We start from the raw sequence: 131,992 nt of genomic DNA on the forward strand, positions 1-131,992 counted from the left end.
AGTGTTCACAAAACACATGCTCCGTAGTTTCATACAAGACTTTGCGTGGGAAGGGCCACATCACATGCCTGTGCGACATTTGTTACCTGTCACTGTTATCTCGTACAAAACTATTTCTATTTATTTATCATTCTTAATGTTACATTTTATCTTAATTATATTATCATCCATTCAATTTCCATTTCTATCAAATTATTCGTTTTATCTTATGTTTTGCCTCATCACATGTTCATACAAATATTTGTATAAACTTATTATAAAAGTAGTTTCTCTTTCAGTCGAATCTCAAGAGATGGTTGAAATGTTTCTCATACTAATTTTGTTTACGGTTAGAAGTAAAAACAAATAAAAAAAATTATCATTAACACAATGACCAAATTCAAAAATACTAATTAGTTTTTGTATGCTAAAATTGTTCTTTTTTCGATGAAGTTTGATGTACATGAAAGCATTGTAACCTTAAACATTTTAATAATAGTGGTACTTCAAGGTTTATTATTATTTAAGCATATCAAAAGAACTATATAAAATTAAAGTGAAGAAAAAAAAGGTGGAAACAACGATAAAATTAAACAAACTTAAATATTATTATTTTTTAAAAAAATTAAAAACAAATTGTGATACCAAAGAGTTACATATAAGAGATAGATGATCTCGTATTCAAAATATTAACACAATGAATTTGTAAATCACATTTTTTTTATAAATTATTTATTTTTCTCGTTATTTAATGTCAAATTCAAACTCATACTTAAAAGTAGTAAAAAATAAAAAACTTTCTTAAAAATTATAAGCATGAACTCTTGAAAGCATCTTTGGTAATGTCACGTATACACCAATCATAAAAATTTTATGTCCTTCAAAGATGTATTATCAAACCTAAGTGCATTACTCTTATATTAAGTGCATTCCTTATATATCTTTCAAAAACATACTAGTTATCAATATGTTGTAACAAGACTGAAAGAGTATATATTAACATTAACAACAATCAAATACTAAAATGTTACCAAATTAGTTAAATGATACTCGATAAGTGAAAGTAAACTTTAATTTATTTACTTAAAATATGTCCTTTATATATTAAAATGTTAAAAATTTAATTATATTTAAGATTTGTGAATATTATGATTAGAAATAAAAGAGAATTAAAGTTTTTTTCTTAGCCACGAAATGTGAATCCGTTTTTAGGATGTAATAAAAAACTTCCTTTCATTAATATTTGTAGAAGTTTTTTATTTATAATATGAACTAATTAATATAATCTGTGATGACCAAATTAACTAGTTGTACAAGATCCATAACCTCCAAAAGTATATCTTTTTATGAAGATAACTTGGGACGAGTATGATTTATTAATGGGTCTAATGTAATAATATTAACAAAAATGGTTATTTATAATTAAAAATATCCTTAAACTAGTTATAATGAGTTTATCTTAAATTTTATAATACGATGAGTTGACTTGTATAAAAGTTGTGTTTAATATGAAGAGATGTGTGAGGTGATTGTATGTTGCATCTTCAACTTCATCATTGTTCGAATTGGTTTCCTTCTTAGATAACAAATACTTTGTCTGCCGCGCCGTTGTCTCTTCCACATCATCAAATCACATATGCACAAACACAACCATTCGCCAACCACCATCGCATTATTCATTCTTACACCTACTTATATTTGCATCTCATAACTCTATGCTCTTTCTAATTCTTACCTTTTCAATAAAAAAATATTTTATATCTTTTTCTTTTTCAGTGATATTTATCTTCTGTTCATTTAGGTGTAGATTATTTGTTCTAAGGTGAGGTTTGATACAACAGTGCTCCGATAACTGATGGAACAGAAAAACAAAATATTTATTTATATAGATGTTGTTAGGATAGATTTTAACTATGACTCTAATATCATATTAAAAAGTGGTTTTAAGTCTAATTCAACCTCATAAAATTGTCTAGTAAGATAAAATTTATATCCAGCTATATATTATAATTTGGTTTTATCTTTATAAAACTTCAACCTCTCAGTAACGTTGATTTATATATTAACATGATAGAATATGTGTAAATATATATATATATATATATATATATATATATATATATATATATATATATATATATATAGGTGGAAAAGAACTTTTATTACAATAGAATAATATTATCGTAGAAAAACTTGTTGAAATATTATTAAAGTTATTACAATATCTGCACCATTGTAAAACAAAAATAAATTGACTCAAACAATACGATGTGAGTGATTTTTTTTATATATATACAAAAAGTATCCAGATAAAAAGAAGCTAATGGACAAATATTTAACCAACTAGCACTAGTACAAAATGTGTTTTTAAACTCGCACATTAGACCTCTGTTTACACCAAACCGCTGTCTATTCAGACGCGGTGACAACTTCGTAATTAAAGAGACCTTATAGGCCTCGGTTTAAAGAAAACCGGTGCAGAACAGCTCTACCACTTCGGTTTCAAAGGCAACCGGTGCCTAAACATGGTCAGAAAAAATAATACTGCTTCGGTTGCACGCAGAACCGAAGCATAAAGATCTGCAACACGTCAAATCAATATCCATAGGCATCGGTTAAATTAAAGAACCGAGGCCGTATAGGCCCAGATCCTCTGCGCTATTACCAAGTGGGCCTAGACCTAATTAAGGGTAAAGCTTCTTTCCCTTAACGCGCACCGCACGCAGATCCTTTTCTTTCCCTCGCACCGCACGCAGATCCCTTTCTTTCCCTTGCACCAGATCCCTCAGATCCTCCTCTTTCTCTTCAACGCGCCCCAGCAGCCACGCTTCTTCCCTTCCTCTTCTTCCCTTGAACGCGGACGAGCAGAGTGTTGTGATGGAGGTGAGTGGCCAGCGAAGACGTGGAGAGACGCGGCGAGGCGCGGCGAGGCGAGGTGAGGCGCGGCGAGGCGCGACGATGCAAGGCGCGGCGAGGCGAGGCGAGGTGAGGCGCGGCAAGGTGAGGCGCGGCGATGCGAGGCACGGCGAGGCACGGCGAGGAAGGCGGTGGCGCGTTGCGAGGAAGGCGGCAGCAGAGTGAATCGATTTGGCATTTTAGGGTTTCTGAAATTTCATTTTCAGATTTGGGATTTTGTTCTTGTTTTTACAATTTAGGGTTTCAGTTATTCATCTAATTTTGGGGTTCCAGTTGTGTTATCTGTGAGTTTGTGAAACAGCGTGTGGTTATCTCCTCTGATTATTCATTTTGTTATCTGAGTTCTTGTTCATTTTTAACGTGTTCGAAATTGAAATCTGAAATCTGAAATCTGAAATTGAAACTTGTTCATTTTTAACGCTTTTCAGTTCGAAATTGAAATCTGAAATCTGAAATTGAAACAGGCGTGAGGTTTGAAATTAAAATTTGAAATTGAAATCTGAAATTGAAATAAAATATCCTACTACCTCGGTTTAGGTTCCAACCGAGGCCGTAGAGACAAACAAAATGACACGGTTTAAAACCGAGGCAAAAAGGCTATCACTTTTTGCCTCGTCTGAATATGCCTCGGTTTTTGAACCGAAGCCTATGAATGAAATTATCCTCTTCCTGCACTAGTGTAGGTATATTATTATTCATACCTAAAATTTCCAGGAGCCTGATTTCTCATACACCTCCTTTTATTTCGCTTCTCTTAAAAAAATATAGGGTTAAATATGTTTTTAGTCCCTAAACTATTGGCCGTTTCTGGTTTTCGTCCCTCTTTCAAAATAAGGTACAATTTGGTCCTCATTCTTTTCGAAACGTTCGTTTTAGTCCTCGAAAACTAAACACTGTTTAAAAATTTGGTCCTCATTTAGCAACAAATGAGGACTAAAACCAAAATTCCGAGGACTAAAACGAACGTTTCGAAAAGAATGAGGACCAAATTGTACCTTACTTTGAAAGAGGGACGAAAACCAAAAACGACCAATAGTTTAGGGACTAAAAACATATTTAACCCAAAAATATATCTTAACTTTGGCTCAACGTTTATTTATTTCTGGTTTTATCTGTTTTATTTAACTTTTTTATGATATATTTAAATTTCAATTATAAATAATGAATTATAAATTTTACTTTCATTTGAATAATAAAATCATATTATACATATTAATATACATTTACATATACTTTTATAACAAAATAAAACAATCTTAATATATTTTAAATGAATAATTAAAATTTTAAATAAATCATTATTATTAATAACGATTGTTTTTTCTAAAATTCATAAAATTACTAACCATAAAAATATTTATTAATTATTTAATCAATATTAATATATTTGGTTTAAAAATTTAAACGAAATTTATCATATAAATATTCTACAAATATTTAAAAATTATAATTCATTATATAATAATTTAAATCAAAATTTTAAATTTCATATTTTAAAATAAACCTTTAATATATTATATTTTTTATTAATTTCATTTTAACAATTTAAAATAGTTATTATTATAATTGCTCACAATTATATTTTATATAGCCTTTTAAGAATACTGTCATTCAAATTAAAAATTAGTATATTTAATCGTAACGAATTAATTCTTATAAAAGAATAAAAGTTATAAACTTTATACATGATTTTATAATTACATTAAATATACTAATTATTAATAAAATTTTATGAAATAAAATAAGATAAAAAATATTTCTGAAATTATTTTTTGATTTACATGTGAAGTAGAAAAAGAAGAGAAAAGGGCTGGGGGTCCCTCTTTGATGGCCTCTTCTTATCGACACCTTGTAGTGAAATAATATGAAGGCGAAGGAGATGATGCTTTTCTATCAGAATCAATGGTCACACACTGTACCCTCACCCGTTGTACCTTCTACGTTATACACGTGATCGATTTCTCTAACAAAATTCTAATTTCCCTTTCAGAGAACAACAAAGAAACAACGTATTTTAATCTCTCATACTTCATTATACATATATATCGCTGTTAACTTTCTTTAAATTTTCATCCAACATATTTTCATCGATCTTTTATCACTGTTACTTACAGCACTCAGATCCAAAATCAATGTTCCTGCTCTTCACGGACAAAGCAAATTGCACTTTTTAATTCCATATTTCTGTTTTCAAAAAAAAAAAAAATAAATAATATATATATTATATAATTTTGCTAACTTACGTGACTTCTTAAAATATACTTAATTTTAGTTAAAAAACCTTATACATTTTTATTTTAAGTTTTAAAATTAAAAATATTTAAATAATTTCTAATTTTTCTTTTCCTATTCATAAAAAAATATATACTTAAACACAAAGATATTTTAATGATTTTTATTTTTAATTTAAAATAAAAAATAAAAAAAATCTGAAATTATTCAAATTAATTTTAAAATTTAAAACTATATTATGTGAGAATTATTTTGTTAATTAAAATTTGATACATTTTAAAATATTATTTTAACAGGTTACATAAATTAACAAATTATATATATATACATATATATGTTCGGTTTTTTTTCCATACCTAAACCAAAAAGTTGAAGAAAAATTTAAATTTATCACTCTTTTTATTTAAATATTTTATATGAGAAATGGAAGATGATATTTGTTCTATAACATTTGAAGCCATATATCTCTATGGTTTTACTTTTTTCAAACTGAGATAAAAAAGTTTTAAAATTGTCACAAAAAATAATAGAATTGAAACCATAAGAGATATTATTGTTTCGACTTTATGAATAACTAAAGCCAAATGTCTCTTTATAGAAAATTTAAACGTAATTTTTACAAACTCGTGATTGTTCTTTGTCTCTGCAACACTAATTTTATTTACTTCCTTTAGTATGTTCATATTGTTTACAACTCTGGTCTCTTTTCTTTTTCCTTTTTCGTTCGATTCCCCCATTTTTCATTTTTCGTTCACCACTGTCTGCAATCCTTTTTATTTTGTATTTCCTCATCATTGTTGGTTGTTATTGTCACCACTGTCTGCATCCCTTTTTATTCTGTATTTCGCCACCACTATTCGTTGTTACTGTAACCATTGTCTGTAGTTCCATTACAACTTTTCTTGTCATTGTTGTTACCACCACCCATCACTTTTCTCCCTCCCTTTTCTTTCCATTGCAAAAGTGAAAAATCCATATGATACTTTTTTTTTTCTTATTTTTTGGTATCTAATAATGTAATGCTTTTGTATTTTTTTTTCATGTTTTTAGTTTCTCACTTCATTATATCTATACATTTGGAAGCCGGTTATAACTAGTTATGTCATAAAAGTTTAAATTTTTGTTTATATATGTTTTTAATTTTTGTATATCTGTATTAAAATATTTTTTTTATATTTAATGTATTTTTTACATATTTGATATATGCTGTATTATTTTTTTTAATAATTTATAATTATATGTTTTTATATTTTTTTTATGATTTAAACCATCGGATCAGATGATCCTCATATTTGTATGAGAATCTCAAGTGGGTCCTAATATTTGCAACCTCAATTGAGTCATAATATTTGTAAAATTGGAGCTAATTTTGTTTTGTCCGTTAAGTTCTCACATACGGCGTCAAACTGTGATGACGTGTTTATGCTTATGTGGATTGTTTAATTAGGTGAAATTTTTATTTAAATTAAAAAAATTATGATGTGGCAAATTAGGGTTTTTATTCTGCATAAGGGAGGAAAAGGTTGTGCCGTCACACGTAGTAGAGACGCGAAGGAGATTGATTTTAAGGTGGAATCGATCTCGAGATGGCACTGCTTGCATGGATGCTGACGGCGAAACTGAACTCGCGTCAGGGTGGCTATCTGTTCACGGTAGTCTCTTGCGATGATGGTGAAGTGCGAAGGAATGTTGCGATTTGGTTGGTTGTTGGGGGGTTTCTCTGTTTTGATTTTTTGTAGGTCTGTGTGTCAGGTGATGGTGGTGGAAGGGTTCCCCTACTCTACGAGTTCAGGATTCTTGTTATTGCCATGGAGGAGGCTCGTAGACATTTGCGAATCGCAACGACCATTTTTCCCGCGATTTTGATTGGGTTTTCTATGTTTTCAGGTTCTTGGTGAAGAAGATGAATGCTGGACCAAACATTACGGAGTCACTATTAGGGTTTTTCCTGTGTGGTTGCTGCATGTGATTCACACGAAGGAGATTGTAGTGGAAAGGTTCCCCTTCTCTACGATTTTTGAATTTTGGAGAGTGCCATGGAAGAGGCTTGCGATTTGGTTTGGAGAATGCAAAATTCATTTCCACGTAATAAGATCACACAGGTTAGTATCACCACATCAGTAGACTTTGATGTCGTCTGTAACAACTTAACGGATAGGACAAAATTGGCTCAATTTTACAAATATTATGACCCAATTGAGACATTTACAGATATGAAGACCCACTTAAGATTCTCATACAAATATGAGGATGGTCCGAGGTTTAAAACTTTTTTTATTAGAGAATTGTTATTAGTTAATCTTAGTTTCTCATTTTAGATTTAATGTAAAAATTATGTACCCTTTCTAAGTTTTATAAAATATTGAATTGCGAATTATCTGATTTAATAGTTTAAGAAGATTAATTATTTTTTCATGATTTATTAATATATATATATATATATATATATATATATATATATATATATATATATATATATATATATTAAAATTCATTAGAATTTGTGAATCGTATTTTGTCAATTGTGAAATTTATGAAAAAAAGTGAATTACACATACCACTCAACTAAAAAAAAGTGAATTTTTTAAAATGAGACGAGGTGAAACCTTAAATACAAAAACACTCTAAATAATTAGCAGAAAGAATCAATACATAAGAGAGAAGAAGTCATGTATCATGTAAATGTGAAAAATAACTTTAAACGAATATAACTGTATTTCTCTTAACAAATTGTGATATAAAGTCATTTTTAATTACGGATAAATGATTTTTATAAAAATATTAAAATTTAATTACAAATAAAGATTAAAGGAAAATTTTGGAATAAATAAGCCATTGTGAATAAATATAAAAAAAAAGTTTAATTCCAATGAATGGGTTACATATTTAATTAGTTATATTATAGTAGCCCATGAAATGAGAAGTAGTAAGAGAATAAAAAGAGAGGGGAATATATTTAATTAACATGGTAAAAATGAAACCGATTTTACTGTTAAGAAATTTAAGTAATGAAGATTATTTTTTGAAAAGGTGATTTTGAAATTTAAATTTCGAAATATAAAAAGGCAGAGATAGAAAATTGGAAGTAAGAGATGTGTGTGAATGGAATCTGAGTGTAGAGGAGTAGAGGCCCACCTGAAGCGGAAAAGCCCTAAACTGAGTAATTGGCTTATCCATATCTTATAACTTATATCTTTTCACTTTTGTCCACTTCTCCTGTCACTTCCTCCAAACACGCCTTAGCTTAAGACGCAAATTCCAAGTTGATGTATAAAATTTAAAAACTAAAATGGAAGAGAAGTTAAATGAAAAGAGACCCCATCTAGGTAATGGAAAATGACCTTAGAATCAGATACGCCTTATCAATGATATTCATCAAAACCCCCTTTCACAGGTATTATAAAATCTAAACCCCAACCAAATTCAATCAACAACAATAATTAATTTAACTACCACATTATCATACACAAACAACATAACTTTTATTATATGCTAAAATACATAAATTATATTTAAAAGTATAATAAATAAAATATTTCAAACATATAACCTATCTTTTAAATTTATGATAAATAATATAATTAAAATATTATATTTAATAATTTTAAATTTAATATATGTATCCGTGACATATGTCAAATCAAGATTCACATGAAACAAAATTGAACAGGCAAAGAATAAAACCCGTGAAATGCGGGTTTGACATTTTTATTACGGGACACCGTCTAACAAATTTGACAACAAAATAATTTTTAAATAATATTTGACAATAAAATAATTTTCAGATGAATATCAAATTTCTTTTTTTTTACGTCCATTTTGGTACATATTCAATCATAAGATATTATATTTGTTTAGTTAATAAAGATCATATACTTCGTATGACAAGTAATTTTGTTATAATCAAACATTATTGTCACGCCCCATTAATTATTCTGCTTAGTCACCTCTCTGCTTCCATTAATGCACCGTGACACGCACACTCCTTCATTAAAACGCACTTACTCACACTGCATGCAGACTGCCAAGTGTCACTTTGGAACATTCTAAAACGGTAGTGGAATCCAAGTGGCAGCAGACGAATGGACGTTCGCCCTACGTGGGAAGAGAAATTAATTTCTCTGGGAAACTCTTCCCATTCTTCTGCACACTTCATCTTCTTCCCCAAACTCTTGATTTCCAAATTCTCTACCTTTTCTCTAGAGACCTTTCTTCTTCTCTCTTCTGTAACTCACCATTCTGCACTCCGATCACGTTTCAGAGCCGTGAGGACGATCACTGCACCAAGAGCTCCAGATTGAACCGAACAACTTACAGTTCTGGTAAGTTTTATTTGGACGCTCGTTTCTGGAAGTTCCTGCAAACCATATTCCGTTGCATGCAATGGTGTGGACTAAGTCCTTTCATTTTCTTTGGTTAGTTTAGTTGGAAAGCTTAAGTGAAACGTTGAGAGAGTCTCGGTTAGACGAATCAAGATCCACTCATTTTAGGACGTTCACTACAATCCGGGTAAGGGAAGCTTATTAGATTTAATTCATGTGATGTATGTACTGCATGCGCGATATGTGATGCTTGAAAATATGATTTCTGATATTTGACTTTTGAGTATATGAATATGATTATGAGATGATATATGAAAGTGTTGCATGTATGTACTGGGAATTTTATGCTTATGTGTATGAATGTTCTGTAAATTTGTATGCAGTATGATTTTGATATTTGATGTAGGTATATGATTTTGATTCAAAGCTTGAGAAGTATAGAATATACTGTGATATGATTAATTGAATGAATGTAAGTTGTAAGATCCTTGAAAATATTTGTATGTTAAAATGTAAGATCCATGAAAAAAATAAAATAAAATATTTATAATAGTAAATTTTAACATTTTATTAGTAATAATAATTTTAATGGATAGAAAAATGTAAATTTTTGGATATAAAGTTATAGTAATTTTGGAGGGAGAGCTTCAAATTTTTGATAACTTATTTAGGATTTTTTTAGAAATGTGAATAGTGAATAGTGAATAGTAAATAGTAAATAGTGAATAGTGAATAGTGAATAGTTAAAAAAAAATATTAAAATAAATTATGGAAGAGAACACTCCACGTAGAATTAATCATTCAGAGATAAGAATGGTGAATAAAAAATAATTTTTGAATAGTAAAAATGAATAGTAAAAGTGAATAGTAAAAATGAATAGTAAAAATGAATAGTAAAATTTTTGGCTATAAATAGCCAAGGGGGGGAGGCTGAAGATTTACACCAAAATTCTAGAGAAATTGTGAGAGAAGAGAGTTAGAGGAAATTCTAGTTAAAGAGGGGAAATTCTGGAAGTTTCCGGAGAACGGTTTGAGAAGAGGAAACTAAGTCTGGAATAGAGGTAAGGGAAGCTAACTTTGAGTATTTCTTTTTGTATTATCTTGAGTCTTGAATATGCTATATTTTTCTTTTGTCTGATTTTAAATCTTAAATATGGAGTATTTTGTTTCTGTATGATTTTGAATTTTAAATGAGAATATGTTTTTTTTGTGTGTTAATATCCAAGTGTAATAATTGTAAAATGTGATATTGATTATGTTATGTCAATTGTATGTTATTAGTGGTTTATATTTTTATTTTGGAAGGATTAGAAATTGTCTAACCGGCTCTGCCAGATTCAATTTCTTGTTTCCCCAAACATTTTATTGTTTTCCTTATTTATTTTTATTGTATTTTGGAAGGATTAGAAATTGTCTAACCGGCTCTGCCAGATTCAATTTCTTGATTCCCCAAACTTTTTTTTATTTCCTTCCGTATTTATTTTATTACATTTTTGGAAGGATTAGAAGTTGTCTAACCGGCTCTGCCAGATTCAACTTCTTGTTTCCCCAAACTATTTATTTCTTTACTTATTTATTTTATTGCATTTTTGGAAGGATTAGAAGTTGTCTAACCGGCTCTGCCAGATTCAACTTCTTATTTCCCCAGACATGTATTGTTCTTGTTATTTAATTATATTGTATTGATGGATGGATTAGAAGTTGTCTAACCGGCTCTGCCATATTCAACTTCTTGTTTCCCCATGAATTTTTATATTAAGATTATTTTTATGATTGTCAAATATTGTATTCTTCTATGACCATTTATAGTAATGTTTTATTATTGTTAATTGTTTATAATTATCTTGTATGAATTCTATTATGGATGTTTATTGTGATGATTTTATTGAATGAGTTTGTTGGCTGAAATTAATCTTGTTGGAAGGTTTGGAATAAGGGTTCTATAATAGCTTGTATATGGGTATTAAATATATATACAGTGTTTGAGGTTGTTGTGAGAGGAAGTAAAATTAGGCATTTTAAGATTTAGAGCATAAGAAAACAAGGTAGATAAATTAAATAAATAAATTGTTAATTATTGAAGGCCTCCCTTTGTTGGTAGGATAGAGGAACCTTAAAAACCTGAGTTGGCACATCCCTGATCATAGAGCAGCCCTGGCCTGGTCCAGTCAGTTGTGACTAGTCATATGTGCTGGCGTCGAAGGTGAGTTTGATGCGTTCAGACATCTGGGTCCTCTCCGGTGACCAATTGGGGTAAAGAAAAATCTCTACTAGGATGAAAATAAAATAAAACAAGTTGATTGTAGATGCATAATATTATCATGGTAAAAATTTCATATATATTTTATTTATCATTACATTGAGCCCAGACTTTAATATGTAGTTCCTAAGATATGTTGATGTATTTTGGTTGATCCATGATCTTTGTTTGGTGAAAATATGTAGAGTTATACTCGTTATGGGCAAAATGAGTTTATAATATGAAGCATGATATCTGTCAATGTGTTTAATTTATCGATACCAAAACGGGTTATTATGAATTCATGATTAAAGAATGAACATGATTGAGTTAGGTGGATAAGAGGGTATGAATTGTTGGTTTTTATGAAATGTTGGAGTGGATATGAGAAATCATTACTTATGAAATGATGTTTACTACCGGGAGTAGTATGTTCGAGTTATACCATGAGAGTTTGGTATGAGCAAAGTAACACCTGAGATTTATGGAAGCAGGCAGAGAGGGGTCTGACCATAAGGCTTCAGAAAGTAAGACATAGTATGTAAGTGAGGCTTAAGGAAGCAGGCAGAAAGCGGTCTGACCATAAGGCTTCATGAGTAAGCATGGTACACTTGTAAGATTTATGGAAATGAGAAAGATGATTTTGATAATGATGAATTAATGACATCGGAATAATGATATTTTATCAATGCAGAAATACCTGATTTTAATATTTTTGTTACAAGTTTAATGATTTTATGATATGGTTGGCTTACCCTTATTTGTTTGTACTATGATCATATAACTCATGTTATATGTGATTAGATAATGTTGCAGATGCGGTTGAAAAAACTTAGAGATGAGAGAGATGCGGGGAAAAACTTTCAGGGATTTTTGTAAAAAGAATAAATTTGTATTGGGAAGATTATGTTGTGTAAAATTTATAAGTTGAAATTTCAATGGTGAAGACTATATTGTTTAAAGTTTGTAAGTTTGGTATTGTACTTTGGAGTAATTGAAATAAAGTTTGATTGTTTATATGAGATATCAAATTAATTTAGTCTCTACTATCAGTAATACCCTTTAAAATATTCGGGTGTTACATTATGGTATCAGAGCCTAGCCTCTCCCAGTACGGTGTGGTTCGAGGACGAACCAGACGGAAGCTGGTGGGCATGTGACATCCGGGCACTGACGAGGGCGGGGAGTGACGCCGGTGCAAGAGGCATGGTGCAGGGGGCACAGACAAGGAGCGGCTCCTGGCAGCTTCGGGTGGAAGGGGTACATGGACGAATCGGACATACACCGGAATGAGAGGGATCTGGAGACTGTATAGGTATGGGACTATACAGTTGAAGGATAGCTTAAAGGAATTGATTTGGCTACTCATATCACCAAAATGCATTTGCTTTTCGGTAGCCTGACTCATAAGAACTCCATGGTTAAGCGTGCTTAGCTTGGAGTAATTCTGGGATGGGTGACCTTCTGGGAAGTTTTCCCGGAAAGTGTGCGAGTGAGGACAAAGCACACTGGAAAGCCTGGTGGTGATCTGTGGGGGCAGTCGATGGTCCCTGTGAGTTGTCGGGGCGTTACAGATGGTATCAGAGCAATGGTTTTCGAAAGTATTTTAGGAGAATGCGTATATGTTTTGTTTGACTCTGGAGCCACACACTCCTTTATATCTCTAGCATGTTTAGAAAGACTCGGATTACCGATGCTTGATCTAGGGTGTGAATTAGTAGTTTCTACACCAGCATCGGGACCAGTTACGACCAGTTCAGTCTGTGTCGGATGCCCGATCCAAATTGCAGGACGCAAGTTCAAAGTGAACTTGATCTGCTTACCCCTTCAAAATCTAGACATTATTTTAGGAATGGATTGGTTGACTGCCAATCACGTTCTTATTGATTGTGGGAAACAAAAGATAGAGTTTCTAAATTTGAACAATTTAGAACTAAGCTCAACTCGAGTCGCTGCGAAGGATATCAAAGATGGAGCTACCTGCTATGTGGTGTTAGCTCAGGAGAAAAGAGAGAATACTGAAGAACAAATCATCGGAATACCTGTGGTAGAAGAATATGTTGATGTTTTTCCAGAAGAAGTGCCAGGTTTACCACCTAGTCGAGAGATCGATTTCACAATAGATCTAGTGCCCGGAGCTGGCCCGGTTTCTATGGCTCCATACAGAATGGCTCCTGCCGAACTAGCAGAGTTGAAAAAGCAAATCGAAGATCTGTTGGAGAAGAAGTTTATCCGTCCAAGTGTGTCTCCATGGGGAGCTCCTGTATTGCTGGTGAAGAAGAAGGATGGAAGTTCAAGGTTGTGCGTGGATTATCGACAGTTGAACAAGGTTACAATAAAGAACAAATATCCTTTGCCAAGAATCGATGATCTATTAGATCAGTTGAGAGGAGCAGAGGTGTTTTCAAAAATTGATCTCAGATCTGGTTACCATCAGATTCTTGTCAAGACGGAAGATGTACAAAAGACGGCTTTCAGATCTCGCTATGGACACTTTGAGTACGTGGTAATGCCGTTTGGTGTGACGAATGCCCCAGCGATTTTTATGGACTACATGAACAGAATATTTCGGTCATGTTTAGATAAGTTCGTGGTAGTATTTATCGACGATATTCTTATCTATTCAGAGAATAAGGAAAAGCATGCAGAACACTTGAGGGTGGCGTTGGAAATTTTAAGAAAACATCAACTGTATGGGAAACTATCAAAGTGTGAGTTCTGGATAGAGAAAGTACAATTTTTGGGTCATGTGATTTCTGCTCAAGGAATCTCAGTGGATCCAGCAAAAGTGGAAGCTGTGCTAAAGTGGGAGCGGCCGAAAACTGTAACTGAAGTACGAAGTTTTGTAGGATTAGCCGGTTATTACCGACGTTTTGTCGAAGGGTTTTCCAAGATTGTAGGTCCTCTAACTCAGTTAACTCGTAAAGATCAACCATTTCTGTGGACTGACAAGTGCGAAGCCAGTTTTGAAAATATGAAGCAACGACTAACATCAGCACCAGTATTAATCATTCCAGACTCTAGCAAATCTTTTGAGGTGTACTGCGATGCGTCATATCAAGGATTGGGGTGCGTTCTAATGCAAGGAAGGAGACCTGTAGCTTATGCATCTAGGCAGTTAAAAGCGCATGAGAAAAACTACCCAACGCATGACATCGAACTTGCAGCAGTAGTATTTGCATTAAAGACATGGAGACACTACCTCTATGGGGCAAGTTTCCAAGTTTTTAGTGACCATAAGAGTCTAAAGTATTTGTTCGATCAAAAGGAATTGAACATGCGACAAAGAAGATGGATGGAATATATGAAGGACTATGACTTCGAGCTTTTATATCACCCAGGAAAAGCCAATGTGGTGGCAGATGCATTGAGTAGGAGACAAGCTCAGATAACAACGATGATGGTGAAGGAATTAGAACTGTTAGAAAAGTTACGTGATATGAACTTGGGGTTGCAGTTAAACCCAGATCACATATGGTGTAGTCATTTAGTAATCACTAGTGACTTCTTAGAACAAGTGAAGGTTGAGCAGTCGATGGATCAAGAGTTGCAGCAAAAGATCAGGTTGTTGGACACCGATCAAGCTAAGGAGTTCGTTCTAAGTAAAGATGGCATACTTCGATTTAAAAACAGAGTGTGTATCCCTGCAAAGAGTGAATTAAAACATTTAATTTTAGACGAAGGCCATAAAAGTCGTCTTAGCATACATCCAGGTATGACTAAGATGTATAAGGACCTGAAAGAGTCATTTTGGTGGAATGGAATGAAGAGGGATGTGGCCGAGTTTGTAGCAGCCTGCTTGGTGTGTCAAAAAGCAAAAGTGGAGCATCAAAAACCGGGAGGGATGTTACGACAGTTAGACATTCCTCAATGGAAGTGGGACAGTATCTCGATGGACTTTGTAACACATTTACCAAAATCATCAAAAGGTCACGATTCTATCTGGGTTATCGTTGATAGACTAACCAAGAGCGCTCACTTTTTGCCTATTAATCAACGTATGTCACTAGAAAAGCTGACGGAGTTATACATCGGGGAAGTAGTGAGGTTGCATGGCATACCTACAAGCATTGTGTCAGACAGAGATCCAAGGTTTACTTCAAGGTTTTGGCAGACGCTACAGAAGGCTCTGGGAACACAGTTGAAGATGAGTTCGGCTTATCACCCTCAGACTGATGGTCAAACAGAAAGGACTATTCAATCTTTGGAGGATTTGCTGAGAACTTGTGTATTAGATCATCTTGGAAGTTGGAATGAGATACTACCATTAGTAGAATTTACTTACAACAACAGTTATCATTCCAGTATTGGTATGCCACCATATGAAGCTTTATATGGAAGAAGATGTAGAACACCGTTGTGTTGGTTTCAAGATGGGGAAGCACTGACAGTGGGACCCGAGCTATTACAACAAACCACAGAAAAAATAAAATTAGTCCAAGATCGGATGAAAGCAACTCAAAGTAGACAAAAGTCATATGCCGACAAAAGAAGAAGACCGTTAGAATTTGAAGAAGGAGATCATGTATTCTTACGAGTAACGCCAACTACAGGAGTCGGGAGAGCTATCAAGATGAGGAAACTGACACCAAAATTTCTCGGACCGTATCAAATTCTCAAAAAGATTGGGCCAGTGGCTTATGAGATAGCACTACCACCTCGATTGACATATTTGCATAACGTTTTTCATGTATCCCAACTGCGGAAGTATATTCCAGATCCAAAGCATGTGTTAGAAGTTGATGAAATTCAGGTCAAGGAAAATTTAACAATGGAAGTTGGCCCAGTGCGTATACTAGATGTTCAAATGAAAAAGTTAAGAGGGAAGGATATTCGCACGGTAAAGGTACTTTGGAATGAAGACACACAGGAAATGACTTGGGAATTGGAAGAATTTATGATAAAGGAATATCCATATCTCTTTTGTAAGTAATTTTTTTTTTGTTAAATAGTCTTTGTTTAAATAAATAATTTTCGAGGGCGAAAATAATTGTTGTTGGGGAGATTGTAAGATCCTTGAAAATATTTGTATGTTAAAATGTAAGATCCATGAAAAAAAAAAAAATATTTATAATAGTAAATTTTAACATTTTATTAGTAATAATAATTTTAATGGATAGAAAAATGTAAATTTTTGGATATAAAGTTATAGTAATTTTGGAGGGAGAGCTTCAAATTTTTGATAACTTATTTAGGATTTTTTTAGAAATGTGAATAGTGAATAGTGAATAGTAAATAGTAAATAGTGAATAGTGAATAGTGAATAGTTAAAAAAAAATATTAAAATAAATTATGGAAGAGAACACTCCACGTAGAATTAATCATTCAGAGATAAGAATGGTGAATAAAAAATAATTTTTGAATAGTAAAAATGAATAGTAAAAGTGAATAGTAAAAATGAATAGTAAAAATGAATAGTAAAATTTTTGGCTATAAATAGCCAAGGGGGGGAGGCTGAAGATTTACACCAAAATTCTAGAGAAATTGTGAGAGAAGAGAGTTAGAGGAAATTCTAGTTAAAGAGGGGAAATTCTGGAAGTTTCCGGAGAACGGTTTGAGAAGAGGAAACTAAGTCTGGAATAGAGGTAAGGGAAGCTAACTTTGAGTATTTCTTTTTGTATTATCTTGAGTCTTGAATATGCTATATTTTTCTTTTGTCTGATTTTAAATCTTAAATATGGAGTATTTTGTTTCTGTATGATTTTGAATTTTAAATGAGAATATGTTTTTTTGTGTGTTAATATCCAAGTGTGATAATTGTAAAATGTGATATTGATTATGTTATGTCAATTGTATGTTATTAGTGGTTTATTTTTATTTTGGAAGGATTAGAAATTGTCTAACCGGCTCTGCCAGATTCAATTTCTTGTTTCCCCAAACATTTTATTGTTTTCCTTATTTATTTTTATTGTATTTTGGAAGGATTAGAAATTGTCTAACCGGCTCTGCCAGATTCAATTTCTTGATTCCCCAAACTTTTTTTTATTTCCTTCCGTATTTATTTTATTACATTTTTGGAAGGATTAGAAGTTGTCTAACCGGCTCTGCCAGATTCAACTTCTTGTTTCCCCAAACTATTTATTTCTTTACTTATTTATTTTATTGCATTTTTGGAAGGATTAGAAGTTGTCTAACCGGCTCTGCCAGATTCAACTTCTTATTTCCCCAGACATGTATTGTTCTTGTTATTTAATTATATTGTATTGATGGATGGATTAGAAGTTGTCTAACCGGCTCTGCCAGATTCAACTTCTTGTTTCCCCATGAATTTTTATATTAAGATTATTTTTATGATTGTCAAATATTGTATTCTTCTATGACCATTTATAGTAATGTTTTATTATTGTTAATTGTTTATAATTATCTTGTATGAATTCTATTATGGATGTTTATTGTGATGATTTTATTGAATGAGTTTGTTGGCTGAAATTAATCTTGTTGGAAGGTTTGGAATAAGGGTTCTATAATAGCTTGTATATGGGTATTAAATATATATACAGTGTTTGAGGTTGTTGTGAGAGGAAGTAAAATTAGGCATTTTAAGATTTAGAGCATAAGAAAACAAGGTAGATAAATTAAATAAATAAATTGTTAATTATTGAAGGCCTCCCTTTGTTGGTAGGATAGAGGAACCTTAAAAACCTGAGTTGGCACATCCCTGATCATAGAGCAGCCCTGGCCTGGTCCAGTCAGTTGTGACTAGTCATATGTGCTGGCGTCGAAGGTGAGTTTGATGCGTTCAGACATCTGGGTCCTCTCCGGTGACCAATTGGGGTAAAGAAAAATCTCTACTAGGATGAAAATAAAATAAAACAAGTTGATTGTAGATGCATAATATTATCATGGTAAAAATTTCATATATATTTTATTTATCATTACATTGAGCCCAGACTTTAATATGTAGTTCCTAAGATATGTTGATGTATTTTGGTTGATCCATGATCTTTGTTTGGTGAAAATATGTTGAGTTATACTCGTTATGGGCAAAATGAGTTTATAATATGAAGCATGATATCTGTCAATGTGTTTAATTTATCGATACCAAAACGGGTTATTATGAATTCATGATTAAAGAATGAACATGATTGAGTTAGGTGGATAAGAGGGTATGAATTGTTGGTTTTTATGAAATGTTGGAGTGGATATGAGAAATCATTACTTATGAAATGATGTTTACTACCGGGAGTAGTATGTTCGAGTTATACCATGAGAGTTTGGTATGAGCAAAGTAACACCTGAGATTTATGGAAGCAGGCAGAGAGGGGTCTGACCATAAGGCTTCAGAAAGTAAGACATAGTATGTAAGTGAGGCTTAAGGAAGCAGGCAGAGAGCGGTCTGACCATAAGGCTTCATGAGTAAGCATGGTACACTTGTAAGATTTATGGAAATGAGAAAGATGATTTTGATAATGATGAATTAATGACATCGGAATAATGATATTTTATCAATTGCAGAAATACCTGATTTTAATATTTTTGTTACAAGTTTAATGATTTTATGATATGGTTGGCTTACCCTTATTTGTTTGTACTATGATCATATAACTCATGTTATATGTGATTAGATAATGTTGCAGATGCGGTTGAAAAAACTTAGAGATGAGAGAGATGCGGGGAAAAACTTTCAGGGATTTTTGTAAAAAGAATAAATTTGTATTGGGAAGATTATGTTGTGTAAAATTTATAAGTTGAAATTTCAATGGTGAAGACTATATTGTTTAAAGTTTGTAAGTTTGGTATTGTACTTTGGAGTAATTGAAATAAAGTTTGATTGTTTATATGAGATATCAAATTAATTTAGTCTCTACTATCAGTAATACCCTTTAAAATATTCGGGTGTTACATAAGTTATACTGGAAAATGAGTTACTGGAAGAGAAAATTTTAATATGAGAAGTATATGAAAATGAACGTTCGTTATCGATACGGTCATTGACCGTACGGTATTCATAGTAAAATTCTTTGAAGTAGTCGAACCCTTTCATTTGGAAAGGATTTCCTTTTGAGGACGAACACCCTCTTATATAGCTTTACGTTGTGCGTTCGGCCAGACGTAAACATCATGAGTGTTGTGTGAGAATTGAGAAGCCTGATAATATCCCTTTGAACTATTAGTCAAATTATTAAAACAGAGACTTTAAATATCTCATCTTATATAAATCCCAATTTTCTATGATTTTGAATTCAGCTAAGAGCCTCGACCTAAAAACGTACGTCTTAAGTGGCGCTCGGTCTTAGACCGAACGCTCGTTCTAAAAGTGTAAATGATAAGTAGCGCTCGGTCTGATACTGAACGCTCGTCCAAATGTGTATGTGGAAAAAGAATGCTCGGTCATATACCGAACGTTCGGTCCTTCTTTAATTATCAACGAACGGTAATAGCGTTCGTCCTGAATTCTCCTAGCGTTCGTCCTAAAATCTAAATAGCGTTCGTCCAATAATCCTAGTAACGTTCGTCCAAGACTTCAGTGACGTTCGTCCAAAAGTTTCATTTTAGCGCTCGGTCATTGACTGGCGGTTGTCTCTTGAATTAAATCGTGTTCAAATTCTTTATCTAAACAATTTATGATATATCTATCCATTTGATTCGTTCCAGAGTTATTGAATTTAAATTATTCTAAGTAAATTCCAGATCATCCTAGATTCAGTTCATCTAACTGATTCAAGTTCGTGAACAAGCCTTCTTGGTATTGCATTAACGTTCGTCCTCTATTACAAAGAGGGCTGGACGTTCGTTCTTTTATGGAAGTGAAACTAAGAATGAAAGTGTGAATAAGAGGAAAGATTAAGATGTGCGAACACCATGAGAAATGAAATTGTGATTGTGGAATTTGAACGAGCGTTCCAGGGAGGAACGACTCTTGGTTGGAAATTGAGATTTGTAAGTATGAACGTGCTAAGCTTAGATGGTGGTTCATCCTGATATTCCGTGAGTGCTCGTTCTCAAGTAGAGAGGAGTATGTCATGCGTGGGAATGGCAGGAGGTCTAGTCCATAACTGTAACTTGGACAAAAAGACTAACCTCAGGTGGCTACTGATGAGCATTCCAGTTACCCCACCTGGGTGCACAGACGCCTTAGCTACACAGGATTCATACAGTCTGGACGGTCGGTCTAGCATCAGGATTTGGATGGAATTATTGTATGAATTGAATGTATATGTTTGTGAATTTACTTGCTGTATTTGATAAGTATGAAATATATGTTTGACTTGAATTAAATTCAATAAGCTTACCCTTGCATTTCCATTGTGTTGTCTGTCTATGTATATCCGTCTTGTCAAATGCAATGATCATCCGTGTGGATGTGAGCAGAGGGAGATGCTTCTCTGGAGCAAGCGCTTGAAGAAGAAGTTATTGCTGAAGATAACTTAGTAGAAGTTGAAGTGAAGGCCGAACAGTAAAGGCGTTCGGTTATTTTAGTTAGTGTAGTTAGGATAGCGAGCGGCTGTGAGCGAGCGCTCTTTTGTTGGTTGTAAATATTTGGACGTTCGGTCATTTTTGTAAATCGTTCGTCCTCATTCATTTTGTAAACGCTCGTTAATTAATACATGAAAGGCCGTTCGGCAAATTATGAATTTCTGCTCCCTTTTATATTAAAACTGTTTTGCCATATTGATTAATGTGATTATTCTAAGTATATAGTTGATGACTGTATAATTTTGGGATGTTACAGATCATATACTTCGTATGACAAGTAATTTTGTTATAATCAAACATTATTGGCAATAATAATATGTTAAAATAAAAGTAATTAGTTTATTTGGTGATATTATATGTAAATAGGTTGGCTTGGTTACTTGTTTGCCTTTTCTTGTGGATATCAAGATGGGTATTTCCAGGTCCAAAATGATAGTATTTTGATATATGTATTTTACTCTGCTGTTTTAATGTATTTTAATTTGACTTTAATTTGTGTATATTTTTGACGTAAATAACTTTATAAGTCATTAAAAAAATGCGTCAATAAATTTATATTATCAATAAATTAGAAACCATTATATGTTCCTTAGTTTTTTTTTTAAATCAAGAAATTATACAACAATATTTATAATTATCTAACAATGTTGTGAAATCTTTATATTATTGGATAAATGCATTTACTTCTCCTTCTAAGTATTTAATTTTAAAATAGGCACATATTATGTTTATAATATAAAAAATTGAATGATATAATTTTAAAATAAATATTTATAAAAAAATATTTTTCTCTCATCTTCTTTTGAACATTGTTTGTTATGTTTTTTTCTCCTTCCTTTTATTAAAGTTTCTATTTTTTTAGGTATTTTTGTATTTTAGGTTCTGGTTTGTTTTTCTGTTAGGGACATTTATGAATCCGACTCTCTTTTCCTTCCTCGCTAGAACCCTATATATACATAGGGTTCTTCTTTCTTCTCTTGTAACAAGAATATTAAATATATTTATAGAAATGAAAAGTTTGAGTTTGTTTCTTACCTTTCCTGGAGCATCTTTTCCGATCTGCTTCTCTTCCGACTTCCAGTAGCCATGGACGCTCACCGTAAGAGAGCTTCATGCTCTTCTTCTCCAAGCTTCCAGAAGACGTTTCATTCTTTCTCTCTCTTTGCTGACACAGACGGCCTCGAGGCAGTAGTTTTATCAGGAGATACTTTATCTCCTTTAGGCTTTGTGGACTGGGCCTCAACTTTAAGGCTTTTGGGCCTTATTTTAATACCTTCTAACATTTTTCTCACTTGTTGATTCATCTCGACCTTATACTTGTGTCTATTTGTCTCTACTTTTAGCTAGGATCGAATCTTCTCGAACTTGATTATTCGACTTGGGCTAACTTGGTTAAATTTTCAACTCATATCAACTTGCCTAGACTTTGGTTGGGGTACACTTGTTTCAACCTTCAATTGGAGCCTATTCGAACTCAATCTTTGGTTGAAGCCTGTTTGGCTCAACCTTCAGTATTTGGCTCGACCTTCGACTAGGGTCAACTCGACTTGATCTTCAGTCTATCATTTTAGACTAACATGGTCCAACTTTAGCCTGGGCAAACGTGATCTTTCGGTTAATATAACACTCATACTAGGATGTCACTATTCTTTTGACTAATTACTTGATTTACCTATGGTACCATGTTTTAACAAAACCAAAGATTTAAAATATCTTTATTTTTAAAATCCATTAGAGTTTCATTACTTAAAATCCACAACATTACAAATTTTATTACATATCCACAACATTTTTCAATAACACTCATACCTTTGAGTCTCAGCACATCTCGTCATAGTTGTGTATCTTTTTCACCAACATTTGCATTAACATTTGTTCTTGTATGAAATACAATCATCGTAATCAACTACGCACAAACAGAAGTGAGCTAACATAAACATAAAATGTCTCAATCGATAATATGATTCAATAATAACTTAACACATAAATCATTTCATCACATAAAATATATCACCTCATATTCAAAGCTTATTACTAAAAAATTAAAACAACATATAGTTACCTCAGTGATATTATAACTCTCGTACACAACTTACCAACAACCACTCACCACTAGAGTAACCATCCTCACTATTTTTTCATAAGTCTTACTAATAGGGTTCACTTTCCATCAATATTATTTTTGAGATTCATAGATAATGATCAAAAAGTCTATAAAAATATACGTACACGAACATAATAACATAAGGTTTATACAAGTATGTCTATATATTATAACATAATATACCTATATATTATAATTACCAAAGATACTAATACCATATAATATGTGTATTATACGTAGTTATGTAATATGTAATATATCTTGTTATATATAAAACAAACAAGTCGTAATTAGTCCAACCAATAATTTTGACTTTGATATACATAAAATATATATAATAATATTGTTTCGGTTATGGGGTTGAGTCACCAACCTCCTTCACAATTTGCCTTCTTGCCATCCGGTCACGCTCCAAGCTTCGTTGTCTTGCTCTTCCGTTCGAGAGGGAACCTGTCAAAGATCCTCCAATGCCAAAGTCAGTATTCGAACCGTTCGACAATTCAATAGAACAGTAATAAATGTGCAGTAAATGCAACTTATCTACTACTTACCTTTGACCTGTATTTATAGTTTTCAGGTTTAATAGCCAATTTAGTCCTCACTTTGGTTGAAAAATCTCAATTTAGTCCCTCGTTATAAAAGTGTTTTGAATTAGTCCTAACTTTTAAAATAGTAGGTCAGATTGGTCCTTTCTGTTAAATATAAGTTAACAAAATTAATGGATGATGATGTGACACAACTTAAAGCTAACGAGGGACCAATTTAACACATCAGCTTTAAGTTGTATCACATCATCATCCATTAATTTCGTTAACTTATATTTAATGAAAGGGACCAATCTCACCCACTATTTTAAAAGTTAGGACTAATGTAAAACACTTTTATAACGAGGGACTAAATTGAGATTTTTCAACCAAAGTGGGGACTAAATTGGCTATTAAACCTAGTTTTCACCATGGGCTTGGGATTAGTGAAAAGTTAATCACAGCCCAAGTCTAGCCCAATGGCTCTAATCACTATTTACCTTAATCATGGTTTTAATGACCCAGTTCACCTACCAGCCGATCGTGTACAACCGCCCAGTTGAATCGATTCAGCGCTGCTCCCTTTGGGCCGCTTGGTCCGTATGGTACATAGATATTACTCACCCGAGTGAAAGGATGAATGGTCTAATAGAACAGTACGCAGTGAGTGCTTATGCAAGCTGTATAGCAATGATGAGTGAGAGACAAAAAGCGCAGTAAAAAAGATTGAAAAAACACTGGTGGTTAGGCTGACGTCGACACTGCTCTCTGGACCGCCAGGTCGTATGATACACACCTGTGATTAGGTTGATATCGGCGCTGCTTTCTGAACCGCCCGGTCTGTATGGTACAAATATCAAAACCACCATTTCATAAAAGAATTTTCAAACCTATAAACTTTCCAAATTATTATACAATATATATATATATATATATATATATATTATATATATATATATATATATATATATATATATATATATATATATTCAACGCAGTACTATAAATTTTCAAAATAACATTTTGGCTTCTTTAAAGAACAATGCAATTTGTTCAAGAATGTACTGAATGGCTACACCGTTAAAATAAAATTGGTTTTCAAAACTTCTCCGTAACAAAGACTAAGCAATAAGCACAAGCTATACAAAAAATAATGCAAAGATAAGATTAGCTCCCCCTATGAACTACTTCAGTCCACTTAAATAATTTCAATTGAAAAATCTAATTAATTCAATACTTACACTAGTTCGAAGTTAAACCCAAGAACTCCAAGCTATAAACTCATGTTTTAACCATTTGAACTACTTAACAAGTTGATCATTTCACTCCTCGTTAAAATTTTAATTTAATTGTAGGATTTTATTGTTAGAATTGACTCGATTTGATCTTTGACCGAAACTAATTTAACTCAATATTTGATCAATGTTAACTTAATTAAAACTTGTTAGGATCGACTCGGCTCGACTTTTGTCCTTGATCGACTTGATTTTCAGTTTGGATTGACTCAGCTTAATCTTAGGTTTAGTACAACTCAATTCAATCATTGACCTGATTCGATTCCTAAATGATATAAGACTATTAGACTTATTAAAGATTTTCTTACCGAAAAAAAATGTAATTTTTTTAAGTTGAAAATGATAATACTTTAGGCTAGTAATTGGTAGTCGAGTTATTGATAGAAACTGATAAGATATTCACTCATAAAATATTTTCTAACACTCAAGTAAATAAAAGTTTATAAAAAATACTGAGATGTGAGATAGTGATGAGGAAAAGAAATGAATGAATACTCTTTACAAAGTTATCCTATATTTATAGATTTTTAGACATTTGGACATAGGTAAAAAAAAAGGTTTTGTTAAAGTGTAGTAATTAAGAGATATTTAGTAATCCATCCTTTTTACTTTTAAATAAAAAGTGATGCAAAGCGTCTTTATATGGATGTTTAGCAATTAAGAGAAAGAGTTGGTATTTCAATTAAGGTGGGAGAAACTTCCAAATTTAAATAACTTTTACATAACATTTATGCATAATATACTAAAAGCTCAAGTATATAGGTTATTAAATGTGAAATCCTATCTGTTTCCATTTGATTAATCCCAAAGCTTAATACTAAAAGTTTAATAAATTGAATTAACGTATTAAAGAATTTTTAATTGTCAGCATCATTTAATTTTTCAACTTTCAGTTAATTTCGAATTTTCAAGGAGTTGTGTTTTTGCCAAACATAGTCTAAAGAAAAAAAATGTTATTAAAACGTTAAAGAAATATTTGATTGTAACTAATAAATATATTTATTACTTATCATTGACAAATATTTTCAGAAATCCGCCCAAAGCTTTAGAGCGTTAGGCAAGTTTTATTGTTTTTAAAAAAATTTAACAATTTTACGATGACAAAAATTGCAAAAACATGTCCAAATAAAACCACTGAAAAATTACAGTTCACACTAAAAGAAAGTGGATACTTGGTATAATTCAGGATCCTCCTCCTTGAATATTAATAAAAAGAATGGATTCATATATATTTCATAATATAAATAAAAACATTTAGTAAGAATATTCAATGTCATAAGTAATGTTTGATTAGGTTTAGACGCTCTACCAAATATAAAGACAAATAATAATTGAGTAAAAGTTTTTTAATGTCATGATATTTGCAATAAATTGCAATGTTCCCCGTTAGCTTTCAAATTAAGTACACCAGGTCATTAATTTAAGCAACGTGTGGCAAATGGTAATCCCTACTGAAAATCGCAGTGAGTTTGACAGATTCTGAGTGTGGTGTGCTGTGAAATGCAGAAACGAAGGCATGAAAATGAAACTAAATTTGAGTGTTTGCGTTGAAGGTGAGTGATTTTTTGTGTGAAAAGTACAAGAGAGGAGAGACGTGGAAGATGCATTTGTTTTATTTATCGCAGAGTGCATAGGATAAGACCAAGAACAGAGAAAAAAAGAAAAAGAAATATCTACAGAACAAAAACTTGTGGCTGCAATTTGTCTATCAATCCATTATATCTTTTCCCGACACAGTTAATTAATCCTATTCACTTCCTCTTCCTTCCAACGTATCCCTCTCACTCTGTCCATTCTGTCAAACCCTTTCGGCTTTTTCGTACAACTAGCTACTGAAAGCAACAAAATACGAATTTGTTGCAAAATATTCATAATTCCACCATAAACAGATTATCACAGTAAATGCAAGCGCCAAAAGTTTAAAACTCATCAACTCAATAATCACACGTTTCTTTTACCTATTTATGGCTTAAAATCTTCAATTAAACAGGACAGAAAAGCCAGGACAAGAAGGAAAGAAAGAAGGAGAGAGAAGTTTAAGAAAAAAAAAAAAGATAAGATTGGATTAACAAATTCTGTTTGGTTTTCTTCAGCAGCGAGGAGACAGAAAGTAAAGACAAGTTATTAGATGAGATGGTTAAAAGTTGTTGAAGAAAGCAGTTTAAGGGTTTAGATATGAGAGGTGGTGGTGGATGCAGCATAGTTTGGTTCAGAAGAGATCTGAGGGTGGAAGACAACCCTGCACTGGCGGCAGGAGTAAGAGCTGGAGCCGTGGTTGCAGTTTTCATCTGGGCACCCGAAGAAGAAGGCCAATACTACCCCGGCAGAGTCTCCAGGTGGTGGCTCAAACAAAGCTTGGTTCATCTTGATTCTTCTCTCAGGAATCTTGGCACTCGTCTCGTCACTAAGCGATCCACTGATACTGTTTCTTCTCTCCTCGAGGTTGTTAAATCCACTGGAGCCACTCAACTCTTTTTTAATCATTTATATGGTCAGTTTCCTTTTCCCTCTCCCTCTTGGATCATTCTTTTCTGCCCCAGTATTTCATTTTCTGCAACTAGAATGAATGTCCAGATTCTGGGAAGTTTGTTAGTCATTGTGGATTGTAGGAACCTAGATTACATCAATTAGGATAAATTCTTTATCCGATAGCAATGTACGGAACAGGACATCACCGTTTTTTCGAGTGATTTGTTTGCCCCACTTACATGGACGTCTGTGATTAGTCATTCGTACAGATTGCTTCAGTCGGTGTTTGTGAAATGTTTGTGTTTTGATATGTTGCAGATCCCCTGTCGCTTGTAAGGGATCACCGAGCAAAAGAGGTTCTTAATGCTCAGGGAATAACAGTACGTTCCTTCAACGCTGATTTACTGTATGAACCGTGGGATGTGAATGATGTCCATGGTCGACCCTTCACAACTTTTGCGGCTTTTTGGGACAGATGTCTTAGCATGCCTTATGACCCAGACTCACCTCTTCTTCCACCTAAAAGGATAATTCCAGGTCTACTCTGTTCATTCACTTCCTTTTCTATTGCATTTCTTTTTATGTTCAATCGCTGCTCCACGTTCATTACTCAACATTACTGTGCTCTCTTTACTTTTCCCTCTCTAGAGATGACACCATTAATGTAACTTCTTCATGCTTATTCTATATACACAAATTTGGATAATGTGTGTTGACTGAATTCTAGACCACTCCAAGATAGACAAAAAGTTTTTAACTAACCTTTTCAGAGTATTCACTCTAGGATCTTTAGTACTGAGTGCTACTACCAACATCGTTTTCATACTCAAATTAGTAATAATACATTCCAATCTTCTAAAAATTGAGAATACAAATTTTTTAACTTGGGTTTTATCAAGTTCAAAAGAATCAAGAGCACTCATTTCACATTCACATTCTCTTAATTCTAATTTACTTATATATATATATATATATATATATATATATATATATATATATATATATATATATATATATATATATAGTAAACCGTAATAAAAATTTGTAGGTAACAAATAACTATAAAATTATGAGAAGTTAAAAATAAAGCTTATAATTTTAATTGTGCTTCTTATTTATTGTTATTACAATTTTAATTATTTAGTTACCTGAAATAATTTTGTTTATACCCACATGGGATGAGATTTTAGATCCTAGCCCGCTTTAACAAGTTGGTGAACATTATTTCATCCTAGTCCAAGAAAGTTTTTTCGTTAAAGTTTGACATGGATTTTACGGATACCCACTATTTCAACTTTAATTGTTATACCTATCGATTCTAATTTATATAAAAATTTAAATTGATTGAGAAAGACTTTTTCTTTCAACTCACCTTATTTGAATTTTTTGATGTGAAATATTCAACAAATAACAGATTTTGTTATAATAAATTTTAAATGGTTTTAATACTATCTTAAATAGTGAGGCCTATGTCTAAATCTTACAATATCAATTTATAACGTAGGATTTGTATTTATTTATCTTATAATATCAACTTATATAAAATTTGTATTTATTTATTTACTGAAAATTTGTTTTATGTATAATCGAAGTAGTGTTTCCAACACGATGTCCCAACACTTTTGTTTATACATTATTTATTAATGTTTGGTAATTTATAATATACTTTTTGTTATCATCAATAAAATTATTTTATAAAACATTAGAAAAGGGTGTGATATCTAAACCAATGGAGAACCGTGCAAAGACAGCACTAGTTAACTAACCCAAATATTAGATAATCAAAATCAGATATTAAATCCTCTAAGCCCCTGGCTTTGAGTATGTTAAACATTTATCTAATGTTAACTAATGTTATGCTGGTGATGGTATTTATAAGAGTGAAATGGGGGTTGAATTGACAAAAATAAGGTCCAAAGTTTTTTTGAACAATAGTACTTTGATTTCACGTAAGGACGAAGCAGTTTTTTCTCTAAGTTATGCTACTATCTATTATCCACAAAAGTGTCTTACCTGTGATGCTAGGGATAACAATGGAACCCAAGAAGCACAAGTGTTGGTTCTCCTTACCCACCCTTGTAAATAAAAATCTAAATGATGACATTTTTCATACAAGTGTGAGTATTCATGAATATTTACTAAAAGAATAAAAGATATAATCTTTCAGGTGATGTGTCGAGATGCCCCAGTGACACATTGGTGTTTGAAGATGAATCAGAGAAGGCAAGCAATGCACTTCTTGCTAGAGCATGGTCACCGGGGTGGAGCAATGCTAACAAGGCATTGACAGCATTCATAAATGGTCCACTGATAGAGTACTCAATAAATTGCAGAAAGGCTGACAGTGCCACTACCTCACTTCTCTCACCCCATTTGCATTTTGGTGAGCTGAGTGTGAAGAAGGTCTTCCATCTTGCCCGCATCAAACAACTTCTGTGGGCCAACGAAGGAAACAAGGCCAGTGAAGAGAGTGTGAACTTGTTCCTTAAATCTATTGGTCTCAGAGAATATTCGAGGTACATTAGTTTCAACCACCCCTACAGTCATGAAAGGCCTCTTCTAGGCCACCTTAAGTTCTTTCCTTGGGTTGTAAATGAGGGTTATTTTAAGGCATGGAGACAAGGCAGAACTGGGTACCCTTTGGTGGATGCAGGGATGAGGGAGTTGTGGGCCACTGGTTGGCTGCATGATCGGATACGTGTTGTAGTTTCCAGTTTCTTTGTGAAGGTTCTGCAGCTTCCTTGGAGATGGGGAATGAAATATTTCTGGGACACCCTTTTGGATGCAGATCTTGAGAGTGATGCTCTTGGTTGGCAGTACATATCTGGCACACTCCCTGATGGTCGTCAATTTGACCGAATAGATCATCCACAGGTGTTGTGTTAGTTTTCTGTCAAAGCTACATAATTATCTTTCTTCCTTGACCTTTTGGATTTATGATAATTTGTTTGCTTCTGCATCTAACATTGTACCCTCTATTACGTATATGAGTAAACTAGCCAAATACCACCTCTCACTCTCACAATGGACGAATCAATCTCTTTGGTAATATTTGGATAAACAAAAGTAAACGATAACCGAGAGCATAACCTTCTTCAATTACTTAGGAGCATAACCTCCCTCATAGGATGCATAATCGCCTCTCAACCAAACTCAATAATCAAAAGCATATCCTTAACTCTAGACTCTTCCTTTATTTATACTAATTATTTCCTAAATAAAATATTTCTCTAGAATAAAATTTTTCCCTACAATAAAATATGAATATTGTTTTAAATAAAATATTTCCCTAAGATATATCCTTATTTACTATAACTATTTCTAAATATTTCCCGCCGCCTATCCTAACTGTTGTTCCAGTTAGGATAGTCACTCTCCAACCGATCGGGTCCAACTCCCGTTCGGCTTTGCTTGCCCTGCACCCTACCGCTCGGCTCTAGTTCTTCACCGCCTTCCACCGTTCCACCTGACCTTTCCATGCCTTCCACCGTTCGCTTGCTTCCCCTTGCCTTCTATAGTTCGACGCCCCCTGCCTCCTACCGTTCGACTCCAACTCTTCACCACCTTCCACCGTTTGGCTAGACCTCTCCATGCCTTCCACCATTCGGCTACCGTTCGGCCTTTACGGTCAATACCGTTCGGCCTCACTTCCCTCCTACCTTCCTTCTCCTTCTCATATACTTTCCAAACCTTATTATTACCTCCTACCTTATACAGTAACATTACACCCTGCTGCAAAACAACCTTGTCTTCAAGGTTGAAAATGTGAAACTTGATCTCCTGGCTTCTCATCATCATCGTGTTATCATATGAAGGGTACTCACTGGCCGTTGCCCTCCAATTGAGGTCTGGAGGTTTGGGTGGTGGTAAAACCTCCTCCAATGTCTTCCATTCTTCGTCCAACTTTCTGGTCACCACTTTTCCAGAATCATAAGCCCTGAGGAATTGGTCTTTGATTTCTTTTAGTACTTGATGTGGCTCTCTCCCTTCGGCTGGTGTATCAAAAACTGCAAACCCCCCGTTCTTTTCGCTAGCCCACCTTCTTACAGAATCCATTGTTCTCTCCAGGCCATTGATTCTTCCATCTGCCCTTCCTTCCAAAGCCTTCATTCTTCCTTCCAGTACTAGACCGTTCGGTTCCGGCAATTTTCTCACGTTCGGTTGTGGTTGTCCTCTCACGTTCGAATTCGTCAGTCCGCTACCTTTCAGTTACAATAGTCCCTTCCCATTCGGCTCGGTAGGTCCTTTGTCTTTAGGTTCCGCCCGTTCTCTCACGTTTGGATCTAGCAGTCTGCTATCGTTCGGTTCCAGCAGTCCCTTCCCGTTCGGCTCGGTAAGTCCTCTCTCTTTAGGTTCTGCCCATTCTCTCACGTTTGGATCCAGCAGTCTGCTACCGTTCGGTTTTGGCAGTCCTTTCGCGTTCGATTCCGGAAGTCCTTTCCCGTTTGGAGTTTGGACGTATTCTTCCATGGTCCCCGACTGCTTACTGGTCGCGAGTCTTTCAAAGATTGACCCCGTGTTTCTTTCTACGAATTGGATCACCATCGCCTCCTTTAAACCTTCCCAAGAACAATTCTTGGCTTTCCCCTTCCAAAATCTGAACTAGTATCCGGCCTTATCCTCCATACTGATGTAGGCTAGGCGCATCTTCTCTTCCTCCGACACCCCTTGTAGTTCAAAAAATTTATCAGCTCTATTGATCCAATTCAACGGATCAACCTCATCAAAAATGGGTAGCTCAGCCCTTTTCCTCCAATTTGGTTGCTCCTCGTGGTATCCACCATCTCTCTCGCCTTCCCCTTCCTTTCGCCAATCCTCCTTTCTCCCGTTGACAGACCCCTGGCTTCCATTCGAATTTCCATCTAGATGTCGGGCTCGCCCTCCCATCATCCTCAGCAGTTCTTGCAAATCCTTGCGGACTGCCGCCATCTTCGTATCCAATCCCCCCATGGATAGTTCCATGTTCTCTAGCTTTTTCTCCTCTCTTGACTATCTGGCAGATTCCTCCCTCACGCCTTTTCTCCTCTCTGACGATCCGGCAGATTCTCACGCTTTTTCTCCTCTCTGACGATCTGGCAGGTCGGACCAATTGTTACGTACCTGAGTATGTAAACTAGCCAAATACCACATCTCACACTCTCACAACACGTAACAGAACAATAAACGAATGACAATGGACGAATGAATCTCTTTTATTGATGGTAATATTTGGATAAACAAAAGTAAAAACTAATTGGGAGCATAACCTCCTTCAATTACTTGGGAGCATAACCTCCCTCACAGGACGCATAGTCGCCTATCAATCAAGACTCTCCCTTTATTTATACTAATTATTTCCTAAATAAAATATTTCCCTAGAATAAAATATTTCCCTAGAATAAAATCTTTTCCTAGAATAAAATATGAATATTGTTCTAAATAAAATATTTCCCTAAGATATATTCTTATTTACTATAATTATTTCTAAATATTTTCCGCCTATACTAAGTGTTGTCCCAGTTAAGATAGTCACTCTTTAACCGATCGGGTTCAGCTCCCGTTCGGCTTTGCTTCCCCTGCACCCTACCGCTCGGCTCTAGTTCTTCACCGCCTTCCACCGTTCCGCCTGACCTTTCCATGCCTTCCACCGTTCGGCTTGACCTCTCCCCGCCTTCCACCGTTCGACTTGCTTCCCCTTGCCTCCTACCGTTGACGCCCTCTGCCTTCTACTGTTCAGCTCCAGCTCTTCACCACCTTCCACCGTTTGGCTAGACCTCTCCATGCCTTCCACCATTCGGCTACCGTTCGGCCTTTATGGTCAATACCGTTCGGCCTCACTTCCCTCCTACCTTCCTTCTCCTTCTCATATACTTTCCAAACCTTATTATTTCCCCTACCTTATACCGTAACACCCTCTCTCCTTTTACTTCCTCTCAACTTCTCCCTATTGAAATATTCATCCACTCTTTTTTCTTATGAACCTGTTCTGTTATATGACACATCATAAGTTCACAACTCTTACAAAAAACATGGTGCTTAAATTGTTGTGTTCCTTTGCTCCAACAAGTATAGAATCAATAGGATTGAGTTTGTGGTCGTTATTGTTAACATTGGTTTTTAGTTATGTCCTGTTGTCAGCAATTGATCGCTGAAAATTGATAAATATATGCATTCATTTTAGTCATTGGATTTTGTAGTTTGAGGGCTATAAATTCGACCCAAATGGAGAATATGTGCGACGCTGGCTTCCAGAACTTGCAAGGTTACCTACTGAGTGGATTCATCATCCTTGGAATGCACCAGAATCAGTGCTCCAAGCTGCTGGAATTGAGCTAGGAACCAACTACCCTCTTCCAATTGTGGGAATAGATGCAGCAAAAACTAGATTACAAGAGGCACTATCAGAAATGTGGCAACAAGAGGCTGCTTCAAGAGCTGCAATGGAAAACGGAACTGAGGAAGGACTTGGAGACTCCTCTGAATATATTCCTGCTGCATTTCCTCAAGACACGCAAATGGAGGAAACTCATGAACCTGTTAGGAACAATCCCTTTCCTGTTGGTCGGCGTTACCTGGATCAGATGGTTCCAAGCATCACTTCCACCCTTCTGAGAATAGAAGAGGAAGAAACTACTTCTGATCTTCGAAACTCAGCAGAAGAGAACAGCAGAGCTGAAGTGCCAATAAATGTAGATGCACAACAGAATGCAGGAGTTACATTGAACGAACGGATCTTGCAGACTGCTCACAGGAATACACAAGTACAAAACAATACTACAATGGAGCTGAGAAACGTAGCTGAAGATTCTAGCATAGAATCTTCAAGTGGTACCAGGAGAGAACGGGATGGAGGTGTAGTTCCAGTATGGTCTCCCCCAGCTTCCAGTTACTCAGAACAATTTGTGGGAGATGAAAATGGTATTACAAGTGGTTCCTCGTACTTGCAAAGGCATCCTCGGTCTCACCAATTACTGAATTGTAGACAGCTACCTCAGACTGGGTAAGATTTCAAAAGACCAATGAAAGCATTGAACACTTCATGTTCAATATTTTCAGTTTAATGATTATGATCCCTTTTGATTCTTTTGTTGGCTCCTTGTTATCTTATCACAGTTAAATTTTGATGACAGGTAATTCATATCTAAAGCGACTAGCCTAGAAGAAGAAAAATACACTATAACCATTATGTTGAGATAAAGTGGGATGTTGAAGCCGCATAAACATGAAAGTGTTAATTTCCTACCCCTTTTACCAGCGGCTGACCTCCAATGTGTACGAGATTTCAATTCATACAGCAGTTCATCTGCGGTTTCTTTTGCTTTCTTGTACAATATTTGCAACTTGCTGTGTGGTATAGTTTGTGTGGTGAGGGAGAAAAGAGCCACCATAGGATCTTTGGTCTAATAATAAACTCAGATTTGTGCTTTCACTTGAGGCAGATATATTAATTATGATCCGAGTTTTAGTTACATCTTCTGTGTCCTACATCTAATATATCCACTAAAAAGTGAACCTCATCTTGTTGATCACATTTCTGGATCTTCTTCGGCATATTAATCTACAGTGCTAACACCTTTTTTTTTGTTTTTGTAATTCATGTAATCATGGACGTAATAATCTTTTTAGGGGTCACAAAGGTAAATCATTGTGCAGTCTCCAGCTTTATCTATTTAAGTACCTAAGAGTATGCAAATTTGGTTCTTCTGAATTGCATACAAAGTGTAATTGTAATGATTAATTAACAAAAGTCAACAACTGAGATCACTACAAAGTTATGCACGCTCTTGCAACTTCGGAGCAATGTGATTTGCTGAGGAAAGTTATCTGTACTCTTAGTTGCACCTTGACATAAGCTTCGCTATTTCCATTTGCTGTGTGGCAAGTTGTCTGATGATAATCATCACGATATGACCGTGGAGGCACTATATTTAACCAGCAATAATGACTTTAAACAGAACAAAAATGCTCATTACAGCTAAAGTCAGGAGAACTTTGCTTTATATTTTTTTTCAATTGGTGAAGATACCCTTATACTTCCCTCCTCACACAAAAAAAAAGTATAAGGGAAAATCTCTACTCTAGATTGCTTTTTAAAGTACAACTTATAGCATATGGAACCTTTACTTTTTGTTTTAATTTTAGAATTTATTGTTTTTTTTACATTTTTTAATATATTTTTTTCTTTTGCGGTTTTATTTTACACTTAACCGCAATACCCAACAAAAATAAATTCCTGCCCGACATGTTACACTTCTCTCTTTCTTTCTTAATTAGCTATTTTCATTTTTAGAAGATTAATAACAGTAGTCAAAAGGGATAATATTACAATTTAAAATCTTGATTATAAGATCAAAATATTAACCATATGTTAAAAATTATTATAAATTTAATTATGTAAAAATAATCATTTATCTTATATAATAAATAAACTAATTTGATTAAATTATTGCTAACATAATTTAATTGAGTGAAGATATTTTATGTTTTTATTAGACTAAATAAAATTGAAAAAGAAAAGGGGCATGTTTGTTGTATGGTAGATGTCATTTTAATCAAGTAACGAATTGACCGATAATCTCTTGATCACTTTTTAGATTGATTACTCTCATGTGGATCACCTCTTAGAAAAATCACTCTTAGAAAAATCACTCTTAGAAAAATCACTCTTAGAAAAATCACACTTAGGACTTATTGTAGAGTAAAGGTAAGATTAATACTTAGTCAATGATAACTACAAATCAACTAACTAATACTGATTATGGTGTGATTAAACTGTAATTAAGTCAGTAAAGAGGTAAAAGTCTATAAAGAAAGGTATAGTTATTCATACATACATGACTGCATTTAATACTCTTTTGAAGAGTTATTTACTGACTTTAACATTGATGCAAATATCATCCTAATAATAATTTTAGAGTCAAAAGATTTTTAAAATCGAACGAACAAGAAATAAAAACAGTAAAGTACAAAGAATTCAGAGTTCTCGATCGACACTGCATAAACATTTTCCATTCACTTTTTCCCAATTGAACATCAACCTATCATTTTAATTTCTTTTATACGCTTAAGAAGAAGATATTTTTCTTTTCCTTGTTTTTAACCGCTTTCGAACAATTTGAGCGTACAATCGCATTTTTTCTAAGAAATTTTGATTTCAATCTTATTGGATTCCATATTATTTAAAACACATGATGGATGGAAACCTAATGGTATATTTTTTATTTACAATTTTATAAGAAGTGAGATAAGATACGGAGAGTTTTCTATTGTAACCTAACCTTGGTGCATGATAGCTCTGTCTAAAAACAAGTTAGATTCCATTCGGCAAGGCCTTCCAAGCAACTAAAAAAGCCAAACCAACAAAGTCATCAACTTAATAATTGAAACGTGTTGACATTTTCTCTTGTAATAAACTTTTTAAATTAGTTTTCAGGAACTTATGAACCCTGAAAGGACGTGTCAAAATTATAAATTTCAAATGTTAAAAATTGTAAGTATAAGTTTATATATTAGATAACAATGAAAAATACAGGGTTTTATACGAAAGAAAATTCATAAATTTATCGTATTAAAATTTTGGGTTAAAAATCTATCAATTTATTATATAAATTAGGTTTGTGTCTGATTATGTTATATATCTCAACTCAACGAAAACACTGGAAAAAGCTATCACCGTATTATTAAAATATGTATAATTACTCTCTAAACTGTACTCTAAACATAATTACAACGTGACATCTCGTTCTATTTAATGTTCTTATAGAAGCAGAAAAAGTGCTCAACTCCACCAGTTTAGTATGATTTTTGGTGCCTTAGGAGAATGAGAATCATGGGACAATGAAGCTAGGGCATAAAGCCTATATATCACTACTCATGAATGATGAATTTGTCATTGGATTGGCCTTTTTGGGAATGTGCTTTGTCTCTTTTAAGAATCGTGGAGGGAATTATTTCCTCTTCTGTATGTTTTTTTTTCTAGTTAATTCCCTACTATGAAAGCATTGGATTCTACTTTAGATGTTGGGTAGTGTCTATAACATTGGAAGTCAACCTCAATCCCTTAAAGCCTAGAGGCCATAGATGAAGTCCCTGGCCTAGTCTCATCTTAATGCACGTTAGAAGAAGAAAAAGAAGCTGCGGATTTATGCAGTTTCAAAATTAACTCAAGTTGAAATCTGAAAGCCAAGTTCATATATATTAAAGTACACATGCATGTGTTCAGGTGCTTCACAACTAGCTGTTTTGAATATGGTAGAGAAGATTCGTATACAAAGATGCTTTGATGCAAACTTCAGCACTAACTGGTAGAGCTCATTAATTAATTCATTGAAAGGCAATTTATAGTGAATATGGGAGCTTGGTTGTGGCATTAAACTACCAATTTGACCATGTGGAGGAATCATATATATCATTCAAAGTTAGCAAATGAAACGCTAATTATTTGAATAAAAGTGCGGCTTTGAAGTTTGAATGTGAAAGAGAAAAACTTCCCCATAAAATTAAAGCAAACTTGGGGCCTGCAATGCAAAAATGGTGGTATGTGAAATGAGAGAAAGAGAGAATGAACAATGGTGGAAAAGAATAAAAAAGACGGCGTGGTTTGACCTGTTCCAATGCTTTTGAAAGGTAAAAAGGTAGGAGTCATCTTTTGAATAAGATTATATTTGGTTTTTGTCTATTTGTCATACATATAGTTTTAGTTGATGTGGTCCTATGAAAATAAAATGCACCACTTAGCAGCCTTATACACTTCCATGGCTATACTTTTTCAATTACATATATAATATATGGCTGGATAAAAGTGAACTCATATGGTATATCTCAATACTTATCAAAGATATAAGATGGTCAAATGTAAATAAATTTTTTACCCTGAAATCATATTTTAATATGAGACATAGATAAGACTGTTATGGTATAATTAAATACCGAAGGCATTTTGTATATTAATAACATACAGACCTTAACCAATACTTAATTTAAAATAACATTCCATCATTTAATTCTTATAATAAGTGGCAACTTAAATACAATAATATATATATATATATATATATATATATATTATATATATATATATATATATATATATATATATATATATCCCAAACATAAAGATATAATAAATTTGAGAAGACATGAGACAATTGACTAGAAATGAAATACAACATAAAAACAATAAAATTAATGTAAGGCTTAAATATTTTGAATCTTATTTTTGTTCATTTTGTTTGATGTGAGATTTATTTTTTTAGTGTTTAATATAGTCCTAATTTTCGTAATTTATGTTTAATTTAGTTCTTTTTAACAACGTTGTCTAAATCGTTAACGACATATTGTACATGTAGACATTGTTTGGATGAGTTGTTGGATTGTTGTTTACGTGGTTGTCCTGCACAGTTGTTTATGTAGTCATACGACCTTGCTTCATTCCTCCACCACCATGAATGTATCATATTCCACCACCATCATGAATGCAACATTAGATAGGAGGAATCACGAACCACCTTGCACCTTCAATGCGAAATGTGAATTCATCTTCTCGAAACATTAATCACAAACCACACCTAGCATGAATCCAAAATCACTCCAAAAATTAGAGTTTCTATGATCGTGGTGTTATGGTTTGTGCTTGTGATTTTGAAGTCTTTGTTTCGATTTGAGTGACGAAATTTAGTACTTTCATTGTGCGATATTACCATTAAGGTTTATTGGTTCGTTCCTCGTTCTCGCGGTGGATGATCGTTGTTCGCTGTGGACTTGCAGGTTTGGGGCCTCATAATTGATTTGTGGTGTGCATTGTGCGTTGGATTTGCCTTTCAATTTTGATGCTCGGGCTCAAAAAGTGGTGGCATGGTTGTTGATGTGAAGGGAATGCTACAGCGCGAATCTGCATCTTTTGTTAATGGCTGTCATGGTTCGTGGTGGCTCGCAATTTGGGATTTTCGTGGAGGAATGGTAGTTTGATGGATTCTGCCGGTACGATGTTGTAAAGAAATATGGTGGCTAAAAGCTTGAAGAAGATGGAGATCTGTGGTGCTTGTCGTCGTAATGACTGATGGCGTGGAGGAGATCATGATGGTTGCCTATGGTTTCTAGGTGTGTTGGAAAGAAAATGAGATGACATGGAAGCCACGTCAGAAAAAATGAAACATGTCATTCAAACACTGCCCACATATATAGTATGTTGTTAACGATTCATACAAGGTTATGAAAAAATGATCAAATTGAACATAAATTACGAAAATTGGAACTACATTGAACACTCGAAAAAAAAGAGTCTCACTTTAAACAAAATCAACCAAAATAAGAACCAAAAAAGTATTTAAACTTTAATATAAAGTTAGAGTATGGATGAAAAATTATGTACAAGAAATAATTTATGTGTTAAAAGATAAGCCCAAGTCTAGGTAAACATTAAAATGCTACAATTTATATAATTTTAGTGGTGGTGTTGTAATTTATGTTAGTATAAGAATTTCAAAATAGAAGAAATAGACAACTAAATGCAGCTACAAATATTGAAAGAGGAGATGAAGAAAGTGATAAAAGACTAAATCAAGATATTTATTGATGAATTTTATCAATACATAAAATCTATAAGTAATTATCGACAATTAATTATCAATGAATTTTGACCATTAATAATTACTAATGGTTAATTATTGACTGCATTTTTATTATTGATAGGGATGTTAAGATGACTCAATCCAACTCATATGAGTTGACTCACCATTGATTCAATTCAACTATTCACTTTTAATGAGTTAAAAATTTTGTAATCTTGTTTGATCCACATGGGTTCACGAGTTACTGGATTGACTCACTTGAGGATATTTTGTTATTCCAATTCATTTTATATATTTAATACAACACAATCAAAGTTATTGGCTTGAATCACTATTTTATAAGTACAATCAAAATGTTTACCTATTTTACCAATTTTAACAAACATTATTATAATGATAGAAGTTGAAAATTAAAGTGTTAACTTATATAATTTGAAAAACAAATAAATTAAACAATTAAATTATTCAAACATTACTCAACATTATTCCAATATTTAAAAAGATCAAATTATCAACTTACATAATTACAAATAGCAAATAATTATTATACAAAATTTGTGAAAATACATTAAAAAAACTAGGTTTAATACATCATTTGGTCTATACTTTTAGGGGTTTGGTTCAAAGTGATCCTACCTTTTAAAAAAGTTCAGTAAGGTCCCATATTTAGTTAAAAAATGTTTAATCTGGTCATTTTCGCTCACGCCGTTAAAAACATAACGGTGCAAATGTCTCCGTGGCCAAACTTGAGTTGTGCAGTTTGATGAATACGTGGCTGAAAGAATTAAATGCAGAGAGAGACGTAAATGGTTGTTTGAAGAATTAAATGTAGAGAGAGAAATGTAAATGGATTTTAATGGTTGAAGAAAGAGATATTGATGTATTAATTAGAGAGAGAATATTTCTCTGGACACTACCCAACAATGCACCAGCTTTATACACCCACGTCCAGATTCCACCCTATATACTATTCGACTCAGTAATAACTCAAAAATGATATAATTTTCGAAATCCATAAAACTAGATATTGCACTGTTAGGACGACATTAATATAACTAAAACAAAGAATTCTTGCTTATAAACAACAAAATTGTGACCATTAGATAACCTCTTCACCTCTCTCATCAATCTTTATATCTTCAAAAAAAACTCCTTTAGCTTCCCTAGACCTATTTTATAGACCAAAAATTTAAAATCTGCACAACGAAAACCTTAGCCTGTAACCCTTCACCATTCTTATACCCAAAATTTAAAATATGCACAACTCCTTTAGCCCCCACATGCATTGAAACTTTTCACTTGCAAAAAGATACCCAGCTAGTGGCTCCCCCGCGTCTCCGGGTCTCCCCGAATTCCCTCTAGTACCCATTGGGATACGTCGGTGCGGTTCCCCACCGGTCTTGGTTCGATAGTGGTGGCGACGGCGTGATGAATGCGTTGAGTTATTTGATGAAAATCTCACTTCGAAGGTCTACGACATAGCAATTGAGTCTTCTCTACAATTGGCGCCAAAGCTTTCTGGAAAACTCGGGGTTAAGGTTTGGCTCAAGAGAGGATTTGCACCCCGTTTTCTCATTTAAGATTCGTGGAGCTTATAATATGATGGCAAAACTTCCTAGGGAGTTGTTGGAAAAGGGAGTTATCTGCTCTCCGGTGATTGTTATGTGAAGAGGGTTAATCCAAAGGTGAGGATTATTAGGGTGGAGCCCTCTTATGCAAATGCAATGGCGTTGTCATTCCATCATCATCAAAGAGTGATTTTGGACCAGGTTGGAGGATTTGTAGATGGTGTAGCTGTTGGGATTTGCACCTAACTTACGTCATTTCAATTTTTTTAAAATATTTACATAGTGCAGCCTCTTCAAACGTGCCACGTATTCATCAAACTGCACAGCTCACTCAGGTTTGGCCACAGTGACATTTGCACCGTTATGTTTTTAACGGCGTAAGCGAAAATGACCGGATTGAACATTTTTTAACGAAATATGGAGTCTTACTGAACTTTTTAAAAGATAGAATCACTTTGAACCAAACCACTCAGGTTTGGCCACAGTGGCATTTGCACCGTTATATATATTACAAGTGACTTGGGTCCAATTTGACTCATATTTTAAAAAATTAATTTTTTTCCAATCCAACCTAACTCAAATTCAAGTTACTTTACAAGTTGAAATCTCTTTTGATATCTGAATATTAATTTGTTGGTAAAATTTATAATGAGTATTTTGTCAATAAATTTTTTATTGTGGTATTTACATTATAAATACCTAGAGTATTTACTCTAAAAAAGTGAAAGATTTGTAATATTAATAATAGTTGTAATTAAATAATAATTGAAAAAACACTAAAATGTAATTTTTTACTATTTTAAGCAAATTTAATCAATTAATATAATCATTAAAACATGATTTAACCGTACTCACTATGAATAGCTTACTTTTTTTTTACAATTATCATTACTCTTTTATTTTTCAATTACTTTCAAAAAATTTAGAGACTTTTCACTAACATATGTTGTGAAGATAATATACTAGAACAGGTACGACAGTTTTATTTATTTAGATCTAAGGTATCTATAGATGAAACCTATTGCCTCAAATATAAGGCATGAAATCTTATTATATATTTTTATGTGCTTCTATAGTTAATACATTAAATCTTATATCCTAAATCAAATAGGTTTTCTTGAGTAGGAATATATAGATATAATGGAATAGTCAAATTTAGACTAATTCAACGTTGATCAATGATCCTATAGTTTTGATTAAAAGCTTTGAACTACTTTATGAAGGCACAAAGAAAATTGATCCATTTTCAATTAAATTAACATTAATGTTTATTATAATATGTGCTAATAAAAAGTCCATGATTTTCATCTCAAAATAAAAAATTAGGTATTCGATGTTTCCTATGTGTGTTAACTTAAACTAAGGCACAAATACACTAACAAGTCGCAACAACGTCCAAACGAGGAGTTCAGTTAGTAAACGACAACTAAATATTACTTTAGTAATAGTTGTGTCAGATTTCATTCTCCTATTTATATATACTTTTCAATTGAATTATAAACTACTTTTGTATTTGTAAATTTGTAGAACAAGATATACTGTTATTTTTTATGGGGGAAGATAAACACATGTTTATTAAACTAATAATTTAATTGAAAGTGGATTTCCACATAATTTATATTTATAAAAAAATATAAATAAAGTTATCTGATATATTATTTATATAAATTAAAATTGACATAATTTATACTGTAAAATAATCTTAAATAATGATTAATTTAATAACAAAAAATAAATAATCACGGGCCAATTTAAATACTAATTTATAAATTAAAAATTATTGCTAATGAAAATAATTTTTTATTATAAATAAATAATAATAATGGATTTGTGAATTGTATGTTAATTGGCTTTTAATTAATTAATTAAAAATAAATTCTTTTAAAAGTTAAAACTTTAGTAATTAATGTTATTAATGAGTTTAAAAACCAATTCATTGATTATAAATTTTTATTTATAATAGAAACTATTTTAAGTACCAATAATATTTATTTTATAAATTAGTATATAAATATTTATTTAAGAATTTTCTTATAGTATACTGAATTATTTAATTTAACATAAATAATTATAATATTATAAAATTATAATTTATCTATTAGATTAAAAAAACTTATTATTTTATATAAATGAGTGACAATCTAACATAAAAAAATAATGTTTAAAAAAGTTAGAAAATCTCCTATTATAAAACCCATTTTACATGAACTTTCTAATAACTTATGCTCACTTTTAGTTCAAACACGAGCTCTTAATTTATTTTGGTAGGTCGTAAAATGAATTTCACATTTTCATATTTTTATTTTTTATTTTTTATTACAAATTAAAATTACAGAATACTAATTTGTATCGTACACGAACCGTATTATCTATTATATATTTCAAAATATTATTCTTTAGCCCAGTCTTTATTCAACTTTTAGTATTTTTAAGATAAATATTTAAAAAAAAAATTGTAAAGAAAAAATTTGATTATCTAAGAATATGATTTGATGTTAATTTTTTTTGTGAATTAGACTCATCTGTCGTTGATAGAGTGCCTTCTAATATTTTTTTCTAAAAATCCATATTAAAAACATTTGTTGTTAAATTACTACGATCGAAATATTAAATCACATTGACACTGTTTAAAATAATACATAATATAATTTGATAAATTTTATAATAATAAAGTCTTAATATATAATTTAATAAATTAAATTCAAAACAATATAATTTCATAATCCAACTTTCAGAACACTAATGTTTAAAATAATTCTTTTAATAACAAGACATTCACAAATGAGTTATATATATATATATATATATTATGTTACCTTTAATACAATGACATATTTTTGTTATGAAAGACAAAAATATAAAAAATATAAATTTATAGAAAATGTATCCAATAAAAATTATTTATCAAAAGGATATTTCTAAAAGAAAACACATTCAAGTTATACTAATAAAAGACGAATAAAAAATTATTTTTAGAGGTATGCATAAGCGCAGTTATAACGGGTCATCCTATTCAACCCAATCCAACCCACCATGGATTGATCATTTAGTGAGTCAACCCAACCCAGTTCATTTATTAGTAAATTGAAAAAATTCAAATTCGGTTTAGTCCTTACAGGTTGGTTCATAGTTCACTTAATTACAACTTTTTTTTAAAATAAAAAAAATTATAATTTTTTTGTAATTTAAATTTAAATAATTTCACTCTAAAATGATATTAAACAAAAACAATTCAAAATAAAAAAATTAACATACAACTTAAATGTAATCCAAAAGCAAATACAAAAAACGAATAAATAAGTTTATCGTGATAATTTTTTGTATCACTTATCCATTTATAAGATTAGACTTGAATGGATAAATTTATAATATTTTACTTTCTTAAAATATCATTTCCTTTATTCTCATTTTCAATACAATAAAAAATGTTAACTAATAATATTAAGACATAAAATAATAATTAATTAAATTAAATTAGGTAGGTTGGTAAATCAACTCGACTCACCATAAGTTCAATCCAGATGAACTGGATTGAAAATTAACCAGTATAAAAAAATTTCACTTTATTTAAACCCAACATGGCCCAAATCGTGGTGAGTCGAGTTGACATATGGGTTCTAACCTATTTTGAGAACACCAGCATCAAAATATGATATGCAAGTGAATCGATTGAATTAAACTTATACTTAGTTGGTAAAAAAGTTTAACTAATTTATTTAAAAATAAAATAATAAGAGTTTGAACCTCAATTATTTACAACTTAATTAATTTTTAATAAAAAATTCTGAAATTATTTCTCGGTTTTACTGATATAACATTTAGAAATTATTTTAATATCAATCTGTTGATAAAAATATGCATAAATTTCTTTAGAAAAATGATTCATATGTATATAAATAGAGATAGTAGTTTTCACAAATTCAACTCATTAATTAATAAAAATCCAAACTTTGAAACCAATATACATTTATACAACTTTTAGTTTGTTTGTTTCTGAGTTTAAACCATAATAATTTAACTTATTTAAAACCTGTATAAAAGTTTTTAACATCATTTTAATTATAACAAAAATAAACACATTTTAACAATGTTGTTAGGATTGATGACATTCAAGAATCATAATACCCAACATTGAAATATTCCTGGTTTACCAACCACTGTTTATAAAATTTCCTTAAATATCGAATTTAGTTTTAGCACAAATTGACCATTGACCTCCCTAGTTTAAATATTACAATCAATGTTGATTACAAAATTGTAAGACATCAAACACTGCTGCTCTAATATCTATAATATAATAACAATACGCACGGCTTTTGGTAATATTTTTGTTTTTGTTTCTTTTTATAGTTTTATAGTATCGCTTTTAATTGACTTTTTATTTTCATAATGCAGAAGAAACTATATTTTATTTATCTATAGTTTATGACAATTTAATAATTATAATCAATTTTGATAACTGTTTTTTGTCTTTATATCATTTCTACCGTTTTTACCCTTTGTACAGTCTCATTATATCACTCTTATTTTCATTAACCTATTCTTTTTATATTTTCATAATCAGTATACTGCTATTTTTATTTTATTTTTTATTTATAGTATTATATAAAAAGGTTTCTTTTATACATTTTCTTTTTATTTTACCTTTTAAAAAATAATTTTTAAATTGAAATAATTATCTCATTAATTTATCTTTTACCTGATTTTTTAATTTAAATATTTTTCTATTTGACTATTTTTTTAAAATTTACTTTTTTATAACTAAAATAACTATCCATAATAAAAAATTATTTATAACAAAATTGTAAAAAATGTTTATATTTACTTTATAATTTAATAATAATTTAATAATTTGATCATAAAAAAAATAAACACATATACATATTCTTTTAAAACATTTTCACTCTTTTTATAGTCTTACCATATCACTTTTATTTTCATTAACCAAAATTTATGTTTCTATAAATTAAAAAAATAAAAATGCCACAAATATAATTTTAATTTTTTAAAGTAAGGACTATTATAGTAATAATTAAACTTTTAATTATATTTATTATTCTTTATTATCATTAAAACAGGGAAACAAGAATACAGTATCATATAAAAGTAAAACAGAATACAGTATCATATAAAAGTAAAACAGAAGTTTTAAATAGAAAGGAAAGTTAATGGTAAAGTTAATTTGAGTCATTGTAAAGACCATAAATATTTTATTTAATTACAATAATATATTAACTGTTAATCTGAAACGATTAAAAAATATATAAAAAAAAGGATATATAAGTTAAGAAGTGTGTAACACGACGGAATGTATTTAACAGGAGAATGATAGACACACACAATGCAAAACCGCGTAAGTCTCACTATAATGTTAATTTTTTCTTACAATTGCTTTAATGTTAAACAAAATCATTACATATATGTTAAGATTAAAAAATAATATAATAAAAATAATAAAATATGATACGATACAATATAATATAATATTCATTACAGGATCCGGGTGGTTTTTAAATTAGGAATCATAGTTTCTTTCTGAAGAGGGAAATAAATTTCTGACTAAGCTTTTTTAAAGAAAGAAATAAAGATGGTTATTTTATAATATAGTGGAAAACTAGAAAAGTCAACAAGAAAGAAGTCATTGGTATGTGCTTCTGAACCCTTTTTCCTTGCCAACAGAGAAATATAATTTTTTTTTTCGTCTTTGAGAAGCTTAAGGTTCCCGAAACGGTTACATAATAATATCATAACAGAGAAACAAACATAGGCATCATACGATTCCTTACTGTCTCACACACAACACAACCTTCAAAAATTTATCACTTTGCTTTATTTATGTTCTCCCTCTCCCATTCATCTCACTCGCTTCTGTAATTCAGCTTTCGCAAACTACCAAGACAAACCGCATGGACTATCCCACTCCAACTGCAAGTTCAATCCTTTCTCAATTTTGATTGGACCGGTGAGCTTAGATTCCTTGTTAGCTCACTTTTTCCTTTTCTTCTGTCACTGCTTCGTGTAGTGGTTTTTCTGGGTTTCGGGTTGTTCTTTAAAATTCTGTTTTTTTTTAGAATTGTCTTTGGGTTCTTTTATCATACAGATTGTGATTCCGGAACCCGGAAGTGGGTTTCTTTTGAAATTTGGATTCAAGGTGTCAGCCAAGAGGTTTGTGCTGAGAATTGGTTGAAGTAGCTGCTCAAATTTTCATTCTTTTCATTCATGGATAAGTTGTGCTGTTTTAAGGCTTCCTACTCTCAGGTAAGAATGTAACTTGTGCTCTTAGTAGTCTCGAGCTTACGCTTGAAACGTTATATGTTGTATATTGAGTTTGGTGGAAACTATATGGCTGTGTTCCTACTTTTTGTTGGTCACTGGCTTCGGGGGAAACTCGAATTATCTGACCAAATTTCAGTGTTGTGAATTCTTCATTATTGCGTTACAATAGTTATGTTGGAATCCTGTATTTGTTGTATTTGGAAGGAGAGCGGTTCACTCTTTCCTGTCAGTCTGCCCTGTCTGAATCTAGAATTTTAGTGTATCAAATTTGCTTGGCTGGTAATGTAAATTTGTTATCCTACGCATGTTTTGTCTGCATCCTCGTTTTTATTGGGATTAGAAATCTGTCTTTTGGGATGACCAGGAAATAAACTGATTCAGTGATTAATTTTAGAAGACAACTAGCCTAGAAGTTTTTAATTTAGCGTGAAGATGCATCCAATAAAACATTTTTTTGTTTGGTCATTCCAAGAACTCTGAAAGGTTCTATTTGTGTTTGATAGGGGGTTGTTAATGCAATGAAGGCGGCTTTGTTATGCAATCAAATACTTATCCTACCTTCTACATATGTCACCTGTACTAGCAGGACTATTCAATATCTTTGTGTTGGTTGCTTTACAGCTTGTAGCAGCACGTTCTTCATCCAGCACTGGTAAGGGGAAAAATCATGAAGGCTCAATAAAGTATGGTTTCAGCCTTGTAAAAGGGAAAGCTAATCACCCAATGGAGGATTATCATGTTGCCAAGTTTGCTCAGATAAAAGACAATGAATTGGGTTTATTTGCTATCTATGATGGCCATTTGGGTGACCGTGTGCCTGCCTACTTACAGAAACATTTGTTTACCAACATTCTGCGGGAGGTTGGTTGAAACTCTTTCGTGTTCTGAAAAATAATGAATATATTTTCAGTATTTGAGATCAAAATTCAGGGTGGAATTGTTACGTTGTTCTAATTCATCTAATACCCCAGGAGGAATTTTGGGAAGACCCCACTCTTTCCATCTCAAAAGCTTACGAGATCACAGATCAGGAAATTCTATCAAACAGTTCTGACCTTGGGCGTGGTGGATCAACAGCCGTAACTGCTATATTGATCAATGGGCGAAGGTTATGGATAGCTAATGTTGGAGACTCACGAGCTGTTCTTTCTAGAAAAGGTCAAGCTTTACAAATGACTATAGACCACGAGCCAAACATGGAACGAGGCAGCATTGAGAATAGAGGTGGCTTTGTCTCTAATTTGCCAGGTACTTTAAAGCTTCCATTCCAATATTTCAATTTTTGGAGTCTATGTGCCTTTGCATTCTTGTATGGATCTTCACTTTTTGTTTAATTTGTAGCTCCCATTTGATGGTAGAAAGAGTGTCTTCTCACTATTATTATTATACTCTAGAGAAGGGGCTTGAATTTGTCTTTTGATGTCAAATAAGACAAAGCAAATTAACGATGAATTCAAGCAATTAGATTAATTAACCTTGCAGAACAATATTCTCCTTAGTTTGTGATTCTCTTTCTGAATTCTAGTCATTTAATATGCTATAGAATGAATTTGAAAGTATATGAGTTCAAGTACTTTTATAAATCACAACTAAATTCGAGTGCATATTTTTTTATGGTCTTCTGTAGATTGCATACTGCTTTGTGACTGCTGTTTTACTTGGAAAAGAATTTTGCGTGGTAGGAGCTTTCTATTTTAACATGAAAGTTTGTTGTACCCTTATTTGATCTAATTTTTCCTTTTACGGGGCTGTGGGGAGGTTATGGAAGTAATTCCTGAAGTATCCAAATAGAAAAGTAATTTCTTACAAATTTGTAAGCATTCCATAAAAGGTTTCTGAGAAATTTTCTTTTTCTTTATTTTCCTGTAACCATATGTCCAAAAGTCAAGAGATTTTTACTGATGGAAATTAACTGTATTCAAGTGCTAATATCAAAGAACTGCAACAACACCAATGAACTTAATATTTTTTTTGTCTTGACTGTGAAATCACCACTAAAATAGTGGTTACTGAATGCTTGTGGTTTTAGTGAGACTACACTTTTGACAGCACAAAGTCACCATAACATAGATACTCAATGTAACATTAATGATGATGATGCAAGGTGATGTGCCTAGAGTAAATGGACAACTTGCTGTTTCTCGAGCATTTGGTGACAAGAGTCTCAAGTCACATTTGCGATCAGACCCTGACGTGCAGAACACTGACATAGATGTTGATACTGAGATTCTAATAATTGCAAGTGATGGACTTTGGAAGGTGAAACAATAGTGTATTGTTGTTTTCATGGTTCTAGCTTTTAGAAGTTCAATATAAAATCGAAACAAGACTTTATTCGCATGTGATAAACCAGGTAATGACTAATCAAGACGCTGTGGATATTGCTAGAAGATCGAAAGACCCACAGAAGGCAGCTAAGCAACTTACTGCTGAAGCATTAAAAAGAGATAGTAAAGATGATATATCTTGTGTTGTGGTTAAATTCAGGTGATGGTATCTTTCAAACCAAGTGTCCTATTGGGGTGCAGTTTATAGCAAGCAATAAAGGTACATTCTATGAAATGGTCCAGACCAAACAACATATATTACATGATGTTTGGGTTAGTCCTTAACTTTTCTGAATAGGTAATTTTCCATGGAAAATAGAAGGGTTTATCAAGCTCTAAAATTGCTTTCTTTTATCAGATTTTGTGGTTTGAGAATGTTTTTCATTTGTTTCTGCAAAAGTGTGATTGCTCAGAGTCTGCTGTATATTGTCTTTTGATTCTTCATAAAAGACCTAGCGGCTGTGTAAAAGACGAATATGCTTTTAGTTATCGATTGGGGTATAGTGAGTGCTAGGATGATTGGTCCTATTCACGGTTGTATTCCACATTCTTTGATAGACATCAACCCTTTTTCCTTTGTTCCATTTTTTTTTTCAAATGATAGGTTCCCAAAGACTGTCATTCAATGAACAAAAACATCTTTGATTCTTAGTGCATGTGAAAACTAAAATATGAGGACATTCCATTGCCACAAAAAAATAATGAACACCAAAACTGAGATTAATTATCATGGCGTTTGGTATTCATAATGTTTTTTATCTTTCCTGAAAATTATATTTCTTAAGTGTCATGTTCTTTTAAACCTTGTTTTCTATATTGTATGATTGCTTAAAAGATTTTTGAACATGTTAGTCAAATGTTTCACTGGTATGGCTAAAGCTGTACCTTATGTGCGAGATTGAACTCTCACCCTTTTCACGAAAGTGCTCAAATAGGGAAATGGTTTAAAGTTCACATGTTATCACTATTAATGTAAAGTTTTGTATATTTTAACAACTTTTTTATAAAGTGTCACTGTTTTATTGGCTGGTATATTTGAAACAGATCAATCACAAATTACTACGTATTTTGATGTAAAAAAGTTGTAAAAAAAAGTTGTTAAAGAGGCTTTTTTTTCTTTTGTATACTATCAACTAACGAGAAATCCTTTTCATTTTTTTAATAAATTATTATAAAATCAATAAACTTACACTGATAAAATTGAAAGCAAATATAATAAATAAACCTTTATATTCATATCCTACTCTTCAATGTAACATTTTTATATTTATTACTTAAACAAAAGTCTCTGACAAACCTTCCCTTTAGTTTACAAATTAAAGGCTTTGAAAAACATCAACATAACATAAAATATGTTGTTCGTGGTTTTATTTGAAATGTCATGGGGGTTTTGAAACTTCGGCAAATATCTGAAATAAATTTCACCATTAATATTAAGATACATCCTAATTATATTCAACCGTTCAAAATTAATTTTATCAATTTAAATGGAATACTTAATCTATGCATTGTTTTGATGATGTAAACGTAATTTATCCTATCATTAATATACAAACTGGCTAATAATTTATTAACCATTTTTTTAATCAATTGTTAAAGACAAATTTGACTTTTCTTTATATAAATTTTTCATTTGAGTGAATTTTGGAATGATAATCCACTTTATTTTTATTACTTACCTTTTTTTGATGTATTTTTAGGGAAGTGCTGCAGTATATTCGATTTTAACATGTTGAGATTGCTCTCTATAATGATTTGGCATGCCGAATGAGGAATAAATTTATCACGTGTGATAAATTTATTAATTTGTATAACAATCATCTTAGAAGTAAAACAATTAATAATTTGTACGGTTGATATTTTAAAATATATATATAATATATATATATATATATATATATATATATTTATATTCTGAAGCAAACGAACCTACAATCATAATTGGCAATACTAAACTTATAGCATCGCATGAAGGTTTACTGTTATTAATCCTAGCACTGGAACTAACCTGAAAAAGGCGGTTCATTAATTTTGAGTGTTTTGTTAACTTTTCTTTCTTAATATAAACTTCACTTGAAGGCGGGCGACATATACAATGAAGAACAAACTCTTACAAAATCTAATTAATGAAAATCATCTTAAAACGCTAAAATTTTATTTCATCACGAATGCAAATGAATCTGTCTTGATTCTTTTTTTATGAAATCCTTAAGAATAAGAAAATGAGGGGATAAAAGAGAAATCTTATTATTCCCACCTGGTAGTAACATTCATTTACTTATAACTTCCTATAATTTTTTTATGTTTCTTGTTTTCCGATTTTACAAAAAAGAATCAAAAAAAACTTTTTAGATGTTCTAATAAATAGAATGAATTATTGTTTTTCGTCGATGATGTTAGCCCAGAATCCTTTTTTTGACTCTGTAAACTCTGTAATTCCACCATGGAGATCAATCAACATGCTATGATACAATGATATAAATTTGCAGGAAACTTTGCTTTCACTCACATTTTCTGTTTGCGGATTATAAACGATGACACTAAATGCAATACGTAGTTTAATCACATCAGATTGCAAATGCAAATGTTTATAAAGTGCGCTGACTCGTTCAGTCTCTTTCGTAAATATCAATAGTTTCTCCTGGGGAAAGGAATCAAAGAGACTGCTGAAGAATCTGATATAAATTACTTCTATATATGACAATTTAATCAGCTTACCACCAATCTTATTATTTTTGAACTACAAATAACACGCACCGAGTACATCAACAATGCATCAAAATAAGTATTATGCGGGATTTACAATAATTTCATTCCCAACAAAAATAAATTTATGAACTGATGATCAAAAGATTTGACCTTCAAGAAAACCTACAAGTCAAAGAATTGCAGATTTCAGCTCGAGTTGCTACATTTAAACTATACACATGTAAGTCTCAATCTTCAAGAATGCTGAATGAAGTATTTCTTGATCATATTGGACATTTAAGGGTCGATTACATTATTCAGTAACATAATTGACCTCACTAAGCACAAGATCCAAGGGTGAGAAGAGAAGATCATGAAAGAAAAGTACATGGCAGAACTTGCAGCCAAGACTTTCATAGGGTATATTCAAATCTCCAATATTTCAAGGACATCCGCTAGGTAAAATCAACTCATTGGTGCATCCCGCGGCTGCTACTTTCCTCTCCGATTGAAACGGTGGCTAGGGACTTGGATGCCCATGCTCTAGCATTCATTGCTCCTTCCTGCAGATTACTTCTCTTGCACGGCTCTTTCAAGCAGTTAAAAGACTGTATTAGCCGCTTCAAATAAATCAAAGGATGCTCCAGTAAGCTCCCTAATATAATATTTTGGATGACCCTTCTCCAAGCAAATTGAATACATATAAGCAGCGTAGGAAAAAAGTAGTATAGTAATCTCAAAACCACAAACGTAGTGGCCAGAGCCAAATACGTTTCCTGCCGCAGTAAATTTTCTGGAGATCTAGCCCATGAAAATGGACAACTTTCTGGCTCGGTGTTACCATGACTTTTATCAGTGGAAGAACGACCAATTTTCTCAAGTGATAGTTGATCGAGTGAATCAATCCTAATCCCTACAATGACAGCCAAAGAATGAACTAAATACAACAAAATAAGGAAAATAAAATGTGATACTGCAAAAAAAAAATGGAAAAGGATGTGCTACAGCATAACAGAACTACAAAATCTTGTTTTTATCAAACCACTTAAAAGAGGTAACGTACTTGGGACAGCAAAAATGATTTACCACAATGCCTCTCCTGGATATTAAAAAAGAACTTCCAAAATGCTAGGAATTTTCATTGGGGTTTTTAACCAAAAATAAAGAATCTAAATTTCCTACCCCAAAGAGCAAAGTTTTAAAATCAACAACCTCTTCAACCCTCTCTTAGGTCACGTTAAGGATGGTTTTTAATTGAAAGTTTCAAAAATTTATAAACTACAATCAATCTTTAGTTTTTAGAAAGTAGGTCTTAGATTAGGATATTTAGTTTTAAAAGTTCGTTTTTCCTAAATTTTAGTTTAAAGTTATGTTGGTGGTAGTGCTGACAACAAGGGTGTTAGTGTCAGTAAATGTGGTGACGACTTGTTGGACAATGTTAATCTAAGTACAACGAACCGGATCATAGAGCATTTTGTATTACAGGAGTCATTCTACGAGGTCTAAATTTAATTTTTGGGGGTTCCACTATACCCCATCACTTTCAAGACCCTTTTGCAATTTTTACTCCAATGCAAGAATCTTAGACCCACACTCTCATTAACGTTTTATTTGGTTGTTGGCTAAAGTGTATATTTGAAAGATATAAAAAAAAATTATTCTCATGACCAAGGTCTTATTTAAGAACTTAGATTCTTTTATGCAATGTCAACATACTCCAATGGGGAGATCTTATAAGACATAGGTCTTAATCTTATAACCCAGTGTATGAGACCCCTGCAATGGAGATGCTCTAGCAAAGTCCAAAACTCAACAAAACATTTTTGACACATTATCATAGAAAAATGACATCTTCCTTGCTAAATACACGTAACACCTTATCCAACCTCTAGTGCCACAATCACCATGTAACCATGGCTTCTTCAATCTCGGAATCATCATGATTGAGAGCAGCAGCATTATGTGTTTTTTAGTGTTTGTATTTTCTAACTTATTCTTCTATGAGCAAGAAGATCCAAGTTTGAAACAGGGTACACCGTGGCCTATGGGATTGACCATATCCCCCCTGCAATTTAAAACTCCTGATTCTGGAGTACTCCATTCAGTATCTAAGCATGTGCGCTTTCACGCCTGCACTCCCAAGCTGCAATGCAACAGTTTCCCTTCAAGTGAAATACATAGTAATCACTTGATTGTAGTAAAAGATTAAATAAGGTATGGCCAAAGTCTCTCATCAATCAAATTTTACTGTGGTTTCTGGGCCTAGCCACATAGGTTAAAATTCCCTAGTATTTTGAAGTTCTCATAGATTCTTTTATGGCATGTTGACTTTTTATGCCACCACACCCTCGAGACACAAAGGCTTCCCCCTTTCACATGAAAGAAACGGTGATAAAATTTACAGATTCTTTTAATGCAGTACAATACAATAAGCCACAGCCAAAGTATGCCAATGATTGAATATTAAAATTCAATCTTAAAACCAAAACCAAACTGTCTACATGATTCAACAAATTGAATACAACCTATCTCCCTTTGTGTCAAATAAATCTCTCGAATCTTTCATGGGATCATGTTCGGAAATCAGATGTTATCGTAATCATGCTTGTGCTTTGATGTAGATTTTGGAACCTTTATATACGGATTAATCACTATGATCAAATTTAATTAAAACCCCATTGTGAATTGAATGAGTTAACATGTGCGAATCTCAATTAAAAGTTGAATGTACACTAGAAGATGAGTTAACATGTGCGAATCTCAATTAAAAGTTGAATGTACACTAGAAGACAGCACACAAATCCCAATGCATGGATAAGATAAGGAGTGGTAAAAAAATAGTGTGCCTCACCGGTAACATCATTGTAGAAACCAATGAGCGAAGCAAGTGTCCGAGAACCATGGTACCGAACCCGCATGGTAGAATTCAAAATGAACAGTGTAGGGAAACCATGGACACCATATTTGGACAGTATGCTGCAAGAATCGCATAGGCACTCAATTGAAAGAATACACAAACAAAAGAAAGAAACGAAGGCAAAAACGCAATAAACAAACCTCGGCCTAACCGAGGATTCTTCAATAGAAAAATGAGGAATGGAAGGGTGCAGTGCAGAGAGTACGGAGAAAACCGGTCTAAACACGCGCGAGAAAGGGCACCACGACGCATAGAAGAGCACAGCCACATACTCGTGATTATTCTTGTGAACCATATTCAGCGCCTTCTGCAAAGAAACCTCATCTCCCTGCTCATAAGCAATGCAAAGCTTCAATAACTAAATACAAATACTGTAATCGAAAAATTACAATAATACATTAGAAGAGAAAGAAAGAAAAAGAGGAAGAATTACCTCGGTGACGGCAATGGATCCAAGAGAATCGGGAAGAGGGCATGTGGAATCTGGAAACCCTAAGACGAAATCGAGAAGGGAATGAACGGGACAGACTGTGGCGGTGGTGGTGGTATGAGAAAACCTATGATGATGCGGTTGAGCGGTGGAAGAGAGGGTCCCACAGAGCAACACGGCGAAGACGATCTCCGATCCCCAAACCCTCATCCTTATCCCTTTCCCTTTCCCCGTTTCCCCTTAAGGGAGTGAGCAGAGCTGAGCAGAACAGAGCAGAAGAACAAAATCCAAATGGAAACCCTAATTCCGAAGCATGGATTTGAGATGAGCGAGGTGAAGGGAGAGATGGGTGACGTGCCTCAACCTTAGTGGACGCTTTTTTCTTTATTTTAATTTTTCTATTTTGTTTTAATTAGGGAGAGAGAGGAGAGTGATCGGTGATGGTGGTGGCAATGGGAGGGAATGGCATTACCATTTACCTTTTGGCACACTCACAGCTGAATCAGAATCAGACGACTCAACCCTAACTCTTCTTCTTTCCTTCATCGCCTTTGCGTTCCACGCTCCTACCACTTCTCTTTCTTTCTTTTATTAGATAAAACACAATCCTAACAATATTCTAAATTAATTTTTCTTGTTAATTTTATATAAGCTAAACCATAATTTTAAATAAGTCAATTTTACTTTTTTTTTCTTAATAAATGTCAATTATGCAAGATTTCATTTTATCTTCTTAGATTAATACTAACAGTGTCTTGCAGCTCAGAAAATTTTATTCTCGTATATGAATATCTAGCACGTGGTGGGTTCAAAACAAGATAAGTTTTTATTTGTTGTGATTCACAAACACGAGAAGATGTATTACAGTCTACGCCTTATGGCATCAAATAATATATATAATTTTACTTCGTAAAATTAAATACGCAAAACTTAAACAAACCACCAATTATTATAAGCCCTATTTTAATAACTGCAAAAATAATATATTAAATTTAAATATAATATTTATTTGTTATTTTTAAATGGTTATTTATTTATTACATATTGTATCACATGAACATCTAGTTAATTATTGATTAATCACATAATTCATAAACACGTTCAAATACTAAACAGATCAATTGATTATATATCATGTCAAAGTTCACATCTCACATTCTAAAACACAAATTATCAAAATTGACTAGTCACCAAAAATGTCTGCTAATCATATATCAGCTTGGATAATTAATTACCAATTCAATGAGTAGGACAACGAACTCAATTGATCACCAAATAGATCGATCAATCATAAATTGAAATTATGGAGATCATTGTCTCATAATAAATTCACTTTTAAATGAATCAACTTAAGAGTAAAATATAGTTACTCACAATTGTATCATAATAAGTTATGTACATTTATTATTATAATCTATCAAACGTTAAGTTAATTTTAATATCGTAAATACTTTTGACCAGTTTAGACAAATCAGAACTTGCTTTTTGAACAACATTTGAACTTCGAAAGATACAACACATCTAAAATAATTTACCTCAATTTCATACATGTTATTTGACACGTTCTGTGCCCCCTAACTATTAGAATCCTTTATTTTCTCCCTCTTACGCTAATTATATTTCATTCATGGTTTAAAATGGTAAACTGTAATAATTTTGAGTCTGCGACTTAAGCTATACAATTTTTTATGGGTTTGGTGCCATAACTTTTCAACCTTGCCATTTTAACATCTTAGATTTGACCTGAGGGTTTTGCTATATATTAAAAATAATTCAGCGCAACAATTGTTAAAAAAAATACTTTATTAAATAATTCAAGCAATAATTTAGCACTTATTTATCGTCATTCTCTTAATTTTTTTCAAGGGAATTTACCACACCTTAGGAAAGAATGTCATCATAGAGTAAACCAAAGTTAGACAACAATCGAAAATATATAATTGGTTTTTCGAAGTAGCGCATTAAGTATTTTGATTTAACCAATAAATTTTAAAAGTTTGGCGAGAGTAATAATAAGAAATTGATATTTACCGAAATCTTCAGATCTTTTGATTGGTTCTTTGCTACTAAAGTTCTTTGAGAATAAACTCACATTAAGTGCAATTGTTAAGGAAAATGTTAAAAACAATTTGTACAAACAAAAGGTTGGGAAAAAAGATATTGAACCATTAACAACGGTTGAATAAGTGAAGTTAGGACCCATTTTGGACAATTCCACCAAATGAGATAACCATAACACAAATATTAAACTCTTCCAACACTTCACCGTCTAGAAAACTATGACTTCAGAAGAAGAAAAATAATATCAAAACACATTTACAACCATAGCAAAATTTCAGCTTAACCAATGACAGGCTTTCTCCAAGTTGATGGGGGGAAACATGGATGAATGAAGCCAACAACTTGACGTGGATTGAGAAGATTTGGGAGTGAAGGTGGTTTTGAATTTCAAACAAAGCTTGTTATATTTGTATAATAGTAAAGGGATGGGATTTTGGGGTTGATTGGAGGGTAATAAAACGGGGGTATGATCCAACGGTAGAGACAAGGAGGGACAGGAAAAGTTGGGGAGAGAATCCATGAAAAGAGGGTTGGGGGGTGTAACAGGGTGTGTGGTGAAGGATCTTCAGAGGGCGAAGCCATGGGATCGCGTGGGGAAAGTTGGTGCTTGCCACCACGACGATGGCGACTCATAAAGTGGTAGGGGACCGTAAAGAGTGGTATGGGAATACGGGAGAGGACCATGGGTTTTGCGGAGGAAAACTTACTTGTGACAACGACTGTTGTGGTGGCCACTCTGTTGATGCTGATAGTGGCAGCGGTGACTGTAGGGTGGCGGTGGTTGTTGTCGAGAATAATATAAATGTTTGTTCGGATGACACTGGGGATCGTTTGGGGCGGTGGTGTGGCCACGACTGTGGCTGTTGTGACCATAAGTAATGGTTGTAGTAGACATCCATGGGAGGAGAAGTAGGCCACACGAAAGCACCATTTGATGGGAAGTGAAAGCTTACACTACTTCACTATATCTAAAATCTTAAACATCTACTTTTTTTCCTTGATAACGAGTGATGAAAGATTACAATTATAGAATGTCCTCGATATGAACAATTAAATGGTGATTCTACAAGTATGAGCATCTAACTTCACAGACTTAAAATAGATAACTACAGGTATTCTCTTCCTTTAGAATGTAAGTAGTAAAATATTATCATTATTCCAAGAGGTTGAGAAGAAATCTTAGAAAGTTCAATGAATGAAGAAAGCCAATAAAAATCTGAAAGATCTTTTTACCTTTTGTTAAGAGGTTTCTCTCTAACAAACTAAACTAGAAGTGGAAATAATATAGTTTTAAAAGGGAGCAAATGGCTTGAGAAAAAGCAATATCCATTTCATTTTAAGTATGTCTAACCACTGGAAAGTGTTGCCTCCCTGCCACGAATATGCAGCAGCAACAACTATAAAATCGCCATCCAATAATTTGCAATCCATAAAAACCTGCTAGAAAATCTTCCATCCTTCTGACTGAAGGATACTCACTCTGCTTACATGGTCACAGAGATATGAATCGAAACCTTCCACTGTACGCGACGCCCCCATTTGCATGAGTGCACTCTAGGATTGACATAATTGCTATAACGAACCACAGTTCTGTTCCAATACACTGAAACCTTGAAATGAACAAATTGATCTCACCCTCTCACCAAGTCAACCTTACACGATGATGCATTATAAAAGCACCATGTTACAAATTGACCAGATCTCTCCATTGAATGGAAAGCGTGTCAAAAACTTATTATCAAGAGGGACATTCACGACGTTGATTCTATGCTGGGCAATGTCTATGATGTTGAAGAACTTGATCATGGATGCATAATGAAATCTATAAATTGCTTAGGACCAGCACATTGCCATTGACAAGATTGTGCCCAAAAGCTGTGGTAAGCAGCGTTCGAGTTCCTCTTCTAATTCCAATCATGCAAGCAAACTCATCCAAAGATTTCCCATTTATTTCGGGTTTCGTTTACAATGATCCGCAATTACTTATGCTACCCATTATTCTGTTAGAGCGTTATTAAGCATACATCAGTATTGTTCTGTACATCTAGTGGATATAAACTGACCTGCACATCATGGACCACGCAACCAAAAAACAGTTTAGCAAGCCTCATTTTATATTGATGCTCGAATACAAGAACACCCCGCCGATCATTTAGAAAATCAAGGGAAAAAAGTCCTTCTGCTAAGTGCGGGGATGTACTGACCAGGGTGCAATAGCACGGAAATTCTAAAAAATCACGAGACGGAATGAGAGAAAAATAAACTAGGAAGTATCTATTGGACATAACAGGAGCAATAATGGTTATGCAAAAGAGCGATCCATGTATGAAAGACGAAAATCACCAGATAATTTTGGTATTCCTCTTTCAAAAAATTAAGGAGAAAACTAGTTCCTTCATTTGAAGGACCTACCTAAAATTCGATTTCAGTATACCAGTCTACCAGATGTTAAAAAAATGTTTTGAGCTAAAATCAACCTAAAGTAAATTTGTTCCTTGCAAAATAAAAATGGTTTCTGAGCTCTGGCAAGAAGCAAGCAAAGCATCACACCAGAGCTGCAAAATAACCTCTGGATTGGAGAAGCCACGGCACGACCAGATGAATCTATCCACAAATATAATGCTGCTTTCAAGCAATTACCTGTAATGTCCCAAAATAAAACCAAAATCAGAAACCCCGGAAAGACATCAGCTGCAGAGGTAAAGCATGCAACCAGAGAACAAGAAAAAGTATGCAGTATAGACAACAGACAATTCACTTTACGTTTCTTAAACACATCTCTTCAAATTGAGCTATTATATATACCAAAATAAATTACCACTTTTGCACAGCCGTTTTCAATGCTAGACCTTTTAACACGTTACTGCCATTAACATTGAAGCAAGGTGATGGTAAAGTCCAGTCTTTGGCTTCACTGTTTTTTCACTATTCTATTCTCACAATAAAAAAGATGCAAGAAACTGATCAAAGCTACAAAATTACACGTAGACCTAAAAGCTTAATTATAGTTGTTTATGACTGATATCCATTCTTGATATTGGCTAGAGCATTGCATTTCCATGTTCTTAATGCAGAGGCCCCTAAACCTCAAAACCACTGGTTAGTGGTTTAACCTGCTTCATAATCACACATTTTCTCTATACCCAATGACATCACCGGTGACATAAGGCAAAAGATGTTTAGGCAGCTCATAAGCACAGGGTATTAGCTCAGAGAACAAACTTCATCAATCGTTTCTCTTTAAATATACAAAATCCATCCACGTCTTATGTATTTATTCCCAATATTCCCGTGTTAGGACTAAAATAAAACAAATTCTGTGGTTTAATTTCATTATGAATTTCAAAATCACTTTGACCAGAGGCACAAATGGAGAAATAACCAGCAGAAAATAATTTATTATACTGTAAATATAATCATTACCTGTTCTAGCTTATCATCTTCAATGGGAAATCGAAAATATATACACTAGCAGAGCCTTGTGGTTACCAGCACACAGCAAAACTATCATACAAGTTTTATTAAAGAAAATGTTTCCTGCCGCATGCATGTGTCACCACATCTGCATCTGAATCTATCTAACTGCTAAAGAAATTTGGGTAGACCCATAGAGTCAGTTTGGAATATTTCAACTTCATTCTGAGCCTTTTCTGATAAACAAGGCTTATTTGCTTTATTAGCACCATCATCACTTTTCTTTTCAAAGTTTAATATACTTCCACCAAGAGGAACAGATACACATCCTTGTGAGTTTCCCTGCATAATGCTCGCAGTAGTATATGCATCTACAGCAATATTGCTGCAAGAAACAATGCCCAACTGAGGCTCCATGTATCCAGCATCAACACCTTTGAGTGCATCAAAGGTTCCATCACAGGTATTCACATTATCATGAAAAGCAGAAGGATGCTGATTAGCTGTTAGAGCAAATAAGTCACTTTGAGAACTACGATGCAAAAGATTGCCCATCATGCTATTTTGGTCATTCAAGGAACTCCTCTCCTGTAAACATCTTGTCACAGCATCCTCATTAGAAAGAATATGATTATCACTAACATCCTTAGTTAATTTAAGATCAGAAGAAAAATCAAATCCACCATACTCAACTGCATCTTGTGTGCAAGAACTAAAAGAAACATTACTAATGTAACCACTGGGAACACATGTTCTTTCATCAATAGATGAGCTAAATAGATCACTGTCAAAAATATTTTCCTCAGCAGAGTCCTTCAACTCGGAAGTCTGTGTCCTGTCCATATTACTTAGAGATGCGTGTTTAAGTTCACAATGAGATGTGACAAGTGAAAAACCCTCAGAACTACTCTGCAGTTTAATATCAGTAAAAACATCTTTAAACTCAGCCCGGTCTGTGCCACATACAATTAATTGTTTGTCATCATTAATGACCTTATCATCTGCAATTTCCATATCTTCCTGTGAACTGATAAGATGTCTATCCTCTAAATTTTTACCAGAAAATATTTTCCCCTCAGAATTTGGAGCCAATGTGCTGCTATCAAAACTTATTTTCTGAGTGTTCTCTTCCACTAATTTCACAGAAAGCCCAAGCCCATTGTTGTGAATTCCACAGGGAACAGTTTCAGGGCACCCGGTATTTGTATCCTGACTAGCAAAATTACTAATGCCCCCTTCTATGCATGTCGCAGCATCTGAAATTTGACCGTTGTCACTATTATTAGTGGAGAAGGGAGTTGAGAAAACTAAAGGAATATAAAGATTGCATGCAGCATCAGTAGACTCATTACAAACTATATCATTCACGTGAGAACATCCCTGAACTGAACTTCCATCATTCTTATCAGCCTCCAACAGTTTTTTATCTTCCGTTTGATGATCAAAGCCTCTAAAGTCATCACTAGCAGCTCCTGATTTACAACCCAAAGCTAGATCACTGCTGAAATTTCCACTCCCAACTGATAATGATATTGGGAGCTGATTCTCTTGACCAGAGTGAATAGACGAATAATTTGCATTGGCATCAGTCTTCGTGGCTCTGGCAGGGACATGACCAACACTCTGTGCATGTGTTACAAAAAGTTAAGCAGTTCCTTTCATTACTGGAATTGAAAAAATAAATAAATGAGACGTTTATAAATTAGCTTACACTTTCAGATGCCATGTTCATACTACTGGACAATTGCTGAGCACCATCATCAGTACAACTAGATTTTAAATAGCCCTTATCTTGAACACCAGAAACAGAAAGCAAGTACGCAGAAGCTTCTTTGCAAGACTCAAACTGGTGCCCACCAGGACTGAATGAATCAAATTAGGGAACATAAGAGTCAAGCGTCAAAAACGGTACTGTCTACGGGAAAGTAACAGTTCAATATATGGATAAATTTGAACCAATAGAATTTAGGTTACATCTGCTACAAAGTCATAAGTAAGAGAAAATACTTAAAGCAACATCATTCCTTAGAGATTAATTTTATCATTTTAATGTCAAACTTCAAATTCCCAAATGTTTTCATCTCTCCATCCATTTTTCATTATATCTTTTTAACAAAAAAAATGCAGCATTTTGAGGTGAAATGGTGTCATATCATATGAGCTTTTTATGTTAACGGTGAAATAAGGATGGGATTGATGGGGATTTCATATTTGAGTGAATAAAATAAATTCTCAAGGGGCAAAAATAATAAAGGATGTGTTAGAAACAAAAAAAAAATATTATTCTAAATACTACTGAGAAAGTAGGAGAAAACTAGTTTAAGACAATTGCAATATCTGCAGGAATAGGAAAACGGAAATGCCACAGTATAATTTAGAAATCATAAGAAGGCTATGATAAAAAGTACAAAATATTCACATAACTTGAATGCAGTGAAAATAAAAATCAGTACTAAAGATCTTAGGATTCATTACAATGATAACGAATAGTGCAAAAACCACAACACACAAACTTCATATTAACCATGAATGATTGATTAAAGGTATTCAGCAAAAATCATGGCTGCCAAAATAAAATCCCATAACTCGAAAATGGCTAATAAATATTTTTATTAAAACCAAAAAAATACCATCAAGCCAAAAGGCACACACAAAGGTCCCAGGAAACTTTCCCTAGTACGGAGCAAAGATAAGATCCTTTTTCGAATAACTCAACCCACTCATCTCCCCTCATCCTAAAATATGTGGCAAACACAAGTTTTTTCCATACATCTTTAGTTTACTGCTATTAGTGCTATAACATTCATTTTCAACCAAAAAATATCAATCAAGAATATAGATTACAAAATAAATTAGAATCTTTCAGAATTCAAATATGTGTCTCCTATTTTAAACATTTTCTAATTTTTATTTATTATTCAATTGAACTTAAAACCATGGAGAACACCAACAATAAAACGAAAAAAAATATAGGGGATATCTTCTGATGTAACCAAATATATAATAACATTTTTTAGCAAAAAGGGAAAATCTTCAATTCTTCTTTCTCAATAGAAGACTAGATAATATTCGCTCATACACATTAAACACATTTTAAAATTACAAGCCACTCGTTTCCAAACCCCAAGAAAGTATGCCAATGCATTGTTATATATTAAACCCAATCTACAGTTAAAATTAACATCTTAATCAAACTCAACACATCATTAATATCTCTCCTTCCCTTTCACATACAGCAACCAACTTAAATTCCATTTCATATTTGATATTTAAGATATCAGATATTTGTAAATATTGGTAATGTGATTTTAAAATACAAAGGACAGAGTCATAATTTTAAAATCAAAGGGGATGCAGCAACATATTATGGGGATACAGGAAAAATATCCGTATATATGAATGTGTAACTAGCAATAATAATATAAAAATTCCTAATATGTAATTATCTGTAATTAAATTAGAAAACCCAAATATATAGCACACCTTCAATTAATCTCCATTATAAGTTGAAATGACTATCAATAATATTTGATATCTATATAAGATTACAAAATTTTTAAATTACTACTAAAACTACGTTTTTATACATGTATCTAAATATTGTAAGTTTATTTTAACTAATAAAGTCAAATTCTTTAAAATACAGACCATTGAAGATTGAAAAGTTCTAATTTAAATCATGCAAGAAAACGACATTTTAAATACCCAACACAAATAGTTTTAAAAACAAAACATAACTAATCATTATACTCTTGTATCTTATATCTATACCAGAAAATATACATATATTTAAATATTAGTTTATAACTATGATGGCCTAATACTTCAATTTAAGTCATATATCCGTGTCTAATACTTTAGAATACTTCAATATTAATCAATGAAGTATCTAATCTATAATACAATAGTATTTTTGTGTTGACAATAATTTATAATTTTTTATTACAAATTTAATACATATGATTTTAATTTGGATTCTCACAATAATAATCATATATTTATCATGCTTTTAAGAAGTATTATACAGTTTTCAATATGCATATATTATAGTATATGTGCATCATGGTTTTTATTATATAAATATAAAATAAATTAAAAAAAAATATTCTAAATAGCTTAAAAAATATAAAAGCCCGTTCGGACTAGTTCGCTTGAAAACTTAACAAATACTGAAGTTATTTTTCAATCAATTTGAAAAAGGCCCATTATCCCAATTTTTCCCCATTAAGTTAGAATTTAATTTAAAATCTTGAAACCATATTAATCCATAGCATGCGTTAGTGCCACTATCACACTGGTACAGAGCGGAGTGGCACCCACCACGGGGAAGGTCACATGTTGCTACAGTCGAACCAGCTTCACATCCAAAATCCAAGGATACTGCCGTTTTGCAATGAGTGGCACGACTAGTGTTTAACCTAAAGGGCACAACTACAGCCCAAAAGCAGTGTTGTTATTCACGATTTCATTAATAGTGAAGGTTTTCTTTTTAAACCATAACCCACAATTTTTTACCCTATTTCTTCACTCTCCTTTCCCAAACCACTCCCTCCCATGTTCAGCTTCTCTCAGCTTCAAGTGACATTTTAGAGCAGCTTCCTGCGACATTTTCAACAATGTTTTTGGCAACACTTCCCGCGAGACCTGTAACTTCGTCCAACAAGAATTGCACCTTTTCTTCTGTTTTCTTTTTCGTTCAGCTACAGTGGTGATTCATGGTGGGCTGTTTTGTGGACATGGCAATTGGTTGTTTCGAAGCTTTTGCTGTTAGGACCTCATGATTATGAAATTTAATCATAATGCTTGTGCTTGTAGGTGTTTTTCTTTATATTTCAGCACGCGCTCGTGCACAATATATACATATATATAAAATCTTGTTAGGGATCAAAAACAGTGGTAATCCTACTACCAGTATCCTGCTATAACAGTTATGGGGAGGGCCAGTCTGCGTTACTATCTGCTATTCACTACTATGCTTGAAACTCTTCCTAATAGTACAGTGGACTGGTAGCAATGAGATGAGTAATTTGCATGCAATCATAAACTCAAAATTCCATTTTTTTTCTTTTTTGGTTAGAATTTAATCTAACATTTTCAAGAATGTTACTTTGCATTCTATCATAAATCCGAACAATGTCCAAAGAGATAGGCCAATGGGATTAAAATTAATGTATCCTCCACCTAGTCCTCTCATAAAGTAGACTAGTGTCTTCATGCTTCTATTCCCAGAAAAAAGTAAAAAAATAAAAGTATCCTATTTTCCTGCTTTAACAAAACATGCACAAAGAAATGTCATGCTTTAAAAATTCAAAGTATCAGAATTGTATGAGTTGTGATAAGATTCTTTAGTTCAATTCTGAGATGCAGTAATTCAGATCACATCCATAATAGTTTTTGGAGCTGAAACACACATTGAATTGTCTGAATCACAAAAATTGCACTTAATAAGCATTCATATCGATCATCTAGTGATTTGCTTTTTCTCAGGGCCTATGCTGATGTTTTAAATTCCGGATAGCAAAGTGTAGCATAGTCAGCTCCCAAAATGATATACAAAGATAGTGTATAACAGGGGAAGCGACAATTTTGAAATTTTTATAGTATATGCAATGTGTGTAAATTCTAAAAAATGATAAGAATTACTAGAAACTAATAACATTCTTAAACAAAAACATGCAAGTAAATACCAGTCAAATACAAGTTTACTTGATAGAAATTGTCATCATCTTCAAAATCCAAGTCTTCTTTATCATTTCAACTCCAAAAATAGCCCTTCAAGAAAGCCCTAATGTCTGGTCAGAGGGATTACTTTTGCAACCAACACACAACACTACTATAGCACCCGCCATTCAGCCTGTTATTTGGTCTGTTACAGCGATGACACTAAACTGCTCAGCTAAAGCAGCCCCTTGTAGTGGGAAAGGGCCTCTCTGCACTGCTATAGTGCGTTATTTAAAACATTGGGTTATACAAATGGAATTGTGCATACCCATTTTTATTTTTGTCACTACTGTTATGACTTGAATCATGGTCTATATACTTTTTGGTGATGAATAATGATTTATGTTGAAATTTATGTTTCACTCTATTAACTATAATGCTAATTCACTTTCTTTTTTGTCCAATGGTAGGCTCAAATGGGGGAAGGTAGAGAAATGATAAATTAGTCGAAATGGGTGGAGCAAACTGCGAGGAATTGAACCTATACAATTACAATTAATGTCTGTAGCTTAACCAACTGAAGAACGATCTATTTGGCTTTAAAATGTAAAAACCGATGTTTTCTAATGCTTTTATGCTAAAATACTTTTTGACAGTATTTTCGTAAATTTGGGAAGAATTTAGAAAATAGGTCTTCAGTCAAATCCTAGATTGACAACATGTATTATTGGATTGTAAGTTTAAAAGATTAATTTGGCATAAAAAAAAAAATTGTAAAATTTATAAGACTATATGACATAAGATTTTTTTAAAAAAACTTTTACAAGCCAGATTTTTTAGTTAGAATTTCAATATTTCTATATAGAAATAACTAATAAGATTTATGGATTTACAAGATTTGAAACGAATCCATGATATTTTTATGGTTTAATGTCTCCTAAGGTCCCTATTTTTGTCTAGAATTTCAAATAGGTCCCCTTCTTGTTCGACGTCTCAATTAGGTCCTTATTTTGTGAAAATTGCAACAATTAGATCCTTACTGTTAAATTGGGCTTAACGGCGTTAAGCAAATGTTAAGGTGGCATGCTGATGTCAGTGTTTTAATGACGTGGCAAATTGTTAGATATATATGTGAGTCTGACGTGAAATTTTTGTGTTTTTAAAATTAAAAAAATGAGAAAAAGATAATTATACAGATTTGTGTATAAGAATTAGGGATTTAAAATCACACAGTCAAACGTCATAGTGGTGTAAGGAAAAACAAAAAATATAAAAACGACCAATTTTTGTTTTCGATTTGTAAGAGAGATAAAAAGAAGTATTTTTTACAAGAACAAGCCATTGTCGAGCAGAACGAGCAAAAGGGTATGCTAAACGCGATGAAAAACTACGAATCGGGTAAGAAAAAAAACCTTTTTTAGTGAAAAGAAGAGGAGAGGAGAATACACTTGAAAGAAGGGATGGAGTTAAGGAAGAGATCAATCTAAGAGATTTCGGTGGGAGTGGGCTTGCAGGGGTTATCGGAGAATCTGTAGGGAATGGTGCAAGCTCTGTAGTCAATTGGTGTCAACAACAATGGAAATTCCACAAGCTATGATGCGCTTTCCATTTTTCACAGCAAGAAGGAATGAATGTGATTGCAAAATCAATAAATAGTGATAAGATTCGAGTTGCGTTGTGTGTTCAGTTCGCCAACAAGAATTGCAGAGAGAGAGATGAGAGAGAAAGCGTGACGGAGTGGCGCTTCTCTCCTCACTTTCACTTCCCACACGAGTTGAAACTCTCAACTTCTTTTCCTTTTCTGCTAAAACAAATTAAAGAGGATTGAAAAAGAACGTGACTTAGGGTTTGAAAGGGTTTTTCGAATTGAGAATTTTTCTGGATTAGAGCTCCTCTGCGTTTGATATGCAGGTGATGACATTGATTTGGGTTTTCTATGATTAGGTCTGGGTTTTCTATGATTAGGTCTGGTAGTGTTTCATGGAGGTTGACGGGCTGCAATGGTGCTCACGATTTAGGTTGCGTTAACGGAGGCTTGTATGGTGGCTATCTGTGCAAAGAAGATGGCGGCGGCGACCTGAGGGTTTAGAAGCGTGAAGAAGATGATGCACGAAGATGGTGACGGCGCGAGAACAATTTCTGAAATTAATTCCCAATTTGGATGAACCCTAAAATCAAACTTTCTTTTCCCAATTCCTAACTCGAATAAAGGATGCAGTTTAATCTTTAATTCATCTTTACAAATTTCTTTTATTTAAAAAAAATCAAAAGACACATCAGAATCTGATCCATCAAATAAGTTATTCTACGTCATTTAAAAATGAAAATTAGCATGCCACGTCAACCACACATTAACACCGTTTGACCTAATTTAACGGTAGTGGTTTAATTGTAGCAATTTTTACAAAATAAGGACCTAATTGAGAAGCCGAACAAGAAGAGTACCTATTTGAGATTCTGAACAAAAATAAGGACCTTAGAAGACATTAAACCTATTTTTATCGAACATTATGTCAATAAAAAGGATAACATAGCAATAAAAGTTTTGGATAAAAGAAATTGTTTCCAATCTTTCATAGCTAATTCTAGTTCTTTTTCTTTACCCACCATACTAATCAAGTGTTTGCAAATAATATTAAATTACTTTTAAACAGAATTGTGTATTTAAGTTTTAATTTGTTCATAACAATGAATTGAAAAGGCATGGAACCTGGAAAAGGTACACAAAATGAGGCATGATGAGAAAGAGGAAAAAAGCATTAAAAATGGTGATCCACATCAATGTACCTGTGTTTAAAAATGGTGTAATAAGACTTTTCTGCAATAGAATAGGTCCACAATACCTATAGAATAGAAGATTGCTTTTATATGTTTTATCCAATACAAAATAAAACCCGAGTAGCCAAAGTCATTATGCGTTTTTGGAATTTTCCTTTTAATGATGATCACAAATTCGACCAAACAAGTTGACTAATGGCAAGAAAAAATGTAGAGATATATTTAACTGGTTGCAGAGAAGGCATGAGGATAGAGGGAAATGACCAAATAACGTATAAATTTCAACCAAAGGGAAATGAACTTTTGGTAATGGGAGAACAAAAAGTTTAATAAAGTCTTGAGAGTTCGAGTGGGAGTTAGATCAGTGTAGTATTTATATATTGTACAGAAAAGTATAATTCAATCTACTAAATAATCCATCCAAATTTGAATATTTTCCAATACTAGACCTTTTGTGTGTAATAAAAGGTCTCAATTGAATACCACTAAATTTTGACTACCTCTTCTAATGGTACTAATTAAATGCCACAAGACTAAAAAAAATCTTTCATAATCACAATCCAATATTCTCTCTTACACATTCATTTGCAAACCTAGCCAAATGTTTAAGGTATGTCAAGGTTTTCAAAGTGTTTGTAACCGCAATTGTGGCCCTCAATCTCATTTATCCGCAATATTTCAATTAATCACCACAGTTCTATTTAAAACCTGGTTCAGAAGCATTATATAACCCTCCCCAGTTTTCAAGCATGCACGATAACAAGTAGCCAGACAAAATATGAAAGCTTGGTTCTATGTATCAAGACATTGAATTGAAGAACAGATCAAAGAACGAAAACAATCGCATGTAATCAGAGAGTATATGAAAAGGAGAAGGAATAGAAAAAACCTTCAGAGAGTATATAAAAAGGAGAAGGAATAGAAAAAACCTTACGTAACGGCGACAAACAACAGATGCACGACCTGCCCTCCTCAAAAGGGTAATAACTATCTTCCATCCGGCAGGCAACAAGTCGCTAAGATCACTGGCCGAGACAATCCGCCTCTTCTTCCTCTGACTCGCCCACTCTCCATTCAGAGTCTCCAAAAATTCCAACAACTGCAGTTCCGTCTCCAACCCTTCCGTCCTTCTCTTCAACTCCTCCCCAAAAGGATCATAATCCAAACCATCAGCGTCCATACCAAATCCCCTCTCGTTGACCCTGACCACTGTGCTGCCCTCTTCGTTAACCTTCTTGATCTCCTCCTCGAATACCGTTACCAAATTCTCGTTCTTCCTCGGCCGCCCGCGCTTCCTCTTCCTATTAGAAGCATCAATAACGTCAATTGGAACGTTCTGAAACGCCACAGGCAGTGGAGGCGGCTGTTTGAACTCAACATGGACCGGAAACAATTGACGGTCCGCTGCATCACCGCTGTTGGGGCGCAGCTCGTTGCGGAGAGGCTCTACGCCAAAGAGTTGCTGCAGCAGAGAGATAATTTGGGAGTTTTCTCGGTCGACGGGCTCCGGAATGTGGTAAGAGGAAGAGGCGAGAGCCGCGGAATTTTGTTTGCGCTTGTTGAGGCGTAGTTTGGAGAAGGTCTGTTTGCGGCTGCCCGCGGATTCGTTGAAATTAGAACGGTCGATCTTGGGAATGACGGGATCGTTGTCGCTGGCTCGTTGATGGCGGTCAGTGGCGCCAGAGAGGGAGAGGGTGTAGAGTTCGGGCTGAGACAGGAGGCGGAGGTCAACTAAGGGAAGAGAGTGAATGTGATTGGAGGAGGGTTCCGCTTCCGCTTCCGGCGTCGACATGGGGACGTGTTGGGCTGGGGCACCGTGGTTGCAAATGAATCTGACTTAGAAGGAAATGGGTGCAAATCTTGAAGGCCTCTCTCTATTTTTCCAATTTTGAACTGTCCCTGTAGATTTTCACTATTCCTGATGTAAGGGTTTGTTTTGGGATAATTACAATTACAATGGTTGGAGATTAAGTATTAAAACCCTGAATTCTCCCCACACAACTTTATCCACTGAAAGTCCTAGAGGAGGAAATTGAAAGTGTAGGGTCCAGGATACCTCCCAGCAATAAGGATGAACGTTTTTGCATTTTTTTTGTATGAAACCTGGACTTCAGGTTTTTCCACCATGCTAATTATACCTGATTTAAAGTTACTTGTAATCATTTCAAATTAAATTTATGAATTAAGATTATACTTTAAATTATCTCAATAAGATCTAGTATCTTTTATTCTAAACATATATATATATATATATATAGTAATAAAATAATATTTATTTTAATAGATAAAATCATATTTACCAAAAATGAAATAGAAATTCACTTCTTCATGCTTTTTTTTTTTATTTATTAGTGAATGCGCGAATCTATATTCACTTTTTGTTACAATAATAAACATACATATATATAATATTAAAAAAGTCTTGTAACCTATTCATTATAATATTAGCAAATTTATTTTACTGTTTACTTTATTTAAATGATAAGTGTTTTAAAAAAATTATATTTTTAATCATTTGACATTTTTTATTTTCATATTTATGTTTATTTTGTCATGTATGGAGATATTTTAATCTTTTATCTATTTATTTTTTAAATTTATTTTGTTACCTTACATAAAATTTATTTTATCTTTTTATCTATATATTTTATTTTTAAACTTTATGTATATTATTTTTTATTCTTAATTTTATCTTTTTATAATTTTAATTAATTCTTCATTTAATAAATTATTAAAAAATATAAGTATACATTTTTATATTATTTTTTTTATTTTTAATATTATCTTTTTATAATTTATAATTAGTTGGTCATTAATAAAATTAAATTTCGAAATATATATTTTATTTTTTCTTAAAATAATATTACTTCAAAATTATATATATATATATATATATATATATATATATATATATATATATATATATATATATATATATTAATAATAAATATTGTTTGTATTATCATATAAAAAGATTATCATTCTAAAAATTTATTTTATTATTTTATCTATTTGATTTGTTTTTAAACTTATTTACCATAAAAATATAATATATTTCAACTATATCATTTAATATCTAATAAATTATTATTTTAGTTGTTAAATATAATTATTGTTTTCTCAATTTTAAAATTTTTGTATCAATTTTTAAAATGTCAATTAGGTATAAAATTCAAGTTATATTTTCATTGAATTTAATTCATGATATGTATTTCTAAGAATTATTTTAAAAATTTGTTGATTTTAAATAAATAAATAGTTACTTTTTTAAAATGTGTGTTATTAGACATATTTTAATCATTATCAAAAATATTCCTAATGTATTTTCAATATATTTATTATTAAAAAATAACTTATATTTAAAATATTAATTCATTTGTTTTATATATTTTTTCATTCTTAATTTTATTTATTTATAGTTTTTAATTACTTTATCATTTAATAAATTATTAAATAATAACTTATATTAAAATATTATTTATTTTCTATACTAATTTTCATTTTTAGTTTTATCCCTCTATTATTTCGAATTATTTAGTTGGTCATTTAACAAAATTAAATTTAAAAAAATATATTTTACTTTTATTTCTTAAAATAATATATATTTATTAACAATACAAAATGTTTATACCGTCGTATAAAATTTTTTTTTTTCTTAATCAATTTAAATCATTATAGACATTCCTAAAACTTATTTTAAAACTAATTTAATTTTAAAAATAAATAAATAATTACTTTTTTTAATTTGTATCTGTATATTTTAGTCAAAATTAATTTTTTTTATTTAATGTATTTTTAATATAATTATAATTCAATAACAACTTATATTTAAAAAATTAATTATTTTTCTATGCTATTTCTTTTATTCTTAATTTTAACTTTTCATAATTTTTAATGACTTGGTAAGTTATTAATAAATTAACTTATAATTAAATTTTTTAATCATATTATAGTGTGTGTATATATATATACACACATTTTTCAGTTGGTACATTTTAGCAATATGTACCGAGTTTTAGTACATAAAAATATTCTCATATATTATGGATTCTAAGTTTTAAGGTTAAGGATATTTGAATAAATTTTATTCTCGAAACTAAAAAAAAAACAAGAAACCTCGAAACCTTTACTCATATTCCTCGTTCATCTCAACCTTTTCTCTTTCATCTCTATCATTCCAACATTTTCTCTGTAATCCCAACTGAAAAAATCAGAAACACTCGTCTAACCTTAATCCACCTTCCTGAAGATAAATTACTAATTCTAAAATTTAAAAACGAAATTTGATAACAATAAAAAGGAAAAATATATAACACAACTCTCCAATCAAAAATCAACATCAACATCATCAGTTATTTTGTTATTAAGGTGGAAAACAAATGAACGAACAGAGCAAGAACAACAAACTGTGGTGTTGCGGATTGTTGTGTGTGGGTGAGAAAGAGTACAGAGATGAGAGAGAAACAAATTGGCTAAGTAAGAAAGGTGTATTAAGGTTAGGCGAATGTTTCTAATATTTTTTTCAGTTAGGACTACATTAGGAATAACAGAGAAAATATTGGAATGACAGAGAAAAGATTGGAGTGAGAGAGATAAAAGAGAAAAAGTTGAGAGAAATGAAGGAGGTAAGTAAGGGTTTGAGGGTTTCTTGTTTTTTTTTAGAATGAAAATTATTCAAATTCCTTTGAGGTTAAAACTTAGAATCCATAATAAATGAATGAAGTTATTTGTGTATTAAAACCTGATACACATTACTAAATTGTACCAACTGAAAAAAAAAATGTACGCAACTTAGCAAATCCTAGAATTTACTCTACCATATGTTTTTGTGTTTATTATTTGTGGTTTATCCACTTACGGATATTGTATGTTATTTGTAAGTAGAAAATACTATAGAAAAAATTATTGTGAGGTTAAAAGTTTTAGATATTTAGAATAAAATATATTTAATCATTTCGAACATCCCTATTTATGGAGGTTTTTTTCAATTAGGTCCTCGTATTCAAAATGGTCTCAATTAAGTCCTTTATTGTGTAAAATTGAATCAATTTAGTCCTCGCCGTTAATTTGGGTAGACGGCGTTAAAAATAGTTGTGAGAGGTAGAATGACGTTACCAAATTTTACTAACATGGTCTGAGTTGAATTTCTTTTATTTGCATATTTAAAAAATATTAATTAAAACAACTCCAGGGAATGCAAAGGGTGGTTATCAAAAACCCAATGATTAGAATAAAACTCACCCAAAAGAATCCAGACGCTGAAATGAGTCTTCTTAAACTCATAAGGAAGATCTTCTTCCAAAACCGGATCGTCCTCCTCCTCATCACCCTTCTTCCCTAAACACTCAGATTAGGCCAGCAACCTCAACTGTGAGGACAGAGTGAGAGGGTTTCCATTGAATTCCTTGATTCCTTAAATTAGGATTTCAATCTCCCAATGTAGGGATTTCAATCTGCAGTTTTTTTTTTTCAACGATCGGTTTCCTCTCTTTAACAGTCGCGTTCACGCTAGGGAGTTAGTGTTTTCCATCATCACTTTCTGTCCATATTCAAGTTTTTTCCCTTTGTTTGCTCTTTCACTTTCTCCATAGACAACGATTTCCCGATTCCAGGACACCCGCAAATGTACAGACTCCCGGCCTTTCTCCATAGACAAGTGCAATGCTAGCTTCACCGCCTTTATTTGCTCACCATCTATTATTCAGTCAACAAAAAAAAGTCAAAAACACCACTACATAAGAGGACATTGAGAAAGAAAAGAATCTCGACTCCTACTCCACTTGGGTTTCACAGCTACCGGATCAGCTTGGTTTTCATCTGTGCTGAAATTGTTTACTTGCAAACGAATGACAAGCAATTGATTGATCACAGGAATTGAAAGAGATGAGAGAGCATATGTAGGGGAATTAGGGTTTTGAGAATTACATTTCGGGAGTGAGAGAGGTAACAGGAGAGAGAGTGAAAGAAGTAACAGGAGAGAGAGTGAGAGGTAACAGGACACGTCATTAAAAATTCCACCACACTATTACACGTCATTAAAAATTGCACAGTTAACAAATCAAACTACATTTTTAACGCCATCCAATAAATTTAACAACAAGGTCAAAATTCACTCAATTTTAAAAAAGGACCTAATTATAACTTTTAGAATAAAGTACCTAATTAAGAAAAACCTCCAAGAGATAAAAATGTTGGAAATTATTAAACCAATAAAATATTACAAATTTTACAGAGGATGGTAAATCATTTTATGCATTTATATGTTAATTTATGTTTTTATCAAATAATGCTTTAAATTAATAAGATAAATTCGACTAAATTAAGATATTAGATATATTTGAATTATTTAATTTTTAATTACTATAAATTTGTTTTAATATAATTACACAAGTTTCAAAGTATGCATGATTATAAAGAACCATCAGCCTTTTAAAAATATATATTTTTTGTTACATGTACAAATGAAACAAGCTAATATATACATTGATTAATTTAATAATTGATTTAATATAGTATTGTGTAAAAAAAAGGATAAATTTTGCTATGAAAGTTTCCGAGAACATCGGAAGCAAGAGCGAGAAAGGGACCAAAAGACAGATGCTCACAGTGAGAATCTGAGTGCGGGAATTGCTTACTACACCCCCATTGTAACCCAATCAATTTAAGGACAATATCCAAATGCTCGTCACCATACCCAATTTTCATTGTCATCCTCACTGCTATCGCCGCCGCCATCACTAAACAGAAGAAAAAGAGAGAAAATATTATAAGAATCCATTCCAAAAAATAATATTTCATATTTTCGAAAAACTCCTTCTAAAACTTATTTAATGTAGGGAGTGCTCCGAAAAATTCATTCCAAAAAGTTTTATATACTTTCTCCAAAATGTATTCCAAAAATTTGTTTTAAAAATATTTTCCGAAATATATTTCACGTGTTCCGAAAATTTCATTCTGAAAATTCAAAAACTTTGTTTCAGAAATTCTGTTCCGAAAAATTTCACTGCAGAAGTATTATTTCAGATATTCCAGAAATCCTGTTCCGGTCGGAAGTACGAAATGGTTATTTTTTAAAATCGACATGAGGGGTGCAGAAAGCAATTGACTGTGAGTGCGGAACAGTAACTTACTTGCTAGCAAGTTAACATTTTTCATTGGCGAAAAAAATACTAAAAATAAGAGACTACTTTTTCTATTTCCAAATAATCTTATTGATTTATTATATAAATATTTTTAGTAATATCTTTTTATCATTTAAAAATTATAACTAACTAAATTTGTTGTTGAAGAAAATGAGAAAAAAATTGATATCAAATATTCTTGATGGTGTCAACAAAAGGTGTACAAACTGAAAGCAATAAAAAAAGAGGTGAAATTGATTGTTAAGTTGTGTCCACGGGTAAAAATATAAAAGTAAAAGATAAGCATAAAAAAAAGAAGGAAGAAGGAGATGAATAGTTAAGAAGGCGTTGCAAAAAGAACAGTGCATAAAATTTTAATTAACTGTTGAATTAATACAACTTAATTTAATTTGAAGACAGTTTAACTTAATAAAAAGAGATCTTTGTAATTTGGTTCCTCTTATGTTTAGATTGGTAGTTTCACGCACTTTACATTTTTCTTTTTACACTCCCATATTTTCTTAAATAACATAAATGTCCTTTTACTTTGACTAGGGTAAAAATCTAATTACTCTCTCTTTATTTACTTTCTCCCAGCTTTCACAATCCTAGCACTGCACTCATTTCATACTTTCACCCTCTCCCTCACACATCCTACACTCCACAATTTCTCTTCTCTCTTCCTTTCACCACCTTCAACCTTCTCCTTAGCTTCCCTCGTTTCCTTCCTTGCATCTCTTTCTCCACCCACCATCTTCTTAATCTCACGCACATACTCCATTTTTCTCTCTCAAGTAAGTTTAATTTTTTATTTATATTTTTATTGTTTATATGAAGATAATCGGAGAGGTGAGAAACTAGTTAGGTTACAAACTTCTAAATCAGTTGTTTTAGATAGATAACTGGTTTATAAAATCCGACTAGTTTAGTTTGATAGGTGAGTCAAATTTAGAAATTCATTGAAGAGGACGAGATCCATAAGAGAATATATACTAGATTTTGAAATTCAGTTTAAGGAATATATCGAGTTTTAAAATTTGATTGAGAGAATATATTGAATTTCAAAATCCGGTTGAGAATATAACAAATTTTAAAATCTAGTTGAGGGAATACATTGGATTTTGAAATTTAGTTTATGAAAACACTAGATTTTGAAATTAGGTTAGGAAATATATTGGATTTCAAAATCTAATAAAGAAAATCAGAAATCCAAATCAAGGCCATGTGGGTCACCTTCGCTAACGTGGAGACTCATCTCATTGTATATTGTAGTCGGAAGAGAAACACAATCGCAGAAGAGAAATGAATCTATATCAATATTGTAGGTGAGTTTCACCGCTATGAGTGCCGTACATCGTGGGTGAGCTTGGCCAATGAAAAGTCTCAACAAAAAGTGCAAGAAAACAAAAAAAATGGAGAAGAAAAAAAACTCACTCACCATTCACTTGATCTTAAGCCGTGACAACAACGTTAGGTGGAGGTGTTCAAAAACAGAAAAGGAATAAAGAAAGATGAAGGAATGGTGGAGGAAGGAAAACAACTTCTACAGGATTTAGAAACGTAAAGTTTAAAAAAAGAATAATCCTAAACATTGTTTAGACTTCAGTTTTTATAAATAACCGAAACCCAATTAAATAAAAAATATTAGTGACATATTAGAATGAAAAATTTTAGACATAAATTCTCATTAAATCAAAATGTGTATATACTTCAATTTTTATTAGAATCAAAGTCGAAACCTAAATATTTTTAATAATATAAAAAATGCCATCATATTTTAATAGGTTTCAATTTTCTTAAAACTAAGACATATTAAAGTTAAATGAGTTTTATGAACTAGTGCATATACCCAGAACCTACATCCAGTATTAATAAAATATATATATTGATTAGTATAAATTCTTAATTACATTAAATAAATATTATTTTATATTTTAATGTAGTTTTTCTAGAACAAACTAATGTTATTTCGAATCAGAAAAAGTTTTATAGGTATCAAAAATTTATTTTTTATGAATGTTTAACATTTTCTTAGCATCAATTGAAATTATTTTAATTTTATATAATTAATATTTTCTTTACTAAAATCAATAACAATGTAGGTCATAGTTATATATTAACTAAAATTTATTGAGATTTTGTCAAACAACATTTGAAAATTTGTTTTTGGTCCTTGTTAACAAATAATTTTTGTTCACAACAATGAGATTTTAACTTATATAAATTAAAGTATTTTAATCAATATTTACATAAGTTTATTAACACGTTTTTAAAATTATTAATTCATCTATACTCATTTATCTATTAATGTGAATAAAGTGGCACTTTTGTTTAATTTTTATTTTTAATAAATTTGTATGTGATGATAAACGAAGGATGAACTTAAAATTATAAATATAATTTAAATGTTAAAGTTTATAATAATATTGATACTATTTAAAAATGATCACTTTTTTCAAGGAATGCTAATTATATCGAAATCTAAAGTGATACTTTTTTAATGTTTTTTGAAGGTAATTTCATTCTAATAAAACATTTGAAAACACAAATTTAATCCAAGTGTCTTATAAACTTTTTATCCAAACACTATTGAACTAGTAAGAAGCGATGAATACATAAATATTCGATAAAGGAAATCTAACTGCCGACATCCATGATGAATGCCATTTGATCGTAATTGTTATTATTTGGTGGATGATTTGAAATTTAGGAAGAAAGGAGCATGCATGGCGTTGGTTGCAGAAGAGGCAGGGGAAAAAGGAAAAGAAGAATCAACTAGGGTACGACTGAAAATGAGAATTACAACATTTGTAGTACTAGCTAGGTAGCACCATATAGACTAGAGGGGTGGAGAGAAGATAGAAAATTTTGTAAAGAATCACGAAATTCAACTTGCATCCGACAAGACAATGAATCCGTACGTTTTTGTGTGTGGCACGTCTGCAATAAATAGGTGGTAGTGTGTAGATGCGGGTACGATTGTGCGTGCGTGAGAGTGTACGACACGACACAGATTGGATTGGTTCTTGGTAATGTTCCACATTCAGAGTTACTGAAGTAGTCGGTGGCAGGTGGTGGTTGATTAAAAGTTTGAAGTTTAGAAGCATGAGCTTTAAACACAGTTTGGTGTGCGCATGCATTTGTGCATGGTGGAGTTGTAGTTGTGCACAATTTGCGTCATGAATGGATAGCCACAAACATGTGTCGTCATGCAACTGCTTTCAAACTGCACATTCAACTTACACTCATCTCGTCAAAATACTTTCTCTATTCTTCATACTCATACACTTCGTCTAAGTACCTTAATTTGAATTTCCTATCCTTAATTATATGAAAACGAAAATTATTAACTTTAATTGTTAAATCAAATATTAAACCATTTACTTTACAATTAATTAGAAGTTCATGTAGTAAATCAAATCATTAAAAGATATATTATTATAACAAAAATCAAACATATAGATATCTCAATTGATTCTTTTTAAGTTTATTGTTTACTTGTTATTATTTTACTATAGTTATAATAGTAATAATTATTATTATTATGATATTCTCTTCTCTCATTATTCTATTATTATTAATAATAGTATTAGATTAATAGTCATAATCATAATAATGATAAAAACATACATCAAATTCAAGAAAAATAACATATATTATTTTAACTTATGTTTGTTATATTTTAATTGAATAATTAAGATTAGTGATTTCAATATTATATATATATATATATAGGGGTTTGCTAACGCGCGTACGCCTGTTTTTCAGTTGGTACATTTTAGCAATGTGTACCGGATTTTAGTAGACAAAAATATCCTTATATATCATGGATTCTAAGTTTTAAGGTTAAGGGTATTTTAATAATTTTCATTCTCAAAACTTAAAAAAAAAAAAAACCCCCCAAACCCTTACTCACCTCTCTCATTCCTCTCAACCCTTTCTCTTTCATCTTTCTCACTCCAATCTTTTCTCTGTCATCTCTGTAGTCTCAATTGAAAAAATCAAATCAGAAACACTTGCTGTTAAATAATCTTACAAAAAAATGATTTTATAATGAGTTTTCATCTTATAATTTTTGTCTTATCTAATTTTATCCAATTTTCACAAGCATAAAGGAATTGGTAATTGACCTGGAAAAAATTCAGAAATACTCGCTGTTAAACAATTTCTTACAAAAAATGATTTTATAAAGAGTTTTTATTTTATAATTTTTGTCTTATCTAATTTTATCTAATTTTCACAAGCATAATGACATCAAAGGAATTGGTAATTGGCCTGGAAAAAAATCAGAAACACTCAGTTGTTAAACAATTTTTTACAAAAAAATGACTTTATAATGAGTTTTCATTTTATAATTTTTGTCGTATATAATTTTATCTAATTTTCACAAGCATAATGACATCAGAAAGAATTGGTAATTGGCCTGGAGGGTTTTTTTAGAGATGATGATTCAACAAATACAGATGATGAAATTAGAGAGGTTAGTGAAGATGGTGAAATTGAAGAGATCTTGAATGAACATTAAAGGCATGTGTTTTTGATTTTTTTCAATTGGGGCTACAATAGGGATGACAGAGAAAAGGTTGGAGTGAGAGAGAGATGGAAGAGAAAGGATTGAGAGGAATGAGAGAGGTGAGTAAGGGTTTGGGGTTTTTTTTTTTTTTTTTTTTTTTAAGTTTTGAAAATGAAAATTATTAAAATAACCTTAACCTTAAAACTTCGAATGCATAATATATAAGGATATTTTTGTCTACTAAAACCCGGTACACATTGCTAAAATGTACCAACGGAAAAACAGGCGTACGCGCGTTAACAAACCCCTATATATATATATATATATATATATATATATATATATATATATATATATATATATATATAAATTCTCATTATATACGAATGGCTATTTTTTTTCAAAATGGTTATGCTAAGTTATAAATGGTTAAATCAAAATATTAATGGTGTAGTTCGAGATTATCCTAGTTTAGATATATGTAATGATATTTTTAGAAGTTTTGAATGAATATGTAGATGATTTTTCAATCTTTTAGGAGTGTAAATTTTAATTTATGTTGTGTTTATTAGCTGTTTATGTTTTGGAGCTTAAAGAAAGAACTTTTAAATGTTTTGGTTAGAAAACGATTGTATTTTAAGTTGTTATAGTTATTTAGATGAACGAGCAGTTTTTTATAATCTTAGAGGAATAATATGACATGATAATATATGTAGTTGCATTTTATATCAAATATTTAATGCTTTTCATGAAAAATATATTATAGTGATAAATTACCTAATTTGATTAAATACCATAGTTTAATGTTTTATCGTATTTATTTAGATTTTATTTATAATAAACACAATTGGGGGAGGTTTTTGACCGGGGAGTCAATGATCAATGAAATGTGAGTCCAACATTATAAGAAATTTACACCACTCTTTACCCAAAACCTTAAGACGATGGGTTAATGGGTATACTCACTTATAAACCACTCTACTTTCAAATTTCTATTTAATGTGAGACTTATACTCATACTTGATTTTCCAACAAAACATATCCCCATTTATTCCTCTTACATTATTCTATTTTAAACTTCCACGTATATCATATCAGTAAGAAAAGTGCACTAATTATACGCGTAAGAAATGTAATTAAAAAAAAAGAAGTTAATTTTTCGTCTTTATGATATATATTGAATTGTTTATCACTCATCCTTCTTTACCTTCATCGAGAAATCAGGATTCCTTCCTAATCCATAGGCCCACCCAATTGGATATATATCATCTATTTTTAAAAGATGATCTTCAATCATACTTCAATTGAAACATAAAAGCAATAATACACCAAATTTCTTTAATTAATTGGTTTTAACTTTAAAGTTTAGGTAGCCAACTGACTATATACACAAAGAATGTTAAAAATATTTAATTAAAAAAAGGGAGAAAGTGAAAATCTCTTTCTTTTACTTGAGAAATCTAATTAATAATATGTAAGTTGGCAGGTAAATTTGTTAATTATAAAATGAAAAGTGAACCAACTTGTATATTTTTTATTTATGTCATAAATCAAAATGAAAAGAAATATAATATACCTCTTTCGACTATTAATTTATTAGATTATACAAAATAAAATTTTATTTTTATAAAAATGAAAAGTAATTAACTTTTGGAAACAATCATCGTCAAACCATGCGATGAAGCACGGCATTGCCAAAATTTTAAAAAGACAATAAATAAATAAATAATTGAGGGTCGTTATAGATTGTGAATAGAATAAAGAGAAGCTGAGCCTCACAAAAAATAATTAAAAAAAATTATGATGGGGAATCTCGAATGCAAGAGCTACTCCAAAAAGACCCTGACCTTTAATTTTAATTATTTACACTGGCAATTGGCAAATAAAAGATATATATGTAAAAAGATGAAATATAATAATTTTATTCCATTTTTATAAAAATAGGGTGACGTTTTAAACACTAATCTTATGCATTATTAATATAAAGTTTATAAGAATATTTTTTAAAAAAAGTTAATGTAAGATTAACCATTTAAAGGTTTTCCTTTATTTTCATTAAACTTACTAATAATATATTATAATGACATATAAGTGTAACATCTTTCATGTTATAAAAAAGGGTAACTCGAAAAACTTCTTTACTGTCGTGAAAGTTACTTTAATGATGTAAGTTGTTTTATATAGTTATTTTTTTTTATGACATAATAAAAAATTTTAAATTTATTTTCGTCAAAATCAATTCGTTTAACAAATTTTAAACAACTCTTATTCTTAGCATTGAGTTACTTAGAAAAACATTTAATGCTTTTCTTACATTTAAAGTGCCACCCTTAAACATTTTCTACTATAGATATTTTAAAAGGTAATTCGATTTTAATTAAGAAACAAAAAAACAGATAAAATAGGAACTAATTTAAAGTTTCTTAAAGCATCCAACTTTTTTTACAAGATTTTTTTATTAAGGTGAATTCTATAAACAAGTAATTTTAAAATAGTGATTTTAAATTAAAAGTTTCAGTAACATACTATTGATTAAAATGAATAATAAATATATCATAAGTCGTAGACTCTATGGGCATGGAAAATTTAGTGAGACACGCGCACACACACATATACATATATATATATATATATATATATATATATATATATATATATATATATATATATATATATATATATAGTTTTCGCAATTGGTTGGAAGAGGCACATGCAGTGGCCAAGCCATGGTCACAGCCTCGTAAGACCGAACTTACGACAGGCATAAACACTGATGCCTGAAACCGTGTGAATTGCGCGTTTCTCTCATTGTTTTTTCAGAACAAAATCTACCACCATATAATAATCTTCTCTCTCTCTCTCTCTCTCTCTCTCTCTCTCTCTCACCACCTCCAACAACTACACCTCAAGTTCACCTGTTTTATTTTCCACACAACACAATTATGCTCTTTTGACAGATATCAGATCAGGCACAGCAGATCTTGGACCCGAATTACCATCCCTTCAGAAAGTTCGTTTTTTTAACCACAAATGTTCCCTCTGTATGTGCGAGAGACAGTGTCTGTGCTACAATCACCAAGTGTTTTTGTTTTGGTCAGGTTAGTGTTTTTTTTCCTTTGACCTCTCAAACCATCGCCAGGTGTCTGCTGTTTGTGTTTTTGCAAAGATTTTGAATTCCTAGCATATCCATTAAATCAGTATATATTCTTATTTGATGGATGCAGCATGAGTATGGGCTGCAAGCTTGAGATGTCGTATATAAATATTGTTTCTAAGAATTTATTCTTGTACTGCAAGTTTTAGTTGGTTGGCATACATTGTTTATCTGAATTTTTGAATGGTTGGTTGGTCTTCTTCCACTGCTTAGGTCTATTTCAAAAGACAAATATTCGTGGAGTTTTGAGGAGTAGCGTCATATACTACAACTCTGGCCAACTCTCTAGCAATATTTTCACCAAGTGTTGAAGGTGTCGGTCCTTCCTTCTGTGGTTCGCGGCTTTGTGTGGACAGGCTTCTATTTCTTGTTCTGCATCTTCCCATCGATTATGGCTAACTTTTGAATCACTCTTGCTTCAATGTTACCGCTATATTTGAGTCAGACAAGATGTGAGCGGCAATAGGATTATAGGAATCGTACGAAGTTGGAATGCGCAAAGAAGATTGAATAGAATTATAAAAAGGATTCAGAACAAGCTTTATCTTTTGTCATGGCCTTGTGCAGGTGTCTCTCCTTTTTTACTGGAAAGAAAGAGAAAAACAAGGTAACAGATATGCACTTATATTGGGTGTGCTTGATTTGTATTTCAAAAAACTATATTGGGTGTTTTCATCTACTGTTTTCAAAAAGTATTTTTTAAGTAATAAAAACAAAATATAGTAAACAGATATCCACACTAAGCTCTTGTCTCCCACACGCAGCACCACTTTAACGACTTAGATCCTTGAGGTTGGACTACAAAACAGAAAAACTGATGAGAAAATATCGTATACCTTACCTGCTTTGTTTATTTCTTCAGAGTGCTGCTGAAGGGTCTGCAACCGGGGACCTTAAAGCTCAACTTGGCGAAATACAGCACCCGAAGATTTCATCAGAGCGTCGTGATTTGAAGCCGGCCACCCTTGATGTCACGGTACCCTTTGGTGTGCAGAAGAATTCAAGGGGAAATGTGAGGATTATGAATCATGAGAGTCCTGCTAAAACTGAAGTGGAGGAAGCTTATGAAGGAGAAGACGAGCATGAGCAGTCTCCTTCCATCAAGAGGGAGCTCTCTGATTTTGATCTTCAAGTCCACCAAGCTGCTGCAAACAAAGGAATATGTGATCCATCAAATGAAGAGTTAAAATACCCGAGTCTGTATGAAGACCAAGCTAACATTCAATTCGAAGACACAGACCATAAATACAGCATAAAGAGTAATGATATGATCCAAAGTGGACATGTCAGTGATCCCGGGATTGGCAAGACTCACTTTTGGGCTTCTCCAGAGCTCAAGAGATCTTGTTCTGACCTGGAAAGAAGGGATGTACTTATGAAGACTGCTCATCTCTTTCCAACTTCCAAGTCACAGTCTTTTGAGGATTTACACGGATTATCAGCATATCAGATGGTTAATCTAGAAAGCCCCAGGTCTGCGATGACTCACTGCAGTGCTGATAAAGTGATGTTGAAAAGGCATTCCTCAAGTCAAGTTCTCCCTTCAAGAAGTAAAAGATTGTGGTGGAAGTTGTTCCTCTGGAGCCACAGGAATATACATAGGTCTAAGTTAAGCAAATCGACACAGAAAAATCCTGCCATTGCTGCTTTGAGTAGTCAATGTGGGTACTCCTCCGACACCCTTGAACCGAAGCAAGGCAAGGCATTGAGACACGAAGAATCACCCTCACCAACCTCATCTTTTGGGGAATACTTTCAGAAAAGATGCGATGAACAAAATATTGTTGACCAAAGGTGGAGCAGATTTCAGAAAGACCATTTTGGATTTTGGCCACAAAACCAATGGGTTGCTTTCTCAGCCGAATCATCCTCGCTTAGCAGAGTGGATGAGTGGGTGAAAGATCTCGAAATTCAGCAGCCACCTCCCGAGGATGACTTTGGTGACGAGGGCATTGGAAACATTGCCTTCCCACCTTCTCCTGATAATGGTAGATCAATGGCAAGAAGCACATCTCAGTTGATTCGACATTCAGATGCCAATATTTCAAAAGAGATAATGAATGCCAATAGTCTGGTCCAGTCCCTGAACCCCGCCTCAACTGGTGCTCATATATCAGGCATTGGTATAAAAGCCATTCCCTCTCTTTCACACTTCTTCAGTCTCCGCTCTGTCAATTTGTCAAGCAATCTTATAGGTATGCTTTTCTGAGAGAAAAAAAAAAGTTACCTTTAACATCAGTTAATCATAACGATAACACTAACTAAACTGATTCGCTCTCCTTATCATTGATTTGTTAGCTCACATCACGCCTGGATTTCTCCCAAAGGGTATTCATACCCTGAATCTTTCAAGAAACAAAATCAACATTATTGAGGGCCTCAGAGAATTAACCCGGCTCCGGGTACTTGATTTAAGTTATAATCGCATCTCAAGAATTGGACAAGGTTAGTTTCTATATTGGCTGATGCTCAATGAAGGTTAATTTGTAGGCCTGTGCAGTATTTTCTATAATTTAGTTACCCTCTGTGTTCTTATCAGGATTATCAAATTGTACCTTAGTCAAAGAGCTATATCTTGCCGGGAACAAGATAAGTGATGTTGAGGGGCTCCACAGGTTACTGAAGCTGACAGTTCTGGACTTGAGCTTTAACAAGATCGCAACCACAAAAGCATTAGGCCAGCTGGTGGCTAACTACAACTCACTTCAGGCCTTGAGTCTGCTAGGAAATCCAATTCAAAGCAACATCAGTGATGAGCAGCTGCGCAAAGCAGTTAGTGGTCTTCTTCCAAAGCTTGTGTACCTGAACAAGCAATCTATAAAGCTTCAAAGGGGACGAGAAATACTCACTGATAGTGTTGCCAAAGCTGCACTTGGGAACAGCGGCCACAACTCCTACAGAAGAGTACTGAAGAAAGGTGGTGGCCAAGGAGGGCCAAGTTCCTCAGGTGTGCATAGAGGCGGTGCTAGTGTTTCCCACAAAAGCAGGCACAGGTCAAGGAGCCAAACTAAGCGTCATTAGTTCTCTGTGCAATTTATCAGTCTATTTCTAAGACTTGAGGAAGTGGAGGAGTAATTTTCAAACATGTTTTTACCAATATTTGCTTCAACCTGAAACCCACCTGTGGAATAAGCGTTGGTTGTGATTGTTACTGTGTTTGTTTCAACCTGTTAGTTATCTTGAGCGTTTGATCAAGACTGCTCCATTCGTGAGAGTCTCTTGGTTAGACTTGGATGTAGAACAGTGTTCATCGTTTAGCTGGTTTCCCGATATACTTAAAAGTGGAATAATGAAGATATGAAAATCTGTGGATTTTCATCTTGGAGAAGTTTTTCTGCAGCCTTGTTTTTTTTATCTTTTTTTTGGCAATGACGCCACACTACGTTTAAACGTTTTAAGTTGCTTTGAAATTCCCTCACTCATTGTCATTCGTAGTGATCAATGTTGGATGTAAAAAATTTGGAACTGAAATTGAGAATGTTCCATGAAACAGTACATAATCAAATTGTCTGCCAAATCTGTTATATAAGGTAGCCCAGCTAAAGATGATAGCTTGTAAACATGCTAATAAACAGCCTCAAAAAGGAAGAAAAGGGGAAGCATAAACTACATAATAAAAGAAATTTTAATACAGAATAGAGATATGCGATCTTAAATATATACATATACAGAAGAAAAAGAAGACAGGGTAGCAGTTTGTTGACCACTGTAGACAACCGAAAGAATAGCAACAAATTTAGAATTTTATATTATCTTGTTATTAAATACTTTTGAAAAATCAATTCTTATGGTTTTAAGTAACCTATTGTTAGGTGTGGCTACTTAACGAGTGTACCTTTAGTATCAGTTAATAACATAATATGTTTTTATATCTTTAGGTTTGTGAGAAAAGTTCAGTACAACTTTTGAATTATTTTCAATTCAACTTTCACATTTTTAAATTTATGTATTTAAATGTATCTAGTCTTGTATACTTATCAGTCATCATTTTTTTTTTCATCTTATGATTTCCTTAAATAAATTTTATTTTCTGAATCTTCGATAGAAATGATCGAAATCGATCACGACTTTCTAATCCAATATTAGATTAGTATATCTTGATGCTTGCGTGCTCAATATTTCCATGGTAGTTTCAAAAAGGGTTTCATCGATAGAGTATTTCACCCACCCATTAAATTAATAATTTTCCAGGCACTGTTTATGATGTTTAGATTACTTTTAAATAATTGCCTACCTGAGCAACACCAGTGGTTGCTGGTTACACAATGTCGTATGCAATAGTAAAGAACTTCCGAAATCATTGTTTAGTTATTTGATTTCTACTTTTACATCATTACCTGGCGTGCTATAATTTTTGTTTCCGCAAATAGGAACAATTTGGGGGGAGACTGGGACAAAGACACCAATTTGCTTGAAGCAGAAGCAAAAGACAAAGAAAAATAATGCAATAGTATTCATTTTAAGGGGAATGTCAGCACACTACATCTCATGGTTATCACATTTAAAAAAGAGAGTCTTGAAAGAAGTCAAAACTAACAAATTTCAATCAATAACAGAGAAAAACTACTGAATTTTTACGCAATTGAGGAAGTATTGATTGTATACTTTATTTTAATGAGTAACGAAGAATTACAGTACAAAAACTATGGAGTCGAAGAGGACCCGTGAAGCAATTAACCAGCATTGGTTAAATTGTCCAAAGACACTCTAATCTTTTTCAATTCCCTTATAAAATAGTCATTTGATTTCTGTTTAAGAGCACCCTTAAAATGGAAGAGTTCCAAATTCCAATCAGTCTTTGTTTTCTTGACTTTCAAACCCATTTCATTCTCCTCACTCTGCACAAATTTCTCTTCCTGGGAAGCACAACGCAATCAACTCAAAAACATCAAGTAAAATGATGCTCTTCCACCCCGGGATCATGTTCCATTTGGTCTACCTGAGCATACTTATAAAGCTTCTCATTAAACAAGACCTGGGGATCCTTCTCAATCATAGCCCCATTCTCGTCATAGGCATCCTTCAAGAACACAGCCCAATTCATCTCAGTCCCGGCCAAGTAAAACGCTCTGGGCTGTTTCCGCAGCATCTGATAAGTATGCTTCGTCAAACTAAACTCCTCCTTGAACTCCACAAGGTGATGAATGGATGCCCTCTTCTCCAACGTCAAGCTCAAGAACTCATGAATCAACCCAACCCGATACTTTTCCGCCTCCAACGTCCACAAATCAAACCTATGCCCATCCGAATAGGGAGACACCAAGGGAAGCGAGTTCAGCAAATCAAGCTTCCTATTATCGTCCAATTCCAAATCCAAATCCTTCCCATACTTCACCGGAAACCTAAACTTCCGCTTAGCCGAATCCTCGTTAACAACGAACTCCCTCTCAAGAGCACTCACGGCGAGAAGCGGGTCCCACTTCACCAACTCCAGCACCCTCTTGCCGTCGCTATCAACCGCTATTTTGAAAAAGTCAGGGTATTTGGCGACCCTGTCGCGGAAATCATCGGGGATGCCAAAGAGTGTTCTGCAGTGGTGGATTTTGCTCAAGGGAATGCGGTTGCGAGCGGACATCATAAGGAGTTTGCGAACCTTCTCGACGCGGTTCAGTTCCATTGCGTCCATGAGGGAGTGCTCCTCAGCGAGAAGGTCCTCCATGAGATCAGTGAAGCCAAGCCATGACTTGCCGTCGGTGTGACGGTAGGTTTGAAAGAGGAGGGGGTGGCGCTGGAGGAAGCGGGAGACCTTACGGCCGCGCGGGAATCCGAGCTCGCGGTGGAGCTTGCCGGCGTCATCGAGGCGGAGGACGTGCTCCGGCTGGGCGGAGAGGAACTGCTTGGAGCGCGTGACGAAGCGTAGAAGGGCGTCGCGGTGGAGAATGCGCTCGAGAGAGGGGATGAGGTTGGGCTGAGTTTGGACCGGAGTGGTTCGAGGGCTGGGCTTGGACTTACGTTTTTTCTTGAACTTTTTGGGGGTTTTGGTGACGAGGAAGGAGGTGGAGAATGGGGCTGTGGAGGAGAAAAAGTTAGGGTTTAGGGTTTTTGAGGATTCGATTGTGGAGACGAAGGAGGAGAAGCGCCAAGCCATTAATAGCGGCCAGAATCATTGATCATCAACGCTTTTATACGTGTGGATAGCAATCAACGGTGATTATATGATCTAAAAGTACGTGATTAAAAAATATATAACGCAAAAATATTATTTCCGACCTGCCGGATTCGAACCAGCGACCTAAGGATGTCTGTTAACAACTACAGTCCTCCGCTCTACCAACTGAGCTAAGGTCGGATTTAAGAGTAATAATCAACGCTTATTAAATGATCCAAAGTATGTGATTTTAAAAAAATATTATAAATGATCTTCACAACACTTTTTTAGTATAAATTTGATGTTAAATGATGCATTTTTCTGTAATGTCATCATAACCCTTGTTGTATGTCATAATTCGAGGAACGTATAAAGTTTTCTAATAAGGGAGTAAGAATACAAATATCTTAACTTAATTCTTCTTATTTTGTTTTACTTGTTGCCTTCAAAGTGTCTGCCTTCTTAAAATGATAATTTTGTCCAGATTAAATGTGAACTTTATATATATACTCAGGATATTGTTCTTAGTTATTAGCCCAATTCAATTCCAATCAATGAATTCCTGATTAAGTAGTTTTAATAGGATCCTCATTATTTATTAATTCTGATTTATGTTAATTGAGAAACCCTAATCTTCGAATTAGGAAGATGAACAGTACATATCCTTTTACATTAGATGTTAGACCACCATCCAATGAAACCAATCCTTAATACGTAGTGCTTCAGTTTTAAACCATTATGATGATTGAACTTGAATTATAATAAAAAAAAATGTTAAATTAACTATTAACTGAAATTGTTATATGTAAAAAAACACAAAGATGCGAGTTTATATAACATAGCCGGACATGCACATTGTGAAGAGGTAGTTACCATTATCTGTCCAATTCAAGTAATAACCAATTCACCTCTTTAATGTGACTAATGATGGCATTTATACTAAAGTTTTCAACTCAAATGAAAGATTATTGAAATTAACCTGAGATAGTGAAAACCAGATAAAGGAAAAGTACCCATACACTGCGCCGTAATTTGATTTTACCGATGAGTCACCTTTGGAAAGAGATGAAAACTTGGATCACACTCTAAACTGATTCTCCAAGCACGGAAATATAACTGAGCTTTAATCATATAAGGTAATTCCGGCATAAGAACCCAATTAGGTAATTTTCAGAGGCTAATGTTATAAATGAGCTTGATTCCACGTTATAAATATTGACAAGATTTATCAAAATATGGTTTTTCTGGGGTTTTACAGGAATGAGAGCAGAAAAATAATTGTATAGGGATATGGGGGGAATTTACTTATGTATCATCTCATCATTCATCTTGCTAATCTTAAATCATCATGTGTGTAACTGTACTCAGATATCACATGAAAAATTGAATGAACCAGTATATACTTTCTTCATCCGCTCTGCTCTGCTCTGCTCTGCTCAGCTCCTCGTTTGATAATTACAAGGCCCTATGTATATATGCCTTACGGCTACATAGGAGTTGTGGTGGTATCATTGACGAGAATTCACTGTTTCTTCTATGGTTTCTTTTTTCTGTCCAAAATTTTCAATCCCCACCTTCTATGGTGGAGCATTATGATAATAAATCAACACTGTGAAAATGAATATATGAATATTATGGTCTAATTTCCTCTGGACTTTTAATGAATTAATTTCCCTGTTTCTTAAAGAAAGCTTTCTGACAGATCAGGAGTCTCTGATCGCTGTCACTTTCAATTTCTACAACTCGAGCATCCCACTTTAGCCGTTTCGTTAGAGCTCTGGCTGACTCTATAAAAGGAACTGTGTCACGAATTATAATCCAACCCTGCAAATATCATCACCAATTGTCACCATATCAAATGGCCTAAAAATATACCAATCCATTCAAAAGGAACTACCTAAGCTATCTGGTGATAGCCTCCTGCAAATCTAAACCCCTTAGTACCTAAGAAGAATCCATTTTAGCTTTATGCTTCCACAGGTGAAAAACAAAAATCAAAGCTTTCCCAAATGCACTTAATTTGATGATCACATTAGAGTTACTAGGCTGACCCTAGTGATTCTTAAATGGAGATTGAACTTACTGCACAATGAAGATGCATACCCTACATATATATACAATACCATGCTGATAGTAAAATTTTTAAAACTGGCGTCACTGTCAAAAAAAAAAGTAAGGCCATAAATCACACAATATTAGGCAAATTGGCAATAAATCTTCAGCCAAATTAATATCCAGTTAGTACTAAATCACATGCTCAATCCAGGCCATTATGATTTAATTTAATAAAGAAACAGAATCTATTGCATTGCTTTATGACAATAAAACCCAACCAAAGTGAAATCAAGAGACTCCTTTTTTTATGTGTTTAGCTAAGGTTTGGAAAAGGTTATCCTCACTCCAGTGTATAACAAAAATAGATTCACGAATGTTCATAGCTTTATATATTTATACCTTATAACATTATCGGATGATGTGGGTAGGAAAACAAAACACTGTAAAGTTAAAGGACCACAAATGAAAAGTCAAAGCCCCAGAGTATATTTACATACCTCCGGCCGAAGTATCCTGTCAATTTCAATGAACACGTCAAGCATCGCACATCTGTGCTGCTGAGCGAATTCAAGGGACAAAAGTCCTGCTGCATGCACCAAGTCATACGTTCTAGGGTACGTTGGAAAGGCCTCACACCTAGAAACCACAGAAGATCAAAATTGTAAGAAATATGTAACTGGCGACAAGTGTTCAGAAACAATGCCCTTTTCAATTAACAGTGGCCCTTTCACAAGGAAGATAAGTTTAGAATATTTAATCTAATCTGCAAAACTTTGGCATGTGATAGAGTTTAAAGATATAAAACCATTCCTAAGCACCGTTTAAAAGCTTAAGTTTAAAGGTGAGTCATTCCTTACAGCTCCTATTCACAATTTAATTTAATTTTGGCGTTGAGTGGTATAAGGTTGTTCACTGTTCATGCTTAAGCACGAATAGCTTTGTCATTAAGGGAAAGTTAGTGATAGGTTAAACTAGTTCTTGACTGATACAATCTTCAATATTTATCAACTATTTTCCAAGAAACAAATGCTAAGATGGATGTGTGGTCACTCAAGAAAGGACGATACACAAAATATTTCTATACAAGGAAATATAGGTGTGATACCATTTGAATCAATAATAAAAAGAGAATTTTGTATGAATTTTAGTCATGTGAAAAGGGGGAGAAGGAAATCAAGAAGGACAATGGAGAAATAAGAGTAATCTCATGGTGAACGATTATCTCCAAGGATTTTGTCTTTTGACAAAACCAAATGACGTCATGATTCCTGTAGTTATCTTACCCAATGAGATAAGGTTTTTGTTGCTGGATTACCATAATTTTTCAGACAAAAAAGTCAGCCAACTGAATTTACTTATTTTACATCAAACAAAACTAAGAAACAGAGAATATTCAAACCTAACTGCAAATGTTATATCCTCCCCACCAGAACTTAAATAAGTTCTGATATGTACAAGGCATCCACCATGGAACGCTTATGTCACAAGGAAAAATTGAGTAACTGAAAGAAGTTAGTTTAGAGGGGCAATTATGTGTGTGGATGAGAGTTATTTTATCAGTTATGTGTTGCCATAACATAACTATTTTACTGGGCAGTTACTATATTAGACAGTTACAAGTGTTATAGTGATATATGGAAGTTTGAATGTATGTTCGAAAGAGAGAACTATAAGTCGTCAGGGCTTAGGCCTAACAATCGTTGTCAATTGTCTGTGAAATTTCTTCAGCCTAACAAGTACAGTACACACAACCAACTTTAAGGCTCTAATGGTTACATTTTACACAAGGAAATCAATAGTTCTATATATTATGAAGGTATCAAAATGTTAAAACAAAATTGGAAGAAAAGGCAAGGAAGAAATATTTTTAGCATATGGCCTAGAATTTCAGCCAAACAAGAAAAGGGAAAACAAAGAATCATGAAATTCTAAAATAAGAGAAAGAAGCATAAAATACCAATCATGCATAACGCCAACATAACCTCGGTCCAGGATCAAGGGAAGATAGTTGGGTGCATTCGAAGGAACCACATTCATTACCCATACAGATTTTCCAGCGTGCAACAGTGCAGAATTAAAACCACCAAAATGAGCACTCATGTCAAGCACATTTCTTAGCATGTTATAAGGTGGCGGAGGATCCTCATCACCAGGTCTCTTTGGATGATCAGAAAATATTAAAGGTGATAGAAGAGACCAGTAATTACGGACTGATGCTCTCCAGCTCTCAGAATCCTCAGAAAATTCATCAGATTGCAACCCTGATGCAAGTAAATAGACACGTATTAAGATAACCAACCTGACAGCAGATTTCGTTCAGTTATATAGTACAGTGAAATCCTTCCGTTAAGAGGAATGTAAAAGTAAATGTAAAAGAATACAACAATTACCAAAGTTTTCAAGATCCTTTTTGTTCAATTGATCTCTGGAAGGCCAAGTTTGCCTCTGCTCAATAGAAATCCAACGGCTGCTATGTGTTCCTCCTATGCAGTTTTTTAATTCTCGATAATATGGAGACTCCACATCATACCCTCTGCCACATAAAGGAGGGGGAGAACTGTTCTTTCTGGAAATCCAAACAGACAGAAAATGCAAAGTATTAGGAACGTCTATAAAATTGTATGCATTATACGAATTTGGAATAATGTGCTGAAATAAGTGATAGTGGAGATTGAATAATTATTGAAGGTTTTTTTTAAATATTTAGCAGTACTGATGTGGCTCTTTATATTTATAACTGTTAGAGCATTGTTATAGCATTAAAGTTATTTTTCAATCTTTGAAATGTCCTTGAATGTCAAATTGTCATGAAGAATATAAGCAGAAAGGAAAAAAAAATAAAAAGAATATAAGCAGAAAGGAAAAATAAAAATAAAAAATAAAGAGTAATTCAGTTTCAAATTATCGTCCTCTTGTTCTAAATTTTCTGCACAATTTTAAAGAACGAATGTTTCTTGGGTGTTAAATACCAGCATCACCTCTCGAATACCACCAACACAAATTCATTTTCTCATGTAAAACAGATCCTGGTTGTTATAAATTTCTTCCCAGGATATACAAAGTGTAATATATTTTTATCAAACCATGTTACAACAGTGATACCTTGAACTGTAGCAACTCTTTTGACTTGTTTTCTTCCATACGACAGTTTCATCTTGCTGTGAAATCATGTCCCAGCAAAGATTTTCAGCAAAACTTTGTATTAACTTCCATCTTTCTTGACTGACTTTGTCACGAGCATTTGTAAGCGGTGAAGTCCACACAACATAACCGCCTGGCCTTAAAAGTCTATCAGCTTCAATCATGAGAGTGCCATCTATGCCATGGAATATGAAGGTTAATAGGATTTAAGCAAAGTCCAGATATTCAGGGAATTCACCTCACTGACTACAAGGTATTATACAATTACAAAATGCAGAAGTTAAGGCCAAGTTAAAGATTATAACTAAATTATCAGATTCTTAAGTTTAAACTTTGAAAAGGGAATAATAATTACGAAAAGAGGCAGCTTGATGGATGAAATGTATGCAGAAACGTGCATCAGCAAGTAAACTCCAATTTGTTGGGAAGTTCAATGACTAGGAAAATAAACATATAAGGTATAACCATATTTTGCTATTATGAAGTTTGCAGTTAGAGAATGGGAATAGTATTTAATAATAATTTTAATCTAATGGATTTTGAATAAACATTTTACAATACTAAACGGAAAAAAAAAAATTTAAGTACAATGTTTTAGCCTGAGATGGTTCAGACAGACATTTAACTACAACAAAGAACCAGTTTCCTCTAATGTACAGCACACACCCTCCCACCCCCAAATAATTCTGCAGTTCAAAATTAGAATTACGCAACAAAAAAGAGTGAGTGGCATCTCACGGAATATTTATAGTGCAAGCAACATAAATGAATAGAGTAAGAATTTAATAAAAATGGGAAAAACAAATTGGATTAGTTGGAACATCCAGAAAAAACATAGAAGGCCATATATAACTATCATTATTTCTTTTTGGTTCCCAAACAGTAATGTAGACATAGGTGGGGATCAAAATAAAACACAGGAGGAAAAACCCAGTTGATATAAATCAACATATGAACTGTGTCCAAAATTTCAAAATTAAAATAAAATTAAAGAACATAAGAATGAATATGTTGCAATAAGAAAAAAATACTTAGATTGAAATTGGAAATCCATGTATAATCATATTTGGAAGATAACCATAAATGTTCTATGACTGTCAACAGTTAATATTTTCCGTGGTTCCACAGGAGTGTCGATGGATGGTCTAAGTTTACTTGTGAAACAATGGAATACCAGCCCTCAATGTTCAATTCCCGAATATGCAAAAATGGAAAGGTATAACTTGAGAAGCAGAATGAATAAGTACTACAGTCTATAAGAACAATTTTTTTCTTAATTTTTGTTATCTAATTTCTCCTTTTACTGGTAATCATAATCCAACATCTTCTTTGGAGTTGCCAAATAAATGTGCAGAATGACAGAATTACAATGACCTTATAGAAAATAGTAGGAGGTAGGTTTTCAAAGATACCCTTTCGGTCCCAATCGATGCCACATCTGGCACAATGCAACATGTCAAAGGAGAGAGATGGATATGGCAATTGTTTTGAATTGAAAGAAGCAACCATAGCAGGAAGACCCCTCTCAAGTGTAAGCTGAACTTGACTGCCAGAAGGCTCATAGCTTGCAATGCACATAGTTAAAAGTTGATTCTGAAAGAGGTGTGCTCCAAAGCTACCGTAACCACAGTCAATATCCAGTATTGTTCTAACCTGTATATTCAGAATCTCAACATGTTCAATCAATGGAATATTATAAACAAACTTTAATAACTATGTTCACATTCAATACCACTATAACCCTTCTGAAAATATATCACAAAACCCTCTAAATACAGGGTACAAAAATACTGTAAATACATAGACCCCTCAAGTAGATGAGGACATGCTGTTACACCAAAAATGTGAGAGACTTATTCCATTAGCCTATTGGATGCACTTAAAGACAACCAATTGAATCTTTATAAAGCAAGGTAAATAATAATAGGACGGTTCAGATATAAACAAGATTAACACTTCAACCAAAGGAAGAATATTTGGATTTTCACTCGTTGTTTGAACAAAATACCTTCAAGATAATTAACAATGATATCTATTTTAATATTAACAATGGCCTTAAGTCAATGCAGATTTCTACCCATTTATCAACATTTAAGCAAAGTAGACAAGTTTAAGTTTCTACAACTAAATTTCACTGAATTATTGGAAGATGACTATAATTGATCACCACAAGAAATAAAGTAACAAATCCTTAATCACACCATTTCCAATGGAGAATAAACATCCATTTACCCCTGCTTTTACGAAGTTGGATTCATTTCTGAGCCCAATCATTTCAGCTATTTGATGTGAATAGTCTTCCACACCATCAAACATAAGAGAGGCTGAGCGAAAGGAAATTTGCTCTTCATCAAGCATCATCATCCTATAACCAAATAAAATACATGAAAACTTTAAGATGAAACAATAGCTCAAAGTATGACAGCAAATAGGAAAGACATATCACTCACTCACCTTTTGGTTAAGCTTCCAGAAGAAAGAACCTCCTCTGCAGTGAGTTTAACATTAGCAACCCAGATAATATCCCTTCCAGTAGGCCACCTAAGAGGAATTTTGTAATTTGATGGTGAAAGTAATAAACAATCTTGCCTGAGTTCATGGCCACATTGCCGGTCAAACTCATTGCCATCAGAAAAACCAAGAGCTAGATTGTCAGAAACATTAAAGCAAGGAACATAATTTTCAAACTCCTTATAACAAAATTCCAATTCTTTCAGCCTTGAGGGAGCATAAGATATCTCCCCTATATCCAACAGGTCCGACACAAGTTGCTCATGGAGTCTTCTGTAACCATGATAAATTTGACCCCTTGACGCAGTTGAAATTGAGATGGTCCACCAAAAAGACCCCGCAAGAGCAAGAATAACTACAAACACTAAACTAAACTTCAAGAAAAAAAGAATCAACTTATGCCTATTTCTTGGAGTGCCAATAATGTAGGGGTCAGATGATAAACCATTCTCAGTGATACCTAACATGGAATTAGAATTATCTGATAACAACCTAAAGGGAGACCTCAAGGGTGAGGGGTAAGTAGAGGAAAATCTTCTATCAAAACCTTCCTTTTCTGTCTTATCTTTGGATTGGGAGTCCCACGAGTCATTGTTTCTTTCAGGGATCCGAATAGGTACCCCTCTGTGTAGAGGCCTGGACATTCTCTAACCAATAAGCTAAATGCTTAGCGTGCAAATCCTCTATGAATACACCCAGAAACCAATACCATCATTCAATGTGAGTAAAGAAAAACATTGAGTGAATCCTCCTCCAATTCAGCAAGCACAAACCTAGCATTAAAAAGGAAAACGATGGTGTTCAATTAAAATTTGACGAAGCAATTCAAAACAACAATCTAGAAAATAAACCAAAAAAACTTCCTATTCAGAGATTAAAAACCTGGGAATAGGGGAAAGAAAGACCGTTAATAATTTCAAACCACCAGATCCATCACAGACCCAATATTGAGATGTATAGGTACCAACACATGATTTAAATCATACAAAAAAAAGGATAAACTTGAGTGGCAATTACAAGTCTGAACTCGGAAAGAACAAGATGCGAAGAAGTTAAAGTTGAAGTAGAGAACAACATATGTAGGTGGATAACAAAAGAGTAATATCACTTTCAGCTACTTCCATCAACATTAACTAGACTCTCATTAAAGAGTAAGCTCGTTTTTCTTCTTCAAAAGAAAAAATCCTTGTCGTTGCGTTTCCGAATCGCAACCCAAAACCGAATCACATATAGTAAATAGTAATTTCCGTAAAAAAAAAATAAAAAATAACTTCGTTAGCCTTCCCAATCGAAACCCAGAGTCATACAAAAACGGAAGCACGCTTTGTTATTTAAAAAAGAAGGAGAACCAAAACGAAAAAGAACAATTTGACGTACCCCAATTGAAATTGAGAGAGCAAAAACAAAATCCCATTTAGATCAATGCAGGAAGCAACACGAAAGAGCGACACATTGGGGAGAAGCGTCAGATCAAAGGCAGTGAAAAAGAAGAGCTTTGGAAGGAGCAATGACGGGTACCTCCTCCATGTTTGAGACAAAAAGCGAAGAAGAAGATGAAAATTAAGAATTCCGAGAAACCAGGTTGAATTTTATGGCCACTTTGGTTTATTGGTGCACACCACTTACAGAAACAACACAACACGTCCCTCTCTCTCTTTATGTCTATCCCCACTGGTTTGAGATTTTGCTTTGGTTTCCCTCTGTAACGTATCTCTCTCTTTCTCACACACAGACACACTCGCAGCTTCCAATGCTAACTCTGCTTGTGAAACAAACGAACGAAAGCATAAGCAACCAGATTTTGTACTGATCCGATCGTGACTCGTGACACTACCTCCAGAGCCAAGCATTAATAAAATTAAATTCCACAAATAAATAATTAATGCGGGTATTTAATAACCATGATGAAAAACATTACTTGTTTTTATTAATTCTACTGCTAATTAAGAGCTGCAGTAAATAATGTTACTATGATAGATTAACTTGAATTAATTATCTGGGATGAACAGAAGAAAAAGTGAGAACTAGGAAGCTACCTAAAAAGGACCCTAATTAATCTTCTACAGGAAATGTTTCCCGCTAATCATGTCGTGTCTCTAGAGATAAAAAATAAAATAAAAAATAAAATAAAAAATGCACGCATCTTGTGGAAAAAGGTAGGAAATTAATCCAAGCCCCACATCATTCCCTGTGCCTCTTCATAACATTAACCATAATTTTAAAAGGTATTAGTTACCAAATACTACATTTTTTTACATGATTAATAAATATATCTAATATGGATTTTTAAATATTCGTTTTAGTAAATTTATTAATTGATCTGTACTGGTTTATGTGTATTAATAGTATTTGGAGATCATTATATGTACAATAAATGTAAAGTAATTAATTTAAGGTGGCATTAATTATAATTTATTAATGCATTTATTGGGAGCTTATCACTGAACCAAAATATTGTATATAGTATTAAAAACTTCAATTTTGTTAATGAAAATTGTAAAAGTGAATTCCATATTCTTTTTTAGAAAGTATAAAGCAAGATGGTAGGAGAAGAGAAAAAGAAAGGACTGGGAATTGTTAAGTTGCTTTAGGAAAGGGAAGCCACATAGTACACATGAGAAAGAGAGGAAAAACAAAAAGATTAGTTTTAATAGTTTAAGTTCATGTAAGGTTAATGTACATGTGTTTTGACTTGAACACGAAATAACAAAACATCCCTCCTTATTTATTTTTGGCTTTATCAATTTTACATTATTAATTTCTAAATTCTTTTACCTTTCTCCACCATGTTTACGACATGATCATTTTGGTAGATATGGTGATGAGAAAAAAGATATAATGATGTTTTTATGTTTTTTTATTATTTATTCTTGTTTTGTTTGTAATTACTATTTCATTTCAAGAAGATTTAAAATTTGTTGTTATTTATGCAAATGCATTTAAGACTGACACGACAAATATGAGAGTCAATTGGAAAAAAAGGAACAAATACAAAGGTGGAATACGATAGTTTCACCTGGAATCTCTTTTTTATGCTTTTGTCTTGGGTTATGTCTTTAAATGAAAAACATAAATATTATTTCCATTTTATAAAAGTAAGTAAAAATATCTTCCCTATCATAATTTTTACTGATTAAATTTAAAAAATATATAAAACTAAAACCACTGTACGAAAACAAAATTTTAGTAGTTGATTGTAAAAATTTTAAAAAGAAATGCATGACTCGCATCTTTTTAATAAATAGAGAACAAATAAGTAATTTTGTTTATAGTTCTATGTTTCCACTGTGGAAAACATTTTCTCAGTGACAAAAGAATAGTTTCTGCATGTGACTCGGCACGTAGATTTACTTCAGAGTGGAATTGGTTAAGGACAAATAGAAATAGAAATACAATATCAGTGCGTTGGAAATGCACAATAATAGAATAATGGAAGACCGTCCAAATGCTGCTTGAACTTTCATTGAAAATTTTAGCATATTATATATATATATATATATATATATATATATATATATATATATATATATATATATATATATATATATATATATATACACTAGTACACTAAGAGGATACTGCACCGGTTACTTTTGCTTTTAGGCACCGGTTCTACAATCGAGGCATATACCGGCGAGGTAAAAAGATTAAACTTTATGCCTCGGTTATAGACCGGGATAAAATGAGACAAGAATATGCCTCGGTTCTTAGATAATCGAGGCAGTAGAGTGTATTTTTTTTTATTTTTTCGTACTGACTCTCATTCACACATTCACGGTTCATTCATTTCTCAGTTCATTCATTTCTCAGTCATTCTCTCATGCCAAACAAATCCAAATCCAAGAATTCTCCCAAAATTTCTTCCAATTTCAGCTCCCAAAATTTCTTCCAATTTCAGCTCAAAAATTTAAAACAAAGAAGAAAACTGTAACAGGAATCAATCAGTCCATACTCAGAAGAAAACTGTAAAACAAAGAAGAAAACCCAAATCAATGTCCAAAGCCTTCTTCCCTTCCCTTTCCTTTCTCAGTTCTAATCAATCTCTTTCCCTCTCCTCTCTCAGATCCCACTCGCAGTCCAACAATCACCCCTGTCGAATTTACAAAAATAAAATTGAATGATGAGTTTTGAAACTGAAGGCAGAGAACCCAAAAACGCAGAGAACCCAAAAACGCAAAACGCAGAGAACCTAAAAACGCAAAACACAGAGAACCCAAAAACGCAGAAGCCATCGCTGCCAAAAACGAAACCCTCGTCGCGCCACCATCGCCGCACCATCAGCTCGCCCTTGTCGGTCCATCGTCGCACCTTTGGTTTTCCATCACCTCGCCCTTCGGTTCATCCCCTACGAAGGCAAGATCCACCGCCAGCCGCCGGCCGCCACCAACGAAGCCTGAGTCGCGCCTCCAAAAGTGTCGCCAAGCCCCAAATCGAAACCCTAAATCGAAGCCACGGACAGGGACCGTCACGCCGCGGACAGGGACCGTCACGCCGCGGACAACCTCCCACCTCCACGAACACGGACCGTCACACCGCGGAGATCAAATCGCGTCTAAACCTGAAAAGAAACAAGGGAAGAAGAGATCTCGCCGCCACCTTGCTCTGACCTCGCCACGACCTCACCATGCCTCGCCGCCACCTCGCCATGCCTCGCTGCCACCTCACCATGCCTCGCCGCCACCTCGCAATGCCTCGCCGCCAACGTTAAGTTGCTTCTGGGTTTCGCATGGATGGATAAGCAAGGGGAAAGCGAACTTGGATGCGTGCTCTGGATGTTGGATGTTGCAAGTGAAAGGTTTATGTTGGATGCGTGCTTCTGGGTATTGCATTTCGAAAGGTTTATGCCTCGAGTCAGAGGACCGAGGTAATTGAAACGTTTATGCCTCGGTTGGGTTAGAGGACCGAGGTAGTAAAAAATTAACCAGTTTTAGGTGCGACGTGGCAGAACATCAGGTCTCGATTTTATTTTTAACCGAGTTAATTTGGTGTTTATGCTTCGGTTTTTTTACAACCGAGGCATATAAATTTGTCGAAATTACGAAAATGCCACCGCTTCTACATATGCTTCGGTTTTCTAAAAACCGAGGCGTATTACCTGTGTTCTTATCCCTATTTTGTACTAGTGATATATATATATATATATATATATATATATATATATATATATATTTCTTTATTTATTAACATGTTTTTATTTTAACAATTTTTATAATATTTGTTTCGGATGTCAGGATCGATGGCAACAATCTAATATCTTATTGGTTACAAAGGGTTTGAATGTTAAGTTTAATAGTTTGTTTTTATGTTATTATTTATCTGTGTCATTTGTTCATAACACTTAAAGGTTACTTATAGAAGATATTCTGATATCAAACTCATTTGGCAACTCAAGTATTAATAGTACAATGCAAAATCACTTACCTTCTTGCTTCATGTCTATATTTATAGATTTTAGTGTGATTTTCACCATTACTCTCTCCAAATACTAGCTCATTCATGAGTTGGATGTTCAAAACGTCTTTCTCCATGGTGATCTACATGTGATTGTATACATTCATCGGTCGTTCGGTTTTTGTGATTCCTTTCACCCTGATCATGTTATTCACTTAAGGAAATATTTTTATGGTCTAAAGCAAGTGCCTTATGCCTAGTACCAATGCTTTGCTGACTACGTTTCTACCATTGGGTTTAAGCATAATGCTTTAGATCAATCTCTCTTCATCTACAAGTGTGGCTCTGACATGGCATACATGCTCTCTATGTTGATGACATCTTTCTCATAACCTCATCTTGTGACCTTCGCCAATCTATCATGTTACTCCTTGTCTTTAAATTTGCTATGAAAGGTCTTGGTCCTTTGAGTTATTTTGTTGGGATTGTTGTGACAAGACATGTAGGTACCTTGTTCCTTAGTCAGAGAACCTGTTAACATCATTACATGCATCGACATGACCTTTTGAAATCCTTTTTCTACTCTAGTTAATATTAATAAGAAGTTAAGTACATCGTATGAGGATCTATGTACCAGAGTCTTATCTGCATGCTATAATATCTCACATTCACTCACCTTAACATTCATATGTTGCTTACTAAGTCTGATTTCACATGCATGGCTCAATATCTAGTTACTATTTTTATATTGGTGACAACCTCATCTCTTGGTTTCAAAGAGCCAACACACACTCTCGTGTTCTAGTGTAGAGGCCGAATACTGAGGTGTTGCAAATGTTGTTGTTAAATCTTGTTGGCTTCATAATCTCCTATCTGGAGCTTCATTTTCTTCTCATTTAAACTACTTTGATATATTGTCATAATATTAATGTCATTTATTTGTCTGGTGATCTTGTGCAACATTAATGTTCAAAACATATTGATATGAATATTCACTTTGTTTAGCAAAATGTAGCATGTGGTCAGATGATGAGTTATTTTCATGTCCTTTCTCGCCACCAAATTGCTGACATTTTCACCAAACACAACCTTGAATTTTTTTTTTTATGATTTCTGAACCCCGTCTTTGTGAACCTTCCATTTAGATTGCGAAAATATGATATAATCCAAATTATTATTCTAAAATTAATTCAATTAACAATCAGTCTTTTTTAATTAAACTAATGAAATCCTTGTATTAGGTTAATAAATATTATGTAATTATGTTATACATAATTATATTATTAATTTAGATTATACTCTTTTATATATATATATATATAAACTTCTCTCCAATGCATAATTACACGTTCAAATTATTTTTTTACAAACACATATAATGTTTTCAGAGATAATGTGTACATATCCACTTTCTTAAGTAATTGTGGTTAGTGAGCTTTATATTGTTTTTCTCATGAAAAAAAATATTGTGAAAACATTTATATTTAAAATTAAATAAAAAATTATTTTAAGAATAATTCTTTCTACTTACTCGGAACAAGTGAATCTCTTCTCGTTGTTAAAACATAAAATAATTAAAAAATCGAAATATAAACTTTATGTATATATAAAAATAAGTCAATTTACTTGGATAATATTATAAAATAAGTGAAATTAAAATTTTCAATATAATACAAATTTAATATTTTCTAAGTTCGGATATAAGGTTATTTTCAATCATTGATACCACATTCATTCAAATTTTAGTATAGAATCGTTAAAAATATTATGGGTAAATTATTATAAGAGATTTTAAATTTATAATTTCCTTAATTTGAATACATAAGTATGGTATAAAATCATATACAATTTTATTAAAATATATTTATTGTTTTGAAAAAAGAGTCAAGAGGAATTTATAAAACACTTAATACATACTAATACTTGGTTTAAATCACCTATTAGTATGTATTAACTGTTTTAATTAGTCTCTTACTTTTTCAAGGAAAACACTTGCAAAGCATTTAATTAGATTATACAATAATTCATAGTTATTAGGATTTAAAATACATTAGCACATGTTGATTTATAGTTATTAGACTGTGTACATTATGGTTTAAATATTATGTGTTGTAAATTTTGATTGTGTTGATTATGTGTTGTATATATTGCATTTTATATGCAGATTTGTTTTTGTGATAGTAGATATCACAAAAACAGACTTGTTATTAAAAAAATTCCAAGAGTATAAGTCTCAGTTGTGGCTAAAATCGAGGTAAAAAACAATCTATGGTCTCGGTTCAAGTCACAACCGGTGTCATAGAGTGCACCTAAATATATAAAAAAAACAAATTTAAATGGTTATGCCTCGGTTGCCCCTCGAACCGAGGCCAAAAGCCCTCGTCCTACTTTTTTTTAACCTTACTTCTTCTGTCACTCTGGAACCGAAGCAGTAACCTGACATTTATTATCTTGGTTAGAACCGAGGTCTAAAGTCCACCATCTTTTACCTTGCCAGTATATATCTTACTTCGTGAACCGCTATCAATAGTAAAAATCAATTGTTATCGTTTGGAATAATTAAAGTAACTTAATATATATGATAAATCATATTTGAAATAAATTATTGTAAGTTCTTATACTACACAATTATTTTTACAATGGTTTCCTTTTTTTTATCACTTGATATATTCATTATAATCATGATATCAAAATATCTCATTATAATACCTATATGTAAAACAAAGCCAAATTCTAATAGAAGTAATAATCTATTGCATAGTTATTTATAGTTATTTATGACCACAAAATATTATCAACTAACATTTATAAATATTTTTTTTGTGAAATACAGTGGTAATATATAATTATAAAACATTAAACATTTTCAACAAAAAGGTTTAAAACAGGAAAGTTGTATGCTGTGGAGAAGGAGAATGTCCTTTATGTGAAATATCACTAGAGCGATATTTTTTAACAAACAAAAATTTTCTTTTACTTGAAATATCATTAATTGATTGTTTTTTTAATCTCTTTACCTCCTTTTGTCTCTCTCTCCTTTTTTTTTCTAGTAACTTATCTCTCCTTTGTCTTCTCTTTCACTTCATACTTCATGCATTTATAAGATAAAATTTTATTTCTTTTAATTAATTAAATTTTTAAATCATCTAGGAGAATATGTGGGTTAAGAAGATCAAAGAATGGAAATTTAGGAGCTATTTTAGAAAGGAGAAAGTTGAAAAAAGATAAGGGACTTTCTAATTTCGTCTTAGAATGAAATTCTCTCAAACAGCTGTTGCAACTCTAGTGCATTCTGATCCGATACTCTTAGTTTTATGTTTTTATTCTTTTATTTTTCCAACTCACGCCTAATCATATATGCTATCCTCCATCCATTTCAAAACATGCATCTTATATTAACAAATCATTAAATAAACTAAATTAAAGTATAATTTATAAACACTTATATCATTATTAAGATGCTAAAACACAACTTATAGTTTAATAATTTTCTTCAAAGTAAATTTATGCTGAAGAAATCAATTAATAAACCACTTAAAAAAATATGTTTATGTAAGCATTTTTTGTTCATGAGAATGCTGACCGACAAACATCACATGTGACGAAGGAGTCAAATTTGCTAAAAAGAAATGCCATTAAAATATAATATTAAAACATAATATTAAAAACAATATTAAATCCTTAAAAAATCGTAAAAAACAAGATAAAATCATATCGTGACCTGACATGAGAAATTCTGTCACATGAGCAGTTCATATACATGTAAAGGAACAAAAATCACGTGGAGTTATTGCAAGACACGTGTAATAACGAAAATGTCTACCATTCCATAAACAGAACTATTAGATTATGCCCAAAATATATAGACCGTTGAATTGGATAATGTCGATTAATTTTTTTTATTAAAATTTTGCATGAATAACTGAAAATTCTTAATTAAAAAGAAAGAATTTCATATGAAATTATGAAACCATAATTTTTGTTGGTCCATCTTCTAAATAAAAGAGAAATATTAATTTGTCATAACACTTTGATGTATTAGACAAAATGATCCTTTGTGTTCATCATTCGTTACTTATCATGTCAATAGACGAATAAACAGTAACGTTATTTGAATGTTAACGTTGATTTTTCTATTGTTTTCATAGCCATTTATTATCAGCCTCTCACGTCTTTAAGGTCAAATTTGATAGTTAACTCTTACCATAACTAAACCAATTTACGAGAATAATAATAAAGCAGATTAATCATCTCCATTACAAAAATTAAATTTAGATATCCAGCTATTTTTTAATCTGATTTTTTCCTTCGTAACATAAATTTTAAAAACAATCACTGTTTTTAATTTCTATATGATAGTTAACTTATTTTTTGGTGAATATTATTTTATTTCAAACTCACAAAAAAGTTAATTTTAACTTAAAAATAACTTTCAATAGTTACAAATCTTAATTTAGGGTTATTTTTCCAAAATAACTCCTTGCATTTATCAATATAATAGTATCCCCTCCATCAACTATGCATGAGTTTTCCTCACGTATTAAAAAACAAGAAATAAATCAAAGAATACAAAACTTTATTAAAATGTCTATATATTATTATTTTATAAATAATTAAGATATTTGCAACTTACATCATAGAAAAATTAAATTATTTATCGAGAAAAGAGAGTAGATAACAGTTAATTTAAAATATTATAGAAAGAAGTTTAAAGAAACATAAAATTAAATGGAGTTAATATTCTTTTATGTTAACTTATAAATTAACATAAGTGCTTTGCACCTTGGACAAGTTTTCAAAGTGGTCCATCTGTAGCATTTTTTTTTTGTCAGTTGAACAAAATCGTGACGTAGCGGTCAGGTTCTGGTACTGGAGTGTTGGTTTTTGTAAGGGAAATAAGTATTTAAATATATACATTGTATTATATATTATAACAGAATTGTTGAGCATGACAATTTATTGTAAAATAACAACAATATAAAAGAATTTTAAATATTGCTATTTTTATCGTGTAGTGGTGAGAGCCGCGGACGCGGAATTAAATATTGGTAGGTACTGACGGCGCAAAGTGTCACGGGACCCTTAACCGTTCCTTGTTTCCCGTTTTTCAACTTCGGTTTCCTACCATTTTTATAAATTTAATTTTCTTAAGATGATACTGGTTAAAGTATAACCACCATGTTTAATATAAAAAAAATCTGTAACATACAAACAAATAAAAGAATATAGCTAAATAGTATTTATTATTTTAAGATGATACTGGTTAAATACAACCAGTATGTTAATATAAAAAATTTAGTAAATAAACAAAATAAAAGGACATAGCTAAATAGTATTTATTATTTTCTTATGATTTTAAAATAGTAATAAAAGTTGATAGATTATGAGATCAAAGGAAGTTTTTTTTTTTTTTTCTGAAAAGAAAACTCTCTATCCATTGACTATAATATTAAGTTTAAGTTACATTTTAAATAATATATAATTTGGTTTAAACAATATATATTGATGGTAAAATCTTGTTTATTCCTTTAAAATGTCTTACCGCATTATTTTACTTAAATAAATATGAAACTAAGGCTGTATTTGAAAAAATAATAGTTCTCTTGTTAAATCTAATGTTGATAAGGTTAAAGATGAATTATCCGTTGTTTAAAATCTTCCATTGAAGAGGAATTTCATTTCTTTTAGACTTTGAATAAGAAGTTTATGTTTTGATATTTAATATTTTGACGTTTAATAGTCTCACATTAGTAAGGATTTGATATCAGTTTAAATATTTTTATTTACTTCTATCTTTTGAGACATATTTTAAAAACAATACTGTAACGGAGTTTTACGCTCTAAAATAAATAATCTCTTAATAGGTTTGAAAATATAAAAATGGTCTAAATGGACAAATAAAAAAATAATGTATTCATTCAAATATTTTTTTATTTTATCAATTTTTTCACTCGTCACTTTCTTTGCATTCCACACCGTAGATGAAATGTTGATATCAATACTCTAAGTAACTTATTACTTTCTAGATAACATGAATGAAACCTTTGAAGACTTTAATCTTGCAAAACTACTACAAGAATAAAAACCCACACACAACCAAGTGCATTAAAGATTTAATTTGATAGAAAAAATTACATTTTGAAAAGTAATTTATTACTCCGATGAATTTTAGAAAGCACTAGAAATAATTTATAAGTTAAAATAAAAATAATATTTTCAACGAAAATCAATCGCAAAATGATGATCGTCAATTGCTCACGTACTAATGACTAGAAATACAAAACCAAATAACTATGATGGTCACAAAAATAACGGCTATAAAAAGAAAAAATTTCATGGATCGATATTTAAAATATAAGACCAATAAAATCTTAATTCAACTTATTTAAATAATTATTTTAACTTTATTCTAAAACCTTAAAATAATAAATTTATAGGTCTCTATTTTAGTATGATTTTCAAAATTTACATTTTAATAGATTTTCAAAATTTTCATTTTGATAAAATGTGAGACTTAAAATTATATTTAGATTAGTAATCATTTTTCTTTTAAGGTGGGTTCTTTTTACATTGATGTGATTTTCTACAAAAATATTTTTAATCACAAATACTTCTTTAACTTAAAAGGGATACACTTACTTAGAATCCTAGTAAGAATCGGTCATTAAGACTAATCATCAACTCTGGTTATGAATGATTTTAGAAAGAATTTCATTTAAAATATACAACCTCAATAAGATTTGAATTTAACCAATGTAAAATATTTACACCACCTTTAATACAAAACTTTAAAAAATCAATGTGAGTTTTCATCTACAAAAAGTATTTCAAAATTTTATTTTTTACTCAATATGTAATTTAGACTCACGTTTAAATTAGTAATAAAATTCAATAAATTTTAAATTTGGTTACTAAAATAACAAAAGTAAATTTAGATAATTAAAAAACAACCATAATCTAAATTTAAGAATTCAAAAACACACACAACAATTTGTTAAGCATGATCTAATAAAGTTCATATAAAGCTAAATAGGCTGCAATCTGAACTTTCCGTATCTTCCTCTCCGTGAGTTTTCGGTGCTTCTCCATGTTCATGTTTGGGTATGGAACATAGAAGAATGACTGCACCATAAAACACCGTACTGCAGGACTATGCCATCTGTTGTTCATACCATTCATTCCAATCCTTTTTGCATCCTTAATTATTGCTTACCCTCCAAACTTGCAACCATGGTGGGGTAACCCAAATAACTGCCTCCTTTTCTGTTTCCACTTTCTTCTTTTATACTCATTTCGCTCGCATCATTTTTAATAATATCGCATTTATAGGAACATATCTAAATCTGTGATGCAAACTGGAATATCGTTTTCTTGACGGTTCTTATAACCCGTTACACTTGCCCTATGTCACGATCTTGGAAATATAACAACAGAATAGTCTACTTTTCTTTTTTCCACACTTCTAAAACACATTTTGTAAGTGTTCATCTGTACCAAATCTGTAAGAAAGTAACATGAACGGTGGGTGGGTGCATAACAATGACCCGTTGTTTCTGCGCAGATTTAGCGAACTTAAGTTCAAATTTCAAACCTTATGGCTAATCATTGTCAGTCGGCCTTTTGGAGATCTGCGATTAATAAATGCAGCTGTAGAAAAAGTATAACAAGTGAACTTTTTAATAAACTTTTTTCACTAGAACATGGATGTAACAGAGCAGAAACAATTTGCAGTTGCGAATATCTAGATGGATCTTAGATCCCTACCTAGTAATTTGAGTTAAAGGTGGGTGGTGAGTGATAATGTGCAGAGATTCATAGGAGAATGGAAGCCGTTATATAATAAAATGTCGGGTTTTTTCTTCTTCAACATTTGCATTTAGATCTATGCCTCTTCGGCCACTGGCTACGATGTCTATAGATTGCATAAGTGTGTGTAAATGAGAATATTTTTACATTAAACAATTCTTATCCTAATAAGAATAACTTGAAATAAATTATAATGTGTTACTATGGGTTTATAGGTTATCTATCGACAACTATTGAGCAGAATTAACGCACAATGAATGTGATAACGGCTACCGTTAAACAATTAAGGTTTGCATTAATGATCATTAAGAGGTAAATTAATTTAGATTCCTTTAAACCCTATAAATAAGGGTTTAGGTTTGAGGTAAAGACAGATTCAACTCATACTACAATACGCCCTATTTACGTCCTATTAGGACTTCAATATTTAACTGAAACAAACAGTTCATAAAACCGCTCCTAACTTGAGTGTCGGAGTGCCTTTTACAGGTACCTCCCCCTCCAGTCCAAATCGACAACCAAGCGGTCTAAACTGGAAGCGTACAAGCGGAGCACACAAAAGGAAGGCAACCGACCCTCGGACAAATCTCACCGAAACATTTTGGCGCCCACCGTGGGACCGAGCGACATCCCCATGAAACCACGAGGAACCAGACCTGTAGACGTGCGCTCGGCCTCGACAATGCTATTACCAGGTTTTGCAACAAGAGTACAAAATTCCATAATAATTTCTAAAGGAGTTTCTTTTATTTTGAGAACTTTCAGGAAGGTTCAATCCTACGTTCAACCTTGACAGGTTCCATTTTTTATTATAATTTATAAATTATAATATATTTGTTTAACTCATATTTTTATGAGTAAAAATATCCTGCACAAGAAGATTCGGTCCTACGCTCAACCTTATTAGTCTCTCAGGAAGAATTTGAAGCTAAAGACCGAGCGGTAAATCCCACTCGGCGAAGAGGTAAATTCCTCTATAAAGATTGAAGACCGAGCGGTAAGTCGCACTCGGCGAAGAGGTAAATTCCTCTATAAAGATTGAAGACCGAGCGGTAAATCCCACTCGGCGAAGAGGTAAATTCCTCTATAAAGATTGAAGACCGAGCGGTAAATCCCCCTCGACGAAGAGGTAAATTCCTCTATAAAGATTGAAGACCGAGCGGTAAGTCGCACTCGGCGAAGAGGTAAATTCCTCTATAAAGATTGAAGACCGAGCGGTAAATCCCCTCGGACGAAGAGGTAAATTCCTCTATAAAGATTGAAGACCGAGCGGTAAATCCCTCGGCGAAGAGGTAAATTCCTCTATAAAGATTGAAGACCGAGCGGTAAATCCACTCGGCGAAGAGGTAAATTCCTCTATAAAGATTGAAGACCGAGCGGTAAGTCCCTCGGCGAAGAGGTAAATTCCTCTATAAAGATTGAAGACCGAGCGTAAATCGCACTCGGCGAAGAGGTAAATTCCTCTATAAAGATTGAAGACCGAGCGGTAAGTCGCACTCGGCGAAGAGGTAAATTCCTCTATAAAGATTGAAGACCGAGCAGTAAATCCCACTCGGCGAAGAGGTAAATTCCTCTATAAAGATTGAAGACCGAGCGGTAAATCCCCCTCGGCGAAGAGGTAAATTCCTCTATAAAGATTGAAGACCGAGCGGTAAATCCCACTCGGCCAAGAGGTAAATTCCTCTATAAAGATTGAAGACCGAGCGGTAAATCCCACTCGGCGAAGAGGTAAATTCCTCTATAAAGATTAAAGACCAAGAGGTAAATCCCTTTGTAAAGATTTGAAGACCGAGTAGTAAATCCCACTCGGTGAAGAGGTAAATTCCTCTATAAAGATTGAAGACCTAACGATCTTATTTGATTGGCCGATCGGTCTTATAACAACCTATTCTGACATTAATGCATTGGTTTGTTTGGCTACTCTCTTTCTCACCATATCAAATTTCGAGTTGTTATATTTCTTCAGTACAGGTAACAATATACTGCAAATCACAACCGAGAGGTAAATCCCTCTCGTCAAAGTTGAAAACAAAGACCGAGCGGTAAATCCCACTCGACCGAGAGGTAAAACCCTCGTTAAGGTCGAAGCCAAAGACCGAGCGGTAAATCTCACTCGGCCAAGAGGTAAAACCCTCTCGTCAAAGTTGAAGCCAAAGACCGAGAAGAAAATCTCTCTCAACCGAACGGTTCTCACTCTCATCAATCAGGAAGCTCTGATAACAAGGACTGTCAAGCATGCGGCCAAATTCAATACATGGAACTATTCGGCACAAATATGATATAACGACTTGAAGCACACGGAGAGCAAACTCCTTAATACAACGAGAACAACCTCCCTCAAACTCATAAGTCCTATAGTTAACTGTTTGGCTAAAGCCGAACGATTAACTCAGACTTGGGGGGCTTATGTTACTATGGGCTCATAGGCTACCGATCAGTCTCGACCAGCTTCGCATCCGTTCGGTATCGACAACTATTGAGCAGAGTTAACGCACAATGAATGTGATAACGGCTACTGTTAAACAATTAAGGTTTGCATTAATGACCATTAAGAGGTAAATTAATTTAGATTCCTTTAAACTCTATAAATAAGGGTTTAGGTTTGAGGTAAAGACAGATTGAACTCATACTACAATACGCCCTATTTACGTCCTATTAGGATTTCAATATTTAACTGTAACAAACAGTTCATAAAATCGCTCCTAACTTGAGCGTCGGAGTGCCTTTTGCAGGTATCTCCCCCTCCAGTCCAAAGCGACAAGCGAGCGGTCTAAACTGGAAGCGTACAAGCGGAGCACACAAGTGGAAGGCAACCGACCCTCGGACAAATCTCACCGAAACATAATGTTTAAAGTTTTATTTGTTTTATTATAAATTTATGTTATTGTGTTTTTAATATTATGTAATTATTATACTAATATTGATTTAATTCTAATTAAACTGTTCATCAAGCTTTATAGTCTTAACCTATCACTCTCTAATGAATATCTTATATAACTAGGTGCTAATAAATCAGTTTAAAAGCAAAGTTAGAGTGAGGTGTATGTAGGATCTTAGTCATCTGGGTCTAAATTTATTGCTTTCATCGATTCCATGTCGGTTAACTTAGCTTAATGCTAAATGTATTTATTTAGTCTTTTTTTCTTATATGAATATTTTTAAATTAAAACTTAACTAAATACAATATTAATTGACTTAGAAAATATATTTCCGTATTCCTATGAAAATGTTCACCATCAAATTGAAATTGATAATATATTTAAAATAGACATTGTAAAAGAATTGTAAAAAAAAAAAGGTTAAAAAAAACATTTTTCTTTTAGAATATGATCTTTTAACAAAATAAAAAATAAAAATACGATGATACGATTGAAGATAAAGATATAAAAGTGATATTTTTTGTTTTAAATTATGATAATCCACCACTAATGCAATTAATTGTTAAGAAAAACAACTAAGGTTTTTTAATATTGTGGATATATTTAAAACATTTTATACATATAGTTGCGCGCGCCATATCTTAAGTTTTTAATAAATTTTATACCCTTTTATAAAAAGAAATTATCTTATTTCCTATTGGTTTTGTAGTCATAATATAATGTTTGTTTTCTAGATATACACATATATTGGTTTTTATTCTAGTTTCGAGTTTTGATACAGTTTCTTAAACTTGAAAAAAAAAAAAATATATATATATATATATATATATATATATATATATATATAAATAATCTTATTATAAACTAAAACGTAAAGTATATTATAAAAAAACATATTATTGATCGTCATAGTAAGTCAGTAATAATTTTTTTTTCATTAAACAAGATTTACAAACGAACTACGGATGGATAGAAACCTATTTATCAAATAATTATTGATAAAATTTATTGATGTACAGAGATATATGTAAATCGCCATTTTCTACATATATAATGTTATGTTTTCTATATAGACGCACATCAAAGTAAACATTCTATATTTAATTAATTTCTTTTATTACATATTATAGGATTGAAAAATAAAGAAATTAACTAAATTTTTATTACAAACTAAAATGTAAAGTGTATTACAAGAAAATAATATATTATCAGTTGATAATAAAAAAATTTCGATCAAAAACAAAAATTTATAATAAAATATGATTTATGAACGAACTTGTTCGTAGGTAAAGTGGTCGTTGATAAAATTTACTAATGAATTTAAACATTTATTGATAAGTATTGACAATCATATATCTATTGGTAAATATTCGTCGATAAATTTTTATCTATAATTTTTATATATAAAGTGTTATTAATTCTTCTTCATCCCCTTCATCTTCTTTTTTCTTATTTTATCATCTTTTTCGTTCTTGCCGCTGACTAGTCGGTATGCCGCCACTATTGTATTAGGTCATTTTCATCTTTCATATCCTTCTCTTATTTGTCTTACTCTTTTTTCTTCCTCTTTCTTTACCTCCTCATCTTCATTCTTCACTACAAAAACTAATCAATTATCGACAGATATGAATCCATAAGTAATATTGAGTTACGAACTTGTTTATCAACGAAATACTTAGTTAATTATCAACGAATATATTCGTTGGTAAATCGACACAATATTTCTGACATAGTTATACATGTCAGTAATAACATCTTATTGATGAATTTATTGATGGATTATTGCAGTTACATTACTCACAGATTCTTTTGTTAGTAATCCCTTGATAAATGTTTGAGTAAAATTGATTAAAAATTGGCAACATAGTACCTAAATTTTCAGTCTTCCCTCCTTCACGTTTTTAGTTTTTTTCTCCTTGTCTACCTTTCCCAAACTTGAAGTTAGTTTATCTCTTTATCTCACTCATTTTCATTCTTCCTTCCCTTTGATTAATTTTTGCGGTTTTCCTCCCACTCACCCACCCTCTCTAGTCTTCTTTGTGTTTTCTTACATCATTGAATCTCTCCATTGTCACCCAGCCTCTGCCTCTGGTAACCTCTGAACACAATCTCTGCTCACGTTTTGTTGGTAAATAAAGGTTAAGGACATTCTTGATACATGGAAAGGAACTTAGGGTTTTGAGTTTTGTGTGGTTAATTTGTTTAAAAATATATTGGATTTATTCTTTGATTAAGGTAATTTGATTTTGTTTTTAGTTTTTGTTTGAATTTGGTTTGGTTGTTCTCAAATTAAACATATGTGATTGTGGCTTCAAACAATATGGGGTAGTTTGAAAAAATATGTGTTAAAGTAAAGAAATGGTATTTTCTTTAGGCACTGAACTAACTCCTCATCACCAAAACTACAGGGAATCAATGTGAAATAATTAATTGAACTATGTTGCATAAGAATAGAGTATAGACATAGACTTATGATCAAATAAAACTAGCTAGTTTGTTTTAAGTTTTAGCTATTGTTTTAAGTTTAAGCTATTGTTTTTAGTTTTCACTAACGCTTGATAAAAAATGATTCTGATTTGGTGTTCTTAGTTAAGTTTGGTTAGTTTTCATTTCGTATGAAATAGAAATGTCACCTCTGTGACCGACTCCTTCACCAGTTTGGAGAAGAGTTAAAGATTTTTCAAAAGTGATGTGACAAGGATGAATGAGTATGGAGAGTGACAAGAATGGTTCGGTATGCAAAACGACAAAGATGGATGTGTGTAAGGGATTGTGGGTGTGTGTGTATGTGTTTGTGAAGTGGATATTTCTTTCACAATGTTATTCGGATAAATTATATATTAACTTTCAAATAACATAATGTTAAGCATTACTATGAACATCTTCGCTATGTAGACACCTCAAAATTCATCGATAATTTGTAATCACATTAAAAAATTTATTAAAAAAAATACAAAACATAGAATATTTTAATATAAACTATTAACTCCATATTAATAAAATTGTAAGTTCAACTCTCCAAAGCATTATCATAAAAAAAGTACCAATTTTTTATCATATTTAACCTTGTGGAGAACTTATTACGATGAAAAAAAAAATTGAATTTCAGTTATTTCAATTAATATAACGGTATCATACATTTCACACTAACACTCATATTCATTTTATTAATAAAGAATAATTACAACCCAAGGTTTTCCTTTTTCAAGTTTAATTTAATTTCTTGTTTCTAAGTGTAAGACAATTTTTAAAAAATTAGAAATGATAAATTTTCTTAGTTTTAATAAAAAATATATTTATTCATTTATTTGTACATTACAATAAATACAAATATGTAAGTTAATTAAAAATTTGTGAAATGTAAAAATATAAAAACAAATAAGTGATTAATGTTATCTTAAACTTAAAAGGACAAGTAATAACTTTTAAAAAGGATGAAGATTATGATTTTACTATGCCTATGGTTAAAAATTATGAGGGAAAAAGAAAAAAACCAAAATGAACCCCAACAAAAATCATACATGACGCGTGAAAAGAATTCAAGATTCCTTCCAGATTTGAATTCAGTTGAAGATTTCAAAAGGACTAAATAACAGCTCCAAATTACACACGTATAAGTGCACGTGTGTGTGCAGTCTCTCAAACAATTGAAGATTTCAAATCTGTGAAACTAAACTCTTCTTGTAACATCTCTATTAGGTCATAGGAACTTGGTGTGTATGATTAAGAGGACATAAAGGATAGGATATATATCTGTTATTAGATCTGTAGTTTCCATCGCACCTATTTGCTGCTTTTAACCTTTCAACACCATCATAATTGATTAAAGTAGTGTGAGTAATTCCCTGTTCTTCTTTTGTTTTACCAACGGATAAGTAATGATAAATTCTTTTGAGACATAAAGTTAAAAACATTTATTGAAATGTTAGAAGAAGACAAAATTTATGTATGAAAATCGGGCCCAGGCAATGTTTTGCCCTAGTTGAAGGGTAACTAAATACTCCTATAAAAAGCTACACATATTGTCATATACCTACCATATGGTCCCCTCTCACGAAACTGCCCACACTTGCTTGATTTACCACACCAGGATCAAAATACCCTTTACTTATATACACCCAAATACCTTCATAAAATATTTTCAAGACATCGGTTATTGTGAAAAAAATTTAAAACTTATATCATAGTTTGAAATACTTAATTTTTTTAGTGGTGATAATGTCTCATTCATGAACTTGGCTAGCTAGAAATAATCATTGCCGAAGAAGCAACCAAGACATGTCAGCTTGATTTGGTAGCTAGGAGCATCGGGACCCCGCATTACATGTGATATATAGAGTCGCTATTTATTTTCACTTGATTTGTGCTTAGTGAAAATCATAAACATTTTTACTGCACTGCCACATCTCTGTAACTACGTTACTGTACGTCGTTTTCACTTAACTAAATGCATGCAAAGAATAAATAAATGTGGTTCTCTCATTATGGAATATGGATAAGTTGCTTTTACCTTGAGGAGCAATACTGCGGTGTATGTATCTGCTTGGAGTATTTACTTAACTATTCAAATACAAAACTGTTTGTTTACAACTCAATCAAAACCAATTCGAAAAGGACTAGGTAGCATTAACTCGTGTTAAAAGTTGCAGCCAAAAAATTAAATCAGGTTTGTTACTTTAAGAAAAGAAGTTTTATGAAAAAATGAAGCATTTAAAAATGGGGTGAGAGAGGCTCGAACTCTCGACCTCAGGATCACTCAGAAGCTATGAGACCTACGCGCTAGCCAACTGCGCCACCACCCCAGATGGAACTAAGTTTGCGTATTTATGAATTCAACTTTTCTATCGTTCATTCCCAGATAAAAGAAACGTGTGTCTGTTGAGACTTATGTGTTTCTTTTTACCTTTTTTTACAAATTTATTTACAACCTCCTGCCAATTTTGTAACAGAATTTTTAATATTAGTTTCTGCTTTCTGAAAAGTTTATTTTATAATAAATAAGAGATGTAGAAGAAATTTGAGAGGTGAGGGAAGTAATTACAACATTTATTTTATACTGCCTCGGTTTAATCCAACCACAGTATGAAATCTATTTCTACATAGAGTGTTTCTCATTAACACTTCTTCCTGCATCCCAAGTAGATTCTTTTGCTTTTCATTAAATTTTTAAAAAAAGGTAAGAAATAATTATTGTTTATAAAATTAAATTTAATTATTGGTCAATATATTTACAATTCTCTATTTCGTTCTTCTTTTTTATTTTTGTAATTCGTGGTTTCTCTGCCTTTATTGGTCATACTCTCCCAATCGTGGTTTTGTTGGTAGTCTCATGGTAGTGTTTCTATTCATCTGCTTGAGTTGGTTTTACTTACTTTCGATGTATTTGAAACTTTTAAGAAATGAATTGCATATCGAAAGTTGATTTACAACATCAATTAATTTCGGTATTAGGAAAAAACATTGCTGAAATTTCAAAATTTGGTTAGAAAATTGTCGAAATTCAAAAATAATTGGATTTTAAAATTCGGTTAAGTAAGTCATGGAATTTGGAAATTTGATTTAGGAAGCCGTTGAATTTGGAAATGGGATTAGGGTGGACGTCGAATTTCAAAATTCAGATAACATCTCACTAAATTTTAAAATTCGGTTAAAACCTCATCGAATTTCGAAATTTAGTTAAGGTTTTACTTGATTTTAAAATCTGATTAAGCCTTTACCGGATTTCAAAACCGATTATTTTTTTAATCTTTTATTTAAGTTTTTATTTCTAATTTTATTTTTAACTTGTTAGATTTTTTATAAGAATATGTTGAGGTGTTATTATTAGCATTAAGTGAGGTATTGAGTGGTGGAGATGCTATGTTATAGGTGTTTAATATTTTAAGATGAACGATTATTCTTTTGGTTTGATGGATTCTTAAGTGAATTCAAGCTTAGTGTCAGATTTCTCTTGTTTCATCAATAAAGTGTGCGAAGGATATTATACAAATAATTTTACAACCGATCAAATATTTTCCATACGTGACGAGTTAATTAAATAGGTTTGAGAGATTGGTTTTCATATTGGGTTTGTTGTGGTAACTATAAAATCTTATAAAGTTATTGGTGAATATGGAAGAAAGGCGTTTGCTCTGCTAGGATGTGAAATGAGTGGAAAGTACAGAAAATACAAACTTGATATTCAATTGACTATATATGACACAATAAAATGCGAGTTTTTGTTTAAGTTGAGGGCAAGCCAAATTCTAATGAAGAAAGGTGGATATTGAAGGTTATATGTGGATATCATAACCATGATTTGACATAGAGTTTAGTTGGTCGGGAGGTTAAATCCTAGTGAAAAGTTCTTATTTCTTTATAGGTTTAATCCTTTTCGACATCCCTATTTATGTACGAATGTCTCAATTGGGTCTCAATTGGGTCCTCGTTTTCTAAAGTGTATCAAAATGGTCCTTAATTTTGAAAATTGATATCAATTGAGTCCTTTCCATTAAGTTGGCTGGACGACGTTAAAAAAATTGATGAGTGGATGCTGAGATGACGAACGAACGCTCGTCCACCAGCGAACGAACGCTCGTCCATCAGCGGACGAACGATCGTCGACCACCTAACGAACGGCCGTCCAGTGTGGAACGAACGGTCGTCCAGCAGTAAGAGGTCGACGAGCGTTCGTTCTCTGGTGGACGAGCGTTCGTTCGCTGGTGGACGAGCGTTCGTTCGCTGGTGGACGAGCGTTCGTTCGTCATCTCAGCATCCACTCATCAATTTTTTTAACGCCGTCCAGCCAACTTAACGGAAAGGACTCAATTGATATCAATTTTCAAAATTAGGGACCATTTTGATGCACTTTAAAAAACGAGGACCCAATTGAGACATTCGTACATAAATAGGGATGTCGAAAAGAATTAAACCTTCTTTATATGACTAAGAGTTAAGTGAAACCTACAAATTTCACATCTGCATGTTATGTCACTCTTTTTTTAAACCCTCATAGGTATATTTAAATAACATAATTAACATTTATATAATTAATTAAATATAATTATAAATAAACTTAATCTTGTTAAAAATAATTAATAAAAATGTTTTCTAAGATTTATATACAATTTAAATTTTGTTTGAATTTAAGGAGGAACAAAATTGTTTAATTTTTAAAATTAAGACGGACTTGAGACAAAATAAAAATATAAGCATCAATTTGAGACAATATAAATACAAGGACCAAATTTAGACTAAGGTGACTTGACAATGACACATGACACTATCAGTGACATGTCACACTGTCATTGTCACATGCCATAATATCACTTTGACACATGACATTTTTTTTTCAAAAAAATAAAAAATAATAATTAAAAAATTCAAAAAAATCATGAACTAATACGTGACACCTCCTTTTAAGAGTGTTGGTACATAACTAATGTAAATACCCAATTGCATTTATTTTTTGAAAATAGAGACCCAATTGAGAAAAAAAATATATGAATTTATTTGAGACTTCTCAGCAAAATTAGAAACCTCGAAAATGATTAAACTTTTAGATTTTGAATGTGATGGATGTGTAGGTCTGATTCACTTAAATACCAAATAGAATAGTGAAAAAATTTTACCACGTGAAAACTTTTTTACCTTCTTTCTTACAGAAGATTAATCTTATGATTTTTTTATAAAATTTGGAAGGTAAAGGGGAAAGTTCTTTTCTACATATGTTTTAAGAAAACAACTTCTTCCTGTATTTTCATAAGTTTCTTTCTATACGTTACAAAATGCATAATGCGATAAGTATTTTTTATTTTTGTATTTAAAAATATATAATAATATTTTTTATATTTCAAAAATTAAAATTATGGAGGTGTAGGAAGAAATGGCCTTAGTAGACCTTTTTATTGGGTCCATTCTTTTAAATCCAAGGGATAACCCACAATTTAAATCAGCCCATATTTATTCCCTTTTATTTTGTGTATTATTTTGCCTATTTTTATGTTGGGCTGATTAATACAAAAGAGTTATATGTTTGAAAGCAAAACTTGAGTGTTTCTATTTTATCGTATGCTGTGGGTCGATAATACAAATGAAAGTGATCTTAGTCTTAATTAAGAAAATACTAAAGCGATTTCAATAAGTCACGAAATGAAGAAGAAATAATTAAAGGTATAATCAGTGTAAAAAGAATCCAAAACCTTAGAAGAGAATGCATTTAAGTGGTCATAGAAAGAAATATTGAAGAGCCACGTGTGATAATGAGCGGTAAAGACAAAATTGTATACAGTGTTTTCTTATTTCAATTTTATGAATACATAAAACGGAAAAAAAATTCTATTTTTGTGAAAATCTTCATAATTAATATTAAATACTAATTAAGATTATAATTATAAAATTAATTATATTTTTTATTATTAATAAAAACTATTTTAGATACTGATAATTTTAATTTATAAAATAATATCTAACTTAGTAAATATAATAATTAATTATTTTTATTTTTTAAATTAGTTAATATTTAATGATTTTTTTTCTGTCTCAATAAAAGAAAAGTGATTTAGCATATAATAGGAAAAACATGAAAACATGTAAAAATGAGTTGAAGTGTTTATATACAAGGTAAGTCCAACATATGTATTTATCTTTCCTTATTCAGTATCAAGTAAATAATCTATTACTTTTTATATTCAATAATTTTCGTACAAAACACACTTAATTACTCCCAACAAATATGAAATTTCCGTTGTTATTATAGGTAATTATGAACAAGTTATTAGTTTAAATAGTAAAGTTGAAATATACATCTTATTTGTATTTTCAAAATAAAAAAGAATTTTACCCTTTTCTCTTTTGATGGTGGTGAGTGATATTTGAGAATACATTGAATAGGTTAATGTTTTGAGGTCAATGTCAATGTCTCATGTCTAGGTACTAGTCAAAAGAGTCTATTGTCCTTTACTTCAAGTTTCTTGTAGTTATTTGTTCAATATCATTTGGAGAGCACCTAAAAAAAATACTCCAATGTCAAAGTCAATTCAATGTTAGATAGCTCAGATATTAATGATGTCATAAATGCAATCACTTACCCCCTTAGCCTTATATTTATAGATTTTGGTGTGAGCTTTTGATTAATATTAGGGTGTTGCTCCCTCCACCACCACAGCATTCTCCCTCCACCTCCCCTTTACTATTTTGCCCCTCAGTAAAATTTTATTTTTAGAATTATTGTTTTATAATTTTACTCATTTATAACATATTTCACTGATAACCTACATAGTTCCTTGTATGAGTAAAATATTTTTCTGCAAAGCTCAGTGATTGTGAAAAGAATTATCAAGCAATCTTCCTCTTGCTTTCGGTGTAGTACGTGGTGCAGTGCGTTTGTGGTGTAATGTGCTTGTCGTGGTTCCTCTCCAGGTACGTAGTCATAATCCTTCCAATAATCCTAAACCCTAAACCCTAAACCCTTCCAATAATCCTTCCAATAATCTTTCCAATAATCCTTTAACCCTAAAACGTAAAATGAAAACGAAGCCTAAACGGATGACATCCTTCAACGGATGTCAACATCCGTTTAAGGCAAAACGGATGTCGACATCCGTTTCACCTTAAACGGATGTTGACATCCGTTGAAGGATGTCATCCGTTTAAGCTTTGTTTTAATTTTATGTTTCTGTTATTATTTTATTAGATATTTTAATATTTTGATTTATTATTTTTGAATATCTTTTTAATGTATTTTAATAATGTATATTTATATTAGTTTATATTTAAATATTAAAATAATAAAATAATAAAAATAAAAAATTTTAACTTTAAGGATATAATTGGAATTAAAGATAATTGGGGAGGTGGAGGGAGAAGGCTGTGGAGGTGGAGGGAGCAACACCCTTAATATTAACATAATTGTGGCCCAATTAGTGTTAATCAAATTTTATATTAAAATGATTAGCATTAGAATTAATTTCTTTATCTGTTGACTGTGCGGTCAGATTTTATGATTGTTTGATTACAAGAATAGTTTGTTGATGTATTTGACTAAAGGTTGATCATCCGGTCTTAAACTGATGAGTCATACGTACACTTAAGAACATCCATTGACATTATAAAAGAAAATAAGATTAAAATAAATTTAATGTAACTAAAATAAATAGAAGACATTAGTAAAGCATATATAAATGTAAATTTACATATAAATATTTAGGATTCATTATTAATTTGGTTCTTTTATTTAGTTTTATGATTCATATAAATTTTTTTATTCAATTGAATTTCAATATTGTTTTTATTTAATTGAGTTTTGATATTTGTTAAATAAATGATTTTGTTAAGAAATAAATTTTAAGCCTAAGTCAACCCCACAAAATCGGCTTGTAAGGTGAGGTTTGCCCCTATATTTTAAATTGGTTTTTATCTAAACATTAATGTTTGGTATGATAGCAGGTGGAACAAGTCCAACCAATAACAAATATCGCTAAGATAAACTCTAACCATAACTTTGATAGCATGTTAACAAGTGCACTTTAAGTCTAACTCAACTCCACAAAACTAGCTTTTAAAGTGAGATTTGCATCCTCTTATATATTCTAAATTTGTCTTATCTCTAGTCGACGTGGGACTTCCAACATGTTTCTTTCATTAAATTTATTGTAACATTGTTTCTAATGTGTTACGTGTCAAAATTTGAATCATTTTCTATTTTGAAATATGTTAATATAAAAACGATTTGAAGATAAAATATGATACAAATTTTAATACCTGATAGATTTATATTTTGATCGGTAATACTTTCCAAATGATATTGATTTTAATTTAATGGAATATGTTAAATTAATTATTTGTTAAAGAAAAATAAACACTCAATTAAATATTTTTTGAAAAAATAAAAATTTAATCGAGTAAAAAAAAATAAAGTAAAAAAACTAAATAGAAGAAACCAAATTATTAATTAAGTCAAATATCTAAATAATTATCTTTTAAACTATTAGGTAGATTTTGAAAGCCGAAAATTTACAAAGTTATGCTAATTTTAGTAGTTTCATAGTAGTAATACTATTGCATTTAACGACGGTCTTCAACTATGGTTTTCAACCAATTATTAATTGGATTATCATTGAAAACAAATTTTTGTAACGATGTTGAAACCGTGATCATATCAAGTATATATATAATATAACGTTGATTGAGTTAATATATATAATATTATATGTACCATACGGGCCGAACAGTCCAAAGAGCGGCGCCGATATCGACCCAACCGTCGACATTTCTTCTATCTTTTTACTCCTCTGATAGCATTGTCGGACAGCTTGCATAAACACTCACTGCACGCTATTCTACTCGACCATTCATCCTTCCACTCGGGTGAGTAACAACTATGTACCATACGGATCGGGCGGTCCAGAGAGTAGCGTCGACACCCACCTAACCGAGCGGTTGCACAAGATCGACCGATAGATGAACTAGGTCATTAAGACTAGGATTAAGGTAAATAATGATTAAGCCATTTGAGATAGAATTGGGTCGTGATTAACTTTTCACTAATCACAAGCTCATGGCGAAAACTATAAATACATGTTAGAGGTAAGTGGTAGATAGGTTACATTCACTGCACATTTATTACTGCTCTATTGAATTGCCGAACAGTTTGAGTACTGACTTTGACATCAGAGGATCTTTGACAGGTTCCCTCCCGGACGGAGGAGCGAGAGAACGGAGCTCATGAAGCGTGACCGGATGACAAAAAGACAAATTGTGAAACATTTTGATAACTCAGCCCCCGAAACATTATATATAGAATATACTTTTTTACACATTTTATTTTCTTATGTATTTTCTAAACAACAATTATTTTACCAATTTTATTTTTAGGTGATTTTTTTAAAAAATTTACCACTTTTTTCAATTTCGTCAGTTTTTTTTTCTCAAATTTAACGATTGTTTAAACTAAAATAAATATTTATAATATCAAAATTATTTACAAAAGGAATTAAAAATTATTTATAATAAAATTCTAAAAATCATTTAAATTTAATTTTATAATTATAATAATAATAATTTTATTATTTTTTATAAAAATGTAAATACATATGCACTTATGTTTTCACTAGTATACTTATAATAATAATTTTCATTAACAATCGTCCTCGTATGTTTAAAAATTTAAATTCGTATTTTGATATGAAAAGTTTGATATAAACTTAATTGGAATGTTGACTTATGTATAATTATGTAATATTAACCATCACAAAATTATGAAATTTTATGATTCATGTAATTATATAGAACATGAGAGTTATTTACTAAATTCTATATTTACAGAAAAAACAATTCATCTTATCGTAAAAGATGAGTAGTTTAGAGAGACACGAAATGTAAAAATCAAGATCTATGTCTGAATCAATGTCAACACCTGAAAATTATTGTTTTTGGTAGAAAATCTAAACTTCAATCTACACAAGTATTCCTCAACAATACAAAGTTAATAAGAAATTCATTCGAAACAAACTTGATCAAAGAATTTATCCTTTCTAAATACAAATTTAGATGGGATTCAATCTTAAATAAATACATATATACTTAAAAAAAAGTGTATGCAAACGTGATTATTATTATCGCTGTATAAAAATTGCTTATTTTCTGTTGTAGGTGTAAATTACGGAACCCATGCCTACAACGTTTAGGCAAACACTCACAATCACTATTATCATATAAAAACACAAATTAAAAACATAAAATAAATATATACAAAGTATTACAAATGTTAAGTATCGAGGCTTATCCTTTTTTTTTTTTTCGTTTGTTGCAATTGATATGTTGAGTATATTAAAGTTTCCATAGTATATATTCAAACAAAATATTTGATTAAAATATGAAATGAAAAAGTAGTCAACTTACCATAGAGAGTGGGTAAAAGTGGTAAGTGTAACAGTAAAGTCTTGTGTTTTTCTCATCCTCAGACCCTAATACCAACAATCTATCAAAATATAGGAATTTGCGAAAATAGACGACAACAGATAACGTAATCTGAGACCTTGATAATACCCTAAACCTTTATTGAGTGTAAAATTTAAAAACCAAAAAGAATAAAAGGGTGTTACCAAAGTGTTTTAAGAGATATATTTCATTTGTCTCTTTAAAGATCAAACCCTAACCAGTATTAGAAAACAAAATTAGAATGAAAGACATTATTATCAATTGATCAAATTGAAAGGGAAACCCCAGTTTGAAATAATTCAAACCAAAGAGTGAACAAAAAGAGTTTCGGCCTAAAGTTTTTTTTTTTAATTACTATCGCTTCGGCTTAAACAATAATGTGTAGATATTTTACCACTGACTTCAAAGGGAGAAAAGCCATATTTTTTATTTATTTTATTGACTCAAGCCAAAGAGGGAACCAAAAAGATATAGCCAGGTAAGAGCTTAGAGTTAAAGAAAAATAGGTATCATGTTTTTAGCTTGAAGAAACACAATTTTTTTTCTGACTCTTCATCTTATGATTGTAGTGAAGACAAATGACGGTTGTAAATCTCTATTTTGAAGACATAATTGATATAGAAAGTGCTGACATATTCTTCATGCACAATAAAGGCACCCAACCTATCCTTCATCCAACAAAGCTGTGATCTCACTATCCATTTCCTTCCTCCTTCTTTCAAAGGATAAGCACACACAAAGAGCTTCGGGCACCATCTCCTCTTTTAGTTGTAATAAGGTTTTTCTCTAATACAGTTGTATATTTCTCTTCTTTTGTCCAGTATTATTCAATGTATATGATTTATGTCTTTGTTTTCTCATATTTTTATTAGTCACCATTAACTTTTCTCTCTTTTTCGCGTTGTTATTATTCTTATCTTATCTTCCGCTTTTTCATCAATCACTTATTTTCTTCAAGCATTTATATATATATATATATATATATATATATATATATATATATATATATATATATATATATATATATATATATATATATGTATGTATGTGTGTATCCTCTCTTGAAAGATGGCCATTTGATCAAGAAGTTGACTTTTGAAGAGTTGGTAGTCTTTGGATGTGAAGTTTGACTTTAGTATACTTTGTAGGGTTCATAATTTTTTCTCATAGCCTTAAGCGAAACTTGAGTTTTAAGACGTGACAGGACATAAAACTTCAAGAAAACATTCTCAGAATGTTCTTCTTTCTTCACAATGTCTTTTTCTTAGATGTCGTGGTTTTGATCATATATTTTTGTTTTATTGATTTGCAAGGATATCAAGAAACAAAGAATAAAAGCATCAAAGTACTTTTTTGTATATGTATTAAATGTTTTGAACGTTGATAAGCGTTAAGCAATGTTTTTTATAGAAAGCTTTGTTTGATATAACATTGCATTGAATGAAACATATCTTTTTATCCTTAGTGTTATACAAGTGTTAGACTTCTCTTTCCATAAGAAGATGACTTATTTTACTCATATAGTCTATTTGGAGATTTTAATGAGAGACAATTTTCCTTAGACGTTGTTTATGATTTTCTAATTCATTTAAACATTTTGGTCTAGAAAGTTTTACTTGAGCTTTTGGCTTTAGACGTTATAAGATGCTTCTTCATTAGACGCTATTGGTTTAAACAATTTTTCCTACACAACAAGATTTCGTTTAATGTTTTTGTTAAACTTCAAAACCTGGGTTGCTAAGACTATCTATTTTCTAGACGATTTTTGTCTTAACAAGATGAAGTATGAGTGAAGCTCGTTTATGCAGGGGAAACAGAAATTAAACATCACTTTCTATGCCTGTTCTAAGCCCAATCAGTAGTCTTTGTATTTTATTACAAAATTGTCATTGCGCCACATTCTATATCGATTTTGGGTCAGTACAGAAAGTCTTTGTAATTTTTTAAGAAATTGTCATCGATGAACTTTCTATACTAGTTATAGGTCTAATCGAGGTATAAACAAATTTTTGTAATAATTTATTATTAAATTGTCATCGTGCCACTTTTTATACCGATTCTAGGTTTAATCGGTATAAAAAAATCTCATCATATTTAAAACTTTGTCACCACATAAATTATTATGGGAAGTGGATTATAATCACCCTAATAAATCATCATTAAAAGTTATTATTTACAACCTAAAAATAAATTTTAAGTCTAACTCAGTAATATACAACAAATTTATAAGTTAATGTTTGCATTAATATATTTTAACCTAGTCTTGTCTCTATTTACGTGGAATAATCAACAAATTTTGATGAAATGGGGAGGGATGGATTGCATAGCAATGAATTGAGTGAAGGAAAGAAAAAGCATGAAGTAAATAGTTAGAAAAGGGTTAATAAGGTTTAGGTCGAGGGGTAGCATTTAATGTCATGCGTTTAACATCTAACAAAAGAAAATGGGTCAAATAGTTTCCATATGAAAAGTCGTTATTTTATTGCCTTTAGACGTTGGCTACAAGCCTTCAACGTCTAATTCGAATTAGACTTCGGTTGCCCCCTCCACGAATGTAAAAAACGTTCGAAAATATTTCATTTTAAGTGTCAATATTAATTTTTTTTTTATTTTTAAAGGTCCCCTTTTTAGACATTAAATGTCACACATGATGTCTAGTACACATGAAACGTCGAATCCCCTTCCCCGGACATCAATAAGCTGCAAAAATACCCTAAAGTAGCGCCAAAATGGATTTTTTTAGCAATCAGATGTCGGTGGTGGAGGGGGTTGACGTCAAATGCCCTTTTAAACCCTAAAAACTTGTAACGTGAGCCTCACTTTCTTTTGCGTTTTCGTTTTTGTTTCGTTCGCATTCGTCACTGCTGGATCAAGGTATGTTTGATTGATTTTCTTCAAGTTAATTTATTTTGCACCAATTAACTTTAGGTTACACCGATTAAATTTCATTTGCACCGATTAATTTTGGCTTATGATGCAGTTTTGTGCACGAGTTGACGGATCTCAGTGGCGACATTTAGTGGTCATTCTCCATTGCTTAAAACCCATAGTATATACAATTTTATGATGTGTTGGAATCATTTTCTTAATTTCAGGTGTGGTAACATTATAAAAAACAAATTATTATTTTTAAGGAAAAAAAGAAAATGGATATCAGTCTAGGAGGGATTCGACTTCAAAATTGATGTCCAAGAAGGGGATCTGACATTAAAATTGACATCTCTGAATAAAACGTCAAATCTGAATTGGACATTAAATGTCGAAAATAAATCATCTCAAAAGTTTTTTTGGAAGTGAGTATGCCTAGAGAGATTTTTGCAAGCTTAAATGGTGATTGATCGGTGGGTGTTGGTTGATGGAAGCCAGGTTGGGAGGTGACATATAATGTGAATGTTCCTAAAATAAAATCCCTTAAGTTTGAGCATAAAAGCAAGTAGATGGAAATACAGCTCATAGTTCTTGAGCACTGATATGACCCCATGTGGAGAGGACTGCCAGTTCACGGACTAACTTATTGTTTTCCAGAGTTTTTAACATAAAACTAAAGCCTCCTTATAGCTGTCTCCTCGTCCCTAACGCTGCCAACAACTTAGATAATCACTCCTTTTCTCTCTATATATGTGTATCTCAATCTGTGCGTGTGCTCAGGCTCACTTGCAAAAAAAGTCATGCAATGCATAATCATTAACCCAAGTTCTACAACACCATCAGAGTGCCAAACATGTATGATCCAACTATAACTCTCGGAGAATCATCCTCGAAAAGTATTCTTAATTATGTGCCGGGAGCAACATCAATTTGTGGTTCTCATTTCTCGTGGGGTTGTGGACAACATAATGGTCTACCATTATTGATAAAATATATATGTGTGTGTGTGACATGTTATATGCTATGTTATGGTCGGTATTAGAGATTGTTACTGTCACCAATCACGATTGACAAGGGAATGAAACGATAGTGATGTTTACGTATTATGTATACATATATAACTCGTTAAAACAGAATTTAATTTTGTTTTCATCGCAGCCGCTAAATGCTTTGCTTTCTCATCATTTTCCATTGGCCTTCATCTACAACTGAACTCCATATATCCTTTTCTTTGCTTCCTTTCAAACCTCAACTGTTACCTTTCCTATTCGTTTTGGTTGATTTGCGGATAGTTTTTGACTTGCGGATTGAGGCACAGGAACATGGGATCATGTGGGATATGTTTGGTCCCAACATAAAAGGAAAACGTTGTGTTAGGTTGC

General features: G+C 32.3%; 7 protein-coding genes and 2 non-coding genes across 14 annotated transcripts; 3 read left to right on the plus strand and 6 right to left on the minus strand.

Moving 5' to 3' along the window:
- The first annotated feature begins 26,859 nt into the window (after nucleotides 1-26,859).
- On the plus strand, nucleotides 26,860-34,474 carry CRY1 (cryptochrome 1). The gene is given in 5 exon segments (XM_047311962.2): nucleotides 26,860-27,519; nucleotides 27,816-28,034; nucleotides 29,665-30,371; nucleotides 33,674-34,405; nucleotides 34,408-34,474. Coding segments are annotated over 5 exon segments (2,025 nt in total). The 5' UTR covers nucleotides 26,860-27,203; the 3' UTR covers nucleotides 34,459-34,474.
- Nucleotides 34,475-47,322: 12,848 nt separating this feature from the next.
- On the plus strand, nucleotides 47,323-50,756 carry LOC124836772 (Protein phosphatase 2C family protein). 3 transcript variants are annotated; one of them, XM_088106919.1, is made up of 6 exons: nucleotides 47,323-47,575; nucleotides 47,685-47,871; nucleotides 48,393-48,750; nucleotides 48,861-49,137; nucleotides 49,994-50,148; nucleotides 50,243-50,756. In XM_088106919.1, exons 3-6 carry the CDS (start codon nucleotides 48,457-48,459, stop codon nucleotides 50,378-50,380), a joined length of 864 nt encoding a protein of 287 aa, XP_087963045.1. In that variant the 5' UTR covers nucleotides 47,323-47,575; nucleotides 47,685-47,871; nucleotides 48,393-48,456; the 3' UTR covers nucleotides 50,381-50,756. The 3 variants fall into 3 exon arrangements, with proteins under 3 accessions (XP_087963045.1, XP_087963046.1, XP_047167927.1); XM_088106920.1 differs by having other exon boundaries at nucleotides 47,324-47,575; nucleotides 47,765-47,871; nucleotides 48,511-48,750; XM_047311971.2 differs by having other exon boundaries at nucleotides 47,325-47,575; nucleotides 47,714-47,871; nucleotides 48,511-48,750.
- Nucleotides 50,757-52,914: 2,158 nt separating this feature from the next.
- LOC124836765 (5'-adenylylsulfate reductase-like 4) lies at nucleotides 52,915-56,869 on the minus strand. Of its 2 annotated transcripts, XM_088106921.1 has the most exons (5): nucleotides 56,255-56,490; nucleotides 55,962-56,149; nucleotides 55,756-55,880; nucleotides 53,378-53,817; nucleotides 52,915-53,274 (listed from the first exon to the last, which is right to left on the minus strand). In XM_088106921.1, exons 1-5 carry the CDS (start codon nucleotides 56,459-56,461, stop codon nucleotides 53,218-53,220), a joined length of 1,017 nt encoding a protein of 338 aa, XP_087963047.1. In that variant the 5' UTR covers nucleotides 56,462-56,490; the 3' UTR covers nucleotides 52,915-53,217. The 2 variants fall into 2 exon arrangements, with proteins under 2 accessions (XP_087963047.1, XP_047167920.1); XM_047311964.2 differs by having other exon boundaries at nucleotides 52,915-53,817; nucleotides 56,255-56,869.
- Nucleotides 56,870-60,560: 3,691 nt separating this feature from the next.
- LOC124836763 (uncharacterized) lies at nucleotides 60,561-72,212 on the minus strand. 2 transcript variants are annotated; one of them, XM_088106922.1, is made up of 5 exons: nucleotides 71,095-72,212; nucleotides 63,438-63,588; nucleotides 63,079-63,349; nucleotides 61,736-62,982; nucleotides 60,561-60,952 (listed from the first exon to the last, which is right to left on the minus strand). In XM_088106922.1, the coding sequence occupies exons 1-4, from the start codon at nucleotides 71,955-71,957 to the stop codon at nucleotides 61,898-61,900; spliced, it is 2,370 nt and encodes a 789-aa protein (XP_087963048.1). In that variant the 5' UTR covers nucleotides 71,958-72,212; the 3' UTR covers nucleotides 60,561-60,952; nucleotides 61,736-61,897. The 2 variants fall into 2 exon arrangements, with proteins under 2 accessions (XP_087963048.1, XP_047167915.1); XM_047311959.2 differs by having other exon boundaries at nucleotides 61,736-63,349; nucleotides 71,095-72,209.
- Nucleotides 72,213-84,510: 12,298 nt separating this feature from the next.
- On the plus strand, nucleotides 84,511-88,281 carry LOC124836766 (Outer arm dynein light chain 1 protein). Its single transcript, XM_047311965.2, has 5 exons — nucleotides 84,511-84,897; nucleotides 85,167-85,560; nucleotides 85,816-87,148; nucleotides 87,252-87,398; nucleotides 87,493-88,281. Exons 2-5 carry the CDS (start codon nucleotides 85,507-85,509, stop codon nucleotides 87,972-87,974), a joined length of 2,016 nt encoding a protein of 671 aa, XP_047167921.1. The 5' UTR covers nucleotides 84,511-84,897; nucleotides 85,167-85,506; the 3' UTR covers nucleotides 87,975-88,281.
- A 1,095-nt stretch (nucleotides 88,282-89,376) lies between these two features.
- Nucleotides 89,377-91,184, minus strand: LOC124836770 (Ubiquitin carboxyl-terminal hydrolase family protein). The gene has a single exon (XM_047311970.2). It carries the CDS (start codon nucleotides 91,039-91,041, stop codon nucleotides 89,842-89,844), a length of 1,200 nt encoding a protein of 399 aa, XP_047167926.1. The 5' UTR covers nucleotides 91,042-91,184; the 3' UTR covers nucleotides 89,377-89,841.
- TRNAY-GUA (transfer RNA tyrosine (anticodon GUA)) lies at nucleotides 91,158-91,242 on the minus strand. The gene is given in 2 exon segments: nucleotides 91,158-91,193; nucleotides 91,206-91,242. It is a non-coding gene; the product is annotated as a tRNA-Tyr (tRNA).
- A 912-nt stretch (nucleotides 91,243-92,154) lies between these two features.
- On the minus strand, nucleotides 92,155-100,574 carry LOC124836768 (putative pectin methyltransferase QUA2). Of its 2 annotated transcripts, none has more exons than XM_047311969.2 (9): nucleotides 100,267-100,574; nucleotides 98,692-99,521; nucleotides 98,470-98,602; nucleotides 97,650-97,890; nucleotides 96,199-96,412; nucleotides 95,487-95,662; nucleotides 95,054-95,357; nucleotides 93,594-93,732; nucleotides 92,155-92,865 (listed from the first exon to the last, which is right to left on the minus strand). In XM_047311969.2, the coding sequence occupies exons 2-9, from the start codon at nucleotides 99,390-99,392 to the stop codon at nucleotides 92,707-92,709; spliced, it is 2,067 nt and encodes a 688-aa protein (XP_047167925.1). In that variant the 5' UTR covers nucleotides 99,393-99,521; nucleotides 100,267-100,574; the 3' UTR covers nucleotides 92,155-92,706. The 2 variants fall into 2 exon arrangements, with proteins under 2 accessions (XP_047167925.1, XP_047167924.1); XM_047311968.2 differs by having other exon boundaries at nucleotides 100,126-100,574.
- Nucleotides 100,575-119,541: 18,967 nt separating this feature from the next.
- On the minus strand, nucleotides 119,542-119,626 carry TRNAM-CAU (transfer RNA methionine (anticodon CAU)). Its single transcript is given in 2 exon segments — nucleotides 119,542-119,577; nucleotides 119,589-119,626. It is a non-coding gene; the product is annotated as a tRNA-Met (tRNA).
- Nucleotides 119,627-131,992: the final 12,366 nt, after the last annotated feature.

Source organism: Vigna umbellata, chromosome 2 (genome assembly GCF_029865625.1).
Source record: "Vigna umbellata cultivar VRB3 chromosome 2, Vumbellata_1.0, whole genome shotgun sequence".
In the NCBI taxonomy this organism is placed as follows: domain Eukaryota; kingdom Viridiplantae; phylum Streptophyta; class Magnoliopsida; order Fabales; family Fabaceae; genus Vigna; species Vigna umbellata.

Bases quoted from the DNA above. Each gene is read 5' to 3' on its own strand.
- LOC124836766 (XM_047311965.2), top strand. From the start codon at position 85,507: ATGGCCTTGTGCAGGTGTCTCTCCTTTTTTACTGGAAAGAAAGAGAAA. The intron at 87,149-87,251 runs GTATGCTTTTCT...TTGATTTGTTAG, and splicing joins TTTGTCAAGCAATCTTATAG to CTCACATCACGCCTGGATTT. The intron at 87,399-87,492 runs GTTAGTTTCTAT...TGTTCTTATCAG, and splicing joins CATCTCAAGAATTGGACAAG to GATTATCAAATTGTACCTTA.
- LOC124836772 (XM_088106919.1), top strand. From the start codon at position 48,457: ATGTCACCTGTACTAGCAGGACTATTCAATATCTTTGTGTTGGTTGCT. The intron at 48,751-48,860 runs GTTGGTTGAAAC...CTAATACCCCAG, and splicing joins TTACCAACATTCTGCGGGAG to GAGGAATTTTGGGAAGACCC. The intron at 50,149-50,242 runs GTGAAACAATAG...GTGATAAACCAG, and splicing joins CAAGTGATGGACTTTGGAAG to GTAATGACTAATCAAGACGC.
- LOC124836770 (XM_047311970.2), bottom strand. From the start codon at position 91,041: ATGGCTTGGCGCTTCTCCTCCTTCGTCTCCACAATCGAATCCTCAAAA.
- LOC124836763 (XM_047311959.2), bottom strand. From the start codon at position 71,957: ATGTCGACGCCGGAAGCGGAAGCGGAACCCTCCTCCAATCACATTCAC. The intron at 63,589-71,094 runs GTTTTTTCTATT...TGATTCATTCAG, and splicing joins GTTTGTCGCCGTTACGTAAG to TCCTGGTGGGCACCAGTTTG. The intron at 63,350-63,437 runs GTAAGCTAATTT...ACACATGCACAG, and splicing joins TGAACATGGCATCTGAAAGT to AGTGTTGGTCATGTCCCTGC.
- LOC124836768 (XM_047311969.2), bottom strand. From the start codon at position 99,392: ATGTCCAGGCCTCTACACAGAGGGGTACCTATTCGGATCCCTGAAAGA. The intron at 97,891-98,469 runs GTAAATGGATGT...CTGAATATACAG, and splicing joins CCAACTTCGTAAAAGCAGGG to GTTAGAACAATACTGGATAT. The intron at 95,358-95,486 runs GTAATTGTTGTA...TACTTGCATCAG, and splicing joins AAAGGATCTTGAAAACTTTG to GGTTGCAATCTGATGAATTT.
- LOC124836765 (XM_088106921.1), bottom strand. From the start codon at position 56,461: ATGAGGGTTTGGGGATCGGAGATCGTCTTCGCCGTGTTGCTCTGTGGG. The intron at 53,818-55,755 runs GTGAGGCACACT...CTGTCATTGTAG, and splicing joins TTTCTACAATGATGTTACCG to GGATTAGGATTGATTCACTC. The intron at 53,275-53,377 runs TGAGTTGATTTT...TTCTTTCATGAT, and splicing joins GCAGCCGCGGGATGCACCAA to CTTCTCTTCTCACCCTTGGA.